This window comes from Neopsephotus bourkii, unplaced genomic scaffold (assembly GCF_033783945.1).
Source record: "Neopsephotus bourkii isolate Nb327-2 ecotype Australia unplaced genomic scaffold, CSIRO-AGI_Nbou_v1 NB_127, whole genome shotgun sequence".
NCBI classification, from domain to species: domain Eukaryota; kingdom Metazoa; phylum Chordata; class Aves; order Psittaciformes; family Psittacidae; genus Neopsephotus; species Neopsephotus bourkii.
Window position 1 is genome coordinate 8,963 of NW_026900644.1, and position 130,566 is coordinate 139,528.

Here is a 130,566-nt window from a genome sequence, read left to right on the forward strand (position 1 = left end):
CCTAATTTCATATGCAGTGATGAAACTATGGCTAGAAAACAGTTGAAGGCAATGTTTCCTTATTGTTGTGGTTGTTTGGGTACCCAAAATGAGGACTTCATGTAGGTAAAGTTCTACGGGTGCCTGCCACAGAAGGTTTCCATTACAGCAAGTTTGAATTTTTCTTGACAGTAAATTGAAAAATGATGGCAGTGTTTGATACTAGTATTGCTCTGACTTTAAATACACACTTAGCAAGTGCAGTGGGCGTACGAAGGTTAACTATATGAATTGACATTAGTCAGTGTTTTTAGTCAGTGTTTTACAATGTTAAAGTGTTGTGTAGGAGTATAAAATAATGTGTCAATAAAGAGGGGAAAAACTTCTGACAGAAAACTGAAATAATTTACATATTCAGAGGTAAAGCAGCAGGAATTCAAGAAAACAGATTTTGTTTCTAGGCTGACTTTGTCACTTACAAAGGCACTATTGTGTAAATACTCATTAAGTAATTCATTACCACATGAATTCTGTTCACAACACATGACTTCATGAGCCATGTGATAAGTACTAGGAAACCAGGGGTTATGAAATGCATTGACATGCTAAAGTGAGGCAAACAGACGGAGAAGAATTAAGTTCTATTTCTTCCATTGAATGCATACAGAAAACTCCTCCATTCAATATTCCCTACTAGTTTAGGGGAATAATTGGACATTTGTGAGTACTTATTTACTGACAGATGCATGTATTTTGCCAGAACCAAGTGCATAAAATTAGTTTTTCTTCCTGCATGTACCCACACAGGAAACTTTCTGCCTGATAATCTGCTGTAGTTAAAGGTGCAATTTTGTCATGTTTTCAGCTGGAATTCAGTACCTTTTGTCCAGCTCCTTGTGTTGAATGACAGAAAAGTTTATTTTGCAGTGCAAGTTACAAAATGATCAGATATTTATATTTGTCTATTTTATCGTTTTAGGTTCTACCTACATCATGGAAAAGCTTTTGCTTTTGTATATATTATTCTACTGGCGTTTCCTAAATGGTAAGAGGTTGAGACATAAGAAGCAGTAGAACTCTTTAAGTATGTTTCCTTTCCATGTATAAGCACAGAAATTTTAATTCCTCAGTTTTCCTTCAGATGCCAGCATTTTTTTTATTTTTTTCTTAATGTTTAAAATAAGAAGGTTTTAGCATGCTTTTACATTAAACTATGTATGTGTGCTTAATACATGTGCTTTGGTACAGGACCAGGTTGAAATCCCCATTGGTGATTCTCATAGACACTATTTCTGGCAAGGTACCATTTGCATTACACAAAGGTTTTATTGGCACTCTCAAACCTGAGAATTGTCACGTGTTCTTTAACATTGTGTGTAAAAACAGTTGACATTTATATGACCAGAACATTCCCATCTGAGGCACTAGCAATTGGCTGTTACAGTGTCCTGAAAACAACAGCTGAGGGGCTGCGCAGGCACAGTCACCTACTTTTAGTACAGCATCTCAGTGCTTTGTGTGCAAAGCGGGTGTCTGCAGGTATAAATAGCCTATTTCATATCAGTCTTGGGCAAGTGCATGAAAAAATGTTAAACTGTTCTGAACAGGGCAGATACTTTTGGTCCTTAAAATGTCCATGTGTATAGAAAGACATGACTTTGAAGATTAGGCCTATAATTGAAAAAATACGGTTTCTTCCAAATTTTGTTTTTCAGCTTTATTCACAGTTGAAGCTCCCCAGTCACTCTACATTGTGGAACATGGAAACAATGTGACCATGGAATGCACATTTCCAGTGAATGGGGAGTTAAAGTTTAGAGATTTAAGTGTCAGCTGGGAAAAGAAAGATGAGTTAAAGAAGCAGATTTACGTACTTCTCAAAGGAGAGGAAGACTTCAGAAGTCAGCACAGTGACTTTAAGGGAAGAATAAGATTGTTGAAAGAGAATCTGAAACTGGGACAGTCTCTCCTTCAGATCACTGATGTGAAGCTCAGAGATGCAGGGTTTTACCAGTGTGTTGTTGGCTACGGGGGAGCTGACTACAAGACAATCAATCTGAAAGTAAAGGGTGAGTGTCCTACTGCAGGAGGTTCAATGCTACTGATAGGGTTAAAATATTTCAGAAGAATCCCTGAAGTAAGACAAGTCTGGCTTAGCATTAAGGAAACTTCGTCAGAGAAAGGAGACACTCCATAGCCCTTGTGCAGCTGTATAACTTTGTAGGTTTATCTCGATTGAATCCATATTCTGTGTAACTTGTGTTTCTGTCTAGGTTGAATCCATGTTCTGTCCTTTGTTTTCCGTAATGATATATGAGGAATGGTGTTGCAAAACCATTTAGACAGGACAAAGACCAGAAAGCTGATATGGTTTTCTAAACAGTGTTAAAATTGTAATATATCCTGTACCTCCAGTTACTATGGGGACACATAGTAGTGATATTTACTTTTCCTGTTGAGTATTATTTACAAAATCCAAGCTGATGTACAGAAAGTTGACCCAGGGGCTGAGGATAAAGAAAAGGTGAAAAGGTGTCTTGCTAACACATGCTGTTCTTCTAGCTTCCAAAAAGTAATCATTGCCTTCCATTTGTTTAGCTCCCTATAGGACTATAACCCGAAAAGTGGTGAGCACAGGAGACAACGAATGGAAGTTGACATGTCAGTCAGAAGGACACCCACAAGCTGAAGTGATATGGCAAAACAGAGAATACGAAGATTTGACTGACAAGGCAAACACGAGTTATGAAACTGGAAGTGACCAGCTGTATCGCGTGACAAGCACCCTTACCATCAAAAGCAGAATTGATGAGATTTTTTACTGTATATTCTGGAATAAAGAGCTGCAAGAAAATACATCTGCCATTTTACACATAACAGGTAACATTTCTAGATTTCATTTGTGGTAATACACTTCATATTATTTTGTCCCAGTTAAATCAGCCATGATTAGTTTCTCTGTCCTAATTTTCAAAGGCTAAAAAGAAATACCTATGTTATTAAGTTTTGCTACTAGTGTACACTTACACTATATTAACATGTTAATCATGAATGTGTGGAAAGAGTTCAGGGAGAGGAATTTTGCATGATCTACAGTTATGTGAAAATTGAGTCTGAATGTTAAAAAAAGTCTATTGTTTGAAAAGCATATAGCTTAGAGCCTTGAAACCTCCCATATAAATTAAACACCCCTTCCAAGAGCGTTCTGTTTTGCTGATAGCTCAAATTAATTTGAACAACATGGTCATTTCCTGCCACCACAACCTTTGTTTTGAACATACTTATGTTTCACAAACTGTGCATAGACTTTTCTTTCTTTTTTTTTTTTTCCCTCATAAAGTCTGGATTGAAGGAAGATGCATGAATGGAGATGACCAATAGAATTTCTCACCAGACTTTTAACTGGGCACCACCCCTACTGCTTTTGCTTTTGGTTACTCTTTTAATTTCTTCACTCTACCCTGATACACTTGCACAAGCTTTCAATCAGACAGGAAACCTGATCCAACTGCAAAACAGTTTTTCTTTTTATCAGACGGTAACTTGGTCCTTCATTTCCCTGGTCCTGTTCACATGAAGTTTTAAAGACGCCTCTGCTGGCACACTTTCTGGGACTGGCAAGGGGTGGAAACTGGCAGCTGACAGTGGGAAAGCCAAGTCACCCTTTCAATAAGCGGTGAGCAGGAAAGTTTGGTATTAACAAGAAATGCCTCTGGGATTCAAGGAGACCACTTACCCTTTGCATTAAGAGCTTTATCACATGAAAGAGACCCTCTGTTCTCTTTCTCAGTCAGCTCCTTCTTGCAGCACTGACAGGAAACTAAGCTGGATATAACATTTTGTACCTTGGTGACGTACAGGATTCTTAATGGGAATCAAAGGCACTATCAGATGGAATGCAGGAAACAAAGGTTAATATTAATATGTTCTGTTTTTATCTTGACTGGGATGAAATATGATCAAGTGTACCATCACATCTTACCTTAGACACAATCTAAAGTGTTGTTATCATGTCCAAATTGCTTATAGTAAAAATAATATGGTGAAAATAAAAGGAAAAGGGAGAAGTTTATGAAAGTATGTAATATCTTCCCCCACTTGTTTTTCTTGAAGATTCAGCTGATGCTGTTCTGTGGCCTGAGAGCAGACGGTTTGTTGGGGCATTTCTCATTGTGACTGCGTTCTCTGGATCAGTGCCTCTATTTATGCTCTGCATAAGAAAAGGTATTAAAATTATTCATTTATTGTACCTCAGCTGTCATAAATCTGTTCTGTTAATTTATCCTTGCAAAGGTGGGATGAGATAATACAAGTCTTCCTTAGATCTTCATCCTGAAAACACTAGACTTTTTTTTTACTTTTTTTTTTTTTTAACCACATTGTTTATTTCTTTATCATAGTTTGTTAAATACTATCAAATTAGCAGAGTGGATGAGGTTGTCACCTCCTCACAAACCACTTACTCATGCGTCTCTATTAATTTTTGTTATGAGTAATGATGTAGAATAAAATAAGATTAGTGTCTAGTCTATACAAACATCAAAGCATAGCTTATGCACATGCTGGAAATGGAATTTTCACACAATCATAGAATGGTTTGGGTTGGAAGGGACCTTAGAGATCATCTAGTTCCAACCCCCCTGACATAGGCAGGGACACCTTCCACTACACCAGGTTGCTTCAAGCCCCATCCAACCTCGCCTTGAACACGTCCAGGAATGAGGCATCCTCAACTTCTCTGGGCAACCTGTGCCAGTTTCTCACTGCCCTAATTGTGAAGAATGTTTTCCTAATGTCTAATCTAAACCTCCCCTCCACTACATGCTCTCTCCAGATTTCTTTAGGCCTCCTTTAGGTACTGGAACACTGCTCAAAGATCTCCCTGGAGCGTTTCCTTCTCCAGGCTGAACAAGCCCAGCTCTCTCATCCTGTCTCCATCGGAGAGATGCTCCAGCCCTCCGATCATCTTCATGGCCTCCTCTGGCCTCACTTGAGCAGGTCCACATCCCTCTTGCTTTAGGGACCCCAGAACTGTGCACAGCACTGCAGGTGGGGTCTCACGAGAGCAGAGTAGAGAGGGGAGAATCACCTTCTTCAATCTGTTGGTCACACTCCTTTTGATGGAGCAGGCAGGGCACTAGAGTGGCTTTTTTTTTTTTTTTGTGTTTTTTTTTTTTGTTTGGTTTTGTTTTTTCAAACTCATCTCCTGTCTTGGTGCTATGGAAATGTGTCCTGTGAAAAGTGCTCGTAAGCTTAACAGGCTTGCAAGTGATATTAGCAGGCTGCAGAAGGCCTGTAGATAACCCTGCATGTATAAGAATATACTTGTCCTAAGATAATGATAGGAATAGGACCAGAACATGAAAGTGGAAGAAAGGACAGCAAAATGACTTCTCAGAAGATTCCCACTGGGGATTTCAGTGAGGGTCAGAAGTTTCCTACATTGCTTGAGTAATATTTATTGTTGGTGTGTATACATACATATGTATATACATGTCATGATGTATATGATTATCATGGTTATGTTATATATCTGCGCATGTCAAATGACTAGTTGATTCAGAAGTCAAGTAGTAGCAACAGGTTTTTATTTTAAAACCCAGGCTGTCCTATATGACTGGACAAGTGACTTTTTAGGAACCGAACCTCCCTGAAAATCAGGCTTTTTCCTCACCAAGAAAGCACTGAGAAGGTGATCCCACTCTTGTTTCCTGTTGTCCAATCTGCTCAAATTCTGAGTGAATATATACCATGGGAAACCATTCAAACAAATATTTTCCAGTGATGTTAGTGTGTCAATGGAGTTCTGACTTAGGAACAAGGAAAAGAAATTGGAAAGGAAACTGATAAGCTGGGGGCACTGAAGAAAGTGTTAGTCTTTGAGAAAATTGAGTCTTTTGAGAACCAGTGATTACACTAAGCTAAGTGTGCCCTTCCCACCAGTGTGGTTAAACCCCCATTAGTTGGAAAATAAGTATTTTGTTTTCATTCTGATAATTCTTATTTTCTTTCAGCTAGAGTAAATAAAGACTACAGAACACCTGTGGCTAATTCAGCACCAACAGGTATGTTCATACGGCATAAACCCAACTGACTGTGATTCTTGAGGAAATAATTGCTTGAGAATTGACTGTGTAAATGGTGTCAACCAAATGCAATTTACATTAAACTTTCACTTTGCTTTCTACTTTCAATTTGTAACTATAAATTCAACTATAAGTTACAGTTGAAGAATGGCTTTTCATTACTATGTTAGCCTCTTGAAAGGAAAATATTCCAGGAGTAGATGCAGTTCCGATGTGCACAAGAAAAGGACAGAGTGGTGTGCTGTGTTTTGTCTGTGATAGGATGGGACATGCTACCTGGAATGTGTACTACAGGATGGCAGCACATCCTGGTGTGCAGATTCTATGCTGCAGTTTGAGCCACAGTGGCATCATCCTATGTTTTCACACTATGTATTATGGTATACATTTGGGGGTGTTTGTCACAACACTGAGGACAGAGCATTTGGTTGTGTTGAAACACAGGAAGAAGCTTTAGCTTCCTTAACAGTTTACTTTTCCTCACGTTGAGCTACTGATGCTACTTGCTAAAAGCAAAGCTCAGTGAATGGCCAGTACCATCATGACAGTAACAAATGGAGGAAAGGGTGCAGACAGTTAATACTTACAGGGGGAGAGAAGAGAATAAAAACATTTAGGCTTCTCTAATGATGGCTGTTGCCTGGTTGTTTGGGTTATTTTGTTGGGCTATTTTGGGGGGATGTCGTTTGGTTGGTTGTTATTTTTTGGGGGTTGGTTGTTTGTTTTATATTTGTTTTATTGGGAGACCACTTCAAATTAAACCACTGTGTGAAAGTTAGCTCATACTGGCAGCTGGAGGTTTTCCTAAGAAAACCTCTCTTAAGAATACTTGCCCCAAATGGACACAACATCTAGTGTTAGTCTCTTGTCCTGATCTGTATTTAAGTCACATAGTTCCTTGATGGCCTGAGATAGCAGCTGTTAACTAAGACTTATTACTACACAAAAACTTTAACCTACACTGACTGTTATATGTATGTATGTCTTTTGTTTAAAGAGCTGTCAAAAGATACAGATACACATGACTACAGAGATGCTTCTTTGGAAGGCAAAGAGCTGAAATGTAAGTATAAATAATAAAGGGAAAATAGTAAATTGCACACAGCTTGAATCATCCATGGTCATCAGAGCCTTGATCCATGGCTGGTTTGTTTAGTCCCTTGTTTCAACAGATAGAGCCTTCAAGAGAATTACAGCCTTTCATTGTCTTTCTTACAAAATCACTATCATAACTCATTGTATACTGGGACTTATATCAGATAACTAATTTTAAAAAGAAAAGCTATGTGAAGGAAAATGTAATGTGGAGATACATAACAATCCAAATTAGTCTTTTCTCTAGCTCACACTTTTGCTACAGAAACAGTTGTGCCAGCACAACTGAAGCAGTGCTGCCAGCAATAGAGAGGGAGAACTTAACCCATCATGGCCACTTATGCAAGCCTCAAGCCAGGAGATTCTGTCTTAGCAAAGCATGAGTGAGATCAATGACCAAACCTGTGAAATCTCTTAAACATACTGTGGTATGGAACCACAGTATGGTGAAATTATTAAGGGTGAAGTTATTAAGGTTATATTAATGATGAAGTTATTGAGGTTTTTCTTTCATGTTCTTGCTGACTTCTATAGCACTTACATTAATTACATCCTGAATCCTTTCCTGCTACGTTTTACTGTAGTAAACATACACAACAGTAAGCCTGCTGGTCCTGCAGGTATAGATCTCCAAGTCAAAAACTTAGGGCTCAAGGATATGCTGCTGGGATACCAACAGACAGATAGAGCACTGAATGTATCTGGAAAGCTTGAAGATTTTAAAACAACAGGGGACCTAAGACACAGCAATTTCACTCTATTTCCTAGAGAGCATTTCCCACCAGTGTGTTTGAACTAGCACTTTCTTTACTACCACGATCATATACTTTTTCTATTTGACCTTTTAACTAATTTAATTTTAGATCTTTAATTTTTATAATGAAAGAAAAATTTTTAGTACTTCCAAACTCCAGGAAATAGTCCCAACACCACGAAATGTTCTGTGATTTCATTTACTATTGTAATTTGTAAATCCAATAGCATGTAGTTTGCTATTTTTCATGTAATTCTTCCTTTTACAGATATACAAATTGAGAAGACCTAAAGAAAGTAGGGGAAGATCTTTTCCGCTCTGGTGAAAGTTTGATGGCTTAGATGTCCTGTGTCCTGTCTATTAAGGGGGATATTCATTTTTTTTTGTTTGTTTTATTCTGTAATGGCAATATTATTTCATATTTTTGTAACTCAAAAAAACCCTGCAATTGTTTTAATGTAAAAAGTCCTTGGAGTTTCTGCTTTCTTAAATTTATGCACTTTTAGTTAAAAGTATCTCTAAGGTAAAGCACTTTATGTCTATGATCATAATGAATTTCATATTTACTTCTTAAATAGGGCATCTTCTGGGATTTTTTGGTTTGTTTTGTTTTGTTCCCCCCTCCCTCCCCCTTACCCCTGCTTCCCAACATGCCAATTTTTATTTATTCCTGGAGTGCAAGAATGGCTTTGGAAATATAAGGGCCATTTGTAGAAAAAAACACTGACTCTCAGCAATACACAAATGTAGTTTCATATCATCACAAAAATAATTCTCCTTCCAGACAGCCTCTTCTGCTTCCTCTTTGAGACTGCAATAGTTATTTGCGTATTAAAGTAAAAGTGAAAAGTCTGCTCCTTTTAGTTATTATCAGCCTTTGCAAGGCAATGTTACTAGAGCATGCTTAGTTCCATGGAATGAAAGCTGATGTCTTCAACAAGCCCTACTGGACAGCAGGAACTGTTAACATTCATATTTTCTCAGCAGGAGAGAAGGTAAGTTTCTGTGACAGTGCTGTATATCAGATGAATAAGGTAAAGAAATAAAGCAATGTAAATATATTTTTTTAATTCTGTATCTGAACCTTACCATCCAGAATGCCAGTGCTTGGATTCCTGAGTGGTTGATAGGAAGCTTGATATTTTGCTGCTTCTTTAGACAAGCAGGATGTGTGGTGGATAACATGATATCAAAAGCTCTACTTCATATTTCTCTGATACGCAAACCAAAATTTATCTAATCTAATTTTAGTAATTTTACAGATTAGGCTTTTAGAATAAGCTAAATCTCTGGCCTTAATTTTTATGAATACAGGGACACAGGCTCACATGCTCTTCCTCTAGTGCCATGAGGTGTTTTGCACAATTACTGTCCACTTACAACAGAGGGGGAACACACACCTAACTGAAAATATCATGTTTAGATAATGAGAACTAGGTAAAAGGAAATCATTTCTATCCTAACATAAAAAGTGTAGTTAAGCACCAGATTTATAATAAGATTATTTCCTTCAGTTAATGATTTTTATATGCTACTTCAGTGTTTCTGGATATCTGGAAGATGAAATCCAGCAGAAAACTAGCACAGACTGCTTCAGCATGGTGCATTTTGCTTCTTAATGGCCAAGCACTGTTAGATGCCAAAAAGTACTCAGAAAAGTCTGGTTCATGTGCACAATCTAAATTGGCTTCTTGGTATTTTGAGTTCAGGACTCACTTGTTTGAAAACTGTAGCTGTAAACCAGTCTGGTGGCCTGTTTTGTGATGCGGCATTTAATTTTGTAGACATAAATGCTATTACTAAATAAAATTACATTAAAGAATAATAAGCAGAAATACAGAATCATTGCTATTGACCTGCAGGGCTTTTCATGGAGCAGCATGCAGGATACTTTTCCCTTTTGGCCAAAAAAGTAACTTCAGTGTTCTTGATAACCATGTACTAATGCTGCACTATCCAAGCATGGGCTAACCAGCAAAATGGCAGAGATGTCAACAGTGGAATTGCTGCTTTTGCAGATGTGGGACGTCTGGTTTTGCAGTACCTTCTCCCCAGTTCCCTGTTTCCTTCTCTGTATTTCTCTGGTCCTGCCATCTAGGGGATTGTCCCAGACAGGTACCTGTCAGGGTTCATGAGATGCCGAAAGCAGATCACTGACTCTTGAGTGATTGCACTGAGCTTTCTGCCTCCATGTCCCAAAATAGGAGCATATGAAGAAAACCTGCTGTAGCCAGAGCTGGTTCAGAATGATTAGAAGATGGTGACTGTGAAGTAGCTTTGGGGTACCTTTTCTCTCAGGTGGGATGTGATCAAGGAACACTTTTCATTTTATTTCCAGAAGTCTAGATGCAGGGAAACTAAACACCTAGGTGCAGGGGAGGCAGAAACTCCTCAACAAACAGGTGAGGAAGTTGTGGATGGGGTCAGGCAAAAAAAAAAAAAAAAAGGGCTAATCAGAAGAGAAGAACATAGCAATCAACAAAACAAGGCTTCCCTCAGGACTTTATGCAGGTGGAGAGTCTCCCGTGGTAGGGCACTGGTATTCTGCAAAGGCATTTGCTGGGAATCACCATGACTCCATCTGGGACATCCATCTTTTACAATGTCTCTGGTAGTGGGTTATCTACTGCCTTTCCTAATTCAGAATGCCTATGGGCTCTGCACGACCTACACATTTTCCTGCTGTCGTGGTTTAAACCCAGCCAGACAGCTCATTCACTCACTCCTCCCCTTTTCCTCCCTTTTTCTTTCCTTCCTTCCCTCCCACCCCCCTTCCCCACTCCCGGAGGGACGGAGAGGAGAATTGGAAGAATGCAACTCCCACAGGTTGAGATAAGAACAGTTTAGTAACTAAGGTATAACACAAACCACTACTGCTACCACCAATAATAATAATGATAAGGGAAATAACAAGGGAAGAGAATACGATACCACCCTCTGAAAATGAGTCCGAACCAGAAGACCCTGTGTACTTCCGGGTAACTTCCAGTTATCCCCCCCCCCGGGCATGATGTGCTGTGGTATGGAATACTTCTTTGGCTAGCTTGGCATGATGTGCTGTGGTATGGAATACTTCTTTGGCTAGCTTGGGTCAGCTCTGCTGTCTCTGCTTCCTCTTGGTTTCCCCTCCTCCCTGGCAGAGCATGGGCCTCACAAAGCCCTTGGTCAGGGTAAACATTACTTAGCAACAACTAAAAACACTGGTGTTATCAGCACCGTTCCCAGGCTGAAAGTCAAAACCACAGCACTGCACCAGCTACTAAGAAGGAGAAAAATGACTGCTACTGCTGAACCCAGGACAGTATGGTGGGGCGATACAGTAGAAGTCTTTGAGAAAGGGAGGAAGGTAATCCGAATCCTGCTAAAAGCTGGTTTTGCCATAAAATGGAGTAAGGTCAAGGGACCTGCACAGGAGATTCAATTTTTGGGAATCAAATGGCAAGATGGATGTAGACAGATCCCCACAGATGTGATAAACAAGATAACAGCAATGTCTCCACCAACTAATAAGAAAGAAACACAAGCATTCTTGGGTGCTGTGGGGTTCTGGAGAATGCTCATCCCAAATTACAGTTTGACTGTAAGCCCTCTCTAACATGTGACCCTGAAGAAGAATGATTTTAAATGGGGCCATGAGCAACAACAAGCCTTTGAGCAGATTAAACGTGAGATAGTTCATGCAGGAGCCCTTGGACCAGTCCGGACCGGGCCAGATGTAAAACATGTACTGTACACCGCAGCTGGGGAGAACAGCCCTACCTGGAGCCTCTGGCAGGAAGCTCCAGGGAGACTCGAGGTCGACCCCTTGGCTTTTGGAGTTGGGAATACAGAGGATCTGAGGCCAGCTGCACCGCAACTGAGAAAGATACTGGCAGCCTATGAAGGGGTTCGAGCTGCTTTGGAAGTGACTGACACTGAATCACAGCTACTCCTGGCACCCTGGTTGCCTGTGCTGGGTGAGATGTTCAAAGGCAGGGTCTCCTCTACACATCATGCAACTGATGCTACATGGAGTAAGTGGGCTGCACTAATTACACAACAAGCTCAAATAGGAAATCCCAGTCGTCCAGGCATTCTAGAAGTCATCACGGACTGGCCAGAGGGCAAAGATTTTGGCATGTCACCAGAGGAGGAGGTGATGCGTGCTGAAGAGGCCCCACCATATAATCAACTGTCAGAAAGTGAAAAGCAGTATGCCTTGTTTACTGATGGGTCCTGCCGTATTGTGGGAAAGCATCGGAGGTGGAAGGCAGCTGTATGGAGTCCTCAAAGACAAGTTACAGAAACTGCTGAAGGAGAAGGTGAATCGAGTCAGTTTGATGAGGTGAAAGCCATCCAGCTGGCTTTGGACATTGCTGAATGAGAAAAGTGGCCAGTACTTTCTCTATACTGACTCATGGATGGTGGCAAATGCCCTGTGGGGGTGGTTGCAGCAATGGAAGCAGAGCAACTGGCAATGCAGAGTAAACCCATCTGGGCTGCTGCACTGTGGCAAGATAGCACTGCCCGGGTGCAGAACCTGGTGGTGAAGGTATGCCATGTAGATGCCCATGTAACCAAGTCAGGCCACTGGGGAACACCAGAACAGCCAACAAGTGGATAAAGCTGCTAAGATTGAAGGGGCTCAGGTGGACTTAGATTGGCAACATAAGGGTGAATTATTTTTGGCCAGGTGGGCCTGTGACACTTCAGGCCATCAGGGCAGAGATGCAACATATAGATAGGCCAGTGATCGAGGGGTGGACTTAGCAATGGACACTATTGCCCAGGTTATTCATGAGTGTGAAACACGTGCTGCAGTTAAGCAAGCCAAACAGTTAATGCCTCTTTGGTATGGATGATGATGGCTGAAGTCCAAATAGAGGGCGATCTGGCAGATTGATTATATCACACTCCCACCAAGCCACCAAGGCAAGCACCATGTGCTTACCATGGTGGAAGCAACCACCGCATGGCTGGAAACATACATTGTGCCCCATGCCACTGCCCAGAACACTATCTTTGGCCTTGAGAAACTTTTTCTTTATTTCACCATTAAAAAATCCTTTAAAAATGTCATTAATTGCAAGGTGGGTTTGCATAAATACTTTTCCCTAAATAGGCTATTTGTCTTAGTGTGGAAGGCCATAAAGCAGACAAGGCCTTTGAGGGTTGGTGGCAGATGAAGGGTGAAGATGGAGTTAAGAGAAAAAGTAGGCATAAGCATCAGTCAGGAAGAAGCACCTTAGGAAGATTCAATTTCCCCACTTTCACATCCTTACAAAAAGAACACTGATCATAGAATGGTAGATTTCTTGCCATGTTTTTCCCCTTTGCTTTTACTGAAAGTGTTAGTGTATTGGGCAAACTTGATTTTAATTGTAAATCATATATCAAGCTTAACTCTGGCCCTATGGGCTTTTCTCTCCCCTTCAAGTGTTCAGTCATCCAAACCATTGACTTCTGACAGCTGAATTCAGAGCATATATATTTTACAGAATGCTTTGAATAAAGTTGTTTGGATGCACATTCTCAGCAATGCAGAGCCTGAACTCAAGAGTACATTCAGCACGAAACATCAAAATGAAACTGGAACTGCTCAAAAATTTCTGAGTAACTTGGTGATTTCCTTTTGAGAGAGTTATTTTGTGACATAAAGCCTGAAAAGGTCAGCCTACAAGCTGTGCTACCAGTTCATGGTTTAAACTGATCCTAAGAGTTGCATACTTTCTGCTGCCATGAAAATAGGATACAGTTACTTTGAAAAACTTTGAAAATCTTGACTACTATATGAACCTGATTCTTTCAATAACTACAGAAAGATCTGATGTGAATATAAAACTGCTAAAATGCAATTCAGGATTTACTGTATTTCTGACTGACGGATTGCAGATTTTTTTCCTATATTCTTGAGATTTGCCTAGTAAGTTTATTTTCAAGTGATTTGTAAGGAATAGACTCTGATTCTGAATGAGGGATTGAATAAGTCCCACATCCTAAGACACAAGTCCATGTAACTTCACATATACATAAAGAGTTTTAGAAACTGAACCTATCTTGCAACTGTTACTTGTCACGGGCAAAGGCAAAGAGGAATGGTGGTAGCAAGCCTCTTTGGCTTATGCAGTGCGAGGTTGCTGTTTATAGTTTTTTCATTCTGAAATTCAAGGAAGAGTTATGTAGAGAAAAAAATCTATGTATATTTGTATCCGTATGTTCCCACTTATCTACCTGCAGATGGTAGGTTGTTTTGGTTGCTCAGCAAGTCGCGGGACTCCCACCTTCTGCATTTGCAGGAGGAGCACAGGCTAGGAAGAGGAGAGTATTTTGTGCTTCTCTGAAAAACCTTTCCTTCTGTAAAAGCTGGAAGTGTGAAAGAAAATTTGCAGTGTATCGAGCCAATGTGTTAGCTTGCTTTGTTCAGTGCTCTTGCTAAGAGCTGAAAGGCATATGATTTATAGAATACACAGCTGCATTTTAAATGCATTTTCTATAACAGAATTTCAACCCAACCTTACCCTAACATATATGGAAAAAATATCCAAATTATTATAAAATTATTGGATTTGACATTGAACAACAACAACAACAAAGACAGCGAAAAAGATACAACAGGTGACAAACAATGCAGGGAAGTGGAAAGTCACAGCAGGGGTGAGCAAAGTGATAAATGATATTTCTTCACCTTAAAGCTGAAGTGAGATGGAGAGCAAGCTAAAATGATGCATATAGCCTGTCACGGGCGATGTGAACATCAGTTATAAAGCCATGGACCTAGCAGCAGATGGACTACATAGAGAGGTGGACAACAAGTGACTGCAATAAGGATGCAGCATCAGAGACAGAACAGCAGGTGAGAGGGTATGAGGGTGAGGTGGGTTGCAGAGAATGAGGGCAGAAGACTGTGTTCACAGAACATACAGATACGCCTGAGAAACAGACTTTGACCAGACGTTAATATGCATGCACAGCTAAGATGCATGCAGCCACCCAGCCAGTTCTTTATCCACCAAGTGGTCCATCCATCAAATTGGTGTCTCTTCAATTTAGAGACAAGGATGTTGTGTGGGACAGTGTTGAATGCTTTGCACAAGTCCAGGTAGATGACATCAACTGCCCTACCCCGGTCCATCAGTTCCGTAGCCCCATCATAGGCCACCAAATTGGTCAGGCAGGATTTCCCCTTAGTGAAGCCATGCTGGCTGTCACCAAGCACCTTGTTGTTTTTCATGTGCCTTAGCATGCCTTCCAGGAGGATCTGCTCCAAGATTTTGCCAGGCACAGAGGTGAGACTGACTGGTCTGTAGCTCCCTGGCTCATCCATTTTCTCCTTCTTGAAAATGGGGGTTATATTTCCCTTTTCCAGTCGTCAGGAACGTCACCTGACTGCCATGATTTTTTAAATATGATGGACAGTGGCTTAGCAACTTCATTTGCCAGCTCCTTCAGGACCAGCGAATGGATTTCATCAGGACCCATGTACTTGTACATGTTCAGGTTCCTAAGATGACCTCAGACTTGATCCTCTCCTACAGTGGCCCAAGGTCTTAATTCTCACAGTCCCTGCATCTGCCTTCCAAGACTTGGGTGGTGTGGTCAGAGCATCTGCTGGTGAAGACTGAGGCACAGAAGTCATTGGGAACCTCAGCCTTCTCCACATCCAGAGTAGCCAGTTCTCCCATTTCCTTACAGAGAGGGCCCACATTATCCCTAGTCTGTCTTTTGTTAGCAACATACCTATAGAATCCCTTTCTGTTATCCCTGACATCTGTGGTCAGACTCAATTGTGACTGAGTCTCAGCTTTCCTAATCTGGTCCCTATCTTCCCGGACAATGTCCCTGTATTCTTCCCAGGCTGCCTGTCCTCATTGCCACCTTCTATAAGCCTTTTTTTTGTGGCTTGTTGGTTCCTTACCCATCTATGGAGGTCTCCTGGCCCTCTTGCCCCGTTTCCTTCTTGGGGGACAACTCTCCTGAGCTTGTAGCAGGTGATCCTTGAATATCAATCAAGAGTCTTGGGCCCCCCTGCCCTGTACGGCTATATCCCATGGAACCTCACTGAGCAGGTTCCTGAAGAGGCCAAAGTCTGCTCTCTTGAAGTCCAGGGCACTGAGCTTGCTGGACACTCTTCTCACTGTCCTGAGGATCTTCAACTCGACCATCTCATGATTGCTGCATCCAAAGCTGCCGTGAAGCATCACATTTCCAACAAGCCCTTCCTTGTTGGTGAGCATGGGTCAAGCATGGCACCTCTCCTTGTCAGCTCCTCTATTACTTGCAGATGGAAGTTGTCTTCCACACAATTGAGGAACCTCCTGGATCGCTTGTGCTGGGCCGTACCGTCATTCCAACAGATGTCAGGGTGGTTGAAGTCCCCCATGAGACCAAGGGCCTGTGATCATGAGGTTTTTCCTATCTGTCTATAGAGCATTCCATCCACAGAGTCTTCTTGATCAGGTGGTCTGTGACAGATCCCCACAGTAATGTTTCCCATTGCTGTTCTCCCTTTGACCCTGACCCACAAGCTCTCTGTTAACTGATCACCTGTCCCCAGACAGAGTTCCATACTCTCCAGCCTGTCACTGGCACAAATATCAACTCCCGCTCCCCACCTGCCAGGCCTGTCTTTTCTAAAGAGCCTGTAACCTTCCATTCCAACACTCCAGTCACAGGAGCCATCCCACCATGTTTCTATGATACCAATTATGTCATACCCCCACAGACATGCACACATTTCTAATTCCTCTTGTTTATTCCTCATACTACAAGAGTTTGTAATAGAGGCAAATACTAATTTGTATAAGGGTAAATTGTAATGAGCTTACTGTTTTTAATCATCCAGGAACTGGAATACAAATATGTTAAAGATGAAACAATGTTTCCAGGAAAGGTTTATGTACGATTTGTTAGAGTATCAGGCCCTGGAATCTAGCTGTGCTCCTTTACGGACAGCATATAGAAGATTCATCCGGGATAGGATCCGTTGTTATACTTTGTTGGCAGCAATCATAGAATGGTTTGGGTTTGAAGGAACCTTTAAAGGTTATCTAGCCCAAGGCCTCTGCAATAAGCAGGGCAATTATAGCAAGGCTACTAACCGGAGGTGGTGCCAGAGGGTTTTCTGCTAAGCTCTTGTACTAAGTTTCTCCTTTTGTTTAAGAAAAGCAGCATCATCTTTCAGATACATGGATGAAAGGAACAGAATTGAGTTCACAGTTCACATTATTCAGACGTGGTTTCAATCTTTATTACCCAGAAGTAGATTGCAAAATATACTGTGATTTCCATGTTCCTTTGCTTACAAAGCTTTTTGCAAACTCTTCAATATTGACAACATTGTGGTAGTTGTCACTAACCAAAGTCAAACCAGTCCTAACACTTCTGATCAGCTTAGTGCCAGCCTACCTCATCAACTCATTGTGGTTCACAACGTGGATGTTTCCTGAAAATAAGATCCAGCAGCCATAACAATAAATACATGTTAAAGAGATCTGTACAAAGCACAGCTGCTTAAAAGAAGTATCCCAGCTTTTGCTCAAGAGCTGCATGGTTTAAGCATATAGGAGAGTTTGATGCTCCCCCTTTGCCACTACTTTTGCCTCCATAGAGCATCCTTATAAGACACAGCTCCATTAAGACAAGCACCTCTTCATTTCTGTCTGTAGAACTGAATGAAGTCTATACTTCATATTGAAAATTGAATACTATGTTGAAAACAATATTGTGGCCTGGAGCATATAGCTTGTGCCATTTGAAAAGGGAATGCTGAGTCTGAAGTTTCTAAGGAACAAAAAATATCCTTCTCAATGCTTAGCAGGGGAATTTTGGGCAACCACTTGAGATTTCATGTGAACTGGATATTCCACTGGCCAAAAATTACTTTTCTTGTTTTTGAAGATGAGTGTGGGTATGTGAGCTGGGGCCAGGATCAAAGTCATAGACATGATCAACTGAGTCAAAGGGAGGAAAACTCCATAGTGTAGTTTTGACCTTTGGAGGAATTTTAGCAATTTATTATCATTGCCCTCTGGATTTTACTCTGCATTCACTAAGAAATCTTATCAGAATATATTCCTTTAGTGCCAGAGAAAGTCAAATATGGGTATCAACTTAGTAGTTTCAGTAAAAAAATCTGTATAAAATGATCAAATTACATTCCTCTCTTTTTCCATTCATATTGTCATGCCTTTGTTTTCATTGTTCCCATTCAGATTTTCAGTCTTGTCTCTACATCCTCACTGGAACTATTATAACTCACCAAAAGCCATGATGCTTTTCAGACGTCTGATCTTACTGCTTTCACCACCTCCACCCTCAAAGGTTTGTTCAGCTTCATTTTCATAATCGCACAGCACTGTGTAAAAACTTGCTTTGCTCTCCTGCAGGCTGGTCTGGGAAATCCATTTACTGACAAGATCTGAACTGCTGTTGAAATGCCATGCTTCTTCCTCATTGTCAGAACCAAATGGTTAAGCTGCACACGTTGATTGCACCAAGGCTGCGCAACCTGTCCGCTAGCAAGATCATGGAAATAAAGGACAGTTTCTAGTACAGATCCTTGCAGATAGGTGCTTGATCATTCTAATTCAGATCCTTGCTGATCCCCACAAGCATTCCATGACTCTGCATTCAGCATCACAAGCAAAAATGTTTCTCTGAGTTTTTCTATGTATTTATGGTGTGTGTAATGCTCTTCTCACACTAAACCATTTGGTCAGGAAAGATTTACTCTTATTTGATATTTAATAATTATGATCACTATCTGATGGGGCTTTGATTATGTTTCCCCTTCTTTTTGCTCTATCCTTCTTGTCTGAGTAATAGGCATATTTATAAAGCCCCAATTCCTACATTATGTGAGGAGTACTCTGAGCTATAAAAAGAGAGCAGATCACACGAGACTGATCCAGGGATCTAAATGCTGATGTGAGATACTGTTCCATTCTTTGTTCCATTCTCTCCTCTATGTCCACCTGCTTCTAGGTAGGCTATGTGAAGAAGTGAGCATAGCACGAGATTGTGGAAGGCAAATTTCTTTACAGCATTAACTGTGAAACACTGTGGTGGCTACATAATGAGTGAAATTTGACCCAGCTGTAATGCTGGATTTTTGTTTCTGCATCCAGGAAATGGAGATACTGATGCTGATATTGTTTATTAGCTCCTTTCTCATAAGGAAAGTAATTGCAAAGTAATTGCAATTTGTCACCCATTAAGAAGTGGCTACTCAGTTCTCTGATAAAAGTAATTATCTTTCATTTACATGTAATAAGTCTTTTTACTGTAGTTTGCATATCCATCCTTATGGTGTCGTAAAGATCGTCTTCAGCTGTGACATCAAAAAGGTAAATTGTAAATGTCAGTGAAAAGATCTGTAATTTTGGCAGTTAACTTTGCTAAAGCTTGTGCCTGATTCTTTGAGGTACTGAGAGCCCAAAGGTGGAAGAAGTCAGAGAAATGTAGCACCTGTGAAAATCAGAGCCGGGACGTGTCAAGCTGAGCCACAAATGAATAAGGAAGTAAAATTAAAAACCCTCTCCAGTAAGCCTAGCTCTGGGGAAGTCTGAAATTGCTCATTGTCTTCCTTACTTCCTTATGCTTATTTCTGGATCTACTTTGCTGATTTTTCAGATTATACTATACGTTAGCATGCTTTCTTCAAAGTAATTCTTCTGTCTTTTCTTTCATTGGATATTTTTGTCAGGATTTTTTTGTGGTGGTGTTGTGCTTTTGGTTTTGGTGTTTTGGTTTGTTTTTTTTTTGGGGATTTTTTTTTCTTTTAATTTACTGTTACGATCTGTATATAAAAGTCCAAACAATAGTTTGCTAGTTACTGGAACAGTAAGATACTTACTCTGAAACTGGGCTTTCTTTCGCATTATTTCAGGGCTTTTGGATTACTGTCAGTAATACAAGGTTCTCTGTACACATCAGGCACTGTCATGTGCAAAGTGAAATAGCAGCAGGAAGTCTTCATATTTAACCCATTCTGAAGCAAACTTTGATTTACCCACGCTGAGATTTCCAGTACCTCACATGGAGTTCCAGGTATCTGCTGGTCTTGAGGTTAAAGAACTCAGGAAATAAGTATCCTCAAAACAGTATGCAAAACAGAGTTGAAACAAAATCAGGGTTAGCAATATTGCAAGCCAGATCAGGAGTTAGTGCAGGCAGTTTAAAAGGTCTGCTTGTGCATGCTTATGAAGTTCTCCTGCATGTCAGATGCCAACTGCAATTGATTTTTTTTTATTCACGGGTACAGTTTCAGTGTGAAGTTGCTGTAAAAACTCTGTCCTGTCAGACTATTTGAGACTGCTTGCAAACTATGTATCCTGAAAGCCTCATGGCTGAAGTTCTGGAAATGTTTTATTTCCCTTCCTTGCCACAGGCCAGTGGTTCATATTCCATGTGTGTGCATGGGTTGTTTTAATCAAGATTTAGCTTGTTTCTAGTGGTAGCCTAGCATTTGTTTTTATTTTTGCTGGTTTTCAGCTGTGATGGGTTTTGAAGGCTAGCATGGCTCTAATCCACCTCAGCAGAAGAGGGCAGCTGTTGGAAGTTCTGACGCAATCCTACTTGTGTTTCAGATCCACCTGAGAAAATGATCCACATCCTCACAGTAATGCTCCTGAAAACACAGCTCTCCATGGTTTCAGGTGAGAGAGAAACTGCCTTTCAATTCCACCAGCAGAAACCGTGCAGCAAATACCACTACACCCTCAGTATGTGGGCTTCAGGACCTCCTGTGGCACTTGCTTGAACAGCCAGTGATGTCTGGAGCCTCTGCTCTGCAACATCTTACAGAAGGCAGTGTGTACTCACTGACCATAGGACAGGGGTCCATCACTTTCCAATTCTTTAAAGCACAGTGTGTTGACAGCTGGGGTGACCAGCATCAGCAGGCATCACTGTGAGAGGGAGGATGACAAGAGCAACTTAAGCCAGTTTTAAAGAAGGACAACTGCAGTGAGGCAAAGTAAACCGATGTGTATTCTCCTGTGCATGCCTGTAGTAGGAGCAGTGTGGCTAAAACCTAAGTTTCTGCTACAGTCCATAAAATGGGCTTGGCACTTTTGTATTGTCTTCCCCCTCACTATGGTTGTGTTGAAGTGAATAAACAAGCATTGCTAAAAAGAATTTAAGCTTCCCCTGCAAATATTTCACAAACATACGAAATATAAAGAATGCATAAACAGTTGTGTGAACTTCTCTTTTGAATGCCACTATGAACACTTCCAAGGGTTTCTGGATTATATCTATGTATGTATGGTACATCCAGTATAGAAAATAGTCACAAGGTATACTGACTGATGTATCACAGCTAACTCTCCTTGATCAAGCACTCTAAAATGGTAAATTATTCATAATAATATGAATTTCAGGTTTGGTGCATGGCTAAGAAGATTATTTTTGTATGCTTTCTGTAATACTGTTGCATGTATCTGAACAGATGCATGGGATCAAACGATATTCACACCAAGCTTCAGGAAGACTGTAATGGCTACACAACAATTCTTCCAAGTTACACATAATTATCCAGTGCAGCTCTGTTTCACAGGAGTTACGGTGGATGTTCCTGTTGTAAAGTGTAAGAAATTAGGTTTACTATTTCCACAATTAACAGCTGTTTTTACCAGAATCTCAAGACATATAAAAGATACAATCATAGTTTCATAGAATTGCTCCCTTGTGTAATCACTGGTTCAGCCTCAAGCTATTTCTAAAATGTGAAAAAGACTCTTTTTGCTCATTTTGTCCTTGCCTTTCAGACTCTGTAATCAATGCAGAATATACATGATTACTATTGATGTGGTAAACCTGTTAGTGTGAGTAGGGACCAAAAATGCTTAAAATTTTTAGTCAAGCCAGGAATCATACACCTGGATCCATGACACCTTTTTTGCCCAAATTTAAATAAAACCAGACTTTAACACAACAAATGAAATAGTTTTATTTTCCTGCTGTAGCTTTATTTACAGTTGAAGTTCCTAAACAGCTATACATTGTAAAGTATGGGAGCAACATGACCACGGAATGCAGATTCCCTGTGAATGGCTCATTAAACCTAGGACTTCTGACTGTCGTTTGGGAGCAAAAAAAGGCAGGTCCAGTCCAAATCAAAAGTGGCATACACACTCCACAATGGGAAAGCATTCATTCCATCCCAACATCATGATTACATAGAAAGAGCAGCACTTCTGCACTGTGACCTGAAACTGGGATGAGCTATCCTTCATATTACCAGTGTGAAGAACACAGATGCAGCATCATGCCTTTGTCTCATCAACTGCTGGGGTGTGGACTACAAGTACTTTACTTTGAAAGTAAAAGGTTAGTGGCTGAACTGAATGCAAACATAAATTAGTTGAGATATCTCTACTAAAATCCTACAAGCTTCTAGAAATTGATTAATTTGGAGGAACTTGTTGCTAATACTCTCACCAAAAGCCTGTGCTCAGCCCCCATGTGAACGAAAGCAGTTGTCTTAATGTGGACTGGTCTTCACCCATCAGTGAGCTGAGTCTCTCTAGGAGCAGAATGTGTCAGAGAGGAAGAGCAACTTCATCCCTGTCCCTTCTCCCCACACCCTCTTGTCCCATGCCCCCACAGCTGCCTTTCACCAGACCCCGTGCCCTCTTGGGCCATTCCGGCCCTTCCCAAGGTTTCTCAGAGATGCTTTAATTTACTGACGAGCCCTGCTGCTACTAGCCAAGTCCTTGGGAATTACCCAAGTGACTGCAACTCCCAGAGCAAGGACACGTGATTTTCTAGGTTCACCAATGCAAAATGGATATTATTAATAAAGGCCTACATTCCTGAAGAGCATGATAGAGCAGTCATTTGAAAGGCCTCTGGTGTTTCCCATTAACTGCAGTATGTCCATGTGATATACAGTATCACTCATTTCCTACCCAGGCACTTAAATAATGAGCTTTGCTAAATGCAAAAATGGATCCAGCCATTTTCAAGACCTACACTGGTTCCCCTGAACTGTCCTCACAGAAATTCTAAGTTCAGTTTGTTATAATATGATGAAAATCTCACACTAGTTTATAAGGTATGGTAAGAAAAGCATCAAAACCATCATGAAGTAGCTTATTCAAAAAGTGAAAATAGAGTCCATAAGACTTCACTTGTTTCCTCTGTATACATAAATAATAAATTCAGTGTTAACTGCTGCCTTGTATAAAGTATCAAGTTCTGTCACTGTAGGCATAAGAAGAATTGAATAATGAATACTAAATTGTTCTGCAAAACATCCTTCATCATTTCAAGTACGTGTACCTCTGATATAGTCATAGACAATATATGGCACTAAAGGGTAGGAGGGACAGTGAAGTGGGAAAGTTTATCATTGTATAAAGCAATTTCACCCAACTTCATAGAATCATTGTAGAATGGTTTAGGTTGGAAGGGACCCTAATGATCACTAGTTCCAACCCCCAGCCATAGGCAGGGACACCTTCCACTAGACCAGGTTGCTCAAATCCCCATCCAGCCTGGCCTTGAACACTGCCAGGGATGCAGCAGCCACAGCTTCTGTGGGCAACCTGTGCCAGGGCCTCACCACCCTCACAGTGAAGAATTGCTTCCTAATGTCTAATCTAAACCTCCCCTCTTTCAGTTTAAAGCCATTCCCCCTTGTTCTGTCAGTACAGGCCCCTATAAAAAGTCCCTCTCCAGAGATTTTTTATAGGTCCCCTTTAGGCACTGGAAGCTGCTCTAAGGTCTCCCTGGTCTTCTCTTCTCCAGGCTGAACAAGCCCAGCTCTCTCACCCTGTCACTTCTTCATATGCAGCCATCCTACAAGAGAATGAACACTATCATCCAGAGGGACCCTGAGCCATCCAGAGGGACCTTGACACACTTGTGAGGTGGGCTGATGTCAACCTCATGAATTTTAACCATGACAAGTGCAAGGTCCTACACCTGGGTGGGAGCAATCCAAGGCACAGCTACAGGTTGGGCAGAGAAGAGATTCAGAGCAGCCCTGCGGAGAAGGACTTGGGGGTGCTGGTCGATGAGAAAATGAACATGAGCCGGCTGCAGTGTGCGCTCACACCACAGAAAGCCAACTTTATCCTGGGCTGCATCAAAAGGAGCATGACCAGCAGGTCAAAGGAGGTGATCCTGCCCCTGTACTCTGCTCTCGTGAGACCTCACTTGGAGTATTGTGTGCAGTTCTGGTGTCCTCAACATAAAAAGGACATGGAACTGTTGGAACAGGTCCAGAGGGCCATGAGGATGATGAGAGGACTGGAGCACCTCCCATATGAAGATATAGGTTGCCCAGGGAGGTTGTGAATGCTCCATCCCTGGCAGTGTTCAAGGCCAGGTTGGACAAGGCCTTGGGTAATATGGTTTAGAGCGAGGTGTCCCTGCCCATGGCAGGGGGGTTGTAACTTGATTATCTTAAGGTCCTTTCCAACCCTAACTGTTCTATGATTCTATGATTCTATGACTCATTTAATGAAGAAAAAACAGATGAAGACAACTTTGTTTTTATCAGAAGCGTTTCCTCTGTCAGATGTTTTCTGGCAAAATGAGAACTTCAGTCTCAGTGTTTCTGCAAAACACCACCTATACGCCAACTGCAGACAGCCTCTATGATGTCACCAGCATCCTGACATTCACACCAAATATGAGTGAGAACTATTCTGGAACAAAAAAGTGAATGGAGAAACTTCAGCTCACATTTCCACTTCATGTCCTAGGACCCTTCCCTCGAAATCAGTTCTAGACAACAATGTATTACTGATGCCCTGGAAAAGAAGCAAGTCAGTATTATTTACGTCTTTGAAGCCTCAGCTAGCTTGCACTTTAACAAGCCAGTCTATCATTTTTCTGTATATTTTAGTTTTAGTGTAGCTCCACTATTTGGCTGCCAGTACAGAGGAAATGCTTCAACCTGCATAGGTGTCTTCCCTTACCTAGACTCCTAGTTAATTGTTCTTCTAATGGGATACAGATAAATTGCAGTAGTGTTCACTCAAATGCCATACGAATGTGAGATTTGACTCATTTTCTGTGAAGCTTCTTACAGGAATATTGCAGAATAAAGTATTCATAAAATGAGTGTAAAACACTATGCTGATAAATTTTAAGAATCTTCTGTTCAGTCAGAGCAAAACTCTGGAGAATGAGAACATAAATGATGCCTGTTTTGTAAGTTATAAATTTACTTTCTTGTCATGTTTTTGACAGCTTTAGTGAGTCCACAATATAGCAGACAAACATCCCTGATCTTATTTAGCATCACCACATGTGTGATGGTAGCTGTCCTTCCCTCTGCACTAATAATGTTTCAAAAGAGAAAACCATTCAAGAATAGGTAACTCCCAAAAGGTACATTTGATTTCAGATAGTGGATCTTTTCACTTATTCTTTGCTATTCCTGTGAACAACCTTTTGGAAATTTTAGTAACTTCAGGCACCCTTGTGTGACTTGTGTCATACTTCATTTCTAAATGCACTCTGTCTAAAATGACATCTTGGATCATTTGAGTTGGGTTTTATTTTCCTCACCTTGCTACTTATGTAAGACAAGTTATATGGGAAGATACATTTTTTTTTTTTATCTGACCAGTTACTATTCTGTAAAGAACACAAACAAGCTTCGGCTTCAGTAAGGAGGGCTGAAAAAAACACAGTTTGAATTGGTGGTTTTCTTCATGGCTACAAGGACATCGTAGCTACAGCATATGACAGAGAACTTTGATTTCTGATCTCCGTAAAGGCTGTGTAACTAAAACATTATGCTACCCTGGGCTATTACAGTGTTTCTTTCCTTGTTTGCAAGTGCATTAGTGGAAAAGTAATAAAGGAAACAGGCTATTATTATAGTCTTTTCTTACATATGAATAGGTTCCAATAAACTCAGACAAATTCATTGTCATTAAATGAAAGTCTTGCTATTAATGACTTCAGAATTTGATTCAAAATCTGTAAAAGAAGTGTAGAGAAGTTGGTGTGAGTTAATAACAGACTTGTATGTGCTCAAAGCTAACTTTTATCTAAGGTTTTTTTTTTTCGAATCTAGAAATGTTTAAGCTAAATATTTACTTTTAACAGATGTGAAAAGAAAACTGAACACTAACCTGAAAGATAAGAACAATAAGTCATATGGTTTTCTATATTTATACTTGCAGCTTTTTTTTTCTTACAGCTAAAATCTTTATAACTCTGTAGATGGCAAGTTAAATAATGGTACATCACCACAGAGGCTAGGTTTGGATTTATATAAGAATTTTCTTCATTTTTCTAAAAATGCAGTATCTAATGTCAGGATTTTCTTACGGATGATGTAAGAATTTATAAATGTTTGTTCCCTTTCACTGAGATAAGAGATAGTTTGCATACATAGCTTGGTATACACCCCTGTACACTAACTGCAGTTCTAGTAGCCTCAGCTGAATAGGATACACACAGAAAGCTGGCTGTTTTTGTGGCAATAGTCCGTGTTCTTTTGGCTCAGGCCACAGTTTTTGACAACAAATAAAATGACACCTCATTAATCTGGAATATTACATCACACACTAGGGCCTTCTCATCTCATGAGTATGTGACTTTCCTAGACATCCAGGAATTTTTACATTGCAGAGAAAAGGTAATGCCTGGAAAAGCATCAGATACAACTGTCCTGTTCTAAAACTGAATTGAAAAAAAAGAAACCACCATGGAAAACTAAACTGCAATATGATAACAAAGCTCCTAAGACACCTACTTATATAAATCAGTTTTGCTACATACAAATAAAGGTCTGATAGGTTAATGTATTGTCAGGAGAGAGGATGGGGCCAGTGTTAGGTACACTGGTATTACGTTCAGCTGTCAGGCAGACTCTTACACAGTGTATTGAGGCCAGCCCCGAGGCTGCCTGATGTGCTCTAGGAATATGAAAGATTCTTCCCTAAGGAGCAAAACTGTAGCAAAACTGTGATGTAGCTGACTGAGGGGCCTAAAGAAACAACACACAGCAGTTTCTGGACACAGAGGCAGCTTTGGCCTTTCCAAGGACAGGATTTACTTGAGAAGCCACCTGTGTTTCTGTATGTTAAAAAAAAAAAACAAACCCAGGAAGTCACCAGCTTAAAACATAAATTCTGTGGGTGAAATGAAAACTAGGGATTGGATGGAGAGCGCATGAATTCACTGATTCCAATAGCAGCTCAGACTGTAGTGGTTCTGTCTTACCTGTAGCTGTCCAACCCACTGACATCAGAAAATGTTACAGTCAAAATGACACTTTCATAAAAACACTTTCACCTTTCAGAAATCAGCCCTTGCTGCAATCAAAGTGCCCTTCTTGTTTTCACAAGATGTTATGAAACATCAGTGGAAATATGCCATGTGCAAATGAACAAAAGCCCAAAGCAATCAGTAATCTGGGTGACACTGCTTGTGCATGTCTGGACATAATTCCAGTGCTACTTGTGTGAGATCAGTGTAGCTTCCCATGGCTTCTTGTGCTACTGTTGGAGAATTTTTTCACTTTGTAGGCCCTAGCCTCCCCTGTGCAGTTACTGAAATTTAGAAATTAAAGGAGAGGTAACTGCTTTCTGTGGTTTTGTTTTACTTCTTCATTTTAATGATCGAAAATGAACTTAGTGCATGTTGCTTCTTTGTTTTGTGTAAAGAAGCAACATGTAGTAAGTCACATGACAAACACTTGTATTTCTCAGCATCATATATTTTTAAGAAACACTGGAAAGAACCTTTTTTCCATAATGAGTAGGCAGTTGAACATAAAAAGCCACAGATAAGTTACCAGAGAGCATTGGAAATGACCCACATGACCCTGGTTACAGGAACAAAGATTGTTCATGTTATCATTTTAACTTACAGCTCAAGATGTATCAGCACTGGAAAGGCAGGACATTTGACCTCATCACTGAAGTCCCACTTCTGCAAACCTCTATATAGATGCACAGATTTTACTGACAAGCATTTCCATGGATGCTATCTAACCAGATTTCAGTTTTGTTGTCTCATTTACATGGCTGATATGCAGTGATAGCTTTGATGCAATAAAAATTCAGAATTTGGACTACAGATTAGACAGAGAGTGAATTCTTCCCTCTGAAAAGGTTGTAGGAGCATGTCTGTAATTACTGGCAGTGTTAAGGAGCCATTGTAACCAGCATGGCCCAGAAAAGCTTGCATAAACTGAAAACAGGGCTTTCATTCCTTACAACTCAGTCGTTAAAATCAGGCTATTTATTTGCTTAATTTATTTTCAAAATAATACTATTCAATTTTCTTTCTTTAAGGAGATGATTTTAACTCTCAGACTGAGGCTTTATACTTGCCAACTGTCAAAGCCTCAAGAGACAGTGGGAGTGTGAGTCCTTGAAAAGTCTTCATCTCACATGCCATAATTTGCACTTTGTATCTGTTTTGGGGGACTTCAAAGGAAAGTTACAGCATTTTAGCCTTAAGATGAACAGTGAACTCACGGGGATTTATTGGCCCTGCAGCAATGGAAAGCTATGCCTCTACAGATCCTGAAGTTACTGAGAATTATGCTGTCATGAAATGTGGTTTACCACTGTGCAGAGGTTATCTGAGTGCCTCTGATACACTTTGCTTTTGAGCTTACTGTTCCTCAAGGGATTTGTGTTTAAGAATGGCTTTATTACATGTTCCAGACTCAGGAACAGTGCTTGGATTCAAACATCTTGTGGGAATTTGAATAAAAGCTATACATGGTATCTTGTATCTAAACAGTCATCTTTCAGGTGCAGCCATCGTTACATGTCTGTATCCAACTTCCAAACTTTCCAACACATTAAACTGAAAATTACCACAAGTACCCACCAGCATGGCAATATATGGAAGATCTTTCCTATCACAAAAGCAATTAGAAGCTGAAATTAAATCAAAGGATAAAAAAAAAAAAATCCCAACACCAACAGAGTAGATCAGCATTACAGAATCATAGAATGATAGACTGTTACAAGTTGGAAGTGACCTTAAAGATCAGCTAGTTCCAATCCTCCTGCCATGGGCAGGAACACTGTCCATTAGACCAGGTTGCTCCAAGCCCCATTGAACCTGGCCTTGAACACTGCCAGGGATGGAGCAGCCACAGCTTCTCTGGGCAGCCTGTGCCAGTTCATAGTGTAGAATTTCTTCCTAATGTCTAATCTAAACCTCCCTTCTTCCAGCTTAAAGCCATTCCCCCTTGTCCTGTCACTGCACGCCCTTGTAAAAAGCCCCACTCCAGAATTATTATTGCCCATTTCAGGCACTGGAAGCAGGACGCAAAACTGCAGGTGGAGTCTCATGAGAGCAGGGTACAGGGGCAGGATCACCTCCTTTGACCTGCTGGTCACGCTCCTTTTGATGCTGCCCAGCATGGTTGGTTTCTGGGCTCAAGCGCACACTATGGGGTCATGTTCATTTTCTCATTAGCCAATACCCCCAAGTCCTTCTCCTCAGGGCTGCTCTCAATCCAGTCTCTGCCCAGCCTATAGTTGTGCCTGGGATTGCTCTGACCCTGGTGCAGGACCTTGCACTTGGTCTTGTTGAACTTAATGAGGTTGGCACTGGTCTACCTCTCCAGCCTGTCAAGGTCCCTCTGGATGGCATTCCTTCCCTCCAGTGTGTTGACCACAAAACACAGCTTGGTGTCATCGGCAAACTTGCTGAGGGCGCACTCAATCCCACTGTCCATGTCGCTGACAAAGATGTTGAACAAGATCGGTCCCAACACAGATCCCTGAGGGACACCACTCGTCATTGGCCTCCACTTTCACTCTTTAAGTGCAACCATCTATCCAATTCTGAGTGGTCGATGCATCACACCTATACCGCTCCAGTTTAAAAAGACAAGGATGTTGTGTGCGACAGTATCAAATGCTTTGCACAAGTTCAGGTAGAAGGTGTCAGTTGTTCTTCCCTTATCCATCAGTGCCATGGCCCCTCCACAGAAGGCCACCAAATTTGTCAGGCGTAATTTGCCCTTAGTGAAGCCATGTTGGCTGTCATCAATCACCCCCTTATTGTCCAGGTACTTAAGCATAGTTTCCAGGAGGATCTGCTCCATGATGTTGCTGGGCTCTGAGGTGAGACTGACTGGCCTGTAGTTTCCAAGTCTTCCTTTAATCCACACAGGCCTCTTGGTGCTCCTGCCTGACTTCCTTTTTGTTGGGACACACTGCTCCTGAGCTTGGAGGAGGTGATTCTTGAACATTATGTCACAGAAAAGCATTTTAATGCACAATCTATGTGAATCCCCATTAAGTAAGTCAGGTAAAAAGCCATGAACTATGATGCTGTGCTACATTTGAACTGATTACTCAACAGAATTTTCTTCAGAAGGAATTTGGAAGCAAAAGTGAAAATGAAGTTCAGCCACTGTTTATTTTTCAACAGTATTTTTAACTTTTTTCAGAGGAAAATATGAGTCTTTTCCATGCCAGCCACTCATCTGGTTTACTTCCTGTTACTGGAATGCCTAAAATGGCTCATTCAACTCCAGATATGCTGCATGCTGTGCCTAGCTTCTACAGTACCAGATTTCAGAAAACACCAAACAGGAAACAACCTTGCATCGCAGATATTCATCATGTCAAGGACACTGGGTAGGATTTGTATTATTGTTTTCAAAGAACACTGGCTGTGGTCAGCTGTGTTTTCTCTCAAGACAGAGGTAACAAGGTTGAAGAAAGGTGTTCACATGGAAACTACTTTTGTCATTATCTTGCTCTTGGAAGAGTGCTATCTGTTTCACAGAAAAATATCCTGTCAGTAATGTTAAGGTTACCTCTATAGCATTTGCTCTGGATTTAGATGGGAGCTGCTTTTGCTGTGTCACATTGCAGCAATCTGGACCTACAGTGCTGCTATGAGACCAGAAAAACAGCATTTACACCTTCTACTCTTTCACCCAGAGAGCCTATTTTAAATAGCAGGGCTGCTGTTGATTTTAATTGTGGAAGAGAAAAACTGATCTCTGTCATCATCTCTACTTTAATACCTATGTATTGTACCTTTAAATATGCATTTGCAGTCACTGGATTCAGCTGAGACAAATCTGCACAAGACTTGCTATGTCCTTGCTGACATGGCAAATCAGGTAGATATCAGAGAATCAGAAGCAGCTTCTTGAGGCATTGCTTAGCTTCAGATGCAACAGCAGCTTGGAGTCTGCCCTGGCTTGCACCATCTAGCAATACTTAAAGGTCAGTGCATAAGGTCAAGCTATTTCTCCCCATGCCAGATTTGTACTTCACTGACAGCTATGAGTCCCTCCTATCAGCCATGGTGAAAAATCCTACTGTGCTCCTGGAAGGACTTAATTTTGCATTTTTCTATTTTTTTTTTTCTTTCATGTAATCATGAAACAGAAGTAATTAAAACTGAATTTGTGTGGATGAGCACAAATAGGACATCACAGCCTTCAAAATCAGATAACGGTAGTTATCACTGTTCCTTACTGAACTGAAACTCATCCTTATCTTATGCTGCTGAGTAAATGTTGCCTTGGCGTAGGCAGGGAAGAACAGGCATGGGCAGCACTTGCTGCCCATTTTATAGGCATAGAAAACACTACTTTGCTTTCCCTCTTAATGATATGTACACTGAAAGGTTTCACATGGCAGAGACAGCTCAGCTTTGCACAATAATCCCATGCCCTACCCACTCCATTTTGTATGAAAGGTGCAATAGGACTATTTACTGCAACAACCATAACAGTACCCAGAAACGTATCGTGGTTTGCAAGTTTCTATTTTTACCACCTATCACTTCTAAACTACCATTAAAATAAATCAGGATGATTGTGTCATCTTAGTATGCAAAACTTAAGCTTGTCAGCACCTCGGCCAGTCTACATGTGCCTGTGAATTCATGCATGAGTTATTCTTTACTGTAAACCATATGATAGAGGAGTGATATTATGAGTCTCTCTTCTTTCTGCTTCAGCTACTGTTTCATATGCTGTTGTCTTGAAACAGCTGAAGTAAGAGTTTCAGATACAGATACATTGTCTGTAAAATATCTCAAGGGTTTGGCTGGGGCTTTGAATCCTACAGTAAGTCAAACACTGATATTGTTAGATCATAAAATATTAAACACTATGTAATATAAAGCTTAGTCTGTAGGGATTGACTTTAAAACTCACACTCTCAACTGGCATTTTAGAGTGGTATGGGGGATACCTTGCATGTCTATGATCTTTTCTGACATGTACTTCCTCTACTCATCTCCATGTATTTGTCCCAGTTAGAAGAATATCACAAGCAATAGCCTGTTGATGTACTTTATAAAGGTATGGATTCAGTTAAAGTTGGCTTGTTTACTCACAACCCTCTTTCCTCAATGGGCTTTTCCAAGTGAGAAGTGAAATGTCTTTCATGCAAAGTGTGTATTTCCATAAGGAAATAAAACAACCAATATGCAGTAGAAATTTGAAGAGTGGGTTTAAATGCATTTCTTACACACGTGTTTTTCAAGCAGTGGGGCAAGTTGAGTGATTACGTGAGTGTCAGCTAGTGGAGACAGGGCCTTCTGTGGTGAGGGGCAAAATCTCTCTAATCAGAATTTTCGAGTTCTAATTGCAAGGTATATGTTGCCAGCATGTTGTGCTACTGCATGACTGCATTTGCATATGAAATTCAACTTTTTTTCAGGTGAGATGATGAACATACTCTTCTGAGATCTAAAATAGACAGCTGTTGTCCCAGAAATGCTCCAGCTGGCTAACAGTTACATCAAAATTCAAAGGTGACAAATGGTGAAATAACTTTTTCCACCTTGTATTCTCTGAGTGGTAAAGTGAAACCTGGCAGAACGAAGAAGACAGATATCAGACAAGGGACATACAGACCTGACAATGTCACTGAGAATGGAGAAGCTGTCAGTGGGAGATGCAAACAAGGAGATCAACAATTTTTAATTCAAGAGGGACCCAGAATTTTTGTGAGAATAGTAAAGTCAGATGAAGCACTGCGAGCTCAACGAATTTTCTGGTTCATAGAAGAAGCCATGAACTGCTTAGGGGTGCTTCTGTACATCTCCAAAATATTGCAATCCTAGTCCACAGAGCTCTCTTAGACTGCTGAGAAAACAGTCAGCAAAGCAGTTGTAAATTTACTGAGCAAAGGCAACATATTTAGACCTCCACACAAAGGCTTTGATTTTCTCTCTGTTTGCCATGCACATACTTCATCCTCTTTGAGTTACTAAGTAAAATGTAAACCACAGAATGCAGACCTTCTGACATACTGGGGAAGATGTCAGAGATAGAGCCTGCTTCTGGACTAGTTAAACGCTCAAAGCCAGGAACAGAATCTGCTTCAGCAAACTCAGAGACAGATAGAGAATCTGGTGGATTCCCAGCTAAGAAGCTCATTTACACAAGAGTCTAAATTTCGCAGAGCTGGGTGAAGGAAGGTTAGTATATGCTGTGAATGGAAACTATGTCCACCTTCCTTTGTTGGAACAAGTCCAGAGGAGGGCCACAAGAATGATCAGGGGCTGGAGCACCTCCCCTATGAAGATTGGCTGAGAAAGTTGGGGCTGTTCAGCCTGGAGAAGAGAAGGCTGCGTGGAGACCTCCCAGAAGCCTTCCAGTATCTGAAGGGGGCCTATAGGGATGCTGGGGGTGGACTCTTCATTAGGGACTGTAGTGATAAGACAAGGGGTAATGGGTTAAAACTTAAACAGGGGAAGTTTAGATTGGATATAAGGAGGAAATTCTTTCCTGTTAGGGTGGTGAGGCACTGGAATGGGTTGCCTGGGGAGGTTGTGAATGCTCCATCCCTGGCAGTGTTCAAGGCCAGGCTGGACGAGGCCTTGGGTGATATGGTTTAGTGCAAGGTGTCCCCCCATGGCAGGGGGGTTGGAGCTTGATGATCTTAAGGTCCTTTCCAACCCTAACTATTCTATGATTCTATGATTCCCATACATTCTGCTGATGACAGATTCAATAGTTTAACTTCAGACAAGACCACTCGATCAGTTGTTTTTATTGCCATTATGTTACAATTTCTGACGGATTCTTCAGATTCTCTATAACAAGTTTCAAACTTGATCTCTACAAAGATCTTAAGTTTTCCAAAGCTGAAAATGTGTATGACAGGTGCTGCAAGAGAACAGATTAGAGCCCCAGTCACCTCCACTGGGAGGAAATGATTTGCAAAGTTAACTAGACAGATGGGCTCACAGTCCCACATAAGAGAAGGCCCAGCATTTTCTCAATTCAAAAGTCATCAACCCATGCAGCATCTCTGTGCTAAGTCTTAAAATAAGTTGTGCATTCTTTGTTGATCTGCGTATTTTCAGCTTCATTCTTTAACTGATCTGCTTTAAGCACCCTGTCAGTTACTGCAGCACAACTTAACACCAGCTCTGGGCTACACGTATGACTGCTCCTTGACTGTTATTTCATAACAAGATCTTAACTGAGATAGTTAAGCTTCCTGTTTCCGAGCCTGTTTCCTGCATAGTTGTAGTGTTTAAGTACTCCTGGATTTTGCCTGCTTGCCTGCCTGAGAGGGAAGACAGTATTGCTGAAAAGAAAAATAATCTCTCTTAGGTTACTGAAGGAATGGAATGTCCACCAGGATGGAAAGGACTTATTTAAATGTCAATAGTGACATAGGTATACAACTGGCTCAGTGCTAAATGCAATGTTGAGATTAGGCTTCCTGAGAGTTTTAAGGTAGGGAAGTTCAGAAGCAGCTTTTTAGTGAAAGTAGTAGAGAAAAAAGCAAATTTATTTACAGCTAGAGCTCTATCAGTTTATGGAGGGGATTTATGGCTTGGGTCTTCTAACATCAGGGTTCTGGACATGGTAAATCATGAGATCTTCTCCAATCCTGCACTCCCGTCTTAAAGATCTCACAAACCCTTTTAACTACATGATGAGGTCTATACATGTGAGGACACCAGCTTTCCTGGAGTTACAACTTTTGAGACAATGTTTCCCACCCCTTAAGTGTTGCCTATATTAATTTTCCTTCATAACCCCACAAAATAAACACAAGTAACAACAATCCACTACTGAGTTCGTACTCAGAGATTCAATTGCTTAGGCATATATATATATATATACGTATATATGTACACACGCATAATCTGTTTCAATAAAAAGTTTTGCCCTTGGTGTCTGACCAGACACTTGTTAAAACTGGAGGTTTCACAACATGTGCTCTGTTTTGATATACATCGAAACCTTACTTGTCATGAGAAACTGCCCTCATCTTGCACTGTCATGAAGTAAATGCTCTACTAGAGGGGCCTGGTGCAGGTTTAGAAACCAAAAGCCTCACAGCAGGAATAAGGAACAAGATAAGCTACTTTTCAGTCCTATCTGATAACTGCTTTGAGCCAGTCCTTGCATGTGTAGGTACATGCTCAAGCTTGCTCCATGCCAGCTTTTCACTTCATAGCTGTTTGACAGTGGGAGCACTCACACAGGGCACAGGTACAAGTTACTGCCCTGCCTGCTGCTCTCATTCTGCAGGCACTCGCCAGCTAACAGAGGCACAACATGGCACAGCTTCTGGCAGAACTGGGCTTCGTGCCATTGAGATATGCTCTGTGAAGAGTAGCTACAAAAGCATTGAAACTAATCATGCTAGTCAAGTCTGTGGGGGCAAAAGTGACACAACCTGGTTTAAACCTCCCCTCGTGACTATGAACATCCCTGAATGTCATTTAGATGGTTAATTAAATAAAAAAAAGCTCACAGGGAGCTAATAGAAACAAAACTGGAATGAGTTTGGGAATCCAGCTTGTACTTTCAGCCTAATTCTTTGGAATTTTCCACTTTGGTAGATTTAAGTTGAACTTTTTATGAGTGTTTTAACTGTCTTTTAAAAATCCACTTTGCTCATGAAATGGAGGTGTTCCTCCACTGGCTTTTTGTTGTCCTGAGACCACAGGATAAAGTTGTGCTTGTTTTCCTCCAAACCCTGGTAACTGAAGATCTCAGTGCTGCAACCTGCTTCGTATAAGCAGATGTGATATGTTTACACAAGCCTGCTGAAGTACAGCAGGCTGTACCAGAGCCAACACACTTAGATGCAGGGAAGCACTTACTGCTTCCATAAGGTGTCTATCCAAACACAGGCCATAGACCCCAGCATTATAGTCACGCATTTATTTGAACCTGTAACTTTGGAAACAGCTACTGTAAAAAGCACCATCAAGATAACTGAAAAAAAAGTAGGAGTAACTGTTTTCAAACTCAGACAGCTTCTTTCAACATCTTCTCTCAGAAGGAACAAGGTGGCCTATTTCAGCCCCTTTTTCTATCCTGGGTATCAGTTCACTTAGGAAGACTAACAATAGGGACTACTTATTTGTACTGAATTTTGCTATTTGTCATCTGATCTATTTCATAAAAAGCTCAGAATTTTCCAAAAAAGGGATTTAATTAGCTGAGTTCATGGTTTTGTAAGCTAGCAACGCATCAACATGGTTATCTCCTATCTGAGAATCAGTGAGTGTTTTCCAAGCATGTCTAAACACCATCATACTATCTTATTAATGGAGAAGGCAATCACACACTTTGATAAAAGCAGACTGAAGGACATCGGAGGAATAAAAGCCAAACCTCTTCAGGTTTCACTACCAACCCCATATACCTAGTTCTACTCTCCCTGCAAGACAAACCAAGTTTTAATGAGCTGAAAGAGCAGGGCTGCCCCATGAGGAGCTACAAACCAGGAGTTCCAGGGCAACCTCGGCACCATGCCCTCAGAAGTGGGGCACAGCACCATGGTGCCTAAGCAGGAGCAGGGCTCGTGGCACAGCCTCTCAACAGCTCACCGCCAAGCTAATGGGTCAAGTCCAAGACCCACACAGGGTATCAGGTTAGGTACAGTCAACCAGGCCTAGAGAGAGGACAGTCTACAGCAGGGACCACAGTCCAGCCAGGAAAAAAGCAGTTAAGTCAGGACATCAGTCGTCATGGCTGGGCACGACCTTCCCACAGCTCAGCTAAAGCAAGGCTTGGGTGACTGGACATGAGCATATAGGGCTTCTGAGCCCATGGGCAGGCAGCTGGTCACTGATAAGACTGGCCAGGGCAGTCTACTGTTGCACGTAACCCCCTGGCAATGAGGAGTCTGTTGCTTTCTGTAAAACATCCCATGTTCATTATTACTACTTCTAATAGCAATCATTTTTGTACAAGAGCAGGATATCTCCTGTGACTCCTATTCTTAGAGCAGACACTTCTGCAGTATCTATCCTTCTGCTTTAACCGTTGTGTTTAACTACAGTCCTGCATGAAAATCAACAAGGTGCTTGGTGACAGCCAGCATGGCTTCACTAAGGGGAAATCCTGCCTGACCAATTTGGTGGCCTTTTATGATGGGGCTACAGAACTGATGGACAGGGGTAGAGCACTTGATGTCATCTACCTGGATTTGTGTAAAGCTTTCAACACTGTCCCACACAACATCCTTGTCTCTAAATTGGAGAGACATCAATTTGATGGATGGACCACTCGGTGGATAAAGAACTGGCTGGATGGCCGCACACAAAGAGTTGTGGTCAATGGCTCAATGTCCAGCTGGAGACCTCTAACGAGTGGTGTCCCTCAGGGATTGGTGTTGGGACCGGTCTTGTTTAACATCTTCATCACTGACATGGACAGTGGGATTTAGTGCGCCCTCAGCAAGTTTGCTGATGACACCAAGCTGTGTGGTTCAGTTGATATGCTGGAGGGAAGGAATGCCATCCAGAGGGACCTTGACATGCTTGTGAGGTGGGCTGATGCCAACAGCATGAAGTTTAACCATGACAAGTGCAAGGTCCTACACCTGGGTCAGAGCAATCCCAGACACAGCTACAGGCTGGGCAGAGAAGAGATTCAGAGCAGCCCTGCGGAGAAGGACTTGGGGGTGTTGGTCGATGAGAAAATGAACATGAGCCGGGTGCAGTGTGCGCTTGCAGCCCAGAAAGCCAACCGTATCCTGGGCTGCATCAAAAGGAGTGTGACCAGCAGGTCGAAGGAGGTGATCCTGCCCCTCTGCTCTGCTCTCGTGAGAACTCACTTGGAGTATTGTGTGAAGTTCTGGTGTCCTCAACATAAAAAGGACATGGAGCTGTTGGAGCAAGTCCAGAAGAGGGCCATGAGGATGATCAGGGGACTGGAGCACCTCCCGTATGAAGACAGGCTGAGAAAGTTGGGGCTGTTCAGCCTGGAGAAGAGAAGGCTGCGTGGAGACCTCCCAGAAGCCTTCCAGTATCTGAAGGGGGCCTATAGGGATGCTGGGAAGGGACTCTTCATTAGGGACTGTAGTGAAAGGACAAAGGGTAACGGGTTAGAACTTAAACAGGGGAAGTTTAGATTGGATATAAGGAGGAAATTCTTTCCTGTTAGGGTGGTGAGGCACTGGAATGGGTTGCCCAGGGAGGTTGTGAATACTCCATCCCTGGCAGTGCTCAAGACCAGGCTGGACGAAGCCGTGGGTGAGATGGTTTAGTGTAAGGTGTCCCTGCCCATGGCAGGGGGATTGAAACTTGATGATCTTAAGGTCCTTTCCAACCCTAACTGTTCTATGATTCGATGTTGCTATTTTTAAACACTAAACAATTATTATTTTTTTGCAATAGGGAAGCATACATGCATAGAGCTATAATATCATACTCAACCATAACTGTCTATTAACAAAAAATTTAGGTCAGTTAACTTCCAGTTGTTCTTCATTGCACAGGAGCACAATTTTTGTTCCTTGGGAAAGCAGAGATAGTCTGAGCTCCAAGCAGAGATATGCAAACTGAGCAGAAATACAATCAACTCAATCTCCATACGCACTCAAATGCACTTTCCTCCCAGAAAATATGACAGTAATCAGGAAACAAAGGTTGTTCACTTTCTCTACAGTTAAGCTTCACTGAGCTGACCACAATGCTGCTTATCTCAAGTCAGATGGCCTGGTTATGTGCTTTAGTGACCTGTTCACTTTTGTCTTTTTCAAAACAAACTTGGTTAAATCTAATAAAATGCCATCTCAGGGCTGCTTCCAACAGCTTCGCAGCACAACTTCGAAACTTTGCTACTTCGCACAGCACAGCAGACCAGAAGATTGGTAAGGCTAATAAAGCAATACCAAGTGATAGAGACCTTCCTTGCGCTAGTTCTGCCTTTACTGCACAGCCATGCTCAGTCAAGGCCTTTTAACTTAAAGAGAGCATTATGCAAAGTATAATGGTATGTAACAAAGTGATTTTCAGTTGAATAAATCATCATCTCAAATGCACAGAAAGGCCTAATAAACACAGTAACAGGGAATTATAATCAAGACCTCGTAACAAGATCCCATCATTTACAGAAAAAAACCCACAAAACAAGAACAAAACACAAAACACATGGCAAAATGCAAGAACAAAGCAAGTACTATTAAACAAAGACAATGACAAGTGGTGACTACGATACTTCTCCCCTTCCCCCCCAAAACAGGCAATAGGCTGCTAAAAATTTGAATAATATTTACCATACAGCCCTGAGGATATGAAAAGAGAATAGTTTCATAGCTAAGCAAACTGTTCAGTCATTTAAGCCCTGCCCTGGCCGTTGAGCACACAATCCTGACATGCCATGAGTCTCAAACAGAAACAGGATTTCAATGGGGGGTCTCTAATCAAGAATTTGTTAGCAAAAGGTTTCTTTGTATGCTGGAGTAATGATATTCAGTCCTATTTTCTGTCTGGCTCTTCTCCATTCCCCATGCCCTCCTCTCCATATTTCATATTTCAAACTCCTCTTGAGCTGTATATGCCAACAGTCACAGAAAAAGCAAGAATAAACCAACACATTTGTTAACATTTTTACCTACATAACATCAACTGAGTCAGAGTACCACTGTCAGACTGATGTCTCCAAGAATCCCTTTTTGCTGCTAAGTCTCCAAAGGCTTTATTTTACAAAGACAGAGGTGTATTTTATGCTATTTGACTAAGGTGCCACTTCAAGTCAAACTCTACAAATTCAATCAGACAAGCTGTGGGATGCCTAAAGCACTGTGATCTGTCCAGGGATGTTGGACGTGTATGAGGGTTGTTTCTGAATGCCACAAGAACAACAGCTCGAGTTGCTTCTTGTGGGAAACATTGAGGAAAAACAAAAATACCACTGAGACATGTTTTCTTTTATTCCTCCCCCCTCCCCCCCCCCAAATATGATTTGCTCTGCATTAGCATCATGTATGTGTTTTGTAACAGAGAGAGTTGGAATCCAGCTCTAGTGCTCTTACACCTAGCCCTTGTCAAACAGGCGTAACAGTGGCACCTACCATTGCTATTGACATGACGGAAGCTTATACTCTTACCTGTCATTTACATATTGAAACACCACATTGCTAAGTGTTTCCACTTTTTTTGTTAATAATGAAATTATATTGTCCTGGTTTTGGTGCAAAATCCTTTATTTCTGTACCTCCTGCATTTCTGCACCTCTTGCATTCTTCTACTGGCACAAATTCAGCTTCTTAATTCCTATTTTCATGTCATTTTTTGAAACTTTGCTTCAGACCTTTACAGCCATCCTTGCAACATAGCACAGGACTCCGCCTGTAACATGGGCATCTTATTTTGCTGTCTCAGCAAGTGGTATAATATTTGAAATCCAGCCCTTAGAGGGAGCGCGAAGGAAGAAGGGATGAAATGTCAGTATTTCAAGGACTGTTACAAAACTTAGGGAAGAGGATCACAAGACAGAAGTCTCACAAGACTAAGAGTATCACAGGATTCATAGATTTTGCAGTGTTTCCCCCTCACCTCTTCTTTCCATGATTCCCATGTACACACAAACCACACTCACATAAGCACGGACATGGAGGTGGTCTGATGCAGTTCCTCCCCTTTGGCTAGTCAGTCTTGAAATCGACAGCAAAACATATGCATGACCTCACTCACATATCTTGCACTTACATTCACATTTGCAACCCTTTTCAGGTCATGTATAATAATTTTACACATCCTGGTCACTCAGCTTAACCCTGGGTCAGGTCCTAGTCAGCAGCCTGCAGTCCTGAGGCCTTTGATCATTCTTGCTGCCTTTGGTTCCCTTCTTGATGTGAAAGGGTGAGAACAGCCACACTGTTCAAGTGACAAGAACACCCTGAACTTACCTACCACTAAAATATTGTTCTTACTACAGTAAAGTAATACTGAGCTGGCATTTGTTAGGGCCACCAATGATTAAAAAAAAGTCAATATTGTAGCCCTGGTTTAGGAGTGCATTAAAAACATGCTTTGCTGGTTTGCAACGTGTGAATAAAAACCTTTCATCTTTACAGCAGGGCACACTGAAAGCCCTAGTGTTTAACAGATTTAATTACCATTGAAGCCAGTGTGAGTCACTGAGGCTTTTCTTGCTAAATGGTTGCTAAACTAGAGTCTTCTGACTAAACATCTTGCTGCAACTGTCCTGTATCAGGTATGTGCAGTTTCAGCAACAAAAGTTATTTCAATACATTCAGGGTTGGCCAGTAGTTTTTGTTGACCTACATAAATAAACAGAAAAATAATTCTTAATATGGAAGTATAGTATTCTTAACAAAACCTAGTAATCATTTTAAATAACACTGTAAAAACGCCAGTCACTCTCAGACCTGTGTCTCACAGGACGGTTTAAGAACAATTGGTGCTGTTTCATCACACAATTCCAAAAGGATGATTAAAGGAACCATTTTTGCCTAAGCATATCCTTATTTTGCATTAATTTTCCTTTATTTATGGTAAGTTTTAAGCCAAGTCATAAAGTAGTATCCCAGCTGGAAAACTGGCATCCAGTGATACATAACATGCTTACCAAACATGTGTTAGTGTACAGAATTGTACTTTGTTCTGCTAGCATTCCAGCGACTTTGCTTTCTACTCAGTAGTTTTGTGGGTACGGTCTAAAAAAGCTGAAATGCTTCTTCTTTTTTATTAAGATCCTATTACTGAAATCAAGTCCTTAGATTACATTTAAGAAGAGATCTATTTAACTCTATCAAGGAACTACTAAAAGGCTGACATGGCTCAGTGACCAAAAAAATGTAACTACTGGAGTGTAGCCTAAAAGAGAAGTTCCCCTTTTATTCTGCTGCTTTGATGCTATCGAATTTACATCTCCGGGAGAATAAGCTCTACATCTCCACCCAGTGTCTGCCTACTTACAAACGTCAAATCTGTAAACAGGCCACAAGACAGTTCCGAGATTTTTCTAAATGTGGATAGTCAACCAACTCTCTGTAACTTTTCTAATGCATTCTCCTTTAAGGGTTTTATTTTTCTGACACGTTATTTAATATTTGTGAGGTCCATCTAAGAATGTAACAGACAATATGCACACTTTTTATTTGCTTGTGAATTACCAGCTAGTTCTGACATTGCATCTTTTGCCCCTTCAAATCTTCATCTGAAGTAACTAAATACAAGCTCCTGCTTGACAAACAGCTTGGAATCTGTCTCCTTTACTAATTTACACACACAACAGTTTGGTGAGGCACTTATTATTAGAAAGATTTTAACAACAAAGACTTAGGTGGCATCCCACAGATGATACAGATTTCCTTGCACGGTTTCAGACCAGCAGTCAGAACTCTTGGCATGTAACTGCCCTCACTGCTCTGAGCCTCCCGACTGGAAAACATGTTTTGTTTGATGTGCAGGAGACAGGCATGAGGAAGAGCAATTTACCCATAAATACAGTAATGAAAAGGCTCTACTTTATGCTGATGACATTCTTGCATTGAATGGGATGATTTCAGAGGGACAATCAGTTTTTATGTAATTTACAAAGCAATAAATGGTTTCTGAGCTTTATCCTGCAACTGGAAGCTATTTTAAGGCACAATAGATAAATCAGCACAAACAGAAAAAAAAACCAAACCAGTTTAAAAATAACTTCTTTTACATTGGACTTCAACAGGAAACAGCTCAAAATATGACGCTTTCTCTAACGGCGACAACTTCAGTTGTACTTGCAGCTGTATTTTAGCTGTATTTGGGACAGTTCTACCTCAGTATCAACTTGGCTAAACCTGACACAGGGCCCTTATAAAACAGTTTACCAGTCTTGTCACTGATCACAAAGAACTAAAAAATGAACTGATCACCATTTCTTTCAGACACAGCCAGGTCAGAATAGACAGAGATGAGCTCCTATGGGGAAGAGAGATGGACACTGGGAATTTCTTTTGCCCAAGATCCTGTACGGTTGTAACATAGATAGGAAACCAGGCTCTTGAAACAAGCATATAATTTATTTGCATAGCACTTTGTGGATGCTCACAGAACTTCGTGTTTATTTCAAGCTGATTGGGAATAAAATCACGAAGTTTAGATGATGTTCTCTAAGCAAAATATTTAAAAATAACTAGCTCAACCAGTATAAATATGTAATCAAAAGAAGAGTGGAGTTGCTCCCTCCTGGTTACCACGTAAAAGCCTGCAGAGGGCACTGCTCTAATGCTGTAGACACTTTAACACGCTGTCAGAGGTTATTAAGGCATTTCAGTCCAGACAAGTGCCTACAATGAAGAGACACAGAAAATTAAACTAAGGTTAATATCCACTAATCTTATACAAGAAAGTCCCTGGTTTCTTCTTTTTATTTTTTTTTTTTTATTTTGTCCTTTGTATCTGCTCAAGAATATACTTGCAAATGTGTTTTGCATCTTAACACCTTTAAGTCAGGATCCTGCTTCTTGGATAGAGACGGTGTCCCATGATGCAGATGATGTTCAACACGCTACCAGATCAGAGTCTTACCTCCGATATGTATGTTCTCCTTTGCTGTTAATCTTCAGATTGAAAACATTCTTTTTCAAATTCAACAACAGAGTCAGGGTGTGATCTATTACAGATAATACTGTATCCGTAACACTTGTGTTATGCACATGTATCAATGTAGTATGTATGGCGATACACTTCAACATCGCTTTTACAAGTTCCAGATAATGCAAAATGTTCACAAACCTCCTAGAAACACCCAGTAAAACCGAATATTTATATTTATAACATACTATGAGACTTCATCATCCTATCTACCAACACTTCCATATGCAAGAGCTCCTATCTCTCCCAACTGTTTTGCCCGGAATTCCCACATCCACTTAGTGTAACTGTTCTGTGTACACCATCCTTCATATAGGAGCTGTTACCTGGTGAAAACATGCAGCCATCATCCCCAAAAAGCTTAATTAGTTTCTTTCCAGGTATGGCAGCTTGTATGGTTCTTTGGTCAGTTTGTTTACAGTAAATAGAAAATGTTTTTCCATCACTAGTTTATAGTGAATAAGATTAGGAAATGCATACCAGAGTAATTTAGCTCCTTCTGCAACCCCCATTTCTTCCTGGAAGGCGATATATATACCATCAGAGGTGATCTAATCCAGTTAAATGATCTGCAGTTAATAATGTTGGTGCTTTCCTTAAGTGGCTGCATTGTGTGTTCCAGAATCTAGAAGAATAAACATACTTTCAAAAGCCAAGACTTTAAAAATGATCTGTGATTCTGGATATTTCAGCTTCCTAGTATCAAATATCAAACACCTTCAAGGAAGGCAATTCTCTAGACGTATTCAGAAACAGTGGCTTTTTGTAAGTTCATTGTGTGTACAAAGCAAACACTTCAGTTACAGGCTACTCACAAAACTAGGAGCATATTCAGCAGTTACTGAACTCCAGTAAAGTCTGAAAGAAGGTAATGTATTTCTAAGGATATTTTCACTGATGTAGAATTCAAAAAAGATTAAACTCCTACTGAATTCACAGCAGTTACAAAAACCAAACTGGAGTCCTCAGGGTTGTTTCTCTACCAATTTTATTCCAAAGAGCCCAGATCTTCTGCAAATGTTCTAGCAGCTATATTAAATCTGATAGCACATGCTCTGGCACATGTATTTAGTGATGCTGACAATGATTAATCCAGTAAGTGATACTGGTTGCTTTCAGAACTTTCAGATCTTTTTCTCCCCTCATATTTGGCTTTATAGATTGTGTCTGGCATAAGAGCTCTGCTTTGATTTCCCTTTCTATTTTCTTGGAGAAAAGTAAATCTAAGAAAGTATTTTTGAACCAAATTTATTTGATTTCTACCCTAACTAAACTATTAGTACAACTTCGTTGTAATTATTTGTATCACGTATATTTCCACTGCAAAGTTCACTAGCAAATTTACTAATTTACTTGCAAATTTTAGGCTTGTGTTATTAATGCTTAGGGAAAACCACTTCTGAATAACATATACTTTTCCAAAATTCAGAATAAAAAAAGTGACAGTTGTTCAGTTCATGCACCGAAAAAACCACAGAAACACTATTGCAAAACTCAGGAAACTGAGTTCTAACACTACTGTTAGTTACATAAATTGTCCAATGAGAAACTGAAAAAAATAATGTGAGACTTCTATGAAACAACATACACAAAACAGATCATGAGTATACACAGGTAATTAAGGAATGATCTGAAGCTAGTAATTATAATTGCATGAACTTATAAATTGTCAAATGATAAATAATGTTGCCAAATGATTTTGTGTCCATCTCTGAATAACCAATTGCTACTAAAACCAGGTGGAATGTATCCCATTAATTTTATTACTAGCATATTTTTTTTTTGCTCAGAATTAGTTTTTTATTCTACTTAACCGTAGCTGGATTAAAAAAAAAAAAAGAAAAAAAAAGACAGGAAGTGTGTAAATATGGAATGATTAATCCAAAAGAACTATATTGGTCTATTCCAGAATGATTGTTCTGTGTGGTAAAATGACAGTATAGCTATTGCAAGTAAGTATTGCCACAGTATTTTGGGTCATACACTGTATATAAGCACAGACTGCTGACTTCGATTTTGCACTAAAAATAGAACAAACTATTCTTCCCCTTTTTAACAGTCTCTTCACAGGGATACTCCTTCCATCTCTCTTGGTTAAACTAAGAAAATGTCTGCAATAACCAGAGTGATTTTTCTTTGTGCTTTGTTAAAACTCATGGCTTTGCAGCTGACTAGCCTTAGCATTTAATCCACTATCTGTCTGGGGAGGGGTGGGGGGTGGGCTTTTTTTTTTCCTTTTGTTTGGTTTTTTTTTCCTCTTAAAATACATAAGGTCTTCCTGTGGTATTATAGCAAATCACTTCTACTGCTTTTGAATTTTGATTTCTGATATTATTTTGATATTTCTTTAGAGTTCATCTTTAAGAATGGTAACAACCACTAAAATTCACACACTGAAATCACCTCTGGATGGTCTATAGGAAACTGAGTTGAATACTTGCCCTGTCTTGTTCTGTTTATGTGGCTCTGCTCTTAATGAAAAAGTCCATTTTGGTTGGTCAAAAGATGACTAAGTACAACAGACAGTTTTTACAACAGGCTAAGCTGTGGTAATCTTCACACTTCAGCAGCAGAAATCTGCTGTTACATAAACCAGTTCTAAGAAGTCAAGATGATTCAATGTTTTGATGTATGTAACACATATGCTTATGCATTGTCACAGATGTGCTGTGGTTTATATGACATACTGCCTGCGTCTGTAAGCAGCACGGCAAAAACTTCATGCCATTGACTATGACCATGCCTCACTAACAATCTTTCTGTAAGATTTTTGTTTTGGCTTTGAGCTATGCTGCTGGTTGTGACAATACTGGGATTTCACATAAAAGGGCTGACCCTCCATACTTGTTCATGCAACAGCTGCAGTATAACATCAGTTGGGAGCTAGCTGTACAATCTAAATGACAGTTCATGACAATAGTTGCAAATCGATGCCAGGACTCTTAACAGTGGCAACTGTGAAGAATATCTTTCCTTTTGCAACCTTTTCACCTGGACTTTCTTTCACCACCAGCAGTGTTCCTTCCTTCCTTTCACTAGCCTGCTAATATCGAGACTTAAGTTACCAAGGTTTACAATATTCCAATAGTCCCTGGATGTTCTGTGTTTCCATGGCTCTGCATGAGCTCTTTCTTTCCAGGACACAGCTATCTTAAGAGTGCAGTTTCCAAAACAACACAACTGTCTCGGAGCAGGCAGCTGCAAGCAAGCCTATCTTCAGCTAGGTGAACCTCATGACAACTGACAACTGGACCTCTGGGCACAAAGGGCTTTAACCATTCTGTTGAGCCTTGTTATCATAGCCTCGCTGCTATGTCCTGTCATTGAGCCTTGGTAGCTATTGCCAGATCTGTTAAGAAACTCTGTGAGCTTGGTCCCCTGCATGCATTTCATTTTTACACAACTTTTGAGTCTTAGGGTACTATGAGCTACATTCTAATACCACAACACTGAGAAACATGCTTATGTTTATATACTCAAGTACAAACAGCCCATGATTAAAAAGGTCAATTATTACCAAATTACCATTATAGGCATCTAAGTATGTTCTTAATTCAGCCCACAAAAAGGTTATCAAAAATGACAGATCATATTCAGATCACTGATGTGAGGATTTTGATAGTCACACTTTTAACAGAACACTGCACCATCACGATTTCTAATAAATACGTGCCTCATGCCTCTCCACTAAGAAAGCCACAGCAGCAATGCAAACATTACAAAGAAGTCAGTCTCTTTACTTTGCACAATGCAGACTTACAACAAAGTCATACAATGTAGTTGCTATTAACAGAGTAACTGTTTCCTTCATTAATGCTCCTCTCAGCACATAACCCGGCATTGCTCCACAGGAACAGCATGAGCTGGAAGCATGTTTGTCTCTTATGCTTACAAATGTGTTAAGATGCGGTAGCATTGACACGCAGGTCCCTTACTGTTTTTTTTTCCTGAAAAATTTCATCAAGTAAGATGAACTTGGCAAAATATAATTAACCTGAAAGGATGATTCTAAAAGTCATACCTATTCTTTTGTGCCATTAATTTTGTACTACCGGGAAAAGGAGTTAATGAGATGGTGCCACATTCAGCATTATTTCCATTCCCTAATTTAGACGGCTGGCTAGAAAAAAAGAAAAAAAAAGCCAAAAGGGTTCAGAGAAGCACCTATAGTAAAGAGGGTATTTGTGGCAGAAGCACTGCCTGAAAGCAGGAAATTTGCTGGTAAGGCATTTCCAAGTTGCTCATTTAAAAGTCCAGGTACAAAATACCTTGGTATCTTGCTCCTTTATACATTTTTTTCCAAGGCATATTATGGTTTTGTACAGAGCCTAATATATACATTCTTACAACTCACTTCAGTGTTTACATTCAAATGGAAATATTTCAGGCGAAATGTGGTATTTATACAGTAACAACAATTTACTACTAAATATACTGCACAAGAGCAGGCCTTTGGAGTGGGGGCAGAACATGTTATTTGAAGGGAAGTGGGTCATCTGCATGCAGCAAGACCTGTTTTGAGACAGCTCGAACAGAGGAACTACTCTAATAATAAGCAGTGCTGCCTGACTGGTTCAGTAAGCTTTCCTGGTTATTTCGAGTAGCTGCCCTTTCCTACACAGGCACCACTCTCACAATGGTGTAGACATCTACTTTTGGTTCTCTTCCATTTCCTTCTATTTTTCAATTACCAGAGGAAACTAAAAAGCTCATTCACCACCTCCAAAGCTATAGCTTTAGCTTCTTTTTATCCTTCACAGCTCAGGCACTCTAATATGCCAGTAACAGCAATATGAGCAACCGCCTGCAGGTGCAACTGTTCCCTGTGCCTGTGCTCACCTCATTCCCACAATAGAGCCACAACAATGTCCATATTGGCGACTCACTAGACTCTCATTTATAGACGCCTTCACCGCCTTCACCACCTTCAGCAGTCCTCCCCGGCACCCTTCTCTCACTAAGGCACCTCAACACCTCCGAGGTAGCAGGCTGAATGCGAAAGGGACTTATTTCGTGGACAAGCTCCGAAACACCAAGCGGCGGAGCACGCCCTGGTCTCGCAGCGCTGCGAAGCGTGAGCAGCCCACTAACAGGCGGCGGGAGCCAGAGGCCAAGCCTCACCCAAGCGCCACAGCCTATTCGGAACAAGCTTTCACCGCTGCACGGGCCGGCCCGCACACAGTATGCTGATCCCTCACAGCCAATTCCCGCTAGTGTCGCCAGAATCCCCACACACTGACCGGCTGTAAGCAGCGCTACCTCCCCGCCTCACGGCCCTCCCGCGCATGCGAGCGCGGCAGATACCTGCTCGCATGCGCAGAACAGCACTAGCCTCGCTTCTCCTCTTTCGCGCATGCGCAAGAGCTGCCGGCGCTCGCTCCCGCCCCGCCTCTGGCGGCCCAGCGCGTCTTTTCGCCCGAAACCTTGACACAGTCACTCGGGGTCGGCAACTTCGGGTGCCAATGACGTCACTTCCGAGCGGTCCTGCCGCCGGAGCCAATGGGCTCCTGTGAGCGCGGCCCCGCCCCGCCCCAGCCCCGTCGTTCGCCGCGGGGCAGCCGTCGCGCTCGGGACGCTCAGGCGCCGTAGCGGGGGAGGAGGAGGAGGGAGATGGCGACCGAGGCTTCGGCGGCGATAGCGTCGCGAAGAGCGGGTGGGCGAGGCACCCGCAGGAGGGAGGAGCCTGTGCTGCAGCCGCCGCAGCTCCCGAGGGCCCGCTCGGAGCACTGACCGGCCGCTTCTCTCTGCCTCCCTCAGGCCGCGGGACGCTTGGCTCTCACCCCACCCCCGACTTGCCTCCGTGTCTGCCCTCGGCAGCTGCGGCGCTACCCGCCCCCACGCCTGCAAGGGAGCACCGGCGGCTGCTAGGGGCGACGGCCCATAGCCCCAAGAGGCGGGGAGGCCTTAGTCGCCTCCCTCCGGGGCGGTGGTGCTGTGCCAAGGGGTCCTGTCGCTTCGCCGGTGATTATGCATGGTTGGCCCAGGTCCCCCGGTCAGAGCTCTTCTTGCGAAGGCCGTCGAGCGGCTAGCGAGCCCTTCTACGTCTTTCCTTCGGCTGATGGCCCCTGTGTCCCTCGCCTAGACTAGAGAAAACTGAGACACTGCTTCTCGGGAAAAGGGAAATCTGCAGCCATGTATTTTCTCAGCGGCTGGCCGAAGAGGCTGCTGTGTCCTCTGGAGTCCCTGGAGCAACCTCTTCACATCCAGACGGATCCCCAGAGAGCTTTCTTCGCAGTGTTATCCCCATCTCAGCTAAGCGTCTGGTACTGCAGAGTAAGTATTCATCCTCCTGTTAGCCTTCAGACCCAGCTCTCCCAACTGAAAAGCCCCCTTCTCTGTAAAATGAGAAAGGGTTGTAAAATTTGGGACTGAAGCTTAGAGAATGCTTCATTATTTGTGAATCAGAGTGATTAAGCCACAATGTTTACTCATAGTAATGTAGCGTAAAGAAAACACCTAAGATCAGTCAGCTTTGGAGTTAACACTGGTTATTCCTGAAAATGAGAAGTCTGCCCAACTTTTTTTTATTATTTTAAATAGTTCTTAAGCTTAATATGAAGAGTATTTGTAGCAATGCTTATTTTGCAAATGTGTTTCATGTTGTCTGCCTTCATATGTTTTATGCTTTATGTAAAAGAACATGAAAATACAAAACTTTTTATGGAAGACAGAACAGACTGTAACATTCTGTGTAATGGTATAGCACAGAAGTTCACAAACCTTTCATGAAAAGTTGTAAAGTGTTGTGGTCCTAAACAGTGTTACAGCTTTTTCATGGAAGTTGCTGTGCTAGCAACATCCAGTTTGAGGCTAACTGAATAATTAACATTAAATGTCTTACTTTTAATTCACTTTGAATTAATGTGGTAACAGAAGTGTTGTGTCAGTTTGATTCGGTGCAGTGAATCAAACAGCTGTGATTCTGAATTTAAATTTTGATGCTGGATCCTTTTAAACAGCACCTAGATTAGACCCTAAATCTGTCTATAAATATCTCCAACTCCAGATAATTTACAGAGTTCATCTCAGATTACAGGAGAAAATTTATCAATCCAATTTTAGAAAGCTGATACTGGAAGGTATCAAATGACAGTAATAGCCTTAAAATTTTGTTCTAAGTTATGTTGAGATTTCATCACTTTACAGTATCTTGAGCTGTGCATGGCAGTTCATTAGTTCTTGGGTGGGGTGCTGATGCTGTGTTTTTTAACCTGTGCAAGTATCCAACTAGGGCATACCAGCCCAGCAACTATGCTGTGGGAACATCATCACGTGGCCTGTGTTTTCATAGGTTTGTGGCACATAGCATAGATAAAGTGCATGTTCTTCTGGCTTTTGCCAGTTGTTGAACCCATGGGTGTAGTCCATCAGTAGAGCACAACTGCTCACCTTTTCCAGGAAAATACATAAAAAAAACAACAGACTTGTAGAATACTTCTAAAGATGTGCGCTATTGTCTACAATGTCGTTTATTTTCTGGTCTGTTCCTCAAGATGATGTTCATTAACTTACATGCTCGGACTTGTTTTCAGGTGTTAAATGTTGTATAACTGGCTACAGACAGAGCATGAAAAGAATGTGCTTGATGCAGAAAGGTTGAGCAAAGCTACAGGTCATTATTTTTTTTAAAAAGTACATTTCTTCACTGTAAGGGTCGTGAGGCACTGGAATGGGTTGCCCAGGAAGTTGTGAATGCTCCATCCCTGGCAGTGTTCAGGGCCAGTTTGGACAGAGCCCTGGATGACATGGCTTAGTGTGAGGTGTCCCTGCCCATGGCAGGGGGGTTGGAACTTGATGATCTTAAGGTCCTTTCCAACCCTAACTATTCTATGATTTTAATTCAGTATGTAAGGAGTGCTTTTGAGGAAGGTGCTGACTTTTGTCAGGCTTGTTCACTGCCTGATCTTAGAGTAAAAATTATGTTACAGTCTCACCACCTCTGTGGACACCCAGCTATAGAAAATTCCTCTAAGACAAAGGTTTCTATTAACAGCATTTTTAAGACAGTCTCTTGCATTATTTTTATACCTATAGCTGGGGTTTTGGGTGGGGAATTTTTGTTTGTTTTGTTGCTTTTTGATTTTGATATTTGCTTGGTTTGAAGGTGAAACTTTTGTAAAACATACTAAAATTATTGCCTTCTATGTTTTTGTTTGTCAGAAATATCTTTGGAACAGGGCTGAGATCTGGTCAGGTTGAACAAATTAAATTTCGTTAAGTAGAATACCCTTCTGGCTAATGTTCTTGTTTAGACTTATTATCTCAACTAAATATAAGAAGTTTCATGTAAGAATGAGACCATGACTCTGCTGAAGTTCTGGTTTGAATTTTTCTAAAACAGGGGGTTCTTTGAAATACTTCCAGGTGTGTGAGTTTACGTATGTGTATTTTTCAGGTGAAATAGTGATGTTTAAAGCTCCTCTTCACCTACTGTGTGCTAAGAACTAATGGAACTAAACAAAGTTTATCTAGAGTGCAGATGGTTTTCTGGTTTGGAAACAGTATAGGTATTAAGATTAGAAACTGGGGTAAATGCTGTAGGTAAGAACAGCTAGAATTCTGTCAGTGGTTTTGAGCAAAAAAGTACTTGAATATTTTACATGTTATTTTGAATTGTGATTAGACAGTGGTGAATATTTCTGATCATGTACCAGTATTGGTGAAAGATTTTTTGAGCATGCACCACCAATATGTGTACGTTTACTTATAAAATATATGTTTATGCTACTGTACTAATATCCACATTATCAAGCATACACAACATAGCAATTAAAAAATAGAGTAGGATAGAATAGTTTAAGTTGAAAGGGACCTACTGTGATCATCTAGCCCAGCTGCCTGACTAAGTTAGGACTGAGCAAAAGTTAAAGCATATTATTAAGGGCATTGTCGAAATGTCCCTTAAATGCTGACAGGCTCAGGCATCAACCACTTCTTTAGGAAGCTTTTTCCAATGTTTGAAAATTATTAAAAAAAAAAAAAGGCTAAACCAAACACTTTTTTAATTTTTACTTTGTTTATTAATGGTATAAAATGTATTTTCTTGCACTCCAGTAGATTGTCTTCAATGCGCCCCACTTCAGAGACTACTGTTCCAAGTATTTCTCTTAAATCAGAAGACATTTTGGCACAGGTGTCGGAGAACAGTCTTTGATGCTAAGAGCCAGTGAAACTGTTCTCATTGACAGCATTGGAAAGTTAGTCAATGTTGTTAATTATGGTGATGTTACGTACTTGGATGTTTGAAATGAGAAACTTCAGTTCCTGTAAGAAACTTTCGGAAATGCTGGAATGAGAGAATCGATGTTTAATAGATTAACTTGAGAACTAAATGTGAAGTTTCACAAGGCAGCTGTGAGCTTTCCTTCTTTCACCTGTGTTTTAGCAGCTCTCATGGTGGACAAGTGGTGGTTTTCACAGGGCTGTTCAGCTTGCTGAACAAATAGAAGCCTGCTTTTTTTGCGCATGAAGGGATCAAAGAAACTTTGTAGTTGGCTTGTTGAAATTGTTACTCCTTTAACAGTACTGGTGTTTAGTTTTAAATTGGTTTGGTTATCTCATGAAATAAAAGCATGAAGCAGTACAGGGATTTCTAGATATTCACCTACGGAGCTCTAGATATTAAAGGAAGATGTAGGCAACCAAGGAAGGAGGTATGACGGATGAGTGGAGTTTCCCCGTGTAAGTGATGAAGGGCGAATTGTGTGCAACAAGAATGGTCTGATGATGTAATTGTATGTGTAAATATAGTTCATAATTTCTTTTCTCTAATCTTAAAAAACTTGTGGCAATGACAGGAATAATGACAGGCCTTGAATATTTAATGAAAACCCTTGGAGGTTGTTGGACTATGTGCTACAACTCTGCAGTCAAAACCTGTTTTGTAAGTTCTTTGAAGCCAAGGTTGCTTCAACTACTCATTTTGAGGAGCATTTCTTAATTACCTAAGTGCTTATCAGCTTATGATTTACACTAAACTTACCCATGGTTTCAAACTTCCCTGTGTGGTATTTTGGTTTTTTTTTGTTTTTATGATGATCTGATGCTGAATCAGATCACCTGAATGAACTATAAGCTTATGGAAAAGCATGCATTTCAGAAAATTACATTTTCAAATATTCTGTGTTCATTCTAAATGCTGAATAAGTCTATAGAAGCAAAGCTGTCATAACTCGCTCTTGCATGCATTTCAGTCTTTAGTTGTTGGACTTGGTACATGCTTTAAATCTAAGCATACATGATAGTTACACAGAAAAAACAGGGGGTTGTTCTGATAAAGAAGTGATCTCTGTAACCTGGAATTTTGGCATGATATAACTGGAGTAACTTGTGGCACTAGTGCTCATGGTTCATAGGATATATGAATAAATATACCAACAAGAGCAGTTTTTAAGCAGGCCATTAAAAATATTAAATATTTTCACCATGTATTCAGGATAATGCTTTCATCTCAGAACTCTTAAGCAGAATAATTACTGAATTATTGTATATGGCCGTTTTCCTAGATAGAGTTAGATACAATCTCTGTAGCATTTTTATCTAGAGTTTGATTGGAAAATAGACAACAGAAGACTTGATAATGGCGTAAATGGTTTTGTAATGGCTTTGTATTGGGAGTGATATAACACAGATAGCATCAGTGCAAACCTGACTCTTCTGCTGTGTTTTTTCCTTAGTAATTTAACCCCTGAGATACAACCTCTTACTGATATCCATCAGGTATTTGTCTGAGGCCATTTCTTTTTATATATCAATAATAGTAATGTTGTGCTGTTGCTTCTGTTACAAAGATGTATTTGTGGTTACATAATTAGAGAAGTGAGAAATACCTCTTAGACTGATGGATTTATCATTTGAATGTAGAATTCTTACGGGAATATTCAGTATTCAGTAGGCCTGAACCAGGTTTTTGGTGTTTCCTGTATTAATATAAAATAGATGACCCCTGAAGGACTTGTCAGAATTACTTGCATGAAGAGAAAAGCATCTTCAGTTATGAGTTTTGATTTTCCAGTTAGTTGCCTATAAGAGTTGTTTGCCAATATGAGACCAGAGATGAGGTTAAAGGTTCTTCATCACATGCAATTCCACTTAATCCAAATTTAAGCATTTATCAATTCATGAGGTTGATGAGTAGCAATAATCTGTAGAATATGGTCTTTCTTATTGGCGGTGTTTCTGAGCAGCAGGTTAACTGAAAACTTTCACATGCGAGAGGTTTGATTGACAATTCTTATGCACTTGGTTTTTTTTTTAACTCTTTTCACAGTAGTTTATGTGGACCACTGTAATGAGAACTGTGCAGTGTCTGTTGGATGGATTCTCTGCTCATTCTAAGCTTTCCATGTGCCCTTAAAACTGAATTAAAGGTGTTACCTTGTTGTGATTAACCTTGCTGTTAAGAATTCTTTTAGTGCTATCTAGTATCTCTGCTGTTGGCAAAACAGGGTTTTGTGGTACTCTTTTATTTTTTCTTTTTTTTTTTTTCTCCCCTCTTCTGGTCCTTACAAATATGCTTTCCACTTCGGTGTGCATACATGTTTTTTCGTTTCTCCATCTACCCTTTCTGATTTTTAGTGTATAAACCTATAAAGCTTCAGCTTTTTAAGTGAAGCGCAGACTATCCAGTGATGAAATAAAGTGCATCAGACTTTTATTCTATTTTCTCTCAGCCTTATCTTTGTCACTTGGATCATAAGCTCATCAGAACAGCTTGTTTCTGATTCTTGTCTTGTGCCTACAGCCTGATGAAACATTGAAGCATTTGTCTTATGAAACTAAACAGAATATTTGTGGTTTTGAAATAAATTGACTCTTGATTCTAAATGAGATTAATTTTTAATGTCTAGAATACTAAATTGTTAGGGGATAAGAATATTTGGATTTTAACATTTTTCTACAGCCATACAGGTTTGTGTATTGATTAAATTAAAAAAAAACAAACCCATGCATAATGCCATGTTGTCAGCTGCTAATATTGTTGCTTGCTCTCAGCAAATACAAGAATCTTCTTCATGGACATAATACATATGAAAGACAGTTTTCCAGATATTCAGCCTCTGAAAGCCATAGTTAAATATGAAAAACTCATGAGAAAGTAAATTATTACTAGTGAATTGGTGACATTAAAGATGAGAATCCTTTAAAAGAGAGAAGAAAGTATTAAGGATTGTGAAATTTAATTGGGTTTAAAATTCAAGTTACTTTAGATTTATAGTTACAATAAAAAGAGCAAAACAAAAACCAGAGTTCAGAGTTGAGTATGTTGGCAATGAATAAGCTAGACAAAACATTCAGAACTCTGTTCTTGCATATTATTTGAGCATAGTGAGATTCGGTGCAACTTTATAAGTATTTTTAAAAAATTAACTTTCTGCACTATGTAAGAATTTGAATGCGACTGTATCAGTTGCTTGATGCAACATTATTGGAATTCAGGCAAGGATATGTTTTTGCTGTTCATATTCAATGCAGATATAATAACTGTTTTGTTTTGCGTGGAGGTCATGGGCGTGCTGGTGTCTTAACTAAATAATACACCGGAGCAAAAGTATTACTTCATATTTTCAGTAATTTTTTGTGTGGCTGGAGATGTCAGTGTTCCTGTCTTGCTGTCTTTCCTCATAGGTTCAAGTGAATTAAAGATAAGAGAGCAACTAAAAATAAGGGAGTGCTAAGAAGTTTCAGTGCCTGGATGCATACGTGTTGTTAGGTGTTTAGTTCTCAAACTTCGTCTAGTAGTTTTCCATTGTATATGGTGACCTACTTAACCTGTTAAATCAACTAAATGCACAGTTTATCCTTAACCTGCAGCAGTCAAACCACAGGATCCAAACTAAGGAAAACTCAAATTTTCATTATTTTATATTTTGTCAAACAAACAATTGTTATACCTCTCTCCAGTTGGTTAATATATCATTTTTTCAAAGCCCTTTAAACATCCCAATTAGGACCCTTGCTCTTGTGAGGGCTTCTGTTCAAGTCTGTACTACTTGCCCCACTTGAAAATGGCCTGTTCAGAGCAACATTCACATCTTATTTTAGGGTTTAAATAATTACTTGATTTGCATTTTACATCAAATGTAGTAGAACGTGTTAAGTGAAGTGATAATATTTCATGTCTAAGCTTGCTGAGAGAATTTGCTGCAGGGTTTGTGTATCTTGATAGATTTCTTCATAAAAACTCGTTTGTATGGCTCTGTTCTGAGACTACTTAGGCTACTCATAGTTGCTGCTTAAAAAAGGGAAATTGGGAAGATGTTGTATTTGATCAGGTAGAGTTAAGTAAAATAGTATCAATTCCAAGTTTTTCCACCATGGGTTTGCTGTCCTGTTTTGTGGTTGTTTGCTTAGGTATTTTGTCCTGATGGGGATGTGTAGCTCATCTGTCATAGTGGAATATCCAAAGGAATTCTTAATGTACAGCAATTGATAAAGAAATGAAAGTGAGTATTAAGGTAGTTTTGGTTAGGTTTGTTCATGAAGCTAGCTTGCTACCTTACTGTTTTGTAAATAGCGCTATTCCTCTATTGAAGCACAAAGATTCTGGGTAAGAGCTCCTGTGGAAGGGGCTCTTGTGAAGCCAAGGTGGTTGAATGATGTCTAAGAAGGGAAGGAGAAAAAGTGTATTGAAATGCAGGATCAGAAAGGTCTGTTTGGGTTTTTTCAGTAGCATTCACTAGAGCACTGAAGGATTTATTTACTCTTTGGTAATGATACAACTCTATTATTTTTAAAGTTATCTTTCTTTCCTCCCAATTGTTGTTATCTTGTGAGCATCCGGCTCTGCTGTTCTGTATCTGCTTTGTCTGTACATTCGTCCTGAGGGGCAAAATCAAAATATATTGAAATGCTAGATTTTCTCTGCAGCAGATTGTAAAATGCCAGATAAGCTTCTTATCTATTTTGGTAAGCTTTTGCTAGTTTTAAGTTGCAATTTGAGTGAAGGCTTGCTTATTCACCTCTTTCTTCCTTAGCCTTTTGTTGTCTCTTCCTTAAGAACTGAAGGTGTTTTCTTTTGTAAAAATGTGTGTGTTGCTCTGCTTGGGGCAAATAATTAAAATTAGGCCAATATACCCGTTTATAGAACATACTCTTGTGCTATTAAACATCTTTGGTGACTTCAGGTGTAATAAATGACTTCAGATGTAAAATTACTATTTCCCTCTGTTGTTATGAGCAGAGCAGGATGTTGAGCTGCCGTTCTAGCTTTGTTACCCTCATAGCATTTCACACTTTAGTGGGAAGCTTGTAAACAGGGGGATAAGTTTGTATGTTAAGGTTTTCCTCATATATGAAATAACACATTTGAGTTGTGGGGTATGTGGAGATAAATTGTATCAGTGAAACGTTTATGGTTTAACCATTAGCTAGGTAGCCTTTGACCTATTGACTTAGAATTGGGTCTGATTTCTAATCAGAAAGAAGTTACTTTAACTGCAAAAAGGTAAAAATGATTGCTTGCAGTCTTAATGTTGATGCTTGTAGTCCTCATCTGTAAGTCACAAATAAGATTAAGAAGTCAATTTGTATGAATTTTGTATCTGCTATATATGTAGAATGTTCCAGGTTCTAAAGTGTCATAGTAGCTTTCTTATGAACAAATGTCACACAAACTTTACAGTATAAATACTGTCATCATGTTCTGTAAAAGCAGCAATATAGGAAAAAAATTGTTTTTCATTAATGAGCTTCTAAAATGTTTTTTTGCCTGCTGTGAAAATGCTTGAAGCATGGAAGTGCCTTACAATCAATCTCCAAATCCAAAACAAACAATGTAGATTACCAAGATTGTACTGTCACAGGCACTTTTTCCTCTGTATATATAAGGCAGTTAAGGTAGGTCTAGCAAAGTAGTGAAAAGCTATGTAGTTCATCAGAACAATCAGTAAGAATCTGTTAAGAATAATTACTTATTTAATGTTAGATAATTTGACTTGCAAATATGTGCAAAGGAAGTTGAATTGAAAAAGCTGGGAGATTCAGACTGGGTGTGAGGAAGAAATTCTTTACAATAAGGGTGGTAAAATACTAGAGAAGGTTGCCCAGAGGTGATGGATACATTATCCCTGGAGACATTCAAGTCCAGGCTGGATGCGGTTCTGGGCAACCTGACCTAATTCAAGATACCCCTACTCATTGCAGGGGGAACTAGATGGCCTTTGAAGGTCCCTTCTGAGCCTACCTATTCTATGATTCTATAAATAGTTATTAAAGATAAGTTTGCTTGTTATACCTTACAATATAAATATTTAACTTTTTTTTTTTTTTATTCATTTCTATGTGGGTGTGAAATTTAAGTAGAAGTGCTGTTTACAGGATGCAAAGTGGTCCTAGTGATGGATGACAAGCTTTACCAAATGGTTTAACGATTACTTTCAGTAAAAAGAGTGATTCCTGTTCAGCCTTTTGGTTCCCTTCCAGAAGCTTGAGAAGTGTGCTCAGTTTGCTGCTACGACTTTAAAGGAAAACCTGGCACTCATAAAGTTAGGGAGAGCACCTATCATGAAGATGAGGAGAAACTTCCCTTACATAGAAGGAAGAGTGTGGTTGGTTAAATTTAGCTGAAAGCTGAGGAAATAAAGTTGCAATCTGATATACATGTGCACAGATTTCTCCATTCCCACCTCCCAGTGGTGGAGGGTAGCAGAAGCGGCAATACCTACTTAAGCGGAAAGAGCAAGAATGAACAAACAGTTCTTAAATATATTTAAGGAGGAAGAATGATTCTAAGCACTGGAGCAAGGAAGGGGGTGGGTAACTTTCTGTTAGTTTTTTGTGTCACAATTCTCAGCTGCTTTTATGAAAGGGGATGAATGCTTAGTGCCTATGGTAGCTTTTTCTGGCCTTTATGACCTTAAAGCTCTTCTTCATTTCTAGGACGAAAGATAGTAATTGAGTGCATCTCATCATATGCAAAAATCTTTTCATCAAACTGTAGGGGTGGATTTTCTGCACAATTTCTGGCAGTATGTTCTTGAAGAGATACAATTCAGATTTCCTGATTGTGAGTCTCTTAAATCCAGTGGTCCATCCATCTTAGGAAATTAATTGAACCAAATACTCTGTAGAATATTTTATCCTAGTTAATTTGACAGTTGTTTTCATTATAGGAGCCTCTGTGAGTTGCTTCAGTCACCCTTCATCTAACTCGAAACTCCTTCTGTATTCTGTTATTTCTCCTTTCTGGGCAAAAGAAGTATTTTATTTGAATATCCTGGGTTTGAAAGAGTGAGATTAGGAATGACTGTGTGGCAGGAGTTCTGCATAAACTCCCTTTAAAAGTGCTATGGTGTGATGATACATTGTCAAACGTGCCCTAAATTTTTAACCTTCCTTCTCAAGGGAAACTTGTTGCTGTTAAGGGTACATAGTTCTTTACAGTGTCACAGTATAGCAGACATCCTATTCCTTCTAGAGAAGAGATGTAATTTTTCTTTTTTTTTTTCCCTTTTTTTTTTTTTCTCTCTCCAGCCCAGTGTACTAATTGTAAGCTACAAGGAATTATCAAAAGCAGCTTCTCAGTTTGGACATTATAAACAAGCAGAATGGCGACCTGACAGCACCATGATAGCTGTTTCAGTAAGTAGGGGTTTTGCTTCTTACTCTGGTTGAACTATTGCAAATAAAGTGGTTTGTTACGAATTTTTATGCTTATACAAACTCAATTGTATAAACACTTAAATGATATTTTTCTTGTGAAAACATATAATAATACTAAGCGTTGGGGTGTTTTTTGATAGAAGCTTTCTTTAGTAGTTTTCATTCATTTTCTCCTGAAGAATGAACTGCAGTTCTTTGTATTAAAATAAAATTTAGATGAATTGGTGAGGGGTGATCCAGCATCTCACTACTTCAGTAACCTGGTCATGAAGAATAAGGGAATTGAAAGACCTGTGAATGAAAGAAATAGTTGAGAGTTAGATGATATATACATATTTAGCTTGATAAATAGGATATACATATGTTTCAGAAAGGTGGATCATAAGAGAATGAAGCTGTGGCTTTATTAAGGTGCAGTATCTTTTGGTGGTAAAAATTTGCAAGGCACTGAAGACACAGAAACAAGGGCAGTGATAGATGATACAGACTCTTAAGAGTCTTAAAGGTAAAGATAAAAACTTCTCTGACATGGAAATAAAATCTGTACTGAAGGCAAACTTTGGTGTAGCACATAAAACTTTATAAAATACCTCAGTTAGCTTTAATGGTATGCAGTTAATCAAACTTAAGCAGTTCTCACACTGTCATCATCCCGTAGCAATTCTAACTTATTTTACTACTAGTATCCTCTATTGCTGAAGTTTTAGCACTTTTTTTTTTTTTTAAACTAATCATCTGTTTTTTCCCCTGATGTTTTTTAGTTTCTTCTCTCATATTGCTGCACTTGTAGTTTTTCCAATGTTACTGGTAAATATTTCTTGTTTCTTGTCTGTGTTACTATATACATCCAAGGTAGCTAGTTCTCATAGTTAAACTTGTGAATTGGGTCAAGATGCTTCAATATACAGAAATACACAAGGCATTTTAGTCCTTCCCCTGCTACAGGCAGCCCTTCAATACAGACTGCTCTTCAGCGTGTGTTCCCATAGCTGAGACAGAGCTTTGTTAAACATCATAGCATATGAGCAATGATGTAGTGAAATCCCTTGCATGGTACTCTACACTTTTGACTGTCAGAGATGAGAATGAGCAGGGAACGGATTACAGTTACGGTTTCTTCAGTAAGTTTCATGCAAAACAAACATTTCTAAAGCAATGTAGAAACCTGACTGAACTAATACAATCAATTTGCAGGAAGCATATGGTTGAATGCTTCTGCATTTCATCCAGTTCTTTATGGAATTTGAGGTTCTGTTTACAAATGAACCTGTAATAATAGCAACTTTGTGCTTTGAATAGTGTTCAGTACGGCCCTGTGTCCCTTAATACCAGTATAAAGATACTTCAGAGTATTGTTTTACCTTTCCTTCCAGGATAAGATAACTTTCAGGTTAAATATTTAATGATGTAATGGAAAGAACCTGTAAAGATGTTAGAAATGAACACATTTTTTTACCGTGTAATACCTGAACATGATACTGCTGCACATAGAAACGCTTCCATTTATTTCAGCCTGTCTGAAGCTCACAGTTATGGTTTGGATTTTATTCTTGCACAAGAAAGATACTCACTTTGAATGGGAATAATTGCTTTTTTTAGAGTTTGAAGCCAAACCACAATTTTTTTAATGGTAAGGCAAGTAATAAAGCAAAATGTTTGACTGTAGAAAAACACGGCATCAGTGAACTGATAAACTAAGCTAACAAGAGTCTTAACTTTTTCCTTTATTGAAACAAAAGGAAGCTAACCTTGCAAAACAGTGTGAAACCATTAATTTCAGAGCTTCTTGCTTCCAGTAATAGTGCTTTAGGTACATGCCCAGCACACAGTAAAATGATTGGATGGAAAACTGTTTAACCAACATTCATTTAATGATTTCCCTGAAGGATAAATTTGTGCTTTAAACAGATCATACTTCTTTTAACAACTAGCCTGGTCATCTGCCTCTCCTGTGCTTATACAAACATTGGATCAGCTTCTAGCCATGACTGGAACATCTGATAACTAAATCATTTATATTTGTTCTCTGAATAGTCTTATAGTTTGAAGTCAGTCTTCCAGAATGACAGAATGACTTGGGATTGAATTATAGAAGGAAATTTTGAAGAGGTGATGTGTTATCTAAAAACACTGCGTGACATAATGATTTTTTAAAACTACCTGGGTGACCAACACTGAAAGGCAGTGCCTAGCTTCTTTGCAGTTGGTAGTGTCCATATGTGTTGAAGCACCTGGAGGTGTTGTTCTGAAGGCTTGCTACCTTCTATTACATGGTTTCTGTATGAATTCTCTTAGTTGGTGGGAATTAGGTGACCAGGTTCTAAACTTCTGATATGTCTGTCTGATTTTATGTATTTTCATTAATCAGAGGAAGATTTCTGCAGGATACATACAGCAACAGTGGTGTTTGTCCGTTTTTCTACTGAGTGATCAATTCAGTGGACTTAGTGTGGATTTTACATAGAATAAATTTCAACATATAGGGTTTTAATGTATCTGAAACTTGATCTGAGTATTTATTTGTGTATGATATATGAGACATACATAGAAATTGTAAAAGTTCATAGATTTTACTCATACAGATATACTAGCTATATCTTACAAGTTTTTCTATTTCAGACTGCAAATGGATACATCTTATTTTTTGAAATCCCATCAACAAGAGACAAGTATCTTTATGAGCCCATGTATCCCAAGTAAGTGTTTTAAACTATATTTGCATCCCTGGTGTGAAAAAAAAAAAAAAAGACTAGAGAAATCCTAAGCAAATTTTATAATAAAGTAATGTATGTTTTGAAAATTCATGAGTACATGAAGCATCATTCCTATGAGTTAGAGCTAGTTCAGAGAAGTTAGTCTAATTGGTTTGCTGTCCACTGATTAGATTCATTAGGTCCATTTTACAAGCTCTCAAAATCATAAGTAGCAGGGTTAAAATTGTCTAATTTTATAATTCGAGGTAGTCTGTTGAATTAATGACCTGTAACAAGCTTTTAGAATACCTTTTGAGTAACTCAATAAGTCATGTTTCTTAGGAACTATTAGAGTGCAATTTTTAAAAAGATTTCTCTCTGCCCCCCAACTTTGTAATAACTTAAGAGATTTTTGAAACAGATGGGGAATAAATTCTCAATATTTTGGAAAGTATACAAATAATTTTTGGTAAGAATATACAGGTATTTTAGCTGCAGTATGTCATGTTGTCATTATCATCTTATTTTCCTTATTGTGAATGTCAAAATATGTTTTATGTATTAAAATGTGACTGTCTATTGGATGTGTTTGTGGTTGACTTAGTTGACTTTGGATTTGGTGGAATTGGGAAATATTTAGGTCAAATTAAAACATCGAGGAGTGTATTTATGCATGTCTGTATGTGTTTAGTTAGAATCTGTAGTCATGGGTTGGACCAAATTTGTCCATAGGAATAATGAAACACTCTTGATTTCTTAGTTGCTAGAAATTGAATTTGTCTTGGTTTTTTTTCAGTATATCTATTTATATATACCTTCACCTGTATGATAATGCTAGTCAATTTAAGGTTTTTCATATTCATAAAAAGAGTTAGTTGATTGGTAGGTGTTTGCAAGTGGACATGTATGAAGAGTTTTGGATAACCTACAATGTAAGCTCATGTAAGAGGAAAACATTCTGATTTTTTTTTTTTTCAAACTAGAACTGTTGAACCATGAACATTTAAAAAAAAACTAAATCAGATCTTCATGAGCATTTAAATTTTAAACCTCTATTCTTTTACAAGTGTGTACAGGAAGAAATGGGTTGGCGGGTGGTAAATGATTTCAAAGTGAATTCTTGCTTCACTGAGTGGAAATTGTTTTGTGTTACTCCTTTAATACATCTTTTTGCCTCTGAGGTAGCCCTCAAAGCTCTGGAACTAAATGGAATCTACTGTTACAACTTGCCTATTTTCCAAGAATTTAAGACTAATGCAGACAAATTTACTTGCCTTTTCTGAAACCTGACTAACATTTTTCAAACTGTTACTTCAGTCTCTTGAAAGAAGTGGCGTACTGTATTTTTAGCTGTACATAATGTAAAAGAATAAACAATAGTTTGTGGTATGTTCTTGTTCTGTTTGGAAAGTTGGTGGGTTTTTTTTTTATTAAAAAATGAAAATATATGGAAATATGTGAAAATATGCAGTAGTAATTAAAAAGCAGCTTTGGAAGGTTAGTTTAGACATGTCACTTGTAGGAAAGTTTGAAAATATCTATTACGCAGTTAATAGCTAACCAGTCTAACTTTTATATACAACACTGGTAATTTGTGTTGTCAACCATGAAAAAGTCTTTGTTAGCTGTGTGTGAATGGCCACGATTTTAAGATATATTTGTATAGTCCAAAAGGGTATAATGCTGATTCTGTGGATGACTAAACAAGGTGTTTGTTCCTAGAGCGTTCATGTTCAGTTGCTCACAATCTAAGATTAATGCATGTGCTTAACTTTTAAGAAAATGAATGATCTCACTGAATTTACTGGGTTTCCTAGTCTTTCCATATTTAGCCCTGAAGTTTGAAAAATGAAATAATGAAAAGACACAAGCATCTGTGTGTGAAACATGCATGCTGTGATAAACATTAGATTATTCCATAAGCTATTATAATAAACTCTTTTGGTGCAAATACAGTGTATTGACTTTAAACAGTTACACTAATGCTTTGTAGATCAAATATTCAGAAAATTCCCAAACAACAAACCAAACCACACAAAAAATCCCACCAACCCAAAATAAACAGACAGACAGACTAAACCAAATACCTAGAATTGAAACTTTTAAGTTTCTTCTGGCATGTATTCATTTTCCAAAGACATTACTTCACTGAAATTCTTGGATTTCATTTCTACTGGGCTGAAAAGTACCAAATAAATTTTGTTAACTCTGAAGCCATTAAAAAAAAAAAAAATCAGTGGAAGGTCTCATATGTAACTTCCCTTATGCTTGAAAGGAAACTTATTAGTGTTTTCTTCCACTATAACAATGTGTTCTTGGCTCCTTCCTCTGTGTTGGCAGGAGTAATTATGCACCTGTGTTTTAAGTAAGGTTGCTAACACAATGAAGAAACTAAACATGGCTGACTCCTGCCCTTCCCTGTTCCCTCCTTTGGATTCCAGTAGCTTACTCTGCAAGGTGGCATATAATAAAAGGCTGGCATTAGAAAATGGTGACTTTGAAGTAGCACCAAGTAAAAGCACTGGGAAATATAAACACATGGAGTGACTTGTGTGACAATTCTCCCGTGATAGTTCATGATAAAGCAGTTCCTCACAACATTTTAACTTTCATGCAGGTATTAATTACAACTTGTACAACTCTCTTTCATGTGCTTACTTACCTGTGTTAGGCAAACTGACTGAGAGGATGGTGATTTTTGCAGAGTGTTAAGATACAAGGCTGTTCTTGAGTTAGTGGTGTGATGGGACAGCAGCTCAAAACAAGCTAGTAAAAATAATGGGTGGGCAACAGGTTCAAAAGTGGGTCTCCAAACTTTGCATATTTGAGATAAAGGGTTTTTTATTTTTTATTTACTGTTCTTCTCCTTGGACACCTGCAGAACATTCCAGAATGTTAAGAGATGTAGAATATCATCAACTGTGGGATTTGGGTTTTGCTAGGGAGTTGGTTTGGTTTTAACAGCTAGTGAGCACATTTCTGTCAGTGCTCCTAAACACCCAGTCTTATTCTAGTTTTCAAAATTATTGACTAATTTTTAATGTTGAGCTGCCCATATCTACTGACTTTTTGTAAGCAGAATGAAGCCTGTTCTCTACTATCCTTTCTTTAAATCATAATGTCCAGTTGTAACAGAAACATAACATTTCACTGTAGTGACTACAAAAATAAAAATCCTTACTACAACTTCAGTCTGAACAGAATTCTTAAGAGTGTAAGTCAGCATAATGAGGGGGTTGTGCAACTGGGAGTACACACCAGTAACATTCTCAGCTCCACAAAAATCCTGGTGCAGTATTTTCTAGTTTAGTCAGTATCCTGAAACTTGCAGCTTGGTTTGATCGCATACAAGTGAAAATATTGAGAAAGGTTGTGCTCAAATTCTCCTGTCAGCCTAGCTGTCATTTAAGTGAAGAGTTTGTATTTTACTGTAAATGAAAAAAGCATGTCAGAAAAGCAGGTGATAAGGTATGTGATAGTCAGCCACTTTCTTGACGTCAGTTATTGTTGCAGTCTTCCAGATTGGGACGCTAATGTCTGCAGTAAAGTTACAGCTTTATGTGTTACCGATATTTTTTTAAATAACTGCTTTAAAATTTGCTTGATAATGTTTTAGCCTTGATTTGAATAAAAAGACAAAAAAAACCTGCTGAAAATAAAAGTAACTTCTGATTTGTCCAGATGAGAGTTGTTTGTGGAGAAAAAGTGCAGTCCCTCCAGTTTATAGTTGAAATTACACAGATTTGTTACTATATATGGCTGTTGAGCAAGATGATGTAAAAGAGTTTGCCTGTATTTGATCTGCTAACAGAACTATTCTAGTGTACGATTATTGTGTAAACTGTGATTACACTTGAAAAAGCTTTTTGCTGGTACAGGTTGAACAAAATACCTCAAAGTGAAGGGGCAAAAAAAAATAACCATGGCAAGTTGCAGAAACACTTCAGTTGTTTATAACTTAATACACATTGCAGTATATCTAATCAGTGTGGTCTGGTCATTTGTTTTTGTGGTGTGGGTTTTTGTTGTGTTTTTTTTTGTTTTGTTTGGTTTTGTGTTGGTTTTTCTGGGGTGTTTTTTTTTGTTGTTTTGTGGTGGTTTTGGTTTTTTGTTTTTTTTTACTTAATCGAGAATACACGAAATACTTCAAGATGGTTGAGTGGACAATTCTTTTTAAACAGTAGTTATTTTATACTTACAGAGTTGTAATCAGTTTAAAATATACCTGTGTAGATATGATAAGGGTTAATGGAACTGACCTTTTCAGCATTATGCAAATTCAATTAAAATATATTAAATTCATGTGATAAAACAAGTGCTCATATCATGAGCACAACATTCTGTCATGAATTCTGAGTGTTTATAAATTTTTGTTTTGTTATTTTTATTTTTTTTTATTTTTGCTGGAGTCAATTAATAGTTTTTGTTAAATTGTAGTATTTCAGGATTGTTAAGTGTCGAAGTTGTTCCATTGAAGGAAATATTTATGGCTTTGTTGGTACTTGGCCAGGAATTACTGGTCTCTTCTTGGAGTGAACAGGTGTTGGTGCTCAATGAAAGCCTGAAGTATCATTAATTTGTTAGACTAAAAACAGGAAAAGAGGCAGTAATTCTGTTTTCTGTTTGTTCTGTGCCTTTTTTTGAATTGAGACAGAATAGTCTGCAGCTTCGTTTCACCTCTTAAGACTTTCCTTCACTTCAGAGCAGACTTGGAAGAGAATCAGTAGTGGCCATTAGCCCACATCCTGGGATACTTTCCTGCAGTGAGCACAAGTACAAAGTCCTGCTTCTGTTAGTTCAGTCTAATTTTATGTCCATATTACTAAAGTCATTACAGGGTAAAACATGAAGAAAATGTATGTATGGAAAGATAATAGAATGGTAAAATAATAATCTCCATCTGTGATACACTTAAGTGGCAGTGCATACAAGTAAGTTTGTAGCTTTGTAAGTTATGGCAAGGTACGGAAATATTTTTTGAGGAATTTCCAAAGGGATTTGTACAGGTATTTGATTCACATTGTTTCGTTGTTTCACATTGAAGAGATGTGAAATGCCATCACAGTAGAGGATTCCCTGTACAGAACTGGGAGTTATTTCTGTCTATGAGCTTTGGCAAGGAAAGCAACTTAAGATTTGTCACTTGAAGAGACGCATATGGTAACTTAATACTGAGGATATTTTTGCCTTTAAGAAAGACAAAACCTGAAGAACTTTACATGTTTGATATACTAAACACGGTAATTGGTGATTTTTTTTGCCTCAGCTTTCTTCATTTCCTCAAGTGGAGCTTTTATTTGGGATGTGGAGTTCAGGGAAGTGATAAGAAAGTCATGTAAATTTAGAATGAGACCTCAGTGTTGGATGCTAAGTACCTGAAAATGCTTTAATTTTTCTGTGGCTTTTTTTTTTTTAATGTGTGGTGGTTTTTGGTGGGGTTTTTTTCCCTCGTAATCAGTATGGGCATATATATCCTGGTTAACAATGCTGAATTTTTGCTTGTATGTCTGGTTACTGTATTCCTGTCTTACTCTTTCTGGCTCTTTTCAAAGCCTTTTCCTTTTCAGTAGCAACGTGGTTTATAGGTGCCATAAATTAACTCATCAGTAATCAGGATTTTTTCCTGATTCAGCAGACCTAAGATTAGTGTGTACACAAGTTTTGAACTTCAAACTTTGCAAGGGTAACTGATGAGGTGTGCAGTTAATTAACTTACTGAATAATTTTTGTTTGGAGTTAAGCTTGTGCTAAACTTCAGCAGTGTGGTTTTTTCCCTGTAAATTGGCATTTGTTGGAAAATGTATTTTTAAAACTAGTTTAGTTGTAGAATTTGGAAACCATTATGGCACTTGCTAGCCCTTGTTGTGGTTCAGTAGGTTTAAAATGTCTTCAAGAAATCTTTGCAAGTGGAATAGTAATTCAGTAAAACATTTAGCTTTTTTACATAAATAGTTGATTAAGAGGCTAGCTAGTTATTTCCATTCTCGAACAACAGAAACCTGTTATTACTCAATTAGGTAGAAAAGGCTGTACTAAGAATTGCTTTTCTAAACCCTTATTCATTCTTCATAGTTGTTTCCATATACTCCCATTAAATATTTGCCCAGCTCTTGCCAATCTGTGTGCATACAGCTGTGGATCCAACTGGACATATTTAATCTTCAGCTGGTGACTGCCTGCAGCGTTTTGGCGGTGAGAAGACAATGCTAGTTGTGTGGAAATCAAAGCTTATATTGTAATTTGTTTTACTTGTTTAAGAACCATTCCTTAAAAGCGTGGTGGGCAGGAAATAGTGAAGAATCACATGTTTAGAGACTCTTTGAATCAGGTATTAAAAGTCCTCAGATGTACAGACAGTTCACTAACTGAAATCTGCACAGGAATCATTTTAAAATGGTTGATAAACACTGTGTAATTTTTCTAATCCAACAGCAATGGCAGCTGTCAGTTTTTTGCTTTTGTGCCTTCAAGGAAAGCCACTCAGAGTTCTTGGGGGTGTGAATTCATTAGAAACAATTGTTTGCCCTGTTCTCATTTATAACGCTCTTAATAGTGGAAGCATCAAAGTGTTGGGATTTTTTGCCTTTTTTGCCAAAAGGTACTATTGAAGAAACCATTTTAGCAGCAAAAGTTAGGAATATTGTAGCCGCAGAGTAATATAAAAATATTTTACCTTGTTTGTGTAAATTATTTGCTCTAAAGGTATTTGTTGGCTGTGAAAGTATCTCTGAACTCTTCTAAACTATTATATAGCCATAACAGCTCCCTGTATTACTAGATTACCCTAGGGTAGAAACTTAAAAATAGCATTAGATTAAGATTTATCTCTTAGAATTCCCCAGTGATAAGCAGAAAACAGCATACATTATTTTGAAAAAAACCAAAACATTATTTTGAATTTCTTAGACTAAAATAGAGGATTAAATACTTCAATTACAAATTATGAAGAAGTCCTTAAATACATCCTTTCGGGTTCTGCTGTAAGTAACTTCGTAAGTGTTTCTTAGTTGCTTCTGTTAGCAATGACTAAGTCTAGTAATGATATTTCTGAGTGAGTTTTGACTGTGGATTATACTGTGTCTCTTAACCAGTGTGCATGTAGTGAAGGACCTGAGTGCACTACTACGCTGATACAAAAAATAGCTGGCTGGTGTCCTGTTTCCTCCGTCGGCCTTCTCCCATACCAGTTAACACGCTCACAGGAAATTCTTCCTACCTGTACAGCAGAGGTTAGCTGACAGCGCTTTGGCATGCTGCTACCTCTTACTTGAATTCAGGTTTATTGTTTGGTGAGATGTGGGGTTGTGTGGGGTTTTTTGTTATTAGGTTGTTTTCTTTTATTGGGGTTTTTAAATACTCTTCTCCATTTTCTCATTGTTGCATCTTTCATCATAGTTTGAACTTAGCAGTTTTTTCTAACATCAGTTAGAATCAGTTACTTCCAGAACCAGATCTTTCCCTGTAAGATCAAATGAATTTAAAAAAAAAAAAAAAAAAAATGCTAAGAATTTTGACAGTTCACTTATTTATAGACTTCTCTTTCATTTTGGTGAAATCAGGTTAGAACTGATCAACAGAAGAGGGATAATGCGAGGAAAACTGAGAAAATGGGAGTTTGGAGAAAGAGGGCAAGCTGTTAAGGTAGTGTGGTTTAAGCCCAGCTGGTAACTCAGAATCATGCAGCCCCTTGCTCACCCCTACCTCCCCTTCCTCCCCCTGCTCCTGGAGGGATGGGAAGGAGAATTGAAAATGTAACTCCCACGGGTTGAGATAAGAACAGTCCACTAACTAAGGTATAGCACAAAACCACTACTGCTACCCTCAATAATAATAATAATAATGATAAGGGAAATATCAAGGGAAAAGAATACAACCACTCACCACCCGCGGACCAATACCCAACCTGGCCTGAGCAGCAATCTGGGCCTTCTGGGTAACTCCCCCCGAGTTCATATACTGGGCATGACGTGCTGTGGTATGGAATAGTTTGTGTCAGGTGTCCCGTCTCTGCTTCTTCCTGGCTTCCCCTCCTCCCTGGCAGAGCATGAGACTCAGAAAGTCCTTGGTCAGAGCAAACATGACTTAGCAACAACTGAAAACACCAGTGTTATCAGTGCTGTTCACAGGCTGAAAGTCAAAAACACAGCACTGCATGAGCTACTGAGGAGAAAAATGACTGCTACTGCTGAACCCAGGACAGGTAGAGTTATATTTTGCCGTCCCTCATTACCCATATTTAAAGGATGATTCATGTGATACAGTTATGTAGGCTTTCAACACATGAAAGACCTTTTGTTGCACCGTATAGTACGCTGTTTTATGCAAACAAGCGTATCAGTAATGACATGCTAAACAGGGAACAGAGAATGAACTGGTGATATTAAAAGTACACCTTGGTCTTCAATGTCAGATATGGAACCTCCCCATAAACCTTGTATTCTACCTTTAAAAAAAACAGCCTGGCATTCCTAATCTTGCCATGACTGGGGCTTTCTTGGATTGCAGAGGTACTGGGAGATATTTCTCAGTGCTGTGTGTTAGGAGATTTTATTCACAGTCTTAGTTACCATAACAGATGCTGTGTGAATAGAAGTGATTGTATTTGTTTTGACATGCAGCTGGTTGGTTGCTGGAATGTGTCTGTTTCAATTCTTTTGCAAAAATGAGTTACTTGAAGTTTGGCTACAAGTGTAGCAGATGCTGATGTGGCAACCCAGGCCAAACATTCTTTCCTGCTTTAGTCAGCAGTGTACATTCTTCATTTAAAGGTCAAAGTAACTTAACTAGTAAGGCTGACTCACACAGATGTGAGCTCTATGTATGCAGTGTACTTTTGTGCCTCATTCACACCCATAGTAAGGGTTTATTTCTGAATTGATGAGTTTGATGTAGTCACCAGCAATGAATTAAAATATTGACGTTTTGGAGTTTCAGTCATGATGGTGGCTCTGCAGGTGGTAAAAAAATTGCTGACACTAGCTCATGAAACTGAAAATATTCAAATATTCTTGTAAACTGTTTTTATCAGACATGTCAAAAAGAAGCCTGCCCACATGGAGACTTGGAATTTCTCTTCCAGAAAAAGACATCTTTTAAACCATGCTGTTAGCATTCTGGCTTTATAAGTTGTGCTGTGGAGAAACTGTGTTTATGCTTGGTTATGTGTCTCAGTCAGTTACAACAGGCATGTTACATAGTGTGTTGTTTGTGCATAGACATTACACAACCCCTTTACTCTCAGTTTTCATTGTTTGCTTACAGGATTCAATTTTACCACTGATTCCAGAGTCATTTCATCTTGCTCTACTATCTAGGAGAGTAAGATCAGGACATGTATGTCTACAATAGTTGAAATACATGTCTCCAAACACCTGGGGCTTTAAGTGTTTCATCCCTAGGATGCAATACTGCTTTGCAGATAGTGAAGGAATTAATCCTGAATGATTTTTATTTATTTTTTTTTACCTTTGAAATCCTCGACTCTACAAAAATATCAGGCCAAATCAGGTGGATGTGGCTTCATGAACTTTAAGAAATGCAGCCTCGTTTACTGTTAAAAAAACAAAAAACAACAAACAACCAAACAACCCGCAGTGCTAGCATTAGTCACCTTTTTATTTCAGGCCTCCTGTCAGTCCACAAGAACTTACTTGAAGGCTATTCTTTCCCAAGACAGCCATATTTTGTAATTACCAAACATTTTAATAGTGTTTATACAGGTTACCCCCTCTGTGGATGCTAGATTAACTAACCTTACACTGTTTTTTCTCATCTTTCACTACAGTCCTTCATAGCCACCATGGCTTTGTTGTGGAAAGATGGTACTACTTCAATCTGCTAACTGCAGAATGTCAAAGGTTACTTTGGGCCTACCTTAGCTAGTATATATCTTTGTTCTTGCTGCATAAGAAAAGGTGTATATCAGAGAATAACAGATACTAAATTTGTGGTTTGCTATAAAACGATAATGTGTTCTGGTCTATGTGAAGGAAGAGAATCAATGCTCAATCATCTCTTTTTCTTAGCAATTTTTAGGTTTATTGTTAATTTGCTATAGGGACTTTTCTTAAAAATTATTGTAATAAATGTGTATCTGTTGGGTTATGCATGCTAAATTAATAATATAAATATTGATCTGGCAAAAGGAACTGAAGAACATGAACATTTTTACAGTTTATACTACCTGTAATGTACCTTGGTAAAGAATTAATTGGAGATCCTTAAAAATTCAATACCTATTTAATTAATGGAAACAGTTGAATACCATTTCTGTTGTACCAGAATTTGCATGAATACATATCACTTATTTTCTTAACATGGGCTACACATCTGTTGGTTTGTTCATTCTCTGTTCATTGTTTCATTTTGTATACATACTCTTTATAGCATATAGGATGATATTGGCAGACTAAACTTTTTGCACTAAAACTATATCCTAGATACCAAGTGCTGCCTGTGGCAGGTTATGCATGAATGTTTAGGGTATGTGTGTGTATATATATATATATGTATATATATAGTGGGTGTGGCAGGGAACCATGGGAATGCAAGTCTGTTACCCTTGTATTTTTTGAGGGACATCTTCACAGTATCACAGTATGTTAGAGATTGGAAGGGACCTCAAAAGATCATCTAGTCCAATCCCCCTGCCGGAGCAGGAACACCTAGATAAGGTTACACAGGAACGTGTCCAGGCGGGTTTTGAATGTCTCCAGAGAAGGAGACTCCGCAACCTCCCTGGGCAGCCTGTTCCAGTGTTCCATCACCCTCACTGAGAAGAAGTTTCTTCTCAAGTTTAAGTGGAACCTCTTGTGTTCCAGTTTGTACCCATTGCCCCTTGTCCTATCATTGTTTGCCACTGAGAAGAGCCTGGCTCCATCCTCGTGACACTCCCCCTTTATATATTTATATACACTAATAAGGTCACCCCTCAGTTTCAAGTTCAGTATTTCTCTTTTTATTTCAGAGGAAGCCCACATTTGAAGGGAACCCCACACTATAAGGAAGAACAATGTGCTCCTTCGTTAAGTCTAGAAATGAAGAAAGTGCTGGACTTGCAGGCCTCTATCACGTGGTATGCTCCCTAGTCACATCTTAAGAGTTTTTCTGCATGTAGAGGTTACTTGTTAAAAAGTGATGGGAAAACTGAATGGAGTAAACTTCTAGTAAATTTTTAGACCTGTTCATAGTAGGGACTAATAGTCATTGATAATAATTGTAAGGAGGTGAGAAAGTAAATTGCTCTGTAAGAACTCTGTCTGTGCTTGGCTGTGCTGGTATTTTATATGTGCTATATACAAGTATTCATTATGTTACTATAAATGTGTTTGTATTTGGGCTCAAAGTATGGATTAGAGATTTCATGGAGGCATAGGTGCATAAGGGCAAAATTGTATGTAGCATTTCAGCATTTCTCCAGCTGCCTGCAGAGAGTCCTATTTGTCCTGAAAAATATTTTTGTTTACCTGTTGTTTTTGGTTGTTTTTTTTTTGTGGTGACACTCTGCCTTAAGTAAGCTTTGAGCATGCTAAGTAATTGCGTCTGAAAAGTTGGTGAAGCCTTATAACATTGGGGTGGAGTGGAAAAGTAACACAGTGCAGTATGGGAAGAGGCCTCACAGGAGAAAATCAATGTATATACTGGAAAAAGCTTTCCTGAGAAGCTGCAGGTTTTTATCTGCACACAGGTAGATTAACAGTAGTCTTCAGAATTTTTGAGATGTTTGGGGAAGGAGTTAGGGAAAGTCTAATTTTTGCTTCATCCGTGATTTTAGACCATGGGTAAGAAAGTGTTGTGGATTATTTACAACCTAGGCAATATCAGTAATTTTCTAGGTGAATTGTTGCCAGTAATGTCTTACGTTCTTCAAAAGTATTAAGATGATTTTCAGTAGTTCAGATACCAGTTAAACAATTACTGCAACAGTACAGAACTGTTTATGAACTTTGGTTCCCACAGAAAAATAGAGATGCACACCATATTTTGTTAGCTTTGTACCTTTACTGTCTAGAGGACTTAAGCGCTTAGTTTGAAACTTATTTGATGTAACTTCTTAATGGAGTTGCTGATAAAGAAGGGAGTAGTATGGTGTTTGTTACATTAATTGATTTTTCTGTGATATTGGTAGGATATGCAGGATTTTTGAGAATGACAAATATGTTTGTTAGTTTGCAGTCCATGTTAGAAGATCTACTTGTTGCTACTGCTGATGGTTTTCTCCATCTTGTTCATTGGGATGGTATGACCAATGGGAGGAAGGCCATCAATCTGTGTACAGTTCCATTTTCTGTGGACCTGCAGTCTTCTCGAGGTAAGTTTTGGAGGGTTTTATTGCTTATGATAGTTAACTATTGGTGAAATACTGTCTAATATAAAATATTACCTCTGTTCTCAAGCAGGGATAAGAAAAGCCTTTTGTAAATGTGAACAAAATAGCCTTTTAAATTTTTTTCCTGTGAAGTAATAAATAAACAATTGAGAAGTCTGGGTTTGCAATATTGCTGTATTCAAATTTTTAAATTACTGGTATTTTCTCAGCAGGTTCATTTTTGGGCTTTGAAGATGTTTATATCAGAGATATGGAATACTGTGCTACGCTTGATGGTTTTGCTGTTGTTTTTAATGATGGCAGAGTTGGTTTCATTACACCAATGTCAAGTAGATTAACTGCTGAGGTATACTTCCTTTACTATTTCTACCATGTACTCTGCATTAAATGTGTTTTTCCTTGGTCTCTGCATTTCACTTAGCTTTCTACTTTAAATTCTGTTCAGCTGCAAGGAAACTAAAATTTAGCAGCTGCTTAAGGATAGCATAAAACAAGACTATATATTGAATACCAAATTTTGAGCTAGATTGCTCTAGCGCTAGTCCCTGTCTATGGGAGAACATAATTGAAAGTAAATTTAATTTTTGGTTATTGCTTCAAAATGTCATTGTAGTTCTTTGATCTTCTTACTGTTTCTGCAACAGAATGCCTGTTGCTAGTTATAAGTGAGGTGGTAAGAAATGTTTTCCCCTATGACAAAGTATCATAGGAGCTATTTCTACCTTTGAGCCACAATCAAGTCTACTTTTTCTCATAATGACAAGCATGCTTCAGGATTTGTTTTACATGAATCTTTTCCAAGCATTGTTTAAGAAAAAAAAAAACCTAACAAAAAACCCCCCAAAACAAACCACAAGAAAACCTATGACTTCCTTTCTTTACAGCAGCTTCATGGTGTTTGGGCACAAGATGTGATTGATGGAACTTGTGTGGCAGTAAATAACAAATACAGGCTAATGGCATTTGGATGTGCTAAGTAAGTTTTGTAAGTCTGGATCAATGGGGAGAAAAAATCATTTCATTGTCAAGCTTAAATACCAGTGTCTTCTTACGAAGTTGTAATACAAGAGCTGCAGAGATGAAAATGATCAGCCTTTCTAGACATTGTGTAATCTGATGTGTCAGGAAGGTAGGAGGGGAAAGGAAAGAAATTATTGCTTGCTTGAACTGAAGTTGAAACTGATGCTTGCTGTTGACATTTGGGAAAAAATAAAAGGTGGATGGCCCAGTGGTGAGGATTGGGAAATGCTGCTGTCCCAGTTAATCTCACAGCAGGATTATAAAGTCAGTTTTAAGCAGTTAGTAATAATGGGCAATAATCACCACTTTCACCCCCAACTGAGAAAATGATCTGTGAAGTGTTGGTTTCCTCAGGAAGAATGTTGCCTGTTTGAATAACTGTATTTGGAAATTAAATGTTGCAAAAGTGCCTTTAATTGCAGTGTTTTGCTTACTGCTCCTCAGGATAGTTCCTCCCATATAATACTGCTTTAGCTCACCTAGAATGCAGGGTTTGTTTTGTTTTTTTTTCTTTTTTTTTTTTTATTGTCTTATTTTGGTTTTTTAGAGCATTTCAAAAGGTCTGGGTAGTTTAGTCTTTGACTGTCTTCTTAACAAGTAGTATTCTTGGTTGCAAAATAGTTGTAGTAACAATATAGTGTGTTGGTGTTTGAAACAGAATAGTTACTGTAAGTCATTGTTCTTATCCATTAGTACATTCCAAATGAAACTTCAGCACTGAGTGAATACTGACTTTTCTCATTGACTGTCTTGCAGTTGGAAGCCATAAATATATGTGGAATTGTGTGTGCATCTGTGTTTTCAGAGAATGAAATAGTCCTAGAGCATTGGTTATTTTAGGGCTGGTGTTCCGGGTCCTCCACAACTTTCTGTGAAGTATCTTAAAAATTTGCTTCATAACATTCTTTGAGTGTTACTTGACACAATGTTTCTGTTCTAAATAAATTTGGTATTTTTGAGAAAAAAAGCAGGTTTTATTAATCTCTTGAAATTGATGAGAAATCCATATGGGCTGTTGTCTAAAGCATGTGTAATCTCTTCCAGCGGCTCTGTGCAGGTTTATACTGTAGATACCACCACTGGCGCCATGCAGTTTTCTCATAAATTGGAGCTGACACCAAAACAATATCCTGGTGAGTTACTTTCATTGCTAGAATTTTGCAGCTGGTCTTAGGGTATTAAAGAATATTTTTATCCTTGGCTAGATAACAACTATTTGTTGTTTGCATTGTCACTAATGGAATTAGTATTTACTCCTACATGTCTGTAATGATTTACTCTTGCACTCTTCTTTCAGCTGCCTGAATTTAACTGACTTTTGGATGTGTTTCATGTGTGAGGGTCTGGGGTTGGGCTTTTCTTTTGGTTTGGGATTGTTATTTTTCTAGATTTGAATCCGAGTTAGCAGTTTACAAGCAGTGCTGCTTATGGTTTGTAAATGGTGCATATCTTAGTAGTTCCCACCTGTAGTCTTAACATTACGTTTCCATTATTCACCTGAGAAAATGAGAGGTTATTGTCAAAACTGAGTATAATGGAGGTTGGAATTAACTTGTAACAATTGCCATGTAGTGTACAGAAAAAAATTGAGTAATCCCTGCCTCAACTGCAGAACAAAACCTCAGTAGAATTTTTTCATGTGATAGTGATGAGTATTGCAGGCTTTGAGTGAGGAACATACAAAGTGGGTAAATTACATCCTTAACTGAAAATACATATGCCTGTTAGGTTTCAACAGAAAATTCAAATTTGTAAATAACGGAGTTTTACAGTTGTGCTAAGTGGCAAAGGAGGGGGTTTCAAGAGTGAATATAAAATCTTCTCTTGTCCTAAAAATCATTTTGCTGTAATTACACTTCTGTAGTTTTGTCATAGCACAGTTTATTTCTGGCCTGTTTTTATGTATTCTTAGTTTCCTATGAAACCAAACATGTATTGGAAAGGAAATAAGAATTCTTTATTTGTTGCCTATTCATTTTGAGATGGTCATTTTGATGAATCCAGCAAAAAAGTTAATTGAAAAATGAAATATATATATTTCCATGTATATTTGTCTCTACTCTTATGGTGAAAGCAGTTCAAGGGCTTTTTTTTTTTTTTCCACATGTTATTTTGTCTGTTTTTCAAACAGATATTTGGAATAAAACAGGACCTGTTAAACTAATCAGATGGTCACCTGATAGCTGTGTTGTGATGGTGACCTGGGAATGTGGAGGCTTGTCCTTATGGAGTGTTTTTGGTGCTCAACTTATCTGTACTTTAGGAGGTGATTTTGCGTGAGTATCTTTAACGAACTTGTGACATGTTTTATTAGAAACCTTTATTTTCTATTTTTTTTAATTACTAGCTGCTAATTAGAAACTAATTCACTGAATTAGCTTTTAAAAATCCTTTTCCATTATAATTCCTTAGCTATTGGAAAAATTGAATAATATTTAGGAGGGAATCATTTGAATATAAATAAAAATGTATTTTCTTTTGCAGTCATCTTTTTGGCTATAAAAGCAAATTACCCTAAAGACAAGGTTTAGCAGGCAAATACTAAAATTACTTCAGTGCTAGTATATATTTGCTGAAAATGTGCTGACATCCAGAGATCACAATTCAAACAGTTAATGCAGTTGTCAGATGTCTAGCATAGCATAGCCTTTTATGCAGTGTCATGTATCAAACAGGCTTTATAGTTTCAGGTGAGATTCAGTATTGAACCATTTGACAGTATAAGGATAGGAAGATAATTTCTTATTTTGATAAATTTATTTCCAAACTCAAACTTGTTCTGTTCTGGTTTTAAGGTATCAGTCTGATGGTGCAAAAAAGGACCCTCTAAAGATCAGTTCTATGGTAAATATGAATGTAAAAATACTGTAATAGGATGACTAATAATTTTTTAAATTATTTTTAGCAAAGCACTTTCAGAAAAATCTTAACTTGCTTTCTTTAGCTCTATTACTTTTAAAGAGTAAGATGCCTTTACTACACTTCTTCACAAAAATATTGTATTAAAGGAAGAGGAAAAAAGGGACAGATGATTTTCCCCTATGTCCTCTGCCATGTGTGTGCCTGATCATAAAGTGTGCATGACATGCATTTTCTTGGTTTTGCTTTTGATACTAACAGTGAACACTTGGTTTTCTTTTATCTGTCTCCTTCTTATTTTCTTTTTTCTTCGTTTTTTTTTTTAATTTCGTACTGTATTTCAGGGTACAGTGAAACAGAGAACAACAGTAATTGTAAACTTACTTACTTCCCTAAAATTACTAGCTTACCTTTGACGTTGAAGTAGCTTAACTCAGAATATGAATTCAAGTGAAACTTAATCACTGTTTTAATACAAAATAATAACTGAGAAATCCTTCAAGTCTGTCAAATCAGAAGATGTGATAAGTATCAAGCACAATCTTCAAGATCTCTTTTACAAATTATGCTTAATTATGTACAATAATTTTAAAACATTTAATTTATGTTTTTGTTTAATGTGTAGCCTATTTGCTATGAATAATAAATTTTAAACTGGAATCCCAAGTGGAGATAAATATATATATATATGTTTATACATATATTTGCTAGAACAGTACAATGTACCATTTAAAACACCGGATATTCTGATACTATTGAATTTAATGAATAAACCACTGACGTGACTTTGGGGATAAAGATCTTTTCATACCTGATTCTGAATTATGAATTTTTTTAGTTCCTTAAGCTGCACACTAACCAGTTTTAATTACTTGTGTGGATGTCTTGCAGTCACTTTTCATTTAATAAATATTTTTAATATAAAAAAGAAAATAATTTAAGCTGGATTGTTAGTGGATTTTACTGCTATGAGTTATTTGTGATTCCTCTGATAGCTTTGAGGACACTAAGTGGTTTTTTCTTACCAGACTCATGTCTATCACAAGATCAGTTACAGTAAGTTTCTGTAATTCTTGTTTTCTGAGAATATATAGTGCTGGTTTGGGGTTTTATTATTGTTGCTCTTTTATATTCAGACTTGGGGATCAGAAGGGTATCATCTGTGGGTTATTGATGGGAATTCTTCAAACATGAAGCCTGAAAGAGATACATATAATGAAGCCCGCCAATTTGGTATTCTTCAATTTCATTTCATCAAGAGTGCTCTCACTGTTAATCCTTGTATGGTAAGTTTTTGATAAATATATCTTTAGAGCAGTTTTCAGGTGACTTCTGAATTTCTCTCTTAGCAGGTTTTAAGTCTGTTTTGCAGCCATTAGACTGGTCTTCATTTTTTATCATAGTCTTTAAAATGGTGCTTTGAAAATATTGCTATGCAATACTGTAACATAAAAGCTACTAGTATATAGTGATACAAAAACTGAAAACTGCCTTAAAGCTTATTTTTCATAGTGTTTATATGGAACCTGTTATTCTGTCATGTGTTTTCCTTTGTTTTCTGTACATGGAGTTCAGGGTTGCTTTTGTTCTCTTGTTTTGTTTTAACGTAGAGTAACCAGGAACAAGTCCTTCTTCAAGGAGAAGATCGCTTGTACTTGAACTGTGGAGATGCAGCACAGGCTCAGAGTCCCAGAAATACTTCACACTCTGAACATAAGCCTACCAGGGAAAGAGGCCCATTTTCAGATGGCAGTCTAGATTCTCAGGGTTTAAGCACTTTACTAGGACATAGGCATTGGCATGTTGTACAGGTAATTGTTGCTGGTTGCCCATATGTGCTCTCTGCTTGCGAGTGTTTATAGGACTGGAATTTGCAGCTGATCTCATCACTCTCTGTCGCCAGTTTCCTTTAGTATGAGGTCATTGTATTTTTTATTTCCTCTTGGGTTTCTCCTGGTACAGCTTTTTTTTTATTGGTAAAGGAACCTCAGCCTTGTGGCAGCGCATTTGTAACCTAGCCAGTTATAAAAAAAAATAATAATTCTAAATGTCTTTTTAACTTCAGGAAGTAGTTAAATTAATTTCCTGTGCTTTGAAAGGGAGAATAAGTACAATATGCAATAAATCCTTTAGGGATTTGTTCTGCTGTTTATGCAAATTGCTTTAAGAATATTCAACTGAGGAGTACAGACTTTGGCTGTATTTTCAAGCAGTCTTAGGTGGCATCTGTTTAAACACGTAGTTAAAACTCCACAATATCAAGCTTGCAGAGAAGATGGTATTGCCAAGGGCAGTAATGGGACAGATTTTATCTTCTCTTTAATACAGAGGAAAAATTAAGTAACTTTTTATCTGTAATTCTGGTGTGTGCTCCATGCTTGAATTGGCATGTATTTTTCTAAATAGAGGACTCTAAAAGGTCCTAAGATTTTGTGTTTTACATGGTAAATGAGTCAGTATTATTAAATAGAATTTGACTCTAGGCATGTATGTCAGGTTCTAGATACTGTTGAATTTCCTCTTTAGCTAACCAGGTAGCTGGAACTGGCATGGGAGAGGGGAATCCTCATTCTGTGAAGGAGTAAAAGTAACAATTGGAATGACATCATTATTTTAATGGTGCTTATGGTATATATATGCTTAATGCTTTTAATGATATAGTTGTGTGGGTTTCATTTTCTCTTTTGTTTTCTTTTTGATTTATTTAGATTCATAGTACGTATCTAGAGAGCAACTGGCCTATAAGGGTGAGTTATTTTAAGAAAATGTTCTTGGTTCTTTAAAAGTATTGCGTTTTTGTAACTGTCCCTTAGGGTTGGACGAGTGCTGGAATTTGAAATCATTATTTTAAATTACATAAAGAAGAATATGTTTTGGGCAGTAAAGTAGAAAACAGGCACATACTTTACAGGTTTTGACTGTGACATTATATTGCGTTGTAGTGATATACTTGGATAGGATATATATTCTAAATATGTTCCATCTCTTTCTATAGTTTTCAGCGATTGACAAGCTTGGACAGAATGTAGCTGTTGTTGGCAAGTTTGGTTTTGCACATTATTCTTTACTCACCAAAAAATGGAAGCTGTTTGGAAACATTACGCAGGTCAGTGGTGATGGTACTTTATTCAGGTTGTTTTAGTTGTAATGTGACTCTTGGAGAAAATTCAGAAATACATTTTTTCACATAAACAACCTGTAGACACACTTGGGATTAGGGATGCTGGATTTGCATGTGTGTTTTGTAAAATGCCAGAAACACTCATGTTGTGGCTTTGGCACAATAATATGTGTCTCATTATTAAAAGGTTTCTGAATCCGAGTGTGTCCAGGCAGACACTCCCATGTGCCTTACCTGAGTGTTTGTGTGAGACACAGCTTTGCATACCAAGCTTGTAAATTCTGGACAGAAGCAGAAAGCTAATTTGAGAGAGTTCGTGGATGCCAGTAGGATAAGAAACTGTAGTTCTGTGTTTCGTAAGATAGTATTTGTCCTTCACATGTTATTCTTCAGTACTTTGGTTTTTTAAAATAACAAGATTTCATATATACACATATTGCCTTGCCGTTATTAGTAAAGCTATAGCTCGTGTATAGCTTTCAGAATTAACCCATAGAATATACATCTGTAAGTATAATGTACGTCTATAAATATATAAAAATAAATATATATAGATGTAATTTGCTTGCTTTTTTTTTCAGGAGCAAAATATGATGGTAACAGGTGGCTTAGCATGGTGGAATGACTTCATTGTTCTTGCATGTTATAATTTAAACGATCGTCAGGAAGAGGTAAGTATTTTTCTTCAATGTAAAATAATAATGTTTAGAATATCAGATGTGTTCTGTAGTAGTATTATAAATGTGAAATATTGATACATAGGTGGCTTTTGGTCATTTTCAGAAATTATTCATTCATATGTAAATAATTTTCTGCTGACTACCTATCATGAATCTACTCATTGTTCTGAAAACTTTGTGACATTTTTGCATGTTAACACAAAACCTGTTTTGAGGTATCTAGTTACAGTTTCTGTGACACTTTTGTATGATTTTAAATTAGATTGGCAGAAGAGCTTTGCTTACTCTTTGCGTTTTAAAACTAATGAATAAAACTTCTTCCTTATGATTGTTGTTCATTACTTTAGTTTTGGCTCTACTGTTCTTTAACCACTTTGGATGCAATAATATCATGCAATGGACAAAACATTTGATGAAACAAAAACCCTATAATGTGTCTTGCTGACACATAATAATGTGTCCTGACACCCATTCTGCAAAGAAGAAAGTAATTGAATGTGCGATTATTATTAGTCTGTGGGTAGACAGAGCCTCTATTCAAACTACTCCTTTTTCTTGTAGCTGAGAATCTACCTGCGAACATCCAATCTTGACAATGCATTTGCACACATCACCAAAGTGCAAGCAGACACGTTACTACTGAGTGTCTTTCGGGACATGGTAATATTGTTCAGAGCAGACTGTTCCATTTGTCTTTACAGTATTGAGAGAAGGCCTGAAGGGTGAGTGTCAGTACTAAAATGCTTTAAAATCACTGGTACAAGTGATGTACTGGTAAATCTGTTCTGAGTAAATTCTTATGATGCAAAGTTGTTTGATGACTTGTGGAGTCAGATTTTTAAAATACAGAGGGCTAAGTGTTACCTGTGTGCACAAGTGATAGTTCATGAGTGTTGTCACTTGCATGCCTACAGATATGCACATAAGCTTTGGAGGCAGTGACTGAGGTATGCATGTTTCCAGCTGTCTGTACAAATACATCCTAGGTGCTAGGAACTTGAAAACTGAACATAAATAGAAGTAAAAAGCTCCTAAAAGGCACCCACATATTTGAATAATTTTTATTTAAAATATTTATAACATTAGAAGTGGGAACAGGTGAGGGTGGTGGTGGAGTAACAGAGATAAAGAGAGGGAAAGTTCAGTTTGTATTGTGGTTGTGGGGAGCTCTTGTGGGGCAAAAGTAGCAGCAATGTAAGAGCCAGATACTTTCAGATGGTTAAGATTAGTGAACTAAAGGAGGAGATTCCCAAGTAGTTTTTTGAAGTGCCCAAGCAGGTTATTTTTCCTACAGTTACGGCATGTTGGTTTCAGCAAGAAGGGACCTTTTCTTTTATCAGAAATCAAGCTGTTTATCCACTTCAGAGTAAAGTATTTTTAATACTCTTCAAAGAAAACTCCACAAAAATCCACTTCCTGAAACTGCCTTATTGAAGGGTGAATAGTCTTACTCTGAAATGTCTGAACACTCATGGCTCTGTTCCCCAGAACTATCAAGATGGAGTAGCCCAGCTTAGGTTTATTTGGTAGTTTTATGTATAGTAGATATGTGGGCCTGTGGGATTCCTGGCTAGAGGAAGCTCATTGCTCCATCCCTGAAAATGTTCAAGGCCAGGTTGAACAGAGCCTTCGGTGACATGACCTAGTGTGAGGCATCCCTGCCCATGGCAAGGGGGCTGGAACAAAATTATCTTAAGGTCCTTTCCAACCGTAATCATTCTATGATTTTGGTCTGCAGAGTAAACTGTTTTATGAGGTTAAGTTGCTTATTTTCATTAGCTTTACTTCAAGGTACTAATTTTATGTTAAAATTGCTAAGTATAGTAATCTTTTTTTTTTCAGTCTTAACCCTACTGCCAGTATCCAAGTTCTTCAAGAAGTGTCTATGTCTCGGTATATTCCTCATCCTTTTCTTGTAGTGTCTGTTACATTGACATCGGTGAGGACAGAGACTGGCATCACCTTGAAGATGCCTCAGCAGGTAACAGTGTTCAAAGTTAAGAGAATCGGTGCCTGGAATTTTTAGTTTAATCCTCAAAGGTTACCTGGCTGATGAATGAATCATAGATCAGTGGTTCTTTTATGTGGTAAAATGCAGAACGTGTTTTTTTCTGATGCTTGTTATATAGACATTTTATGTGTGAATTGAGGGTGGGGGTGTGTAGAAATAAACCCCAAACTCTTACTTCTATCTTATTTTGTCATCTTGTAAAATGTGGATTCAAATCTTGTAGGACAAACACCAGAATAATCTATGGCTTTAGGATGTGACTTCCTTGCAACAGAGGGTCCATTACTCAAGAATAAACGGGGCGGGGGGGAAGACTCATGACCATGTAAGGTTACTTCTAGCTAATTTCTTGCTACACTAAAATTAACTGAGAAAATCTCTTCCACTAGTTACCTCAGGAGATAGGCCAACAGCTAAACAATGACTAATGCGTGAGGGTGAAGCCCTGTCCAAACTCTGAATATTATTCAGGCCACTGAAATCACAGTTTAAAGGCAACTTGCATTTTTTTCTCTCTCTCTATGGTGTAAACAAATTAAGCCAAACTATTTAAGCAGCTGCAGCATGGAATGTGTATTTTTTTTTTATTAGAGCAGCTACCTTAAGATAGGAAGTTGCATTGTCTGTGAGGCAGACCTGTAGGCATTTGAAGGTGCATTTTTTTTTTTTTTTCTCCACATACTAAAGACACTGGCAGGTAAGGAAGCAATAGCACAGATTTAAAATTTGAAGTTTTGTGATTCGTTATTTGAGTTCATTCTCATTTAGTGTTCCACAATATTGAATACGTTTTCTGAAACTTACACAGGATCTTAGACAAGTGCATAAAAGGCAGCATATTTGTGGTTTTCTCGTTGATCTTGCAGTGAGACAGTGTCCTTACTCCTGAACTGCCTGCCCTATAGTGTTTCCAAATTTTGAGAAAAAGTAGCTGAAACATTTTAGAGGACCCAGTAGCATTTTAAACTCAGCCTCAGACTGAAAAAAAAATTACCCCTTTTATTTCTAAGAGCCTAGATCTTCAAACCTTGTCAATCCACTTGATCAAAAAGAAGCATTAATTTTAACAATATGACGCTGCAGTGTAGACAAAGCAATATGTCTGACTTAGCAAAGTGTTATCTGTCTGCAGTGTTGTTACCTGTTAGTGATCTTAACCCCTGGTGCTGCAGTTACCATACAGGTGCTCTACCTACCTCTGCCTCTAGGTGTTTTAAAACTAAACTTCATAATACAGTATGGTATTCACTCCAGTGACTTGGTTTAAAATTAACATGAAGCAACTGTGAGATAGACCTTTAAAAAGAATACTTTTCTTTCTTGAAAGTTCTAGCTGCTGTACAAGTGTGGCTACACTTTTTTTGGCTCAACTCTTTTTGGCTTTTGTACCAGCATTAGTCTTTGGAGTCAGATACTGGCAATCATAGTGGTGACACTGATAAGAATACAGAGCTTTATTTTTCTTAAAAAGCTGATGGCTTGCCCATGCCAAGATACATAGTTAGAAAAAGTCCATGTCTAATAAACACATTCAATGAATCTAGTGAACAAGAAACCTTCTATTATTTACTCTATTAGACAATAACTACATAAATTAACCTGTAGGTAATTAGTTCTTGATTTTTCTGAGTCCTTCTGCAGTGAATTTGGTGTAGTCATGTCTGTATGGCAGTACCGTTAATTTACTCTGCTTATTCCTGGTTTGTGTTGTGGTTATGTGTGAAATGATGCGTTCAAAAAGCTTAAGTTGCATAATACTTTTTAATTTTTAGGCTTGTGAGGCTGAAAGCATTATGCTGAACTTAGCAGGACAACTCATCATGTTGCAAAGGGATCGATCTGGACCCCAGATACGAGATAAGGATAATAATCCTAATCAAAGGAAGCATGTGAGTAAATATTTGTGGGATACTGCATATGCCTTCAAAGATGTCAGTCAGTAAAGAAGTTGTAGGAAGGAGTGGTCCAGGCGCGAAGAAGAGAGGTCTATAATGCAAAGCAGAGTTTGCATTTAGAGGCTGGAAGTAAATCACTGCTCCTGTGATTTATTTTTTTCTCTAAGAATCTGAAATGCAAGTACTTAACTGTGTGCATGTCAAACTAAAGTATTTACTACTTGTATTGCAGTGAAAGATGCAAGTTTTAAGCATAAAGGTCCTGTGCAAAATTTGACATGCGGTAATGACAGAAAATCTCCAATGTATCTAAAGCTGTTCTGTATGTTTATGGAACCTTAAAATTTCTTTGCAGAGTGTGTTTACAAAGTTCCTAAAACCAACAGTAATAGAAATCAGTGACTGAATTTGTCAAATTTTCTGTGCTGAAGAGCAACACTTTTACATTAAACAAGTACTTCGTGAGAATGAAAACTGGAAAGTTTCAATAAAGAGTTGTTTGCAGCTCAAACAGCAGCAAATTTGGTGTTTGTAGGACTGTTGTCAGTTCTAGATCGAACTCTTGAGCTAACTGATGAAGCAGAGAGTAAGTTTTTATTTTCCTCCCTTATTCTCACTCCTCCAGCTTCCTGGCTAAGTATAAGGAGCTTTAAAAAAATGAAAGAATTGTCTTTCAAGTTAATGCAAGTATAAGTGGTGTTTTCCCAGGTGCTAGAGTACAGTTAGATGTAACAAAGAATAACTTGTTGGAAGAGAGCAGTTCTTACTTGGAAAAAAAAGAGTTCTTAGTAAGATGTTTTGAAAAAAGAAAAAAAAAGGGGGGGGGGGAAATAATGAATTCTGACAGTTTTTTAAATTTTTTTCCCTCTCCCCCGCATAGCTGCCTTTCTGTGCTCCAGTTGTCCTAGCCCAGTCTGTTGAAAATGTGTGGACTACTTCCAGGATCAACAAACAGAAACGCCACTTACTGGAGGCTCTGTGGCTCAGCTGTGGTGGATCAGGTATGAAAGTCTGGCTCCCCCTGTTTCCCAGAGATCATCGAAAGCCACATTCTTTTCTGTCAAGACGGATCATGCTGCCTTTCCACATCAACATCTACCCACTGGCTGTTTTGTTTGAAGATGCCTTGGTTCTTGGTGCTGTTAATGACACTGTGCTCTATGACTGTTTATACACTCAAACCAGTGCTAGAGAACACTTAGAGGTTCTCTTTCCTTTCTCAATTGTTGAGAGGACCTCTCAGATCTACCTCCATCACATCTTACGCCAGCTCTTGGTTAGGAACCTCGGTGAACAAGCCTTGCTTTTGGCCCACTCCTGTGCCACATTACCATACTTTCCTCATGTACTAGAACTGATGCTTCATGAAGTGCTGGAAGAAGAAGCTACCTCGCGGGAACCCATTCCCGACCCTCTGCTTCCCACTGTGGCAAAGTTCATTACAGAGTTCCCCCTCTTCCTGCAGACAGTTGTTCATTGTGCTAGGAAGACAGAATATGCCCTGTGGAATTACCTTTTTGCTGCTGTTGGGAATCCGAAGGACTTATTTGAAGAATGCTTAATGGCCCAGGACTTGGACACAGCTGCCTCTTATCTTATTATTCTACAGGTAATGATACCTCATACATTGCAAAAGGGGTGATATTTACCAATGTTACAGTATTTAGAAATTTGTCATAACAAAGTTATGCATGTTAAATTTTCAATTTAACAATTTTTTTGTTGAGATTGTACAGGTATGAAAGGGGGAGGAGGGTATCATGCAATGTAAATAGTTAGTTTACTGTCATAAAAGGGAAAAGAAGAGCATGAAATTTGCTGCTTCTAATCTCTGATATACTTGAAAGTGACATGGTGTGGCCTGACTTAATAAGACCTTTGTTGCATGGTGGCACAAATCAAATGACTGAATTATGTTTTGTTACTTGCAGAATATGGAAGTTCCAGCAGTTAGCCGACAGCATGCTACTCTCCTATTTAATACTGCCTTAGAGCAGGGAAAGTGGGATCTTTGTCGTCATATGATCAGATTTCTTAAAGCCATTGGCTCTGGGGAAACAGAGACACCACCAGCAACACCAACTACTCAGGTTTGTGAGGAGAATAGTAATACCAGGTATCAAGCCTTGTTTGATTAATCTTGTGTAGTGCGCTTGCTCCTTTGACTGCATATTTGGTTTTTCTTGATTTTAGGAACCTAGTTCAAGTAGTGGCTTTGAGTTCTTCAGACATCGCAGCATTAGTTTGTCCCAGTCTGCAGAGAATCTCCATAGCAAATTTAATTTGACAAAAACACTGAGTATGCCTTCTGGCCCATCTGGAAAAAGGTAAATTGGTGGTAATGTCCTCTTCTACCCCACTTTTTTAGATACTGTACTCTCTCACTAGTTTGAGTTATAGAAGTGCATTATATGATAGGTTTGTTATAGCCTCCCTCCACATCCTTCTGCATTTGTCTTTTCGCAGCTCTTGTAATGTCTGAGTCTCTCTCTTGAGTCTTGGGAGAATATATTTTCACACGTGTAATTATGTGCCTGTGTGTTTTTATGTGTATATGCACATGCACGCTTACATGTATATTGCTATCCAAAAGCCTTTCAAGGCTTTTCAGTCCACTGGATGAACATGTAATAATTTATCTGGTAAGACTGCGTGCTTTATATTTGAAGGGTCTGTTTTGCTGAAAGATACATCTTGAAGAGCTCACAGTACTGCACCATCATAGTATATGCTTCACTGTGATAGCATGCATATCCTGATCTAGCAGTGTGTTGCCAAGCCATAAATAGAGCCTTTTATACCTTGGGGTGAATCCCTTTTAAACTGCTGTATGCAGAATTCATATTGATTCTTATAAATGTTCAGAAGCAGCACTGAGCTGGGATTCATTATTATCTTGGGTTTGGCTTTTTTCCCCCATGTAATAAGACCTTCAGAAAAATCTTAGTACAAATTCAAATGCTTTTATTTAGTAATTTTCCATAGAAAAAACTGCCTTAAAAGTTTTGACAGGAAGAGTTCTAGGCAAATACTTGACTTGTTCTCTAAACTGGTTTCTCAGAAGTTACTTGGCAATGACATCTACCTTTTTTCACTCCTTTACTCTTTTTCTGTGCTGCTAGTAGTTCAGTACTGTAGGGACACTGCTGCTGTAGTAACTTCCTTCCCTTATTTCACTTACCTGTTGAAGCAGTGGGATTCTTCAGAGAACACACATAGCAAGGAATGGTGGAAACTGGTTTTGTTGGTATATAGAAAGCTTCCACTGTTACTCTGGTCACCTGATGTTCTGTGGTTGTGGCCAACAGTCGCAATGCTGTTTAACCAGTCGTAACATCAGTGCTCTCTGGTCTGTCTATAGGTGCAGTAAAGACAGTGACTGTGCTGAGAACATGTATATTGACATGATGCTCTGGCGGCATGCTCGTCGTCTGCTAGAAGAAATCAAGCTGAAAGACCTTGGTTGCTTTGCTGCGCAATTGGGCTTTGAGCTGATTGGCTGGCTGTGCAAGGAGCGAGCCAGAGCTGCCCGTGTGGAGGATTTTGTGTTTGCTTTGAAAAAGCTCCATAAGGATTTCCGCTGGCCATTGCCGGTCATACCAGCTTCATCCATTACTTCACCTTTCAAGAACGGAAAGTACAAGACAGGTGCTGTAGTCTGAATTGATTTGGACTAGGTTTCCCTCCTGCAGTCTTACACCAATCAGTCTGAATCTGTCCTTCCTCAGGCAAAGAACAGGCTGAGGCTTGCCACCTGCAGTTTCCTCACACAGGGTGTGTTTTTTGAAAGGATTCTGTTCAGCATAGGCAGCATCTCTTGTGTAGTCTAATTACTATTTTGGTTCCTTGCTTTTCTCAGGTGCGCAGATGTTGAGTTGAACATGGATATTGCCCTTTTTATATCAACATTCTTATATAGTATCTAGATGACTTTTTGATTAGATTCTTTAAAAAAAGTAATGTTTCTCACATTTGAAATTTGCTTTATGTTAATGGATGAGAATTTTGAGGACTTGCTGTAAACCTCCTTTGTATTATTAATCTCTCAGTTCACTAGTTTATCTTAGGGTTTGGTATTAGCTGCCAAGCCTTCCTTTTTGTGATAGTAACAGCACCATTGTTTAGTTCTGTTGATGCTGACACTTTATCAACTGGTATTTTTTTATGCCACTGCTGACTATAAAAGCTCATCAGAAATTCTTAAAATGCTTACTTGCTGTATTCATTTGCTTTTGGTCACCCCTCAGCAAACTGAATATTGACTTAAATACAAGTTTTAGCTTCCTGAAATACCTGGAGAGAACTTTCCAAATTTCCTTTTTGATGATTACATGACTTTTCTTTGGTGGGTTCTTTTTTTAGCTGTGGGGGAGCAGCTGCTAAAATCTCAGTCTGTAGACACCTTTGTAAACATGGAAATGGACACAGGGGTTTCAAACACACCTCGGAGTCGCAGCTGGCTTGGCGCTATAAGCTCCTCTCAGAGAGAGATTGACACTGTTTCATCCCATGGACCACACATGCAAGATGCATTCCTTTCTCCTTTGCTAAGTAAAGGTTAGTCACTCTTTCTTCTATCTGCTTATTGCAGAAATGCGCCTAGAAGTGCATAGTTTTATTTTGACATTTGCATGCAACCACTGTATTGTTGCTTCTTAATTGCTGATAACCATAATTTGGGGGGGTGGGGAGTGAAGAGAGACAAAGGGAGGGGAAAGAGGTCTTCTTAAAAAATGAACTGATTTTTTTTTTTTTTAACAACAGAACGATAATGCATCTTTAAGCACTTGAAGTAGAAGATAAAATTGGTATTTGCTTAAGTTCATGTGTGTGGTGGTAACTTGAAATTTAATAATTTTACAGTCTTGGAAGAATGTTGTAAGTTTTTTTAGCTTTGTCTCTTGCACAGGTTGGCACTATTCTAACACATGAACTTCAGAGTAGTGCTTTTGTATTTCTTTAGAAAGATATTATATGCACTGTTCATTGAGGAAGCTGAGGAAATTACAGTCCCATATAGTTTTCTTTTTTCCTATGTTTTTGTTTTAAACAGTTTTTTTCTAGAAGCTCAAGTGTATGATCAGCTTGAGAAAATACAGAGGCGAATTTTATTCCCTGTGCATCTTTTTTGACCAGACAGAGCCAGGAAATGTTTGTCTGACCCCTCATCTCTCCTTTTTTTTTATTGCATAGAGCAATATTTTCAACAGTGTCTACGTCATGTGATTTCCACTATATTAGGGAAAAGATTTAAGTAGCTAAGTAGGAATGAGTAGGGACATCTTGAACTAGATCAGATTGCTCAGAACACTATGCAGTGTTTTACCACCCTCATTGTAAAGAATTTCTTCCTCATGTCCAGCCTGAATTTCCCCTCTTTCATTTTAAAACCATCATGCCTTGTCCTGTCACAGCAGGCCCGGCTAAAGAGTCTCTCACCATCTTTCTTGTAGGCCCCTTTTAAGTACTGAAACATGCTGTAAGGTGTCCCCTGACCTTTCCCATCTCCAGGCTGAACAACCCCAACTCTCTCAGCCTTTCCACATAGGAGAGGTGCTCCAGCCCTCTGGTCATTTCTGTGTCCTTCTCTGGACCCTCTCCAACAGGTTCATGTCTTTCCTTTACTGAGGACCCCAGAGCTGGACACAGCCCTCCAGGAGGGGTCTCACCAGAGCAGAGTAGAGGGGCAGAATCACCTCCCTTGTCCTCATGCCACACTCCTTTGGATGCAGGCCAGGATACAATTTGCCTTCTGGGTTGCAAGCGCACACTGCTGGGTCATCTACAGTTCTTCACCCACCAAGACCTCCAGGTCCTTCTCATCAGGGGTACCCTCAGTCCGTTCATCCCCCAGCCTGTGTTGATACTGGGGGTTACCCTGATGCAGGTGCAGGACCCTACACTTGGCCTTGTTAAACCTCATGATATTTGCATGAGCCCACTTCTCAAGGTTGTTCAAATCCCTCCAGATGTCATCCCTTCCACAGGCCACGGTGCACTTTTCTTCTTGCCCTTTCATTTAACCAGCAGATACTGACTCAGCCATGCCAGGCCGCTGCCTTCGTTGTGTGGTTTCTTATACCTGGGATCATGAGTTCTTCTGCTCTGTGGAAAGCATAATTTTAGGACTATAAGATGTAAGAGGCTGTCACTGTGTTCTTCCAGTGGTTGCCAACACACCTTTAGGATCCCTTATTGATACTATTCTTCTGAATTACTGCTTAGAAAAACTGCTGGATTCCTGCAATAATAGTTCTACCACATACTGTGAAAATGCTGAAGTGTGATGGGCAGTATGATGCCTGAAGAAACTTCCTGGCACTGTGATAAACAGCAAAGCACTACTGTGTGATTTGTCAGTTTCTGTAGGAAGTAGCTAGAAATTTTAGGTCTTACTAAAGTGAGTAGTTTCTTTTTCCCTTATGTTTCTGAGTGTCTTTGATAGGTGACGAATGCAGCATTGGCTCAGCAACGGACCTGACTGAAACAAGTTCTATGGTGGATGGTGACTGGACCATGGTGGATGAAAACTTCTCTGGTCTAAGTTTAACTCAGTCAGAGCTTGAACATCTGTCTCTAGAACTGGCTAGTAAAGGGCCACACAAGTCACAGGTCCAGCTGCGGTAAGTAACATAATCTTTGCCTTTGAAACTTAAAACTACTAGTATGCAGCATAAGGAGAAAGAAGCACTGTCTACAGAATCATACTGAGATTTTTGTATTCAGGGTAGAAAAAGAAATAAGTAGACTGTTTTCCCATCTAGGTACTTGCTACATATCTTCATGGAAGCAGGATGTCTGGATTGGTGTATTATCATAGGCCTTATCCTCAGAGAATCATCAGTAATCAACCAGGTTTTCAGTATAATTCAGTCGTCTGATATTGATGGAGAAATCTGCCAGAATATCAAGACTGGCCTATGTGCTGTTGACAAATGGGCTTCTACAGATTGGTAAGTATTATTTTCCACCTTCATTTTCATTCCAGTTGTAGATAACTCAGAATTGTGGGGGGGGTTTTAGGTAACTAATGATTTCAGCCCTATCTGAAACAATTATTTCAGTGCACTTTTGCAGAAAATTTCAGGGTAGTCACTTATTAAGATTGTGAACAAACTAGAATTAAAAAAAAAAAGGAAAAAAATCAACCAAGTCCAGACTAACCAGCTGCCCCAGCTTCTGTTGCTTGGTTACGGTCACCATTTTCGTACTATTATTAAAAAAAAAGTTTCTGCAAAGGTAGGACTGTAGAAGATACCAAGTTTTACTAACATCTCCCAAGAAAAGCTGCTTTTCAGGCATATGACTGAAGTACTGGTTTTTTTTTTAATCACTCATGGTGTTCTGTACAATTATTTTCCTAGCCCTGGGTACAAGCCATTTCTAAATATCATCAAACCACAGATCCAGAAACTGAGTGAAATAGTAGAAGAGCAAGTTCAGCCTGAAGCTTTTCAGCCAGTGAATCCTTCTAAGGTTACTGAACAAGTGAATCCCAGAGCAGAGGAAAGCAGGGTTTTGTCTAGCCACAGCACTAATCCTCAGAGTGATGCTGGCAACATCAGTGCAAGCAGGCATGAAGAGGACAAGTCTAAGACAGAGGTTGAGGATTCATTCCAGGAAGGCAGTTATGACTGTATTGTGTCTTAAATGGAAGATGAACAACTTCCCAAGCATCAGGGGTGAAAGGAAGCAAACCAGCTCTTAGACATGCTTCCATGTTTTAGATTTGAACTTTCTTCTTTTTTTTTTTTTTCTGTATTTCAAACCTTTGAAATCTTCAGTGGGGATAACACAGCAGCAGTTTCATCTGATAATGTCAAAAGGAGTCAAGATTTTTTTTTTAATGCAATCTTCAGACTGCAACTTTACGTTTTGATACTTAACAGTGCTGAAAGATAGCAAATACATATGGGGACAGGTTCAGCTAATGTTCTTCAGTACATCACCAACGCGTGTTCTGGAGAAACTGCTTCTCTCTTGCTTGAGTTTAAAAGGTAAAGAGGGGATTGAATTTAAAAACTCTTATCCTTTGCAGCTTGCCTGCCTAAGAAATGTCTGATCAATGCAGTTCAGATTGGTTTGATATTGATATTTTGTATTAAAGGACTGTAAAATATATTGTATGTTTTTGTGAATACTCTTGTACAAATACTCAAGGTTGTACCATATTTGAAGGTACCTGTACGTACTGTGCATGTTTCTAGATGACTAGAGAAGTTAAAGCAGAGTTGCACTTCTTTCTGGATGAGGCGTACTTTACTGACCTAACATTGACACAAGGTGGCTTTCCTGTTTTTACTCTCACGTACAGATCTTGTGGTTGGATTTAAGGGATCGGTGAAGGTTATTTATTTAATTGTAAATTCTTTTTTGAAAAATTGAGGTTTTTAATGTAAATAATCATCATATACTCTTGCTATGGAACTTAGTTGAACAGCTCATACTTAAACATTTTTCAAACATTTTATAGTATGCATACTTCTAACTAAGACATATTTAACTTTCATACAGTGTGGAAAGCTGGATGCAGAAGTCTGTTGCTTTGAGGTACTTATTTTTTCTAGCTGCTGTCCCTATGTAATAACTACCTGTAACAGTATTAATTTAGATATTAGCTTGTTTGTACTGTGCAATCTGAACAAAAATGCAACATTACTCATTTTATACAAAATAAACTAGTTTATTTTTTATAACATCACCTGATTACTGACATGGACCAAACTAGTCGTCATAAAATAGTTACAGCATCTGTTGCTTTTCTAGTGTAGTTACTAAATGCACATCCATTTTAACTTTGAAAATTAAGAATATTCACAATTAAGTTTAAAATAAATCGTGGTTTTATTTCTTTTGTAGATAAGATCAAGTGCTTTCAAATATTAAAATGTTGCTTTAGAATGGCTTAACTAAGCTGATACAACCAGTACAAGTGCAATAACTGCAAGTATTACTTGGAACGCTGGAGACTTTAGTGAGCACAGCCCAAATTTCCATTTAAGAGTTAAAGTAATATTGATGTTATAGGGAAGAGATCTGGTTCAAGAGTCCCAGCATTAAGCTTAGTCTGCATTGTAGCTACTGGTTACAGATAATGTCTATCATACTTACATACCTGTTTTGAACAAACATCAAAAATCCATTATTGTTTTAAGGGGATACTTAATACTTTTTTATGATAAAAAACCTGCTTAAACTATGTTAAAAGAAATAAAAACTGTGCTTCAAGTTAATATTTTTTCTGTGGTTCTGTGGTAATGATGTAAGCTAAGCCCATCCTGACCAGCTTTCTGCTGTTCAGGTTTTGGTCTCTACAAGTAAAATGATATATTAACTGATACACTAACATTAATATGAATATCTTATTACTGTGCTACTGTTGTTTAGCAGTTATCTTTTTAGTTGCGAAGTTTTGGGAGATTGTACTTCTTTAATAGTAGTTCTCTATGCAATCTTAATGGGCTAATTTTGTATTTCAATTTCACTGCTGTTACACCTGTAATTAAAAGACAAATGTATTCAACTTTACTTGGAAGTTACTCCTGTGGCAAATACCTAACTTCAAGCCATTGATAGTAAGTTACCAGAATTCAAGTATGTTGTCTCAGAGAAACAAAGCTCTGAAACTGCCAGTTGAAGCTTATTTTAGTTTGCCACACTCTACCACTATGGCGTGTTTAACAGCATCAAGGTAACAAGTTTCTAAGTTTAAAATGTTGTTGTTAGTGCATCTTTGAACTTACGTGCACCTATTGTTTTGTAAAGAGCCATGTAGCAATTTTAGTATTGGTATCTTGCTACTGTTGCTTAGACTATGTGAGCAGGCTGCCGCCTGCATTCCAGGGTGAAGCATCTTGGAGCAGATGGCCACACTGCAGCCTGTTGGTAGACACCACACCAGGGCAGCTGAAGGAAGCTGCAGCCCAGGGAGAGTCCATGCAGGAGCAGGTATTTGGGCAGCAGCTGCGGCCTATGGTGGACCAACACTGGAGCAGTCTGTTCCTGAAGAACTACCCCATCCAAAGGAGCTGTTCACAGGAGACTCCCATGTCCCATGGGAGGGACCCCATGCTGGAGCTTGTGAGTGTGAGGAGGACGGAGAAGCAATGAAACTAGCATGGACTGACCATGACCCAACTGCCCATCCCCGATCTCTCTGCACCATTGTGGAAGAGGAGGCAGAAGAGTGAAGCTGAGGTTGGGCTGGGTGTTTTCTTTGTTTGTTGCTGTCCTCCTTTATTTTTAATTGACAATAAATTAGATTTTCCCCCAAGGCCAGTACAGTTACAGTAACAGGTGACTAATCTCCCTGACTGAATCCATAAGCTTTTTCACCTTATGTTCTCCTGCTGGCCTGCTGAGGAGACAGCTTGGAAGTGCAGTTTGGTAGCACCTGGCAGCCAGTAAAGGTTAATCTACCACCATAGGTTTCATCTACAAATAAGCATCTACTGAAAAACTCCTGTGAAGACTGAGAATCCATGTTTTATCCACGCTCTATCTTTAGCACGGAAGTCGCACTTAGGCAACTTCACATTGTCTACTTACCCCGTTTCATGACAGGGTTACTCATCTTGCATGGCTCTTTAACCATTCCTCACTAAGACTGCGTATCAAGTTCTAAGATGGGTCATCCTGCAGCCTCCTTCCTGATTATTATCAAGAAAGAGATTAAGTAAACCTAGCCCTTAAGGGAAAAAAACAAAACCCAACAATGGATTAAACAGCATTCCCATGCAGGCAAACCTTTCAGCAGCTGTCCCCTGTGCTACAGCTGGCTCTGTATAGACTTGTTAGACCTTGTCTATTTGATTTTCCAGCAGGCTTGCAACCTAACCTCGATTGAACAGACTGGTCTTGCTAACACAGAACAGCTCCACTGAGCTCAGCAGTGTGTAAACTTGACTGTAATAGCTGAAGTTCTCCCAACACTTTCTTCAAACGCTTCTACTTGACAGGCAGTCTGAAGATATAGTGACGTGCTAATGCTGCATTCAATTGTATAACCGCAACATGTTCAGGTCTTTTTTGCAACCACATGCTTGAATTGATAAAATGCTTATTTCTGAAGCCCTTTTACCTCCAGATGCGTAATAGCGTACTCTGTATGTTAATACAGAACACAACAGATTCTCAAACCCATCAAACATCAGGGAAGAGCTCTGGCATTAGGGAAGAGTAGAGGAATTTAGAAAAGGCTATGCATGTAGACAGTTTTGGATGAACATAGGGGAATTCCAATCAACTAGCTGGTTACTGTCCCTAATAACAATAAAGACATTCTTTACTCCCATACCCTTCTATCTTCTATCCTTAGAACTACCAGCTGCTTGTTGTTTTTACGCTTCACACAGTATGTGACATGAACCACAGTACCAGGAGACTAATCGTGTAGTGAATAGGGAGGCAGATGGACACTGAAACAGAAAAATCTTCCATCCTGTTTTTCTGCCTTTGATAACCAATAAATTTGCTCTCAAGTATCAGTTCTGCAAAGAATACTTAGCTTTGCTACCAGCAACTGCTCCATACCACACCTAGTTTCAAGAACCACCTTCCTCTCCAGGCAATCAGCCAGTGTCCTCAGTTAAGGTCCTCTGACCTTTCTCAGATAATTTTTACATTCTTCAGTCATGCGTATTTCCATACAGCACTAACTCTTAGCTGTCTAACTCAAGCATCATTTAACAATATTTCTACCCAAAGCTTAAATTAAACATTAGTGGAATGTATAAAACTAAATCAAATATACCTTTAGTCCCACTGAAAATGAAGTACCATTCAATAAGTTTCACTTTTATTTATGGAGACAGAAATTTTCAACAAGCTCATCATTAAATTATTTAATAAGAGTTAAATCCTGAGTTAACAAAAGTTATTGCTTCACTGAAGTTTCAGAAATTGCTAACAGGCTGTCGTGGCATTTTATATTTTTGGCTTGCAGTATGATTCATTCACACAGCACTTTTTCTATTAAATCAGGTGCTAAACACCAAACTCACAACTGAGGAAGGCAGTAATTACCAGTGCAACTTTAGTTAACTAGCTGTGCATCAGTTACAGTACAGTACAAAACATTTGTTGAGATTCAAGACACAAGAGTCATGAACTACAACAAGAACAGGGATTGTAGTTACAAACTGGATACGATCGAGCGATGATTAACACACATGTTAAATGTAGGAAGACCCACTGGTTTTCAGATACTGAGACCAGTTCATTATGATTACAGTAATCAAACCTCTTAACCCTAGTCCATGAGTCAGTTGACAGTCTTTGTGAATGTACCTTGCAACAAATGAAACTGGTTCTTGTCACCATCATACACAACTACAGAACAGTTTGAAGGAAAATACCTGATCAGGGAGCTGCTGTCCACCAAACCTCACACAAATTAGTGTCACAATTTTCTTTCACGTGCACTGCAAGCTTCCCAGTAATAGCATGCTTTTACTCAAAATGATGCATGCATAAAATCGGCTTTGCGTGCGATTTGGCAATACTCGCGAGATTAACAAAATACTGATCTGAGTAATTTTTAGCACAGTATTGATGTCTCATATAGTTTGGAAAAAAGCATGAAGAAATTTATTCAGATACACAGAGTTCTTTGAATTTCAGAAACTAACATTAACTAAGACCTGGGAGTAAAAAAAACAACAACCTAACAAAAAGCAGACTCTAAATCAGTCACTTATAAAACCCATCCTGTGGAAATAATGCAAGAGCAAACCAAAGATACTAGACATCTTTTTAAAGATGACTCCTCTAGGTATTTTTTCTTACGGAAAGCAAGCCTTATTTTAAGAAACAGTTAAATGTATTAGCAAAGTGCAGTCCTGTCTGTTACTTTATCAAAAGTCTCTCCAGAGGAGATGATACCAAAAATTAGCCAATTGTAATAAGTTAGAAGGTAACTTGAAATTTAGAGTAAATTAACTATAAGACATCCATGTAAAGGCGCAGGGACTTAGCACTTACATACAAGAGAGCAAGTCCCATGCTTTTACGCTGATACTGAAAGATCCCAACAGGAACAAAACTGTAAGATGACAGTTAGGTCAAACTTACTCAAGTTTTAACACTGAAGAGACAGGCAAAAGTATAGGAACTACGTTTTTAACAGAAAGGTTAAAAATTATCTTATTTGAAAAAAATAATCTAGATAAATAACGACCACATTTCATCATAACACCGATTCTCCAGCATTGTGTATTTGCCAGGGACTGGAAATGCCATCCGTACGAGCATCATAACTTTCAGTGACTTCATCCAGTGACAAAAGTAATGCTTAGGACTTTGCCACCTCTGCCCCCACCCCATGTGGACAAACATCTTTTAGCTGAAGATGTTGCTTTAATGGGACGGATAGGATTGGCAGGTAACAGTACCCACATGTGCGTGAAGTATGGCATATTTTACATTAACATCAAAATAATTCCATGAGGTGCTTTCATTACAATTGCCACCATATTGTGCTAACATTACCTCCTCAATTGCAGTTTTCATTTTAAGAAAACAACTAGCCAAACTGCCATTTCAGTGGAAGAACCAAGGTGAGCTGTATTCACATTGACACAAAGTGTCACTATATCCCCAAGACAGCAGAAGTCTTCAAATAGTCAAACTGCCAAAGAAACACCATTTGTTGCCAAAGTGCTTTAAATTCTTGTGAAAGTCTCTGCCATCTTATTAGAAAGTATTTGCTGCAATAGCATTCTGCATCAGACAGATCACCCTATTAGCGCTGTGTTACTGTCAGCATTAAAAGACAAACAGGTCGTAAGTGCAGGACCAACCAGAAGGAAACGTCCAGTTTGGAAACCTCTCCAGTAAGGCATGGAGTTGAGGAGACTTTTGATCTTCCCCAAAAAAGTAATGTGCTGCTATGGCGAGGGAGACTATTCCATCAGAATGTTTTTCTGGGGCCTGAAAGTGAGAAAAGAACAACACAGTCCTTATGATTATTTATGGCTTTTAAACACAGGATCAATACAGATGTACTTTTCTACAGGCTTTGTATCTATGCAACACACTTTATCCTGCAGCTGTTTGTCTTGTTAAAGCACTCTGTCCTGTTAAAGCACTCATCTTCAAACATACCAGTCTGATTACAGAATGAGTTCAATTTGAACTGGACTTGCAGCTAGGTATTTCAGTAATACTGCCTCCGACATGTTATGTTTCTCCCACATCTACCTTCAATATTTGTAGCTATCGGTTTTGCTGACAAATCAAGACATGGACTCCAACACTGTCTATACACCGATACTTCTATTGTGAATCCTTAGGATGAAAAGCCTTCTCTGCCTAGCTTTGCTACTATCAAACTTGGATAGCTTGTCACACTGCAGATTCCTGTCTGCCTTTATCGAGTACCCTCAGAGTATTATTTGGTTAAGCATTTAGACTGCCTGCTCCAGGAAAGAACAAGGGACTTTCTGAATTTTCAAAGACTCCTGTCATATTTACTGAATGAATAGGACCTGTTAAACCTATAATAATCATACAGCACTGTGAAGAGGTCTTCACTGGAGGGCTGGGGGAGATGGGAGGACTAATCATAAGTGCCACTGGAACAGCAATGCTGGAAGCCTTGCTTCCAACTGAAAATAATGTAAAAGAAACTCCAAAACAAAGCTTTTAGAATGCTCCAGCTTCAAGACAGGTGGTTTTCCCACCAAGCATTCCCTGTAATTTCCCAAACCCAAGCAAACAAAGTACATGAAAAAGAAACTATCCACAATAGGAAAAATAACACTGAAATAACAGTAAGAGATAAAGAACTATGAGGTTGAGATCAGAAAAATCCAAACTTCCGACCTAAGGCCATGGAGACATGAACATATTTTCCCTTTAGCTGTTTGGCAAGTTAGTGGACTAAGCATCAAAAATATGTGTGAGCTGATACGTAAAGTTCAGGGACAAAGTAGATGAGGAAAGCTATAGAATTAGGATCTATCAAACACAGCTTAAGACATTTATTATGCCATTTTTCACCTAAGAATGAAGCAATGGTGATACCAGGGCAGAGCAGAGGCTCGTCGCTTCCCAGTAGCAGCATACTCACCGTCAGCTCCACCCAAAAGTGCCATGGTGTCGCCTGCAGCCCATGGGAGTAAAACACAAAGTAGTCTCCTCCTAAGCTAGCAACTGGCACACCGTCCCCGAAAGACCAGGTAGAGAGAGTTGAGCCTTCGTGTGGCCGAATATACAGAGACATGTGACTGGGACCTGCAGAGACAGGGGTATGTATCTAGATGTATCAACAGGTAGAGGCAGAATAACCATCTATTTTCCTACATAGTAGCATGTTACCTGTGTATTACTACTAGTGTCTCCCAAAATATGATAAAACTGTCTTCTCTACAGAAGAAGCTTAAATTATTTATAAGCAGTGAGATAAATCAGATATTCATATAGGAGAGGGACAGAGCTATAAACAACTAAGACTTACTGTAAAAAGATCAAGGGCTTACTCAAAATAGACAAGGTTATCAGTGCCCCCTGTAACAACTGCAACACAACACCCAGAGCTTCTAGTGTGTTACGAAACTGCATTAATTTGTGCTAATCTTACAAAGCTTGGGAATGGCACTAGAACCCGCAGTCTTGGATTCAAAGCCAGATTTATTACAGTCATGAAAAATAAAATCACAGACCAGAAACTTCAGTCTCTTACCAGATACTTCAAAGGTTAACTTTATGGAGTTCTGGGGCATCAGCTCCCTGGACAGAACTTTGAAGTGAACTGGGCTTCTCAGAATTATTTCTGGAGCAGGAAGGTACCAGTTTTTCCTGTGTTTAAAAGAAGAGTGTTAGGTTTTTGTATAATATAGGTGACTGTGCTGTTACTAAATGAAATATTCAAAAGCTACTGATGCTAGCAGAAGGCAGGTAAAATTAGCAGCTTGTAGCAGGCAGATATTGAAAAGGCACATTAATAGGAAAATAGTCACCAATGCATTTGTTCATTACTTCTGTATGCCTTAATTTACAGAACAAAAATAAAGAGGATTTACATCTTCAAACTGCTACATTTTGTTCACAAGATTCTTGGGCTATGAGAAATAGTCACAGCAGCTAGTTTTCCTGTGGAGATCAGCTATTCTAAACTTCCTCTGCAGTCAGCTGAGGTAAGGGGAGGAAGAAAGAAAGAGATACACACACGCCTACTCTGAACTGCCATTTAGAAGCTCCCCCTTCACCTTTCTTTCCACTTGCGCTGACACTGATTTTCCACACATTAACTTCTACAGCTCCTGCAGCACGCTAACAATCTTGCAAGAGATTCTGGCAGAAGACACTGCACCTAGACAGAAGTTTGTCTTCTGAGGTGGAATGATTATTTACTTTATACCAAGATTAGCCTTACTTTTTCTTCCCTTACATGAGTGAGACTGCATAAATGACCAATGTGCTTTGGCAGTAAGTGTTCAAGTGATGCAGTGTTCACACCAACCGGAACATGAAATGCACTGGTAGAATCCAAGGAAAGCCACAGAAAGGTGCCTGCTCCTCACATGGAGTTCTAATGGTGTCATTGATTTCAGGTACATGGGGAGTTATGTGAGACATTCCATTATAATCAAATCCATTAATCCATATACCAGAGTCACTTTTAACCACACTTCCATCTAGGTCATGAAATCTTCTGCTCATGTGCTAGAAGAAAAAAACAAAAAAAAACCCCAAAACAAAACCAGAAAGATGATGGTGCATGTGCAGTTCTCAAGTCAAAAGTGATTCTGAACTCTCTTCTGTGTCAATCCTAAGGTCTACTGCATTTTCAGTATGCACGAGACATGTATCTGAGTATTTATGATTATATAGAGATAATTACTCAGATGAAAGAAACATACCATAAGCCACCTACATTCAGATGACTGTGCCTGTAGGTATTTGCTCACCTTGATAAAGTTTGCTTTTTAAATTATCATTGCTTATTCAACTCTCCCACTTAAAAATCCCCTTTAAAGGCCCTGCTCTTCTGACATAAATAAACACAGAGACTGAACAACGAACACATTCACAACCGACAGAGGCAATACGATATGCAATGCTTTTCTTACCTGGAGAAACACACGCTTAGGCCTTGGATTAGCTGCATCAGAACTGTAAGGAAAGAAGATTCCACTACAAACGAGAATCAGAGTGACTACAAACACAGCAGTTAAAGTTACTAGCGTCGTTTTTGTGCTTTTGACAAGGTAAATGAAGTTAATCTAGAGAATAAAAAGACATCCAAGTTATAAAACTGCAAGACTTAAGAGATAAGACACTATTTCTGAAACTCTAAAATCCAATTACAGAACTGGAGCAACATTGACAAGATATTATTGCAAGTACTACCTGACACAAGACACTTCTTTGTAACCTTAGTATTGACAACCAAAAGGAATAAATTGAGTACTTCCCTGAGCTTTCAAAAGTTTCCTGGTTTTAACAACATCTGCCACCAAAAACATAGAACGTTTGTGGCAAGCACAGCATTAAAAAAAAAAAAAAGCTGAGATTTTTGTTTTAAGTATAGTGAATGTATTGTTCAGCCACATACTAAACTTCACATAAAATGAGTGCCTTAAATACGCATTAAATTGCATGTTTTACCACAATATTTACTATGTCATCACAGGGAAGAGGTATTTTTGCAACCCCTGCCTCAATGGCTTTTCTTTGAGTAACACAAAACGTGGGATCTTTGTCATATTTTCTGTAAGTTTCCTGTAACATTTAAGATATTGTCAAATTATCATTAACTTCAAATGCTAACTTAGAAAAACTAGATAAAATGTAAAAGTTTTGAACAACATTTACAAGTTCTACTTACAAAATAGGATGATAGAATCGTAGTCATGACCAGAATAAGTCCTGCCAGCACCACATCTGGTAGAATTTCTGACCCACTTCGTCCCATGATAGGTGTAAACATTTCAAACACAGTCCAACTTAGATACATCATGTACACATAGGGAACAAACATTCCGAGCATGTACATTGTGACAAACTTCATTGTGGCACCTATACGGTACAGGAAAAAGAAAAAAAAAAAGAAGACAAAGAACCCACCAAAGCTTAAAAGGACATAAACACACAGCTTTACTAATATACCCATCCATACACTGCTGCAAGGCCCAGTGCACAACACTGGTCATCCTCCCTGACACGGATATGGGAGGAGGATATCTTTTGGCATAGCCAGTACCAATGTAACTTTCAGAAACACCACGAAACTATTATTATATAAAACCAAACCAAACCAAATAAACAGGTGTTCTGTCCCAACCAGTATTTGAATATTACAGTATTTTCTAACAATCTTTACTGTCCCTCAAAGTATGCAATCACTTATTAATAACCCCACACAGAGTTGTTCTTTTTAGCCTGAGACAGAGGATGTTTTTCAGTGTATTTTTCAGAAAGAACTGTCTTTAGTTCAAGAACGCTTCTTGTTCCAAAAACGTCACAGGCTTTCTCTTACTCTTCAAGTTCAGGATTTCTTTTCCTTAAATACAAGCTCCTCCCCTCAAAACTCATACCTTTTTGGCTGAATTCTTTATGGATCATCAGCTTTGTAAGTAAAGGAAATGCTACCCATAATGTACAAATGAAAGCAGAACAAAGGCCCATCTGAGTAATCACAGCCAATGCTGTAGACCAAATCATCAGAGAGGCGTCAAAAAAAAGATCTCCCAGGTACTGTTCATTCATATTCTGTAACAAAAAAAAGCAAATACTTATTACTAAGCATAATCCGTGTATAACCTCTCATGAGAACACATACAAAAATCCTTGTATCTTGTATATCATAGAATCACAGAATGGTTTTGATTGGAAGGAACCTTAAAGATCATCTAGTTCCAACCCCCTGCCATGGGCAGGGACACCTTCCACTAGAGCAAGTTGCTCCAAGCCCTATCCAACCTGGCCTTGAACACTGCAAGGGATGGGGCAGCCACAGCTGCTGTGGGCAACCTGTGCCAGGGCCTCATCACCCTCACAGTGAAGATTTTTATCTGCACTCTGTCAGTTTAAAGCCATTTCCCCTTCCCCTGTCACTACATGCCCTTGTAAGTCCCTCTCCAGATTTCTTGTAGGCTCCTTTAGGTATTGGAAGGCTGCTCTAAGGTCGCCCCAGAGCCTTCTCTTCTCCAGGCTGAAGAACCCCACACACAACCCCCCAAAACAATGTAACCGTTTTCCTTGGATAAAGTAATTTTGACAAGCGCCACCTCACCATTCTCTGATCACCCAGAGTTACCCATGACAGCATGGGGTGTTTTTTAAAATCTATTCTGGCATACCTTGAAAAAGAGTACGGGCTAAGTAGGGGCGGGAGGGAACATACAACTGAAAATACCAAGAAGATGGAAAGCTGATGTTTCAGGTACACAAGAAATAGGGCCTTTAAAAAAAAAAAATTAGTATTTGTGAAGAATATAGAAAAGTTATGTAGTACTTATTTGTGAAAAATATCTCCTGAGATTCTAAACCTGATTTTGACTGTTCATAACGCTTTTTAGACAAGGACTGTTATTTAGTGCACAAATATGTATGTGGTGCCTTCGTATGTCATGCCACAGCTACCACTTCAGAAATCTGCTTCTGAAATGTATTATTTGTTTTGAAGAACAGACGTGCATGGATCAGATCATACCAGATACATTTTCAAAACAGAAGGAATTTTAACTGTCTGAAACCTGGTCTGGTTTTGTGGTGGTGTTTCTGGGTGGGTTTTTTTGTTGTTTTATTTTTTAAGTTTCAATGGAAATGCTGCAGTGTTTGCAGTGTCAGATTCTTGTATTATGAACTCTGCTGGCAGCAATGAGAACTGCCTGTATGGACAAGCTATCAGAAAGCATGTTGTTCAGTTTCGGGGTTGGGGGTGCGGGGAACATAACTAAAGCCAAACCTATTTCAAAACAAAAAGCTTATTAATTCACAAGTTCTTTAGCCTCTGACAGAAGGCATTGCTTGTGACAGCCAAGTAAGAGATTAGCTTCAGAATTTTTTTATGCAACTCTTAAGCATAATGTAAGTTAAAGAAGCAGCATATGTGCAGTGTACTGCAAGCTACAGCATGCAGGAAAATTAAAGAGACTCATGATATCAAGTTGGATGATCTGCTGATGAGACAATCAGCAGGCAAGAAGTAGATCCAGAGTCTGTAGCAACTGAACAGTTCGCAAAAGTTTACTCTCCCATCAGCTCTTCCGAAAGACTAGAAAATGGTACTATTCCATCTATTTCATAAATGGTTGAGCTTTTCTGCAAAAGGACACCACCACGTACATGTTTGTCAACCTACATACACAAGTTAACACTCCCCTTCCCAAACAATTAAAAAACCCCACTTCCAGATAAAGACATGATCTATCCACCTGGAAGCAACAATACAATCAAATTTCAGTAAGTGCTTAAAACTTCTTCAAATACTTCCATTAAGCTGTATTTGACTGACAGCTTTCCTCAGCTTCCTTGCCCAAAGCTTATACACGTGATCAAGAAGTAATGGGAAGCAGAATGACTAAATATTACTGTGCCTAAAACCTAAACCTAACATGCTCAAGTAGCTGACTTCTGCTCTGGAAGACGATCTTCTGTCAGGTACCCTCTTGTGTTGGGGCCCCAGAGCTGGAGGCAGTACTCCAAGTGGGGTCTTATGCCAGAGTAAACAGGCAGAATCACCTCCCTTGACCTGCTGGTCACAAACTAGAACACTGAAAAGTATCAAAAAAACTAAGTTCTCCAACTGTTGCTATGCTCTCTTATCACTGAAATGATGGCAGGAAGTGATGGTGCAGATAAGGAAAGAAACAGTGCCTTATAATGGATTATACTAGGCTTTTGCCATTTTTTCCTCAAGCAGCTCCTAAACATCATTAACAAGGAGAAAGCCTTAAATTATAAAGCCCTTAACTCTGTGATTCAGTAGCACAATCCCTATGCTTAGGTGAAGCAGTTACTATAGCAACATTTTAAATATTTCTGCCCAATACAGAAAACCTTTTGTATCTTTTTTAATCAACTCAAAGATTAAGTCTTCCACAGATTACACACTACATTACCTTTCAACTTTAGCAACAAAGTCAAGCCTACCTTGTAGAAAAGCTTCTTGGCTAGTGTATGCACAAGAATGAGATTAGCTGCAGCTGCAGTGCCGTACAGAAACACAGAAACATAGAAGTGGGTGTACCAAGAAAGAGACCGTCCAATGACAGAGACAAACACTGCCACTATAACGACTATCACCAGCGTGCAGATCCAACTTATCAGTGTTAAGCCAAATGCAGTAAAGAATTTCTTCAGGTTATGCATAGCTATGAAGAAGAAAAGAGAAGTTTCAACAGTTACATATTCTACTGCAGACCATCACCAAAACTCTAGTTACTCCACAGTAGAATTGCTTTAATGACAAAAATAAACCTGCATGAGGAGTTCACTCTGAAAATTTCTCAACAACAGTCTAAATCATTTAGCCTATTTCTTTGCAAGTCTTTTTGAAGTTTTCCTCACTGCAAATTTATTCCCAGACCAGCAGTGTATTATGTGGATTACCATGTTCCCAAATGTAAAAATTTCTCTGGGGAACCAGCTGATCCACTCTGACAGTTATAAAACCTCAAAAAAAAAATAATCTGAGTTTATTTTGTTGTAACTTTTTCTTACTCGAAAAATGTTTACTGGGTTTCGTGGGGAGGTGCTGGTGGTTGTGTTTCAGTTAAGATTTTTTTTTCTTTAGCACGTATGTTTCTACACATACCTGAAAAGGACTAACTAGAAGATTTCAGTTGTTTTACACCCTTTATTAAGCTTTGTTATCTTTTTCTCCAGTTGTTGTTTTCTCATTTGCTCCTGAAGAAATATGATTCTGAAGCCATCCATACCTGTGCTAACAGAATTTCTGTAGGTAATAATTTTTTTTTTCATTTTCAGAAAGACATTTTCATCTTCATGAAAGGGTAAGAGACATGATAATTTGTAAGTGATAAGACATCCTAGACTCATAATTATTCACAGCTGAGAAATGTAAACACAAAGCAACTCCTACGGCATGCTGCACACCTGAAATTGATTTCTGAAGTTTACGTGAACATTTCTTAATCAAATAATTGTTATTCATTAAAGAGTAATGTGATTGATTTTTATTTTTTCCCCCCCAGGAACTACACTTACCTCTGGTTTTGGGCTGTATTACTTTCTTGCTTAGATAAAAAAAAGCAATAACTGCTGTAATATAGTTCATGATAGTGCCAACACGAGCAGGATAAGCCAGGACAAATAAACCAAGTACATCAAAGAACACAACATTTCCGTGTCGATACTCAAAGGATTTAGCCAACTTATCTGATGTTGCTAGGTATTTCAGGACAGCTAGAATATTGTCACCTATTAAAAAAGCAGATACACAACATAACTATATCAGGGGTGACATATCAACACACACAATTTTTTTAATGCAAGCATTCTTGAAAAAAAGCACCCAGAACTGCACTGAAATAACCTCAAAGACAAGAGTATACAATTGGTTATTGTGATATAGGTATTCAGTGGTAGACACAGCATCGTATTTTCACAAGTTGACCTATACAGCTGTCAGGAAAACAAATATATTTGGGAAGCTCCAAGTATTTGAACATTGTTGCAATGAAAGGTGCAGGTAAGCTTTCAGCCCTTAAGTTACAGAATCATAGAATAGTTAGGGTTGGAAAGGACCTTAAGATCAAGTTCCAACCTCCCTGCTATGGGCAGGGACACCTCCCACTAAACTATGTCATCCAGGGCTCTGTCCAACCTGGCCCTGAACACTGTCAGAGATGGAGCATTCACAACTTCCCTGGGCAACCCATTTCCAGTGCCTCACCACCCCCACAGTAAAGAATTTCCTCCTTATATCCAATCTAAACTTCCCCTGCTTCAGTTTTAACCCATTACCCCTTGTCCTATCACTACAGTCCCTAATGAAGAGTCCCTTCCCAGCATCCTTATAGGCCACCTTCAGATACTGGAGGGTTGCTACGAGGTCTCTGCACAGCCTTTTCTTTTCCAGGCTGAACAGCCCTAACTTAGTCTATCTTCACACAAGAGGTGCTCCAGTTCCCTGATCATCCTCGTGGCCCTCCTCTGGAGTTGCTCCAACATCTCCATGTCCTTCTTATGTGGAGGACACCAGAACTGTACACAATGCACCAAGTGGGGTCTCACATGAACAGAGAGGCAGGATCATCTCTTTCAACCTGCTGGTCATACTCCTTTTCATGCAGCCCAGAATATGGTTGGCTTTCTTGAGATCTGATATTAAGCACTGGCTTCATGGTGAACCCACAGAGGAGTTCATAATTTCCTAATCTTCCTCCTCCTTGCCATTAGTAACCCCTCAAAGTTTCAGTGACAAGTACCTGCCCTGATTTCCCTAGATGACTGTAAGATAGGAGACAAGGAGTTTTCCTCTGTAGCAAATGAGGTATCAAACAACTTTTCTTTCCCCACAGTACAGCAAAACCACATATATTTAAATGAGAACAGCAGTGTTCCTTAACTTTCATTTTGCTTCTACTTGACCTGAAAAGTGCTTATTAGTTGAAATGTTTCTTTTTTTTTTTCTTCCCAGCTGTGATACATTAAGCAAGAGATATTACATGTAACCACCATGACCAGTAAAATCATCTTTCAGAGGAAATTTTAAAAAGTTACTGTCTGCCCTGCAACTTGCGCTTCAAGAAAGTGTTTAAAACTCTTACTCATGCTGGAGATCTAAGCTGACTTCTTTGGAAGCTCAAAGAGGGAAATGGTCAAAATACCAGAGGCACTTAGAATTACATTAGTTTTCCTGAGAAACTAGAGTTCTTGCCGTAGTTTTCTTTACTGCAGTATGTCAAATAGCCTGCTATGAGCATGACCTGTTAGTAGAAAATAAGTCCTGTTTATCAACAGTCCATGTGCTACATTTAAGTTTGACTGAGATCCATTCTAAAAAAAAACAAACCCCTGCTGGCAGATCAAGTCTCTATGCCTCCAACTTAACCATAAGCTTCCGATGATGAACATTAATAAATAAGGGTATATTTACTGAGAAGAAAGGAATGCAGACCACTGAACAATCAGGTATCAATAACTAGATTTTAACCTTAATTAGACTCCACAGTTACTCTCAAAGCAACATTACTGGGTGCTGAAAAAGTTTATCTTCCTAAGTTGGGCTAAGATATATCCTTTGTATTTTAAAGACACATATTCGGTTAATTCTTTGTTCTTTAGAACATGTCTAGCATGTGCTAAATGTGTAATTAAAACTATGAATTTCTTGCACTGGTAGTCCTACAGCAAAATGAAAAAGCAGCAAGTTTAGTAAATGACCAAATTCTTGAAATACCAACCTGCCCTCTGAATGGAATCTGTTAAAATTCTGTCTGATGTGTCATATTCTGTATGATAAATGTAGCCATTTTCAATAAAAGCCAGATCTATTCCTACAGAGACAGAAAAAGCATATTTGAAATTACATAACCTAAAACCTCAAAACAAACATGTGAAAGCCTCATATATACTTTGCACAAAATGTTGTGCTACTCTGTAGCCCACTCTCTATCCCTAAAGATAGACAAAATAGTCTGCAGAAGGTAGACTAATTGGGATTCTGTGTGTTTAAAAAAGTACACTTTAAAAGCATTTTAAAGTATGTCTTTTCTAATGTACTGTTTATCGATGTCATGCAAATTAAACTGATCTTTACTGAGAAACACAAACATTATTAATCATCTCAGCTTCAGGGAAGAGGAACAACGTGATTCCAAACATTTACTAGTAAAATATCATAGGGACACACTGAAAAGTAATAAAAAGCAGCACTGTGGAGCAATAGAAACACCTTCTCAAAATACCACATGTGTTATTTTTATTTCCCATTTGTAAGCAGATTTTCAAACAGCCAGTCTGAAAATTCTTAAATTAAATTACCAAAATAGGTTTTTTTGCAAAATTAATTATACATTCAGTGTATTCCAAACACATATCTCCTCAGCTGCATATGCAAAAAGTTGCTGTCTGCAATCTGAATCCTCACAACTTTGCAGAGGTTTAATAAATCAGACCTCAATTCTATCAGTGGACAAAGAAGAATAAAATAGTTCTTTAACTCAATTACTTAATTTGTATTTGTTTAAAAAAACACAGATGTCAGTGAGAATTCATTTACCATTTATGATGCAGGTACGATTCTGAAAAAAAAAAAACCCTCATTGTACAAAATCAGTTACTTTATTTTCAGGCTAAAAGCATACTTTGGAACAGTTCATGCCAACAGTTCATGCATATTCTTTGGAAAAGAATATGGCAACAAGTTTTGTTATAAGAATCATTTCAGAGATACCACTGACAACTGATATCAACAACCTGTGCCAGATAGCAAGGATTTACAGAAGTTTACATTCCCTTGAATTGTGTTTGCACTGTGTTCTCCATATTGTCTTCCACTGACTATTCTCTGCAGAATTGATAGCAAACTATAAACAGATTAGCAAAGCTAAAAAACTGCTGTCCTGTGCTTGATTATGAACAAATGAAAGTTATGAAAATGCACTCATTGCTAAGTCAGTATCTTTAAAAAAAGGTGGGTTTGGTTTATCCATTAGTACAAACATTTAACTCCCACAAACAGGTTATTGGCTTCATTATCAAAATGTTTACAAATAGAATGTTTGACAGAATACTGTTAATTCCGGGATTTTCGGGAAACTTTCTGGAAAACAACAATCTCCAAAAAAGATTCTTAACAGAATCTGCACAACGAAATAAATCTAAAGGCTCTTGCCCTAGAAAATAAGCTGGAAAATTTGCTCCCAGACTGAAAGACAAATCAAATTTGTGGACCTTCACACAGTGAACTGCAGAACAGCCTCCTTGTTATAAACTTAAAATAAATGATTGCACAATGCACATTGACATGTCTTCTGGTAACATACCTGGAATGTTGCCAAAGTCCCTGTAGATACGGAAGTCTGTATCTGCTGGGATAATACCACTCTGAAATACTTCCTGTGCTACCACAGAGGCAAAGGGATGTTTGGCTGCAACTACATATGCTTGCACCAACCAAGGATTCTCAGGTCCTAACAAAAGATGAGCAGAAAGTTCACACCAGGTATTTTTCAAACTTCTGTTAAGATATGTATCTTTATGGTAAGAGGTGTGTAATGCAAACAAACTCACTAATTTCAAAATGCTGCTGCCCCACAGGTAATATACTAAGTGAATATGTGTTGGCTGAATTACTCAAACTTGAGAGAAATAACTAGTTACACTGGGGGGGGAAAAAAAAGCAACAAACAACCCAACACTGATGCCTTGTCTCTGCAGTGGCAGAGTAGACCAGCCATTTCTCAAAAAAGACCCAGTATGAAGAAGTCACAATCTTTAGCAGAGTTTCCAGTTTACCATCTATGTATCATACCTCAAAACTGTTTAGAGAAAAGTCTCTGCACTAAAGCATTTCTGCAAGTAAACAGTTAAGCAGCTCCAGCAGTAGAAGAAAGTCTGCAGTCCAACTAGGATGGAGCAGAACTTAAATGTAGCCTGCAAGACACAGAAGTACTGCTGCATCCTGGGCAGCAGATGGACTTCTAATGCCAACATCTCCCTGCAAAAACTTTAAAGAACTGCTGTGAAAATTAAATAAAGCATATGAAAGCATGTGTACACAAGATATACAAGATATTCAAATCTCTTCTCCTTGTTACCTAGATGTGAAAGGGAAATACAATTTCTGTCATTCAGTTCTACATAGGCTTCCCACCTATTACACAACTTCTGTGGCAGTGCTTTAGCCTACACACATCTAAAGATGGAGAGCAACTTATTTGCTACACAGGGTTGGGAAAGAGGCACAGAGGTTCTCCCATCTTTTGCTTATGAGTCACTTTTAATACTCCTTCTACTCTATATTGTTTATTATCAAATTATCCCAGTGTAGAAAGTGAACACAACGCAAGCTCATACCTGTTTGAAAAACAAGTTCTCTTCCTCCTACACCTGCTGCCTCCAGGTTAATAAAAGCTCTAATTGACTTGGCCCACTCATGTTGTGTAATGAAGCCGTGACTAGCCTTGATGGGAAAACAAAATTAAAAAATATAGGTCAAATATCTTTCAGACCAGCCGAAGTGCTATTTTCTATCACGTACAATCATCACTCAAGATTGGAGAAGGCAGACAGGTCACTTACAACACAAATGCAGAAAATCCAAGTCCTCTAATTAGGCTAATATGGTCAATATTAATCTAAATACACTTTTCCCTTTGAAATCAAATGCATTTTCCTCAGAATGTTAAGACTGGCATTTAACTAATATTTCAACAGATTAAATACAAGCCATACCTGCAGTTACTCTTTCCTTTGTGAGAGTCTTAATACACAGCTTTCACGTATATTTTATAATTCCAGCATATTCTCACCTGCAAAATATTTTCTTCTGCACCATTGAATAAGAATATGACAGCATGTTGCAGGGGCTCTGATGATTTTGAAAGCGTATTAAGTATTTCAAGCATCACTGCGCAGCTAACAGCATCATCACTGGCACCTTAAAACAATGAACAGAATAATATGGATTACAACAAACAGAATTGCAACAAAGATAAGAGTACAAAAAAGCTTTATGCTTTCAAAGTGACTTAATCTGATGTACAGTTATGTCAAGCTTTAGTATATTTTCTGCTACTGCTTGTAACCTGTGTTTATACTAGTTAAAAGCAACAGCAGGGAGCAAAATGATGTTAGAAGTTGAGCAGATCTAGTACTACTGTTCAAGAAACGCAGACTAACCAGGTCACTAAGCAAGCAAAGTGATCACTGGCTATTTTTCTAAGAACAAGACGAATAAACAAGGGCACAGTTTTCACTTCCAGCATACTCAAGTTTTAAAAAAATAAACATTTAAAAAAAACCCCACAAGGCATCCCACTATAGCATCCAAGTGGACAAACCCTTAGAGCAATGTAAGGCCAAGACTGTGAAATAAAGCAAACACCTTTGCTTTGAATTCACATCTTTAAAACATTCTTAAAATGCAAGTATACATTATATAATTATTTTCACTATCAGATGCTTTCCACCATCCTTCTTTCTTTGCAGAAATCACCTTTTGCTCTGAGCTCAGCGGTCTAAGTTCCTCATGCAACACTTTTCTAGACTCACTCTCACTTCCCACATCCTGCCTTTTTTTTAATCTTAATTAAGCATCCATATTTTATCCAGGGTCTCCCTATTTCCCTTATTTTGCTGCAAGCAGTACCATCTCCCTATACCACTCTAATCCACAAAATCTGGGAGCAAACAGAGATATTTAACTTTATTCCTTTAGGCCCAGGTGCGCATATGATGCCAACATGCACTGAGATGTCAATGACAGTGTGGGCAGGCCGCAGCATGCTATTAGGGCAGACTTATTAGCTGCTAACTCTTTGATTTACTCTTTAAAAAAAGGAGCTTTTCCAAAGCCTGTAACTTGGCAAAATTCAGACATATCTGCCCCTTCCATGAAAAGGTCATGTTCCTGAAAAAAACACAAATCTTAGCCTTAGCTTATTGTATGGAGGTACTTTAGAATAAATATACAAACCCAAAATCTTTACTATTTTGCACGCATAAGCATCAGCAGCAGATTATGTTTTACTATCTGATTTTCAAATATACTGATCACTGACTCCTGCTGATTCGGGTTAAATAACTTTTTTTTTTTTTTTTAGTGAAAAAAACTGTAGGCAAATAGCTTACAGAAACACAGGAGAACAGAAAACAAAACATTCTTGCTTACGTTACGTGCACTAAGAAAATTAAAGACAAACCAGTTCCTCACTGTTGTGGTGAAGGGTGAGGCTGCTTTGTGATTAGGGGCAAGCATACAGGCTGATTTCTAGCTCCTCCATGAGTTTCTGTATAATCCTACAGAAAACACTAATATTCTTTGGCACCTCTGTGCAAGGTTGGTGAAGTATTTTACTGTTTGAGTAACTGTAAAGAAAGCAATTGATGTAGACATAATCCTGTGTTACAACCCACAGAAACAGACACACAATTTACACAGGGCATCAATTCAATGAGTTTCAATAATCATTGTATTATGGTTGTGCAATATTCTTTCTAATTCTAGGCATACTATTGGTTGACAGAAAAAAAGGCACAAAGAGTTTGTTTCTTTAGCTAACAACTGTTTTCTCAGTAACAAAGACTACCTGCATGTGCTAAAGAACAAATGGTTTACCTGTCAAAACAATGACATCATGTAAATGAAGAAACTTAGTGCTGTTGGTGACTGAACTTAACAGTAACAGGTACACACCTGTGGCTGAGTGTTGTAACGGGTATTTTCGTGTGGTGCTCAGTTCCCTACCTTCCTGGTACTCTTAAAACCATGTATCACACTCTTGTTGCAATCATTATATAACATGATCAGATTTAGAAAATGCAGAGGGACAAGTATAAGAGAGTTTGCAACAGGGAAAGTACTGGCAAGACGTAGACACCACCAAGGCAACAGAATCTTAATCTTTGATCACTAGTTTCTTGAGACAGAAGCTTTGAATGCAAAAAAAAAAAAAAAAAAGCATGACAGCTGCAAAGGGAGGGGCAAATACAGTCTGATAGTGAGGGTGGGAACAGTCTGTGGCATAAAGCATCCCATGAAAGAAAAACCAGGATTAAATCAGTACTCAGCTATGGAAATAAGAAAGACCTGAACAACAGGTGGAAGCAGCGCATGAACTACATGCATAAGCAGGGAATTATAAGAAAGGTAGGTATAACCAAACTTTCTATAAGTGTAAATATACTGCAAATCTGTAATTTGCTGCCTCCCATAAAGCGACAGTGAAATCCTCACCTTAACAGAACCAAGCTCTCACTCTAAATACTGAATCTCACTGATATCAAGCAGACTGACACAAGAAGTCTTCTAGCACGTGGTTTATAAGGCTACTTGACAGAAAAAGACAGGAAGCCAAGCTCTGTGGTTCATTTAATATAGAGAAATGCAGGATGAACATGTGGACCTACCTGGGCTATTTGGTACAGAATCAAAGTGACAATTGGATAACACTGCATGCTCAGCTCCATTTCGGGGTTCCAGTTTCACTACAACATTGGTTATGTTTGCATAGTAACTAGTAAAGCCTCCTAAAAAGTCAATGCTGAAGGAGCCTGTGGGCCTCTGTATGTTTACAGATATTTTGTGAGCACCTGTGCTCTCTCTTTCTATTGCCCTAATTTGTTCTAAGAGGTAGTTAACTGCAAGAACTTCATTTTCTGGACTTCCAACTGGTCTGGGCCCAATTGCTGTTATGTTGTCAAGATATCCCCTGGAAGAGACAAATTACACATTCAGCATCAACATACTCAACATTTAGTATGTGACTTAACTACAGCCATAACATTTTTGGACACAGTTCTATTTCAAAACTCACAGTATGGAAAAGACTAAAGACAACAACTAGCAATGGCAGTCAGGATGCTAAAGATCATTATGGCAATGGCCATACAGTACTGATCTTTAGTGAGGGCTCCTCATCCTGCCTATCATGATATTAAACCAAAAAAAAATGGTTTTCTGGTTTGTACATATCAACCTCAAAAGAAATAAAAGGGTGAAAGGAGAAGCTAAAGATTTTATCTTTAGCAAGGTTCTGCATACGCATACCTGCTCTTCCCTGGGTGTCTGAATAAGCACACTCTTAACAAGATTTACACCAGCTAAAAACCTGCAAAGAAGCTTTCCCAGACACCAGGTACATTATAACAGTACCAGAATTAAGCTGTGTAGTACGCATTGCTTGACGGGCCTAAAATAGCACCCTTAGGAGACGGCCAATACGACAGCTGGCACACTTGCAGTATTTTTACTTACTTCACACAAGCGCCCAACCTATGGTCACAGCCCGGCCCCCGCTGAGAGCCTCCCGCCGGCGCACAGCAAAAAGGCAGTCGCAGCCATCGCCGGTCGCCCTCGGGGTAACCCGGGCGGACTCTGCCCCGCAGTCGGCGTGGCACGGCGAAGCCGTCCGGCTCACCCGACACGCCCCCCCCCCCCCCCGTACCTGGCACGGGGGGCGCTGAAGTCGCGGGGCCCGGTGGCGGGCGGCTGGCTCAGCAGCCGCCGGTGCGAGACGTGCACCAGCGCCCTCAGCGCCAGCAGGTACAGCAGCACCAGCGACGCCCCCCGCGCCTCGGACAGCGCCAGCCGCCGCGGCCCTCCACGCTTCTTCCCGACCATGTCGCGGTCGCCGTCCTGCCGCGGTGGCGAGTGGCGGCGGTCGCGGTGGCCGCCGGTCGCACGGAGCCGCCACACGTTCGCCGCCACGCCGCGCTCCATGAGCCACGCGCTCAGTTACCGCTGCCGGCGCGAGCTCCGTCGGGCAGACAGGAGGTACGGACACCGACGAGGGTCAAAACCAGCCCCGGCTCCTCCTCGGCTGGGCACGGCGGGACGGGGGCAGGGATAAGGGGCGGAGCGCTGTCACCGCCTCCTTCCGCCGGTGGCTGGGGTATACTGGGCTCTGTGCGAGGGGCCCGGTGTGTCGGTGGTGGTCGCTCTTCGACTTTCGGGCCCGGGGAGCCCTCGGCGGCGGTTGTTGGTGGATGGTGCCCGCCCGGCAGCGGTGGAGCCCTCTGTCCTGCGGACAGCACCTGGGCGAGCAGCGGCCTGACCCTGCTCCTGACCCAGGGTCGCCCCAGTTTGCGGACAGCACACAAAGATGTAGGGCCCTTCGTGTTTCACGCATTTTGTTAAAGCTTTCTTTATTAACACTAAAGCACAAGGTAAAGCGTGTACAAGTAACTATGGTGACAGTGGGGAGCAGTAGGGAGCACCGCAACCACCACACCACAGGTGAAGGGTGGCGGAGACCCGCTGACTTGAAGTCAAGGCGCCAGCGGTGTGCGAGCGTTGCTGCTCTTTACACACACTGCATTTCGGCGTTTGGTAGCTGTAACACTGCCCTGGCTGGAGCCGAGGTAGCCCAGGGTGAAGTGCAGGAACGCCTGCTTGGACGTGCCGGTGAACAGCAGCCTCCAGTGAAGTCTTGACAAGGAGAACCCGCCAGGGTGGGGTTCTGAGCTGTGACACAAACCATCGCTCCTGCGGTACTCTACTTGCTGCTCCCTGCTGGAGCGTGCTTCTTCCCGCTCCTGTGGTGCCTTTGAGTGATGGGACAGAGCTATTTGATGATCATTTTTCCTATCTTTACCACGCTGCTTTCCTATCTTTACCTGGCTGCTCCTGAGTATATCCTAAAAGATGCTTGTTTCTTGTGCTCTGTAGCATAATCTGGAAACAAAATATGTGATGACATGATGCAGAGAAATGACTGTTTCAGTATACCCATTTTTACAGATACACACGGAAGGTTGCCTCTTCTTACCTCTCTGTTGCCACATGAAAGCTTCCTAACAGGAGTGCAATACTCCTTGGCCTGAAGCCCAAGCCTGAAGGAGTGGTGTGTGAAAATGTGATGACTATGCTGTCTGCACAGCTCAGGTGTTTTAGTAAATTTCCATATTCTGGCTTAGTGAGGTTTCTTGCTTAAAGTTTATGATTTACAACTCTGGATTGTGCTACTACACTTATTACAACTGCAGAAGAGTTTAATCCTCAATGGTCTTCTCCCTTTCATTCTTTGAGCAACATTTGAACATTAAAGACCCCTCAGTTAATGAGAAGAACTGACTACTGATTGTTTGTGACAGTCACACTCTACCAGTCAAAACCATTTTCAATATTCTGTCAATTCAATATTCAAAAGTAATTTTCTGCTCTAGATCAGAAGGATTTCTGATGTTTGGAATACTGACAGCACTTTTATCATCTGTTCTGTGCACTGCATTTGGGAGGGTGCTGCGTGATGTGGATTAAGCGGAAGAATAGTACATACACGTTTTGACATGACTGGAACATCTGAGTTAAATACATCAACAAATACAGTGCCCTTTATTGCTCTCTTAGTCTGGAATGACTGATTTAAAGTAATTGGATCTAATTTCCAAACAAATGATTCAGCATAGAACGGTTTGACTTTATGTGAAGAAGGCTGATTCTGAACCTAGTATCTTGCAATCCCCACTGCTAGTCTAATCCACTGTCATCTAACCATGGAGGGAAATCCCTTCTTCACTGAGCATGACTTATACTTGTAAACTAGGTTTTATGCAGAAAAAGAGAAAAACCAATTACCCATCTGCAGGGACTATGGGCCTGCTTTGTTTTCTAACTTTGTAGCAAAATCAAGTTAAATGGTAGCAGGATAACATTCTTGCTTAACAAATAAATACAGATGGGAATGTTTTCTAGGTTAAGGTCGCTATCAGCAATTTAGGGTAAGAGAATTAGAACACTGTCTTCAGAAAAGTATTTAGTTTTGATTAAAAATAAATGATGAAGCATCCATCAAATGATTGGCAAATTGTTCCCATGGTCATCTTTCTCGTTCAATGTGACTTATGTGTGGTACTCATTTCTTAGCTTCAATTTTCCATCCATTGGATCCTCTTATACCATTGACTGATGAATTGAAAATCTCTTTGTTACTGTCCACTGAAGTTACTAATACACCATGATGAAGACTTTTCTTACATTCATCTTCAATCTTGAGCTTCAGAAACTGTTACTTTTCCAGTCCTTTCATCCTTCTACTAACTGTTCTCTGGTGATATCCAGTTTTTTAGTAACTTCCCTGCATTGTTGAACCAAAACAAGTGGTATTCAAGCGCCCACACCAGTGCCAAACACAAAGGTCAAATAATCCCTACCCTGCAGGGAGGCAGAGCAGTTTGCTTGCTTTAACACAAGCCTGCTGCCACAGTTTTGAAGTGTCAGTTTTGTCCAGCTGTCTTGTAAATCTTTTTCTGTCACTACAGTGTGCTCCAGCCATCCACTTAGTGTCCCATAGCTTCTCTCACAGGCAGGATCTTCCAGACCAACTTTCTGGGAAACTAAATCTCAGCAGGAAGCAGGAAAGCCTGTGAGGAGGAGAAATCAGATTTTACATCCTAAGTTTCCAGGGCCTATTGTGTCAGACTTTCCTAGTGACACCTGTGGGTATGGAAAAATCTAGCTTCCCTGCACTGAAGTCTGTGTTGGATCATAAACTTACCAGTTACCTCACTCCTATAGCTATAGTGTTGTAACTGGAAGCTCATACTGAATCAATTTTTTACCCCATCTTCAAGGTTGGCTTTTGTCATTACTACTCACAATCCAGTCCCCATTCCTTTAGCTATGGCCTGCCTTTGATTCTGTATAATGCAAGCTTGAAAATGCTTGCCTTGCAGACTTGTTAAGCATTCAGTATTGCTGTGGACCAACAAGTGTTCTTCTTTGTTACCTGTAGCTGTCATAGTCTTAAAAATGAAACCAGGAAGAACACTGTAAGAACCCAGTGCAAGAATCCACCCTTGTAAAAAAAACACAGCAGTTTTGCATAGCCTGTGTTTATTTCAGGTATAAGCAGCTCTTCACTTTGAGAATGCTCCTACACAGGCACTCTTCATGCTGTCAAGGCAAGTTTGCATTTCTTCTTCTTGGTCGTTACTGTCTCACATCATCATGTAACTCCATAATACAGGACTCAGCCATGGATGGCACTGTGTGTGGTAGTCCAGTTTAAGAAAATGCCACAGACAATCTAATGAGCTTATCTCCCTTGATGTCTGTACTCTCAGCAGAATCCTTGGGAAAATCTTTCCCAGACATCAACCAGAGGACATTTAGGGCTTATTTAGCCAAGTATATCTGCCTAGTCGTCAAGCTACAAGGACAGAAAATACATCAGCACTCCAAGAACTGGGCATTTCCACCATTGTCTGATAATTAAAGCAGAATGATTAAATTCTGATCACTTATTTCAGAACTAGAAGTGGAAGAACACCCACAGGTTCTAGATTGATAGGGCACAGACAGACTGTTGTGTGCATCAGCACTGTAATTCACCATTTGTTCTGATAAGCTTAAGCAGTGCTTTTCCCTCTTCCTTGTGTAGCAGTACTCATTTTCTGTGCTCCTTCTCTTTCTTACCCTGTTATTTTGTAATGGGAGCTGTAATCACAACCAGTAATTATATGGAGAAAATTAATTGACTATTTCTTGTCAAAAACCAAAACTACTTTTCTTCAGATAGACATACACACCTGTCACAGCCAATTCAGTCTTCAGGAGCTTCAAGAGCATCCACCTCTTTCCTGTGGATTCTTTACTTTCTTCTCCATGCAGGCTCAGCATTCCCTTTGATTTTAAAGGGAGGTCAGGGTATGATGTTGCTCTGTAGAGAGGAGAGGGGAGTGATGTCTGTTGTGATTTCAGGACAGAGGGCTTTTTCTTCCTTTGTGCCCAGCCTGGAAAGGTTCAGTCAACCTTATACTAATTTGTTAAGCTGATAATAGGATAACTGGAATCCAGTCCAAATGTAAGCTATTTATTCTTCCTTTATATATTAAGTATCTCACCTTGCAGAGACTGACAACTCAGGCCAAACCATAAACACTTCATTTGTACCTCTTCTCCAGCCCTTCTGATGCCTGCCAGCTGTCACTCCAGCTACCCTATCTCCACAAAATATGAGCACAGTAATTACCTCCTTCATCAGCCTAACGAAGTTATGCAACCAAGTCACCTCCCTGGTTCTCCTTCTTTAATCACATCAAGATCAATCTAGTTTTTTTCCTTGAAGACCTCAAGTCTCTCCACACTTACCTACATTTCATACCTGGTTTGGTTTAGCATCATGTGTCAGCTGTTTTGGCAGTAACGTCAGCCTGTTTATATCTTCCATAATAGTTTCCCAGTCCTTTCTTGTGCTAACATCTCTCCTACACATGATCCTCACACAATTCGTGTTCAGGCTACCTATATTACATCAGCAATCATTTAACACCACAAACCAAAGATACAGTAATTTTGATTTAGACATGCTAATAAATATTCTCTTAGTTGAGAAATTTAATCTGGCAATGTTTTATCTTGCCTTACTATCTGTTTGTACAATGCTCTCGAAAAGCTTTGGAGTGTGTATGTGATAAAGAGTTGGTAGTTCCAGGTGGAGGGACAAGCATGATCATCACCAAGGACTGTTGAGTATAGGAGGCATGGTTTTGAAAGCTGTCTACCTTTTTGCCTGAGCACAGCTGACTGCTAGGGGACTTTGCCAGGCTCTGTGTTTTTATGGCAGTCTGGCCTTTTACGTTTGTGCAGTTATTTAATTATGAACTAAATTCCAGAGACTTGTTTCCCACATCTTATATATGCTGATGATGGCTTGACTTCGCGAACGAAGATTTGGGAAGGGCTTTACCCACGCTAACTACAAGCTCACTGATGACTAAAAAGGCCAATGTGGGATAGGCAAATCCAGTTGCAAAAAGCACAGCAAAAGGTCTCCTTAGGTGGTACAGATGAGGCACGATTCTTTCTATGTTGTCTTTTCTCCTCGAGACTAATTCTGCATGTGTTCTCAAAGGAGACAACAGTGTTATGTATGGTGTGTCTCCATGTCTCCCGTTTAGAGGCCAAGGTGGATCACTGATGGTAGTCATATGGCCAAGGCTAAGGTATTGTTTCAGGGAATCCTTATATCTCCTCTTTGGGGCACTTCTCTTCCGGCAGCAAGTGGCAAGTTCACCATAAAACACAAACTTAGGAAGGCTGGTGATCTTCTATGCTGGAGTCGTGCCCTGCCCAGTGCAGCTGAGATTTCAGCGATATGGCCTCAATACTGGTGACCCCTCCCTGTTCAAGGACAGTAACATTTGACTACTAATATATGCTACAATAATAATAAACAGCTATATTGTATCTTCTTCAAAAGAGGCCCTGAGAAGCACTGAGAAATCGGTGAAGAAATTATCTGGTGATGAAACGGCTGAAATAACTTGAAAATATTTACAGCAGCAGAGAACACAGTTGCTAATTTCAGTTTTGAGATTATTGAGAAAAAGACATTTCAAAAAGCATGTATAGCCAGCCTCTGTTTGAAACAGCCAGTTTTGACCTGCAAGCCAAGAGACAGCTAACTCCTGGATGGTTAAATCTGTATGACTTGGTTGGATGGAATTTAAGCATAATCTGTTCTTAATCATGAATCACTGTTATTCTCTGAAGTACAGATGTTCCAGGCAGATTCTCATTTTCGTTCACACCAAATAATTCATGTAGCAGCGTACTTATGAACATATTTTGTGCTTACTCAAGCACTCATAGCTGAAGCTAGCCTGTGGACTTAGTGAAAGCTGAGCTGACAAACTAAATCTGAACAGAAGTGACTCTTCTTGCCACCTGGAATAAACTGTTTTGTCCAATGTATGAACAGAAACCTGAAAGCTCTCTTAAAGAGTATTCTAAAATGCTTAAATGCTAAACAGGAAATAATGTAAGTAACATTCACAGAAGTGTAGACTACAGTGTGTTGGGTTTTTTTTTTTCTTATTAAGGAGGAATGAGGGAGGGTTAGAATTAATTTTGAAATGTAAAAAGTGGAGAAAAACGATAGATGATTAGGGAGAAGTACTGTACAAAGCTGCAGGTGTAGCATAAAGATCACATACTTTGACAGAAAATTGTGAAAATAATATTTTAGCTTCATCAGCTAAGCAAAAGCTGCTGTGGTGGTAGCTCATTACAGTAGTTCTGGATAACCCAGACTAATTAATATGACTAAAGATTAAATATATGTATTAGGAAAGACTGTATAAAGTGAACATTCAGTGTACTACCAATAAGACCATTCTGGTTTTAAGCCACAGTCATGACAGGCCATGACATTATTCCTTTGCGCATAATCTCCAATAATTTCAGTGAATATAATAATAAAACCTGATCTGATGGTCTGACCAGTTGTTCCACACAGTACTGGAATAACGAAAAATTCTTCAAGAGTAACAAACTCAAAATAGCGAAGTCATTCCAAGGATCTTCATGAGAATGAATACTGCTCTTGTCCCATGTATTTCACCAGACACGAGAAAAGCCGTTGAGGTTGTTAACATTTAATGGCTTCTTCTCAACTGACTGCTGACGTAACTTCTGATTCCCAAATGCTAACACATCTCATGCATTTAAATTAAAATGAATTAAAAAAAAAAAAAAAAAGGGTCTGAACTATTAATGGAAATCTTGCAATTTTGATTACATGGCATATCTTTACTTAGTAGTTCCTAGGATTGGCAGTTACAAGCAACTGTTTTTCCCTCACTCACCAGGGTACCCATTATATCTCATTTTCTACACTGCAATATTTTCAGAAGTTCAGTGTAACTGGGAAAACAGTCTTCAAAACCCTCTGTAAGCCTGCAGAAGGCTTATGAAGAATTGTCTTTTGCTCCCCATTGAGAGTCACAGGAAAATGACAGAAGGACAAAGTCATAAGCCACAGCAAGGAAAATTCAAATAAGCTTTAGGGGAAGAAGCCACAATGGGAGTGTGTCCTGGGTTCAGCAGTAGCAGTCATTTTTCTCCTTAGTAGCTGGTGCAGTGCTGTAGTTCTGACTTTCAGCCTGGGTTTTGACTTTCAGACTTTCAGCCTGGGAACACGACAGAGTGATACAACACGGGTGCAGGGTGTTCAGAGAGGCTTCATCTCTGCTGTGATCTGTGTTTGTTTCCATCCGGTTTACTACCCTAACTGTGTATGAAATGTAGTCTTATTTGTCACTGTTGCTGTCATACGCATCTCTGTCTTGCACAATGTAGCTTAGTGTCTTCGTGCACATACAATTGTTACATAGTTTATTTTTTTAACAGTGGGGCTGCAGAAGGTAACAAAGGCTTATGGAGCAAGGAGGGAAAGCAAGCCTGTAAAAGAAGCAGACATACCAATCCAGTTTATGTACATCAGGGTATAAGAAAGTCTGGCATAGAGACATCTTTCCATTCACAGTCTCCCAGGTTTCTCAGAAGCTGTGCAGCACATAGCACGGAACTCCCTCCAGCATGAGGAGGAAGGAAGAAAGGAGACATGAGCAGTGTGACTGCTGGAGAGTTACTCTGAACCTTTGTCTTAAAGTACGTCCACAATTCAGTTACCATTCCTCATTGACACCACATTAGTCACCTACCTTTACTTGTCCGTAAAACAGAGTTTCTAGGCTCACAGTTCTACAGCTTGTGTGAATATAGTAATTGTGCTACAATCGCCGTGTGTATTTCTCATCTGGATTAAGCAGCCTCAGCTGCTAACGTTTGCTCCTGGACATTTTTGGGTGGTTTTGTTTTTTTTTTTTTTTTTTTGTTTTTTTTTTTTTTTGCCTTCTGCATTGTGAAGGCACACAATGAATTCCTCTGAACTGAGGAACTGCCCCAGCATAATGTTTGCCCAGCTAGGTCAGTTTACCCATCTTGTTCGGTGCGTAAAAGCCCACATGGTATCAGGAAGGTGAGGAAAGGATGGCGGCAACTTTTCTGTCAGCAGTGCACACTTAAATACACTTCAAAAACTACCCCATAACTTTTCTTTGCCATGCTTTTACTTCTCCAGCCCTACAAAGCAGTCCTAGAGAATCCTCCTAGTGAAAGAAAATCTGAATGTCACCACACAAACCTGCTGACTTCCCCCTGCAGGAATACCAAAAAATATGAAATACATCTGTTTCTTAGTTATGCAAGTCAACTACAAGTCCATACATTCCTACTTCCCTTAGCACACACAAACTGCACTGATTACAGATCAAGTCATCAGGTAAGATCACAAGCATTAAAACAAGAAGATTACAAAAAAGTGACAAACTATTTCAACAACCCACCCTTCCCCCCGTTACAATAGCAAGCTATAGGCGTCACAATGTTAGTGCAAGGCAAAGTGTTAGGAAACATAAAATCAGTTACAATTAACTATCAGTGAAAGCTGGGAGATAAAAGGTTTACAAGAGCCATTGGTATATAAGGGACTGGGGGCCCTTAAAAAAAAACGAACACGATCACACAACAAACACACTTCTCTAATCTGGTGAAAGGTTCTGACCATCCATGTTGCAGGCTTAACCTGGAACGCATATTCAAGCTTCCTCTTATTTCTGTAGTTGCTGCAAGTGTATGTGATGGCTCAGCTGTGGCAACATGTGCCCAACAGCACTATCATAGAGAGGCCACAAAGGAATTCAGTATTTGAACAAACACTGGCAGTAACTGCCCCAGAACACCAGGGAGTTTAAGGTTGGCTGACACATCTGAACTTTCTGGTTGGCCCAGCAGTTGAGTTCAATAAAAACTGTGGACAGCAGTCCAAATCTAGTACAAGCACAGTGCAGGTATATTATAAAATTTGCCTTCCTTCTGTTGTTCCTCCCACCCATCCCTGATTTTGCTTTCTCTAATGTCTAGTCAGGACCAAACTTTGTTTTTCTGAATGTAGGTGGAGTCAAATGACTTTTGGGGAGGGAAGGAGAGGAATCTTATAAAATCTGACAGCTTACACATCCTGACTGAGACAGATTGGTTTGTTCAGATAGACTGTATACAAGGTAAAATTAGTAAATGACCTGGTGGTTTGCAGCACAATTAAAAAACTCACATATAACTGGAAGGTGAAAGAAGAGCTTCATATCCCATACAAGCCTGGGTTACCTAAATAAGGTAATTTATTTATGCAATACTTTATTTTTGTTACTTCAAACTGCTTGCTCTGAGCATTCAGCCCCTCATTTCCATCTTTATATACTTTGTCAGTAAATTGTGTTATAGACCATATTCATTAGACTGGCTCTTACTAAATGATGTTAATGAAGTTTGAAAGGAGAGTTTTATTAGGAGCTTCCTTGAGTTTGTGTCTGAAGACCATTAACTAGCATGATTCTTGTATATGAAGCATGATAGCATCATTAGAGCCTATCTGACTGTTAGAGGAAGACCAGAAGATATCTGAGTGAACAAACCTGTTCCATGGCTATGTACCAAGGCACATGTGCAAATGAAGTTTCAGCATAAATTGTAACTTATTTCCATGTTTCTTTCCATCTTTCTTCTAATACAACGATTAAACCAAGATTAAATTAATGTGTTGTAAATTTGTTAAAGGTCTGCTTTGTGTTTAGTTTTATGTAGTTGATTTTGCTGCATGGCTCCTACTTCAAGGTAGACTACTTGGTGATCCTGTTCCATTATCAGCCTTTGGTAGCCTTTTGCTTTTGTGCACATCAAGTGTATTTTTCTTCCTTCTTTTTCTTCCTTTTTCTTTTCTCTTTTTTTTTTTTTCGGTAAGTCCAATTCCAAGGTAAAGTACCATGCTTGTAGTGGAAACCCAAACCACAGCCCCACTAGCAAGTCACCTTTCTTCCCCTAACATGAAAAAACATAATACTTGATTTTGTCTTCTTGGGGAAACTGTTTCTGCAAAGTGCTGAGTATCACCAGCTCACAGGGAGTCCACTCAGCCTATAAGAGAAAGTTATTTGGGAAGACTTATGTATGAGTTGCATGAAAACAAGAAGACGCAGATTCATGGTAATGAGTCTTCTATTGATTTCACCACCAAGTTGTTCTTCAATGTGCAGCAAATATATAAAACTAGTTTGCTTTTCTGTAAAAAAGCAAATTGGATCATGGAACATGAGAGAACTAAGTAAAGCAAGTACCAGTCTTCACAAGTTTATACAGCACCCTAAAATACAAGCCGTCAGGTAAGCTTCATTGAATTTACTTTTATTATTGTCTGGTAAAACTTGCAATATTGAAATAGCTAAAAGCAGAAATAGCTTGTGGAACTTGAAAGCATGGATAGAGGAACACCCCCAGTGCCACAGAAAGCACCTTTGCAGCCTGTGTAGAAAGCACAAGGAAAAATAGTGCACTTTTGCTTGCATGTCCTTGCTGGCAAATTTTGCCGTAAAGGGAGTGATACTGCTGGCAGAGCTGTCTGCTCTTGTTAATGCACACACTAAGCGCAGATGACAGCATTATGGCTTTTCTGGTTGAAACCTCTGTCTCAAAGGACCTTCATTCCAACTGCCATGGGAAAGCTTGGAGGTAGGAGGCAGTGGGATGCTAGGCAGAATGCTAATGGTTCTAGGCATGGCTTTATATTCTTTGAGGGATCTTGTGTGTGGTCGAGCACAAAAGGAAGGGCAGTATCCCTACAGGTTTTTCCTTCATTCTTCTAAAGGTTGGTTTCAGGGACAAGAGGCTAAAGATACGAAAACCTTACCATTTGCTACTATTAGCCAAGAGAGAAAAGAGATCCTTAGTGCTTTTTTCAGGTTAGGATTTTTGTTGGTTTTTTTGTTTGTTTGTTTGTTTTGTTTTGTTTTGTTTTTTCCTAATTACATGTTTGTAGTAAACTTTCCCTTGCAAGTGAATGACAGAATAAGGCAGAGCATGGTATGAGAAACATATCCACCCATTGCAACATCTGCACTTTCTTCTCTACAGAATGTAGCTGCACTGCTTTCAAATCTGTAGGGCTCCTGGGAGATAACCTCATTAACTAATCACACAACTAAGATAGTAATTTAGTTTTGGAGTTGCATGTAATACTGTGATCATTAAGAGACTAGAGCTGAATTCTGAGCTGCGACATGAAAGATGTGTTTGTGGTCAGGAAAGACTGTTCATTTAAGTCTTGTGAGTGGTAGGGCCTGATTTATATTCCCACTAGGGAAGATTTCGTCTAATGACGGGAGGTGGGTGGTGTCAGGAAGCAGTAGATTTTATCATGCCTGTTTAGTCTGGGTGCTGCCTTGTAAGTAGCAGGATTTTTTTCTATCATCTGTCTTGTGGCAGAAACCATAATCCTTTGCCCAGGCATGTCCATGCAGAGTGTAGTCGTATCAGTATCACTCTGCTCAGGGAGGCTTTTTAAGTCTGAATGTTGCATCCTTTTTTACGTTCTTCATTGCTTCAAAGGAAATTATGACCATGCCACTAGAGCCCAGCAATATCAGAAGACATGGATATTGTCTGATCTAGCTTCTGTATTTTCTCATAGTATCTTTGAATTTTGAAAGTATTAGCTGCATTTGACAACTGAGAAAACAGAGGCACATGAGATCAAACAACTTTCTCAAAGTCACCCAGAAACTGGAGGAACAAAAACCAGATTCCTCCATATGAACATCAACCCTAAGGCAGTCTGTCTCTTGCAGCTGAACTTCAAGATTTTCAGAAAGTTGTCTGAGACCTTGTGCAACTGATAAACCTGTCTGGCTGTGTCTCTCGTGCAAGTATGTCCAGTGCCATATGTCAGTCTGGAGTTTGAGCCAGACACAGCAGCAGAATTATCTTTCTTCTGACGCCTACAAGGCTCTGATGGCTTCTTTCCCACACACTGCTGTAGTGTTTTAGGTCCTCCTTAGATCATGTACCCCAGTGGAGCAGATCATGGGACTAGTGCCTGCTGCTTTGTACTGAATGGTTTCTAATGCTGTGGATTTCCTTAATTCTCCCTTTTTCCCACCTGCATACAGGAAAGGGAATTTTAAGTATAGTACATCTTTAGCTATCTTTAGTTCATATTCTCCCTCTTGCAACAAAACTGCTTCCTGTCCTTTGTGATCTGTTGCATTTTGTACAACATGTGTGTTCAGAATTTAGGGCCTGTGAAGAAACAAGAAAAGAGTAGGATTGTTTCCTTCCTTCAGCCAGATCTTACATCCTCTCTGTACTGCATGATTACTCTGAGTTTGTCACAGAACTTCTAAGGGGAAATACACTCTCAG

General features: G+C 39.3%; 4 protein-coding genes and 1 long non-coding RNA gene across 10 annotated transcripts in view; 4 read left to right on the forward strand and 1 right to left on the reverse strand.

The window, feature by feature from the left end:
* Nucleotides 1-592, forward strand: part of LOC133220052 (uncharacterized) — a 3,628-nt gene extending 3,036 nt beyond the window's left edge. Inside the window, exon 3 of the long non-coding RNA XR_009727630.1 lies at nt 1-592. This exon is cut by the window's left edge and continues 1,400 nt beyond it. This is a non-coding gene — a long non-coding RNA (uncharacterized LOC133220052).
* Nucleotides 593-1,669: 1,077 nt separating this feature from the next.
* Nucleotides 1,670-7,157, forward strand: LOC133220040 (programmed cell death 1 ligand 1-like; the record flags this gene model as incomplete). Its single annotated transcript, XM_061367804.1, has 5 exons — nt 1,670-2,048; nt 2,578-2,859; nt 4,093-4,203; nt 5,994-6,044; nt 7,063-7,157. Coding segments are annotated over 5 exons (903 nt in total), but the record flags the coding sequence as incomplete, so codon positions are not given.
* Nucleotides 7,158-20,494: 13,337 nt separating this feature from the next.
* Nucleotides 20,495-28,451, forward strand: LOC133220049 (programmed cell death 1 ligand 2-like). The gene is given in 9 exon segments (XM_061367817.1): nt 20,495-20,549; nt 21,861-21,988; nt 21,990-22,224; nt 24,404-24,465; nt 24,467-24,548; nt 24,551-24,601; nt 25,099-25,239; nt 25,966-26,019; nt 28,164-28,451. Coding segments are annotated over 9 exon segments (891 nt in total). The 3' UTR covers nt 28,247-28,451.
* Nucleotides 28,452-49,124: 20,673 nt separating this feature from the next.
* Nucleotides 49,125-96,417, forward strand: RIC1 (RIC1 homolog, RAB6A GEF complex partner 1). Of its 6 annotated transcripts, none has more exons than XM_061367847.1 (27): nt 49,125-49,672; nt 49,763-49,953; nt 60,154-60,261; nt 62,902-62,978; nt 73,942-74,049; nt 75,143-75,285; nt 75,513-75,649; nt 76,188-76,279; nt 77,368-77,456; nt 78,455-78,599; nt 79,119-79,167; nt 80,319-80,468; nt 80,793-80,993; nt 81,891-81,929; nt 82,178-82,288; nt 82,885-82,974; nt 83,545-83,705; nt 84,826-84,964; nt 86,767-86,883; nt 87,770-88,498; nt 88,821-88,979; nt 89,083-89,216; nt 90,251-90,537; nt 91,252-91,446; nt 93,335-93,512; nt 93,654-93,842; nt 94,254-96,417. In XM_061367847.1, the coding sequence occupies exons 2-27, from the start codon at nt 49,813-49,815 to the stop codon at nt 94,537-94,539; spliced, it is 4,254 nt and encodes a 1,417-aa protein (XP_061223831.1). In that variant the 5' UTR covers nt 49,125-49,672; nt 49,763-49,812; the 3' UTR covers nt 94,540-96,417. The 6 variants fall into 6 exon arrangements, with proteins under 6 accessions (XP_061223831.1, XP_061223841.1, XP_061223821.1 ...); XM_061367857.1 differs by having other exon boundaries at nt 49,125-49,333; XM_061367837.1 differs by having other exon boundaries at nt 49,125-49,953.
* Nucleotides 96,418-99,569: 3,152 nt separating this feature from the next.
* ERMP1 (endoplasmic reticulum metallopeptidase 1) lies at nt 99,570-118,258 on the reverse strand. The gene is made up of 15 exons (XM_061367903.1): nt 117,975-118,258; nt 116,938-117,239; nt 114,339-114,466; nt 113,884-113,989; nt 112,851-112,997; nt 111,267-111,359; nt 109,066-109,278; nt 107,989-108,209; nt 105,429-105,603; nt 104,720-104,910; nt 103,962-104,114; nt 103,352-103,554; nt 102,572-102,687; nt 101,960-102,123; nt 99,570-100,818 (listed from the first exon to the last, which is right to left on the reverse strand). Exons 1-15 carry the CDS (start codon nt 118,247-118,249, stop codon nt 100,654-100,656), a joined length of 2,652 nt encoding a protein of 883 aa, XP_061223887.1. The 5' UTR covers nt 118,250-118,258; the 3' UTR covers nt 99,570-100,653.
* Nucleotides 118,259-130,566: the final 12,308 nt, after the last annotated feature.

Bases quoted from the DNA above. Each gene is read 5' to 3' on its own strand.
- RIC1 (XM_061367837.1), top strand. From the start codon at position 49,813: ATGTATTTTCTCAGCGGCTGGCCGAAGAGGCTGCTGTGTCCTCTGGAG. The intron at 75,650-76,187 runs GTATACTTCCTT...CTTTCTTTACAG, and splicing joins CAAGTAGATTAACTGCTGAG to CAGCTTCATGGTGTTTGGGC. The intron at 81,930-82,177 runs GTGAGTTATTTT...CTCTTTCTATAG, and splicing joins AGAGCAACTGGCCTATAAGG to TTTTCAGCGATTGACAAGCT.
- ERMP1 (XM_061367903.1), bottom strand. From the start codon at position 118,249: ATGGAGCGCGGCGTGGCGGCGAACGTGTGGCGGCTCCGTGCGACCGGC. The intron at 105,604-107,988 runs GTAGGCTTGACT...TTTTTGTTACAG, and splicing joins CCAAGAAGCTTTTCTACAAG to AATATGAATGAACAGTACCT. The intron at 102,688-103,351 runs GTTGGTGTGAAC...TTTTAAACACAG, and splicing joins CCAGTGCATTTCATGTTCCG to GAAAAACTGGTACCTTCCTG.